Raw genomic sequence first — 144,179 nt, forward strand, 5'->3', positions numbered from 1 at the left:
GAGCGAACGCATCCAACTCTTAGCATGTCAAGCTTGTAAACAAAAGTACTGGATGTCTCAAAAGACCGCTCAAGCGAACAATCCGTCGCTCGAGCGAAGAGAAAGAAAATTTTCCAAAGTGTTACAATCTCCTTACCTTAGGAAATTTCGTCCCCGAAATTAAAGAAAGAGCTAACATAAAGATAATTCAACCGCCAACAGAAAGATAACCACAAACTCAAATTAGATCCAGACTTGAAGTAAGTCCCTGGATTCCGGTCCAACATCTCGAGGCCCCAAAAACTTCTGAACAACAACAACAACAACAGCAACAACAATAACTCGCACCCCAAGAATGTTCACCACGCTTCAACCACCAACAACACGCTCAACACTCGAATACGGAAGAAAGCCCTCACAACAGAACCTTCGGTCAATTCTCACCAAAGAAGATGACTTATAGTAAAAGATGGTCAAAACAACACTTCGGCGTAACAAGCCCCAACCATCACAAAATACTCCTCAAACCAACCACACAAACCTATGACTAATGATTCAAACAAAGTTGCTACCCAACCCCTTCATTACAAGTAAAACAATTAATAACATAATTCTTTATTAAAAGAAAGTTTTCTCTTTTTCTCAATTATTTGAAAGTTAATCCCTTGTATTTGAAATATTTGTCAAAAGGTACTCAAACTCACACCAACCACAATAAGAAAAAAAAATTCATTTCCATTTCCTTTTCCACATAACATCCGGTGAATCTCTACTGGTACCCAACAACACCCATCACTCTTACAGTGATGCAACAACAACATATACTTAACAATTTTAGAATAATAATTAATAGGAATAACAAGGATGCTACCAACACAATGCAATTTCTTTAAGCTATAAACACGATTATTTTTATTATTTTTTATTTTATTTTTTTTACAAGGCATAATGCACATGTCAAGACAATGAGTCCACAACACGTTACTCCAACCTGAGGAGTTTTGTTAACCCAAGACAAGTTTTACACTAGTTTCACAACCACATACACGAGACTCTACACTCACTAAACCACACTAAGACACCCACACTTTACAACCCTCTTACTCAAGCCGAACTATTCTTAAGGTGGCTACTTGTCAAATAGATTCCGATATCAACCCACCGATTAACCAACTTAACAAAATCCTACACGCGGCACTAAACGTCAACATATTACCCAACACTGTTCACTCCTATAAGGAGTTCCACACATTCCTATTTGTACCAGATTCCCAGACCAAACCATACCACTCATGTTTCCAAACAGACCACCATTCATGTGCCTATATGGCCAGAACATCCATTCATCACTCCTGAGTCCGAATTGGAATTCTATAGGTTAAGGCATACCACTCACCCCTTAGATCATCACACACAAACATCCTAACTTCAAAAGAAATTGTCCCATCACTAGGGATTTCATACAAGGTCAATGAGAAACCAACATTCACGAAAAGTGTGATTCACACCACCGACTTTACGCTACATACCTGTATGGTACTTCAAACTCCTTTTCCTACCATCAAGGAATTGATAGACTTAACAACAACCTGACCAACCATACGGCCAGAACACATAAGACCACCAACTTGACCCCTACTTTCTTCATCAAGTAACACAATTCTCACAATGTTTTCAAAGAATTCCCCCAACATTACATCAATAACTCTTTCCCACTCTACAACTCTATTGGTTACACTACTCCCAACCATACACACTTAACATAAAATAACTTTATGAGCTAATAGCATCTTTGCACAGTACTAAGATTACCTATTTTAACAAGAATTCATCGAAACATACAGAATTTACAATTCATTACAATCTAATTCCCTTGGAAAAATACATATTTAATTATATACACGCAACAACTGTAATTACACTGTTTCACCAATATTACCATAGTGTTACTACTAAGGGCAAACAAGTAGTATAAGAGTAGGCATAGGCAAAGCGCATATTGATGATACCCTCACCAAATAGGATCACTCCTTTCTCTAACGATGGAAAATCAGTGAATCAAGATAAATACGATCAAACCTTTATCATGAGCTAGGGATTGAGCCTTATTCGGAGTTAGACCACACATCTGGGCTAAGGTGTGAGCATGACCGAAGTTAGGTTGAGGTATGATTTCTTCATCCTGGGAAAGCTCCGATAATGCCTAAAATTCCTTAATGGTCGAACAGAGCTCTTGCATGCCAAAGTGGAATAAATGGGTAATTGGGTCCCAGCAACGAACCGTTGTCTTAATGAAAGGAAGATGGAGTGAAGTGTGACTCAAAGGCAAAAGAGCATTTAGGCAAAATCCTGTAAAATTCACTTTATCGGCACTGTCCAAAGAAGCTATCCAATCTTAGAGCCTAGCTATAGTTGAAGCCTTCATTTGCAGAAGAAACTCCTCAATTTTTCCACCTTTGGGTGAAGAAGCAGTTGCAAACCATCTTTTAAAGAGATAAGGTTGTATGAGTGCTTGATAGTCGTATCCTACTATCTGGCCAGAACCTTCGACCGGCTGACCAAGTTTAGCTCGGTCGGACAAATTTGTGACCGGCCGACCCACAGAGTGTAGAAACAGTGTGATCTAGCACTCTAGGTTGTAGATTTTGTTTCAGGTCTTGTTTTGAGTCTTTTCCATCCTAATAGATATAAATAGGTGTTATGCATTTATTGAGTTGTATTTTGTGTTTCAGTCAGTTGTAGGCTTGATATCAGATTTAGAACTCATCCAAGTACAACCATTCTCAATTTCAAAAAATCAAAAAATGGAATGTTGTGTACATGAGTGTGGTGCCATGCATGTCTAGATATCCGAGGCAATCCAAAAAGAAAAAAGAAAAAAGAAAAAGTGTTTCTTTCATTATTTCCTGGTCAAAAGTGTTACAAAAGTTTTTTTACAAAACCTATCTGAAGATTTTCTAACTACAAAGTAAAAGACATTTACAAAAAGAGAAATACAAAAGAAAGAATCATGGTCGACTCACCCTCTTTGTCTACTTTGTTGGAGGAACCCTAGTATCTTCCCCATCAGTACTGCTGCCCTCGGCTTGGGCAACTGCCTTGCCACTAGCCTCATCTCCATCCTTTCTATCAGAGCCACTGCCGTTCTCACTACCACTAGCACCATCTCCGGAGCTATCACTAGAACCACTATTACTCCTGCTGCTCTCTCCTTCATCATCATCACCATCAATATCAATGCCCTCTGAATGCTTGATATTGATGCTCACATCATTCTCACTATCCTCAGAGTTCTCATTAGTGGCAAGGTCCTCATCTCTAGAAGTAGTGAGAGTCCTCTCTGAAGAGGAAAAGCTCTCCACTACCTAGTCACCTTTGCCTCTACTTTTGCCAAGGGCACCCCAGCCACGACCTCTATTAGCATCTCTCCCCCGAGCTGGAGGATGACCTACATTCCTCTCAACTATTGAATGAGGCATTACCGGTATCGCATCAAGCTGAAATGAAGGTTTGACAAGAAACAAAATGCCAAATATGAAGGGTATGGAGATAAGGGCAATCTATCAGAGTGTATCAGGGTAGAAGTATGAGGACATATAGTACATAATGAACCAGAATGGGAAATCTGAATGACAGCTGTGGCAAGGACATGCTCTCTCCTTCGCACCATGTGAACCAAGGACTTGATCACCTCTAAACATCGCTCAATGTAGGTCGTGGAAGGCTGCAAATAGAAATTAGAATATGAGTAAAGTAGAGTGAAGAAGTGGAAAGCAGAATAGAGCATAATGAATTAGTATAGGGGGTATCTAATAAAGCCATGGAAGGAATAAAATATACTATCTCATCTCAGGAACAAGGGTGAGCACTCGATCCTCAAGAAACTCTAGAGGAATCTCTCTGAGAGCATTACTCGACCTTATGTATGTAAATGAGAAGGGGAGTGCTGGAAAACTGTGGCAGGATCAACATGAGGAACAACAATGCCTCCAGGGGTTGGAACATCATCAGGAATAGGAGCAACGGCTGCGGTAACCCCTAATACTCAGGCCGTATCAAGAGTAATAAGGGGCATGATATGGGACTGCAAGAATGCGATGTAATCCTCGGGCACATGGAATAGGTTGGCATCCTATCCATCCAACATGGCCTTAAGCTTCACTGTGTCAGTGATCAGATCAGCAGTCCTCATGCAAGTAGATGAAGGAGGTGGGATGTCTAGAACACCATGATCTAGGGTCTGAAGAAGAAAACGCTCCCCCAAGTACTAATCCCAGCTAAAAGGGCCCTCAAATAGTATCCTCGCTCTGAAGGCTACCCATGATGTAGTGTACCGCTCTCTCTCACAGCTTGGGACATAGTCACCTAGGGGTGCCAGTCTACCTACATGAGTCGCAATAAAAAACCCAAATGAATGAATCCAAAAGTACAAACATGGTAGTATGAGTTTTGAGTTTTGAATGTTTACCCAAGTGGGAGTCACTGTGTCGAAAAAATAGTGAAAATGGGTGAAGCTGCGAGACTGGCGATCACGTGGCTTGAGGGCTTTATCAAAATATAGGGACCGAGGCATTTCTCACTCAATTTCACGTATGGAAATCGGAGAGAGCTTGAGAAAGTAAGAATATATCTGCACAGGAAAGGACAATGGCATCGGATAGCAAGCAAAAATAGAATGCATAAAATGAAAAATGTAGTAAAGTAAACTGAAAAAAGGGTCAATGGTACCTCACACGCACGCCAATATACCCCAAGCAGCCTTGCCTTCCAACAAGAGGACGAGCTCGCATAACTACATAATGTGGCTAAGATGGTGCCTCTCCAATCATAATCCCTCATCTAGGGGATGTCCACCATCGTACTCAGAAAGTACAATCTAACAATATTCTCCTTGCTTACAAATAAGCTAGTACCGAAGACATATAGCAGAAATTCATGGGCGTACTTAGCAGTGGCCTTTGGGATGTCAAGGTGCATGTCATGGAACCTCTAGTGTAGCTAGTTGTAGCGGATGATCCTTGGGCTATCCTTCGGGGAATGCCCTTGAGTAAATGAAGTTGGGCGGCGTTCTAGAATCCTATATCTGAGTCAAAAGGGATCGGATCACCCCCTATCGGGAGATTGGTAATCATGGAAAAGTCATGAGGGGTCATTGTTATCTCTTTTGTAGAAGAGAAGTGGAAGGAGTTAGTGGTATCCCATTACCTCTCCATGAGGGTTCCTATGGCCAATTGGGTTACCTACATCTGGGTAATCCTTGAACAGAATGTGCCGAAGTGGGCCTGTTCCACCAAGGCTCGGACAACAGTAGGGAGAACCGAATACCATTAGCGAGGGAATATGATTGTTCCATAGCTCTTCGCCTAGCGGTCATTGTCCTATTACAAGAAAGTTAATTAATACAATGTATATATGTGCAAATGTGAATAAACATGTGAGTTTGGTGTTAAGGCTTACCAGTCGAGCATTGTGGGGTAGATGCAACTGTCACTCCCAAAAGAAGCATGTCTCGAGCAATCCTTGGCCGGAACTCAGTGAAAGTAAGCATGTTACCATGAATAATACGGTGTACATCAGGCTGGTAGGTAGCCTGATCAAATGGCCTAAGATGTGGGAGTGGTAGCTCATGACCAAGCACAAGAGGAAGGATGTCCTCCGTTGCCATGTCTAGGTCATCCACCTGGACCCTTACGTCCTCAGCAGGCATATGTACGTCGGCCTCGGGGGCTGAAAGAGGCACGCCGACCTTTGGGAAGACAGGAGGATTATCTCTATAAGGGATATCAGCATCTATCAAGAAAGAATAGGTGTGGGTGAACCAAAAATGAGGAAAAGGGAGGAAGAAAACCAAAAGGCCACCCAAGGGAGCCCAAAATCCCCTAAAAACAAAGAGAAATGTGAGGAACCAAAGGGGATGAGTGAGAGACTAAGCCAAGACATGCAAAAACAAGTAAAAAGGAGCGAGAAACTCGAAACTCCACCAAATCACAAATTGATCGGTTCAAAGTATAGAGAAAAGTGACGATTTCGAAGAGACATAGGACGTTGGATAATGTAAGAGAGAGAGGAAATCTAGAGAGAGAGAGAGTGGAGAAGAGATGGAAAGTGCTTTCAGATGGTGTGGAGTCGAAATAAATTGTTGGTTTGCTTTTATAAACTTTTCGAAAGACGAAAAGACAAAACTATCCTTAAAAATAACCGAAACAGCCGACCGACCCACCATTTGTTCGGCCGGCCAATTTTATAGCCGGCGGCTGAAATAAGTGACCGGCATGAGCCTTTTGTATGGGCAGGGTCATACTTTTGTTCGAATGAGTTGTGCTTGTTGTTTAGAGGGAAGAGTTGATGACAATCAAGCTCTGTGTGAAGTTAACATATCAAGTATGTGGCCAAAAGATCGGGCCATGCAAATAAAGGAAGCCGATTGATGCGTAAAAGGATTTCCATTAAACACCAGAGGATTTGTAACGCCCCAACTTCCAGGCCGTTAAATAAGTACAATATTACCACACAAATAGGATAGATAACCAAAACATCTTAATATACATATATAACCAGAGTTAGTATCACAGATCATTCGTTTATTTTCCATTGCAGGATTACAAAACATTGAAAACAAAAACAACTAGTCTAAATCTTCAAATGAACCACCGCTCCAACATTTCATCGTATTTGCCTTTGTAATAACTTTCATCATTATAACTGTTTCACCACCTGGCATGACACGCCATGAGCTTGGAATGCCCAGTAAAAACACACACTTCCCCATATATTCTATCAACCAATCAACCATACATAGGACAAATTGGGTAACATAACATGCAAAATTACAACAAGGCTCCATGAATTAGGAGTTTGCCTAGACATCTAAGATCCCCCAAAGAGATCCTTCTACCCAACCACAAGGCTGAACACCGGATTACTCAGACTCCCCCTTTTGCTGCTTTACAGACCTTACCACCTATGCCCACCTCCTGGTTATTTACTGGTTAGTGACATTGATGGACCTCAAAGGGACGACCAAACAAGTGGACTCGCTTACACCCAAATCGTGCCTAGGGCTCGCTTACACCCTGCACATACCATACCAAATCGTGCCTAGGGCTCGCTTACACCCTGCACATATCATACCAAAGGGCTCGCTTACACCCTGAAACCACCGCATAGAGTCTGAATACATCTGTGTCAACCTAGGGGCTCGCTTACACCCTGCACATATCATACCAAAGGGCTCGTTTAAACCGCTTGCGCAAGACTTAACAATTTTATTTTATTTTTTTCATTTTATTATTGCATTTTGGATGAATGTAAATGAAGAATTACTTTTAGGGAAGCTTAGGATTTTGAATGATTTTACTTTAATTTTGTATTATTGGGCAGTAGTAATAGATGGAAAATGTTGAGAAAGTAGTTGAAGAATGAGATTGATGATTTACCTTAGGGCTGTTCAAAAATCCGTCCAAACCAGTAATTCGGACCGAATCAGACCGAATCATACGGTTTGGTTCGGTTCTATTAAGAATTGGTTCGGTTTCGGATTAAGAAATATGAGAACCGTAAAAACGGTTCGGTTAATGGATTTTATGAAAAAACCGTGGTTCGAACCGAACCGAATCGAATTTTAAAAGATATATATATATATATAATATCAAGTTTTACTTTTATTAATTGGTTTTTTTATAATTTTAATGATATTATGATTGTATAGATATGTAGTATTAAGTAATGCCTTAATATTATTAGTTTTTATCATGAGTTAAATGTAATTAGATTGAGTAATTATTTTGCTAATATTAACAATTTATTCTTGTAAATAGAAATTTTTGGAACCGTAAACCAAACCGAAACCGAACCGTTTTTTCGGTTTGGTTCTGGTCCGGTTTTACAAGTGTAACGGTCTGGTCTGGTTATCAAAATCACAGAACCGTTAGGATCGGTTCAGTTCTTGGATTTTCTCAGAACCGAACCATTCCGGACCGTGTACACCCCTAATTTACCTTAGGAATTGTATTGTTGGGTAGTAGATTAATTTTGAATGATTTTAGGATTTTGAATGATTTTGAATGATTTTAAGATTCTAAATGATTTGTTTGTGTTATGAATTGATTTTGTTGTGTTTTTAATTTTATAAATTTTAATTCATTAATTATTAATGTTGAAACATTTTAGAAAATTGGAAGAAAATGACCCAAAATAAATATTTACAAAATTGGAAAAAAAAAACTCAAAAATTAATTTTTAAAGGGAAAAATCCAAACCGCAAACCGCAAACCGCCCGCAACTGTCTTTACATCTGCAAACTCTATCCACACAAATCACAAATCGCGCTGCGGGCGGTTGCAGTTTGACTTTTTCTTAAACCGCATAGGTGTGGGCGAGTCAAAACCGGACCGCAAACCGCACAAATCCGATTCGCAAGCACTCTTAACGGTAAGAGCAAAAGTGATACGATTTTAAAAAGTTTAGGAGTAAAATTTAAATTATTCAAAGTCTAGAGGTAAAAATTGTGTAAAAGTATAGAGATAAAAATGAAATTTGCTCTAAATTGAATGACCAACTTGAAAAATCCAACCCATTTTTTTAGCTCCATATTAAAAAAAAAAAAAAAAAAAGTGTCTTAAAAAAAAAAAAATCACTTACCAAACAGTAATTTTGGCTTTTCCCTTAATTTGAGACCCTTTAAATAATGAAGAGGAGGTTGCGGCAATACTTAATAATTTCCCCTTAAGAGGTCAGGCCGTCATCAGACATGTAAGATTTTCCAAATCATTAAAAACAAAGGAAAAAAAAACCCAGAGGGGTGACGCTCCTGCGACTGTGATTCTCCGGTCTGGTAATAAGCGAGTGCTGCTACTGGTAATTTTTGTTTTCACCCTCCGTTTGGTTGCCTAGAAAACCAAAAGAAAAGAAGCGAACTTTTCAATAGATGTGTTCCTGAATAATCACCGTCTAGAATCAGGGGAATGTGTTTCTGCATCTTGTTATACATGTTGTGATTGATGCGTATATATACACACACATTTTGTGATTGTGCCTTAATTTAAAATACATAACCTCCACAATTAAAACAAATTTATTTATTCTAATTTGTATTTCTTTGCTTGACCCAAATCATCTAATATCCTTAACCTTTGCAATCAAAACAATTTTGATAATCAATAAATCAAATTATATAAGATTTCATACTTTTGTAGAAAACAAAAACACAATATACTAGAAAATGAAATAAATGTACTTGCTAAGAAGTATGGACACGGACACGTGACACGACATGGATACACCGACACGTTAATTTTCAAAAAATGCAGAACACGACACGTGGGGGACACACAAGAAATATATAATTTTATATATTCATTATATGTTATATATATGAATATGTCATTTAAAGATAATAAAAAATGCAATATGACACTAATTCCTATAAATTTGTATGATTTTTGTTTTATTATTGTATCTTAAGTTGTTTTGTTTAAACGTATAATTAGTTTCATATGTGTCTAATCGATAGGCACCTGTGTGTTCTCCAAGTGTCCAAAGAGTGTCTGGGTCCAATGTTTTCAAAACCGGACCGGTGAGCGAACCGGAAAAGGGACCGGGTGGACGGGTCACCGGTTCAACCGTCGGGTCAAAGCGGTCGAACCGTGACGTCATAATTAATATTATATAATTAAAAAATATAATTATAAATTATAAATAAATAAAAATATATATAAATAATCAAATAAAAATAAAAATTGTTGCATAATATTTATTAATAATATTTAATAAAGTCATAATTGATAAAAAAAAAGTCACTTATTTCAAAGAAATTAAATTTTTTAAACATTCCCTCCAAATAATTGATTGAATGCTAGATTTAATTTTGGAGGGAAATGAAATTTTTAACTCTCGCTCCAATCAATATGTTTCAAATAATTTGATTGAATCCCACATAGAATTTTGTAGGTTCTCTTTGAAAAATCTTTTCCTATAAATAGGAATAGACTTTCATAATCTTCTCAAGCTTTCAATGAGACTCTTTCTTACGAGAGGAGACTCTTGAAATAAGAATTTTTAGTCAAAATTTTGAAATATATTTATATATATATATATATATATATATAAGAAAGAAAGAAAGAAAAGAAAAAAAAATAAAAAAAATAGACCGGTTCTGGCCGGTTCGACCACTGGGTCACCGGTTTTACCGGTTCGACCACTGGGTCACCGGGTTTTCCCGGTTTTGGCCCCAATCCGGGTTTAGGGGGTTGACCGGACCGGAACAAGGCCCGGTTCCCGGTTCAACCGGTCCGACCGGCCGGTCCGGTCCGGGTTTGAAAACAATGTCTGGGTCTTTAAAATTTTTTTAAAAAATAGGACATGTTTTGAAGAGTGTCGGACACGTGTCCAAAGAGCGTCGGTGTCCGATATGGACACGACACGGATACATCACCTTCTTAGAAGTGTCTGTGCTTCTTAGTGTACTTGTTATAATTTGATAACCAAGGACGATTACTTTTTGTAGACAAGATGATATTTTTACTGCAAAGGAAGAAAAGGGAGAGGGATGCAATCAAATGAGTTGTTTTGTTTTGATCTGCTTGATATACTGACAAAGTGAAGTGCACATTGCTTTTGATATATTTTGACGCGAAAAAAGAAAAAGAAAAAGAAAAAGAAAAAGAAAAAGACAAAAAAGAAGCAGTTATATGAAGAGAACTTTTTTTTGTTGTTGATATGACTAAGACGGTTTTGATGAGCTTTTATTTAATGGTAGGGGCATTTTCTGAGTATAACATAGAGAGCTAGAAAGAGAGTTTTATATAATGAGAGAGATTTTATTTTTGTTGTAGTGTAGAGAGAGAACCTGCCAAGAGAGTGGTATAAAGAGGGCTTGTTTTGTCTTGACGAAGAGACCGAAATAAGTGTTAATATAATGATGAGACCCTTTTTGTATCTGATGATAGGTTGTTTTGCTTTATTTTTTATTTGATGAAGAGACTAGGATACGTGATGAAGTGTGGTATTCTGTTTTGATAATTTAAGATTTGACCATTTTCATTTATTTACGAAAAGTTTTTTCACTACTTTTTTGGTTTTTAATAATTATTTTGATTGATGGTTTTTTTTTGGGAGTTGTTATTTGCACTTCACTTTTTGTTATTTGTGCTACACATTGTGTCTTTGAAAAAATGTGAGTGTATGCAACAAAAAAGTTGAGTGTGAATAATAATTTCAGTTCTTTTTGTGTATATACACATTGTAAAGTGAAGATATGAAAAGTAAGGTCTCCTTTACTCGGGGCCTTAGGCGAGCGCCAGAGCTGCTTACCCCTTGAGTTGCTACTACTTGCAAGCCAATTTCCAAGGGTGAGTTCTATCCATGGGTTGTATCATTTGGTGTCAAAGCAAACCACTACGGAGGGGGAGACCTATAGGCTAGATTAAAGAACCTTAGTATTATTTATGGACATGGTACTATAATTTAGGAGATTGTAATGGGATAAGGAGTTGGATAAGAATAACATGCTAAACAATTTAAGTTCTTCGTTTTTTTGATTGCATTAGGGGCAATCATAAGACAATGTTTCACCAAATTTGGAGCAACCTAAGCTTTGTATAGGAATTTAGCAAGTGTGGACTGTAGGGTACTTTGTTATTAGAAGTTAACAAAGGATGTGATGCGAATGATGTGGTTATATAAATAAAGGGTGTGATCTTAATCTTGTCACTATGCATTTTGTTTTTTTCCTTATCCTTTCAGCGATGAAAAAGAGAACCCTTCATATAGTTCTTTGATCATGTAGTTTAAAATTGCAGGCCTTTATGTTAGTGGTTAAGGTGCTATATTATTCTAAATTTTTATTCTCCCTCATGGTACTTCATTTCTGGATATATGCAATGCAGAATTCCTAATATATTACGGTTTATGAGTTGTTAAGATATATAAATTTATTGTTTTTCTAATTATATATGTTTCAAATAGGTATGTTATTTTAAGTAGGAGTTTCATGGGAATATTGATGAAAGTTTACTTTTTCCTTTTTCTCAGTGATTAGATCAATTTTCAAGTATGTATATGATTCTGATACAAAATGTTTCTCCTGGAGCTTTGGGAGTTTCTTCTTTTACGGTATTGCTATGTGGACTAAAACTAGTACATTCTACATAATTGGTGAACATATTTCATTTTATTTGATCTCTCTCAACATTTCAGATTTTAGCCAAGTCACAGAAATGGATTCGAGCTGTGGTACCTAAACCTATGAGTTATATGACTAATGTGACCACAAGAAGAGGGGTATTGAATTAATTTGCTTTTATTATTGTTGTATTTCTCTTTTGTTCTTGAAAGTGTGTACATATATTTTGTCATTGTCATAATCATATCTGATTCAATGTGTTAAAACCTACCATCACCTACTCCACCTACTACACCTACCACCACCTACTACCACCTACTACACACCTACCACTACCACCTACTACCACCTACTCCACTACATCTCCTATATAAGGAGCCCCTCACCATTTGTAATTAATAACATACATCAATCAATAATACATCAATTTTAACATGGTATCAGAGCAAGGTTAAAAATTTAGTATTTTTTCGCGTCACCGGCGGGCGGCAACCTCGCCTTGGCCGCCCGCCGGACCTCAACCTAGTCCGCTAAAGTTCTCTACACATACCTTCACTCTTCTTCACCACCTCGCCGAAGCAAACCCAAAATCCCTCTGGGACATTTTGTCGAACACCATGTCTGCAACAATGATGGGCAAAACACACACACACACACCACACAGGCGGGACACCCAGCATAGCCAGACAGACAGGCCATCCTCTCCGTGTTCCGTGTGTCTCTCTATCTCTCTGTAGATGGGTTTTCTTCCTTCTCTATTTTTGGAATCAAGCCCCAGACTATTGCGTTATGTCTGATGCTCAAAAAGAACATGCTTCAACTGTTGAAGATCTGGTCCCAAATTTTGCAGCTTTGAGGCATCAAACCTGCAGTTCTTTGAGTGAAGAAAAATTTTGGATGATATATTTTATTTTGTTGCTCCCAAGACTGCATGAGCATGATGCCAAGCTTCTATCAACACCTGAGATTGTTGAAGCGAGACAGATACTTTTGCAGAAGCTGTACGAAAACAGGAACGTCATCGGCTCTCTCCGTGCTGCCTGGTGTTGTCAAGGGCTTCCAGCCATCTATCTATCAGGCAAATAATGGTGGGGCCAATTTTGTGGCACATGGTTAGAACCTTTTCAGAGGACTACAATGATTTGAATGTTGAGCCGTCGTTTGGAGAGACCAATCTCGACTTTGAAGGCAGAGAGAGGAGCACTAAGGAAAGCACACCCATTCTTCTTTTATTTATTTAATCACACTCACCAAGTTTGTTTCACTCTCATTATCACATCCATACACACCGGTATCATGTTGTCTTCAACTTTCTTTTATTTATCATTTTAAAATACACCCTTATCATGTTGTTCCCCACCTTCTTTATTTTATATATATATATATATATCTCTTTTTATTATATTCTATTACTCAAACTCTCTTCCATTTGATTTTAAAATCACTTATTTTTTATTTATTTTTTCCAAATCACTTTTCCTCCTTTTTAAATAACCCCACTTTATTTTGAAACAATCACACTGATATTTTTCATATAATCCATCTATAAATATTTTTTTATCTATTTTCTTTCTCCCTTGTTTTCTTTCATTTTATTTTTATTTTTTCAACACAACACTCCCCAAAAAAAAAAAAACAACATTTTACAAACTTGTCATTTCTTCATACCGGGGATCAACCCCGATCAGCATTTTACACCAAAAAAAAAAAAAAAAAAAAAAAAAAAACACACACAAAACAACCACATCCACAGGCAGGATTTTTTCTTCTCTACTCTGCCGCCGGTCTCTTCTTCTTGCCTCCGACCTGGGCGGCCCTTGACGGTGTTGCCTCCGTGTTTCCCACTCCACTGGGCACGATCACTCCACCCTGCTCCTCCACTACAGCATATGGCGGACCTCCAAATCGGAACATAACGGTGGCCTTCCGCTTCAGCTCCTTATTTTCCGCCTTTAGCACACTTATCTCTGCTCGCGCATCCTTATACATGTGCTGGAGCAGAGCCAGTTGGGCGTTTAACTGCTGCACCTCATTTGTCCTACTCTGAAGCCGGTGCGACAAGTTTGTGACCGCAGTCATGGTTTCCACACATGACTTCAAAGTATACTGATTGGCCTCAATATCAGTTTGCACCGCCATTTTTTGCTCTACCGACCGTATCGGAAAGTTCAACGGAGCAAAACCAGAGGCGCTTGGTTGAGGTTCACTGGCCACCGCACCAGTTATCTCTCTTGTTGACTCGTTGAGGTCGGGAAAGAGAGTGAGCAGACCATGGGACGAAGAGGCCATATTCTGGGTAGCTGAACGGGAAGACGAGGCCATGTTATGGGTTGCTGAGTGTTTCAGAAAAGGGTTGGTTACAGAGTGCTTACAGAGTGTTTCAAGATTTGCAGCTCTTAGCGACAAGCTCTCAGAGAACGAAGAGGTTTCAACTGGTTTGTTATGCTTCCAAGCCTTAGCCTCCGTTTCGGTTTATAAAGACCATGATGAAGAGGCAGACATGCGCATCATGCGCCTCTTGGTGCTCGCCAACAACTTGGGCGCGCCTTTTGATGGCACGTCTTTTGATGGCACGCCTTTTTATGGATTGGGCACGCTTTTTTGCTGGCACGCCTTTTGAAAGATTGGGCACACCTTTTGAGGGTGCGACTTTTTAAGGGTCCGACAAGACTCTGTAAATTATCCCGACATTGATTCCGGTTAGCTCCTTCATGGGTCCGACAAGACTCTGTAAACTGTCCCGACATTGATTCCGGTTAGTTTCTACAAGGGTCCAGCAAGACTCCGTAAACTGTCACAACAACTGTCACAACATTGTCTGCTACAACGGTCCGACATGACCCCATAAACTGTCTTCTACATCGGTTCAACACGAGCCAGTGTCTTCTACATCGGTCTGCCATAACCATACAGTCTTCTACAACGGTCTGACACGACCATACAGTGTCTCCTATCCATTTTTTATTTTTCAGATTATTTTTTTGTTTTGTTACTCTCTCCAAACTCAAGTTGGTTAGTTCCTATCCCCCTTGAGTTTGCAGGGGGCTGTTAAAACCTACCATCACCTACTCCACCTACTACACCTACCACCACCTACTACCACCTACTACACACCTACCACTACCACCTACTACCACCTACTCCACTACATCTCCTATATAAGGAGCCCCTCACAATTTGTAATTAATAACATACATCAATCAATAATACATCAATTTTAACACAATGTGTTCTAGTGTTGAGTTGTTGTCCTATCACCTATGTGGATTTGTCGATTAATTTTGCTTCCATGTTTTTTGACTGCTTGGATTTGTCGATTAATTTTGCTTCAATGTCTTTCTATTTTGATGTATAGAAACATCACAATAGGTGAAGCATTTTTTGGACATAACATGATGCGGATATGGTTGCCAATAATAATAAAAAAAAGCGCATGATACGGATGTGGTTTGGTGTGCGACACATCTATTGTAAATTAAGTATTTGCAAGGCTTGTTAGACAAAAGAAGAGAGAATCATATTCGTATATTAAAAGCTTTCTGCTTTGGCACATGTACCCCTAATGCATGAATATTTTAATATGAGTGGAGAATTCACATTGGATAAAATCCGTTTCACATTAAGAAATCTTAACAGGGTACCTAATCACGATAACAAGTGAAATTCCATTGTGTTTGGGTGGTTTTGACAAAGGATAGTCAACCCCATGGTTTCTATATGAAGCTCAATGACTAGAAAGTGGATCATTGTGAGATCTTGAGTAAGATAAACTATAACGCCTATCAAGTGCACTTGCCTCATATGAATACTTCCAATACCTTAAACGTCCAACTTTGAGTTCCCTATGTAATAGATTAGTTGGTGGTGTTGTTGCTTTTATTGATTGTTTCTAGTAGTTGCTTCTTTGTTTCGTCCCTCACTTGAGGACAAGTTCTTTTAAGAGTGGTGTCCTGACGTAAGTAAAATGTGCAAGGCATGTGAGTGGAAGTTAATGTTAGTTGGTAGTAAGAACAGTGAATTTGAATAACAAAAACTACCCTAGATTGTTATACTATTATTACAATATTGATAAAAACTATATAAAATAAAGTAGGATTTTAATTGACTGGAGCTACTTACTAGTTTAATTACATATATATACATAGATGCTTAGAAATTTGAGTACTTTGTCCTTTCTTTTTTTTTATGACGTATATGTTAGCTTCGTTTATCAGTTTGAGGTGGATTTAGTGTGATTAGCTGTGCGATGCGATTGAGCTTGCTTTTATCAATTGTAAATTGAGAATCAACTTTCTCTTCTCTCTTCTCTCTCTATTATTATTATATATAATATATGTCACCCTAATGTCTTTCTTTTTGAGATAATGGATGAAGAATTGTTGAAAACCAGCTCTCTATTCCCCCCACAAGAGAAGAGAGAGGGAAAGAACCTTGCCCTAACCAGCAAGAGAAGTAGTGTTATGAAGTTCTCTTCCCAAGATCATTTAGAAACATGTGTTTTATATGTTTTTGTTTTTTTGTTTTTCTCTTATATATTTTTTAGAGTCAACAAAGCCTTAGTTACTGAAGGAAATAAATTTAATTTTGATTCCCCATATACATTCCTTTCTCAATTTCTTAATGCCCCTTGTCTACATGCAATTCCTATGTTTTTTTTTTTTTTTTTTTTTGATAAATACACATGCAATTCCTATGTTCTAAGTAGGTAATTGAATCATGGCTTCATTTTCAGTTATAACAGCCTTTGGACAAGATGTTGTCACTTGTTACCTTTATGGTTCCTGTTAGAATTTCCCATCTTTACCTTCACCTACTCCACTACACACTCCACTTCACCTACCTCTACTCCACTACACACTCCACTTCACCTAACCCACTATCACCTCCACTACACCTACTACCACATTTTCTTCTATATATAGATTGTATAGGAATTGTAATTAATGAATCTTGTAATCTATCAATCAAGATATCAATCAATAATACAATTCTCTATTTCTCTTTATAGATTAAATTTTCTACATGGTATCAAAGCAAGGTTAAGCACTTAGTATTTTTCGCTTCACCGGCGGGCGGCAACCTCGCCTTGGCCGCCCGCCGGACCTCAACCTAATCTGCTAGAATTTTCTACACATACCTTGAAATTTCTTCGAGTCCACCACCACTGCCCCTCCTCTCACTGTTGTCCTCCCATACACCACCGTCTCGGTCGTCTTCATCTACAATGTTGCAGTGAAGGATCTCAAGCGTGGTTTTGTTGCATCCAACTCAAAGGATGATCCAGCCAAGGAAGCTGCAAATTTCACCTCCCAGGTTATTATTATGAATCACCCAGGTCAGATTGGTAATGGGTATGCTCCAGTTCTTGACTGCCACACCTCCCACATTGCTGTCAAGTTTGCTGAGATTGATCGTCGATCTGGCAAGGAGATTGAGAAGGAGCCCAAGTTCTTCCGTGAACATGCTCTCCTTCCTTTTACTCTTGGAGTGAGGCAGATGATTTGCTGCTGTAACAAGATGGATGCTACCACTCCTAAGTACTCAAAAGCAAGGTATGATGAAATTGTGCAGGAAGTCTCTTCCTATCTGAAGAAGGTTGGTTACAACCCTGACAAAATTCCTTTTGTCCCCATCTCTGGTTTTGAGGGTGACAACATGATTGAGAGGTCCACCAACCTCGATATGATTACACAGCCCAAGAGGCCATCAGACAAGCCTCCTCTTCTCCACATTCTTGATAACACCAACAGCAACAGTTTGACGCATTTATTAGAGAAAAGGTCCAAAGGCAGCTCCTGTCAAAGCTGATGCTCAGTAGGCTGTACCACCTATTGAAGTGCCAGCACTATCCTTGCACATGGGGGGCACCCACTCATTTCTTTATTGTTTTCTTTTACTCACCCATGTGACCCACGATGCAACCTATACTTTTTCTTTTCTTTACACTCTTGTTCCCCACTTTCTTTATTATATATATATATATATATATATCTCTTTTTATTATATTATATTAAAAATAAAAAAAAAATATCTTCATCTCTCCTCCGTTTGATTTCCAACTCCATTATTTTTATTTTTATTTATTTTCTCCAAACCACTTTCCTTATTTCCTCCATCTTTCATTTTTTGATTTCAAATATATTTTTATTATTTTTTCTTTATTTTTCTTTCACATTCTTTTTAATCTTTTTTCCAATTCCCTTCATACCATATAGCTTTGCACACCAAATCATATTTTATTCATCTCAGGGATCAACCCCGATCACAATTTTACACACACAAAAAAAAAAAAAAAAAAAAAAAAAAACCAACAAACAAACAAACCACCACAACACACCCGCACCTACAGTGGGATTTTTCTTCTCTACTCTGCTGCAGGTCTCTTCTTCTTGCTTTTCTCTTGGGTGTCCCTTACCGGCGCTGCCTCCATACTACCCACTCCACCGAGCACGTTCACTCCACCCTGCTCCTTCACTACAGCATATGGTGGACCTCCAAATCGGAACATCACGGTAGCCTTCCGCTTCAGCTCCTTGTTTTCCGCCTTCAGCACACTTATCTCTGCTCGTGCATCCTTATACATGCGCTGGAGCAGAGCCAATTGGCCGTTTAAATGCTGCACCTCATTTGTCCTACTCTGCAGCCGGTGCGACAAGTTTGTGACTGCCGTCATCGTCTCCACACAGGACTTCAAAGTATACTGATTGGCTTCAATGTCAGTTTGCACTGCCATTTTTTGCTCAACAGACCGCATAGGAAAGTTCAACGGAGCAAACCCTGGGGCGCTTGGTTGAGGTTCACTGGCCCCCGCACCAGTTATCTCTCTTGTTGACTCGTTAAGGTCTGGAAAGAGAGTGAGCAGACTACGGGAAGACGAAGCCATTTTCTGGACAACAGAGTGTTACAGAGTGTCTCTCTCAGAAATCTCTCTCAGAAAACAGAGTGTTACAGAGTATCTCTCTCAGAAATCTCTCTCAGACAACAGAGTGTTACAGAGTATCTCTCTCAGAAATCTCTCTCAGAAAACAGAGTGTTACAGAGTATCTCTCTCAGAAATCTCTCTCAGAAAACGAAGAGTTTTTCAGAGTTTTTCTAGCAGGTTTTTGTCTCTGCTTCCAAGCCTCAGCCTCCGCTTCGGTTTATAAAGACCATGACAAAGAGGCCGACACGCGTTCTGTCGATCACGTGCATCGCCGCGTGTCTGGCACGCCTTTTGATGGCACGCCTTTTGAAAACATGGGCACGCCTTTTGATGGCACGCCTTTTTATGGATTGGGCACGCCTTTTGATGGCACGCCTTTTGAAAGATTGGGCACACCTTTTGAGGGTGCGACTTTATAAGAGTCCGACAAGACTCTGTAAACTGTCCCGACATTGATTCCGGTTAGTTTTTACAAGTGTCCGACAAGACTCTGTAAACTGTCCCGACATTGATTCCGGTTAGCTCCTTTATGGGTCCGACAAGACTCTGTAAACTGTCCCGACATTGATTCCGGTTAGCTCCTTTATGGGTCCGACAAGACTCTGTAAACTGTCCCGACATTGATTCCGGTTAGTTTCTACAAGGGTCCAGCAAGACTCCGTAAACTGTCACAACATTGTCTTCTACAACGGTCCGACATGACCCCATAAACTGTCTTCTACATCGGTCTGACACCACCATACAGTGTCCTCTACAACGTTATGACACCCCATACAGTGTCTTCACCAACGGTCTGACACGACCATACAGTGTCTCCTATCCTTTTTTATTTTTATGTATTTTCTTGTTTTGTTACTCTCTCCAAACTCAAGTTAGTTAGTTTCTCTCCTCCTTGAGTTTGCGGGGGGCTGTTAGAATTTCCCATCTTTACCTTCACCTACTCCACTACACACTCCACTTCACCTACCTCTACTCCACTACACACTCCACTTCACCTAACCCACTATCACCTCCACTACACCTACTACCACATTTTCTTCTATATATAGATTGTATAGGAATTGTAATTAATGAATCTTGTAATCTATCAATCAAGATATCAATCAATAATACAATTCTCTATTTCTCTTTATAGATTAAATTTTCTACAGTTCCACACATAATTGTTAGACTCAAGCTATATGTTATTCTAATCAGTTGCTTTGTTTCTAAAAAAAAATTGTTGAGAGATCAAGAATAAAAGTTGGTATATGTGTTGGAGGAGGATATTATAAGGGCTATTGCGGGTTTTTATGAGCAGCATTATGTATAGTCTGGTAGTTGGCGACCAACATGTGATCTACAAACAACTAAAATAATGAAAATAATTATTAGGGTTTAGGGTTGTTACTATGAGAGTTGTAATATTAGTTTATATGTAAGTGTAATTTAGCATTTGTTTCGTTATAGTTTCCTAATTAGGATTTAGCTTTTGTTATATATACTAGTGTTTGTAATCTTATTAGATTAATGCAAAATATTGTTTCTCTTCTTTCCGGTGTATCCCCCTAGAAAAATTATACGGTCAGGTTCTTAATTACTTGTTGTTATGCATCTTTCTTGGTGACTCCCTCATCTCTTGGTGTAGTAAGAAACAGTTTGTTGTGGCCCAGTCCACTGCCAAGGCCAAGTATCGTGCTGTGGCGCATATCATTGTTGAGATAGTCTGGCTTCATTGACTTCCTTTTGATTTAGGTGTTCTCACTACTTCTCCTCTATGAAGTATGGGTGCTGGTACGGATATGGATACAGGTACGATACGGGTACGCCGATATGTTAAAATCTAAAAAAAGTAAGGTACAGGTGCGGGTACGGGTAGAGTACGTCAAATTTATTTATTTATTTATTTTTTAAATTTATAACTAAACATCCCACCTACAAATCAAAGTTCAAAACAATAGCTATAAAGAGAAATTATAAAACCCAAAATAAATCAATATTCAACAATGCAAATACAATACTATACAACAATAAGTGGAAGAGGGCAAAGTTACTCAATAACCATGTAAAGAGTTGGTGGTTCCAAATTACATAAATTTTTTGAAGATGATTAAGGAGAAATAAGGCTGTAGACTTGCATCAAATTCCAACTTCTAGAAAAAAAAAAAAAAACTGTTGTGGAGTACCCATGGAGTACCCACCCCACACCCATTGAGTACCCACCGCGTTCCCGGTACGCGTGTAGCCGTATTGGTATGCGTACCCGCACGCGGTAAGTACCCGGTACTTGTACGGCAACTTTTTTGGCGTACCTGTGCTTCATAGCTTCTCCTACTCCCCTCTACTGTGACTACAAGAGTGCCATTCAGATAGCATACAATTCAGTTTTCCATGACCGCTGAGTGGATGAAATACATTGATTGTCACTTTGTTTGTCAACACTTTTAGTTGGGAACGATTGCTCTTCCTTTTGTTCCCTCTACCTTGCAGCTTGCTGGCTTCTTCTCCAAAACTCACACTTCTACTCACTTTCGGTTCTTATTGGACAAACTCTCGAGGCTCTCATCATGAGTTTGATTGAGGGTGTGTGTGTGAGAGAGTTGTAATATTAGTTTATATACAAGGGTGATTTAGTGTTTGTTTCGTTATAGTTTCCTAACTAGGATTTGGCTTTTTGTATATATACTAGTGTTTGTAATCTTATTAGATTAATGCAAAATGTTATTCCTCTTTTCTAGTAGTTGCATCTACATACAAACAACTAAAATAATGAAAATAATTATTTTAGGACAAAAATAATAAAAAAATGTGACATCGTGGCATGACTGATATGTATCCCAACGTGTCCAAGGTGTCTCACACGTGTCGGATATGGCTACAAAAACTAAGTCGACATATCAGTACTTCATAGGTGATGAGTCATACTACAATAATGTTCTCATTCTTAGTCTTATTACACTTTTTTTACCATGATTTTTCTAGTATTTTTAGTTACATCTACATACAAACAACTAAAATAATGAAAATAATTATTTTGGAACAAAAATAATAAAAAAAATATGACATCGTGGCCTGACTGATATGTATCCCATTGTGTCCAAGGTGTCTCACATGTGTCGGATATGGCTACAAAAACTAAGTTGACATGTCTGTACTTCATAGGTGATGAGTCATACTACAATGTTCTCATTCTTAATCTTATTACACCTTTTTTACCACGATTTTGCATAATAAGATCGTTTTTTTACTTGTTGAACTGTTGTTATTCTTGTGTTTTTGTCTTTTGAGCAGGTATTGGCTTTTGAAAGAGAACTCACACCCTTATGGGGCATCGGTGATAATTTGCTTTTAGGTAATATTGCATTGTTCTATGTCTTCTTTGCTACTTGTTAAGAGGGTGTATACAGTATCTCTGTTTTGTGACCAATGCTTTCAAATTTTTACAGGTACTCCAGCTAGTTCGAATATGAGGAGGTCAATTATACATCTTTTGTACCTGTGACATTGCATTTGCTACGCTAATGCTAGTTTTTTTTCTTTCTTCTTCTTCTTCTTTTTTTGATAAGTAATTTACTATGCTAGTTTCTGAAAAATGTTTTCTTAGCAGGGGAGGGGCTTTGAACTATAAATTTAGTAGGCAATTTTCTTTGTCCCATGGTGTGTTACTCAATTTTTTTTTTTTTTTTTTTTGTTTGGCTATTTTTACTTTGGAGAAATACTAATTATTATTTTCTGAAATTTTAAACGTACCAGTGGAAGAAAATTTCCTACTTAAGAGTGGCTTGGAAATTGGAAACAAGCATGATCTTCCTTCCCCACCCGCAGTAGAGCTTGCTTCATCCGAAGGAGAGGTGAAAACCTTATTTTCTTGCATTTCTTAATGCACCATTTTTAACTAATCCTTTCTAGTTTGGTATAAAAATCAAATTATTCTAGTTGAATTTATGCAGGATTAGTATATCATTTTTGTTGTGTTCTTAGCTAGATTGGAAGGTTCCTGTTTTCTTATGTTTATTTGATTGGCAAGAGTCTAAATAAGCAGCATAGTATCTATTTCTAGGCTCAAATTGGAATAAGATTGAGGTTGGTATTGGAACAAAAGATATTATTAGACTCTTTTCAGTAAGGAATTTATTTTAATGGCTTGTGGGTGGGTTTGTTATGGTTTAGTTGTCAGTAGTTTTATGGCTCATTTCTAATTTTTGTACAAAACATATTTGCTTTGATGTGATGAAGAAATTTTTGGTTTTTCCCTAACTTACTCGATCTAAAGATGAAATCTTTGGAGATCGTTTTTTTCTTTGTATTGCTTATGTACATGATGCAGTCTGTGAATGGCTTAATGAATCAAATTCAGAGGAGAAACTTCAGAAATTGGATTGATTTTAAGTTGGAACCATGTTTTGATCCCTTAGTGCTAGTTTGGCAATTGCTTTTTTCTTTTTTAGGATAAAGATGTTACTAAAAAAGTTGATGCCTTTGGCAAATGCTTAAAAAGTTGCCTTTTGGTATTGAGAAAGTTCAGGTAGGGTTTGAATTTTTTTTTTGACTTTGATGAACTTTTTTTTTATTTTTTTTGGACTTGGAATATAAATTTTTTTACCACCCTAAATTTTTTTACTACCGACAAAGTTTTTGAGAAGTAAGCAATGGTGGCCAGATTTGGTGCAGTGCTGAGTGCATGGTTATGACTTCAGATGTTAATGAAAGACTTGGATTCATGAAGCTATATCGTGATAATAAAGCGACCATCAATATAGCTTATAACCTTGTTCAACCTGACAGAATCAAGAACATTGAGATTGACAGACAATTTATCAAGGAAAACTTGAATAAGGGTGTGATTTGTATGCCCTTTGTAACATCATAAGATCAATTGGCTGATAAATTCATTGAAGGGCTTAATTGTACAGTTTTCAATTCCATTGTTTTTATGTTGTGCATCAGAGATATCTATTCACCAATTTGAGGGGGAGTGTTTCTAATATGAGGGTCCTTTTCTATTTAGCATATTATTGAATAAAAATACATGCTATAAGGGAGAGAATCCTAATTTTGGTCTTTTCCATTCAGCCGTACAATAGATTTGTTTTCTCTTCGCTCATTTTATTGTTCTTTCATTTCTTTTGTACCTCTTACATCTCCTGTATACTCTAAAGAGAAATGATTGCTTTTGAAGAATTACTTGAAGGTAAGAAGTCGGTTGGATGTAGGTGGGTTTTCATTGTGAAACATAAAGCAGATGGTTCTGTTGAGGGATATAACTTATAAGGCTAGGTTGATGGCCAAAGGATTTATTGAGACCTATAGAATTGATTATCAAGAGACCTTACCACTAGTAAAGATGAATGCCATTAGAGTCATTCTTTCCTTGGCCTCTTCAGTAGCTTGATGTAAAAAATGCTTTTCTTCACAGTGACTTGGAAGATGAAGTATATATGGATATTTTGCTTAAATTTCCTCTTCCCAATGGTAGTGGCAAGGTTTGTAGGATAAAGAAGTCACTATATGATTTGAAATAGATATTGAGAGCCTTGTTTGACAGATTTGCCAAAGCTACACAAAGATTTGAGTATCACCAATGTTGAGTTGATGACACTCTTTCTCAAACATTCCTCACATGAGAAGATAACTATGCAGATAGTGTATGTTGATGATATTGTATTGATTGGGAATTATGTAGAGGAGATGAACAATTTGAAAAATTCCTTGTCCAAGGAATACAAAACAAAAGATTTTGGGGATTTGAAGTACTCCTTGGGTATTGAAGTTGCTTGATCCAGATATGGTATTTTCATCTTGTAACACACGTGCTTGATCTTTTGAAGGAGAATAGGATGTTGGGATGTAAACCTGTGGACACTCCCATTGAACACAATCATAAACTAGTTGATAGTGAAAGTAATAGTTAGGTTGATAGGGGTTGTTGTTGTTGTTAAGTTACCAATTTTCTTAAAAGCTTAAGCGGTTAGGAAAAGCTTAAGCGGTTAGGAAATGGGCCAAGCAATGTATATCAAGTTATCTAACACCCTCCCTCACGTGCAACCCCGTCTTGCACGTGGAGAGACAAACATAGAGCAAACAGAATGAGAAGCAAACAACCAAATAGAGAGATGAAACCAAATGGGGACATGATATCAAATCCTAATGTTGAGACTTGAACCCAATACCATGTTAAGTTAAAAAGCTTAAGTTGTTCGGAACAGGGTCCAACAATGTATATCAAGCTATCTAATAGTTATTAGTGACTTGTGGGTAGACTTAGTTGCCTTTCACATGCCTTGATTTAGGATATTCAAGTAGAATGGTTAGCCAGTTTATGTGCTCATCTAATGGGGTTCATTTAGAGGTTGTGGATAGGATATTGTGGTATTTGAAGTCAACACGTGGTAGGGAAATATTGTTTCCCAAACATAATGATCTGCAGATAGAAGTCAGTGCTGATGCAAATGTGGTATAATTTGTTACATACTTGAAATCTACTTTTCTACTGCACCTTTGGAAGGGGTAACTTGTGATATAGCGTAACAAGAAGCAATCTGTGGTTGTCAGGTTAGGTGTGGAAGCAGATTTTGGAGTTATGGCTCATTAAATATGTGAATTGTCGTGGTGTGGTTGAAGTCGCTTTTGAAGGAACTAAGTTTGATTTGAAGGAACTAAGTTTGATTAGGAAAGTTCTCTGAAGCTGTTATCAATATTACTCATCAACTTAACATAATCAAATTGTGGAAGTAAAATAAAGGCTCTCCTAATTCTATAAAGACAAGAACACAAATTTAGAAGCTAAGAAAATTTGGCAATTACTAATATTCTAGACCAACTATGACTATGACTGCCAATTCCACTTCAATCATATTAGGAAACTTTGATGACTTCTAATTCTGCTCTCAATATCAAAATAGGAAACTTGTCTTTTTTACCATTAAGATTATTGTAAACATAATAAAACCAGTATATATATTACCCATTTAATAAATTGACCCAAAATAAAACCCATTGGCAACCCTACAACCCATGTCCAACAAGTAGTGAAATTATTATAATACCCTTAGTACTTAAACCATAATAAATTCAAATAAAGTCTCAAAATTATTCCAAAACTTTCCATTATCTTCATCAGGTACTTTAAGGTGGAAGCAGGTCACTGGGTTTGTTGCCGGAAATGGTGAGAGGTGTGCTTTTGGAGTCATCTTTGTGATTCCACAGACAGGGAAGGACGTGATACTTTAAGGTGGAAGGTCATGTTGTGAAATCTTTTTATGAAGCTTTGGTGAGTCATAGAGGATTTCTTTCCATGGGAAGATATTTGAGCCTCCAAGGAGGCAACTAGTTTGCCTTTTTTAGGTGGACAAGGTGTATTGAAAAATCCTTAACATCGACAGTTTGATTAATAGGTCACAAATTCATGTTAATTGGTGTTCTTGTGTAAGCGAGATGGTGAATCATCCAACCACTTTCTTGTGTAACCAATTTGATGGGAAGGAAGAGCATTTCTAATATTATTAGAATTTTGTCCCTTTTGTATGATTGGTTCTCAGGCAGCGTTGCACCATCCTTGAACAAATTTTTTTGAACTTTGTAGTGCCTTTCGAGTGTATAAGAATTTTAGGTTTTTTTTTTGGAATTAAATATAGTGTATAAGAGTGGCACTGTCACCCAGTTGATGCCTCTTCTTTTACATGTTATGGAATATTACTTAAAAAATATAAATATTTAACCACATTCCGTTGTCCTTAAGACAGTTTTTAGAAGAATATGACACTTGGTGGTTTAGAAACAAAGAAGAGAAAGGGAGAAGAGAGCAGAAGGAGAAGGGAGAAAATTTGGAGATTAAGAGAATAGAGGTAACCAAATTCTGTATGTAATCAATAATGCCAAAAATAATGTAATAGTCGATGCATTCCATCCATATATACCTGAGCGCTGCGTAATTAGGAAATAAAAAGGAAAATAATAATAAATTTGTTGTAAAACTAAAATATTCCTAAATAAAGCTAAATTCTAAAGCTAATAATCTTGATCTCCATCACTTACGCACAATCAATGAAGAATTTCTTTTCTTTTTCCTTCTTCTTCTTCTTTTTTGTTTGTGTGTATATTTGTGTGGCTAAGATCTATGTATCTTTAAATTTATGTTAATGTATGTGCATGCATGTATCATTCCCGCAATTTCATTTTTGATCCAAGTAAATTAGCATTATGTTCTCTTTTGTTAAATGCAGCAACTTTTGTTAGAAGCTTTTCAAGCAGGAAGTGCAAAAGGTTTTGTTCATGTGTTTGGCTCATATGTAGCATTGTCAGAGCCTGGATTGTATGGACTGGCCAGCATCTCCACTGTCTTGAATGCCCTTCGACCTACGTCAGGAAAGAAATTCAATTCTGACCTTATTATGTTTATTGTGTTCTCATAGGATAGAAGTGTATGACATGTGTAATGTTGTTTGCATCTATATGTGGTTGTATGCACTTTTCAGATTAGCTGCAATGGACCATGTGAAATTTGTGTGTGGTACTTCTGATTATATGTGCACATGTATTTTTCTATTTGTAGATGATTTTTGATTGTTTTCACTTTAACTTTGCTTGGATGGTTGTTAGCCCATCCCACAATTAATACCCCATTTACATGTAACATTTTCTTTGTTTATTAAAATTAAGAGATTGTATGAGGTTCTCTTCTTTGTTATTTGCATTTGAATGGCACTACGGGAGGTTCAGAAATATGCATATGTAATGTAGTAACACCTTGGGTGTTACAGGTTTCTTCTTGCCTAATTGGTTTTGTATCTGCAAACAGGTGGAGGATTCAGTTGATCACTTGTTCTGTGATGTAGCTAGAGGCTTATACAGCTTACTGTTATGATATTTGGTGTGTGTTGATTGATGTCTAGGGTTGTTAAGAATATTATCTGCCGCGCCACAACCGACCAACCCAGCCCGACCCATGTACTTGCGGCTGATTTCGAACATTCATTTGGTCGGAAGGGGGTGTGAGAATAGCAAAAATTCAGTGATCTATAACAACCTCGCATCATTAAGTGTTTTGGAAAAAAGTCTCAATTTTTATGTTCTTTTTTTAAGTTAATAAGCTGTTGGGTGGGTTTTGTTTATTTTATGTTATATTAAGTTATAGAAGTCAAATCTATATTCATAATTCTGAAATTGCTGGGTGTAAACTAAATTTTATGGTCAGTTGACGCAGTAGGTCATGTTATTAGGTCATTTCAGTAGTCGATGTCTTTGTTAGAATAAGAATTGTTGTAGCGTTATACATTGTGATTCTTATAATTCATTAGAGAACAAGTTTTAGTGAATGATTTTGGAGATTTTTATGCCCTTCAGAAATTTTGTATCTAATTGTAAGCCCTAGATATGTTGCCTAAGGGACCCTGAGTGATTCATTTTTGTTGCATTTCTTTTCCAATTTCTGTTCTTTGTTCTTCTGCCCCCTTAAGTTCTTTGCTGCAGATCCAGTTTAATCACTATCTTACTCTCTGACCCAGAGGCATACCTTTGTAACCTAACCCAATTCGAGGTTGTTTGGGAAGTGCTAAATAAGTATACTTTTTGACTTTTTATGAAAAGATATGCAGAAAAGTAGAGAGTTGATGTGACTCAAAAAAGATAATAAGATAAAAATGTGCACTTTTTTAGTATATGCCAAAAGGATTAATACTGCCACTCCATATCCTAAAAAATATTGCTGTTTCCATCACTGTTTTACCTGAATTTCATGTCGTTAAACAGGACTGGAACTGGCACTGTCAACTGTTTACAGGGGCTGTTTACAGCACCCTGAACAGCTTCATATTTTCTTTCTTGCTTCAATATAACCACACAACTTTTCTTATTGTTATTCTCTACAAACCTTAGTAGCAAGAAACTGCTATGGGGGCCTCGCTACTCGCTCCAGAACCTCGCCCCTTCCCCCACCCCCACCCCTGCTCCCGCTCCCAATCTTAAACTCTTCTATAGGGCCCTCACTCCCCGTCTCCACTCCCCGTTCATGCAACTATACAACAAACACTGAATCCCATGTGCTTTTACCAGTGATTTAACTATAAACTTGTTATAGTCAGCCCTAATAAAGCCCCTCCGTGGCTACCATATGCAAATTTTGGCATTAATTCTTGTGGGAGTGTGTTTCATCACACTTATCCTGCATCGCTCCCATGTCTTGTTTTCCTTAGGACGATTGGGTAAAGATTTTGTTTGGCCTAGCCACAGAATAAGCAGACCATAATTTATGGACTCTTCCTCCCCTTCCTATATCAACTGCTTCCACTTTTGCTAGTGTGCTCCTCCCTCTTTTGGATACCACCTTACTCAGATTTCCACTTTGTGCTTGGCTGTGTTTGGTCTATTTTATCTCCTTGTTTGAGTTGTCAACTTGGAGTACTAAAAGCTGTACCTTTCCCCGTAGTAATAAGTGTACTACATCTCTGTTCTATTTTTTGCATTTTAGTATGAGGGGTTAGTGCTTGCAAGGTCTTAATTGATATATATATATATATATTTTATTTTATTTTCATTGCCAGATTATTGCTGTTATATGTGTCTTTATTCATGCATACTAGGTCTCACCTGTATTGAATATACTAGGATCTACTAATGTGTTTCGCACTCAATCCTTCGACATTGTTGTGTTTTGGCCTGATTATGGACGTTGAGTACATAAACCGCTCATATTTGAACAAATTTTCCCACAACTTTTATGTGTAGATCCATCAGCTGGCTGTATGCTTTATGTAAACAGTGCTATCTTTCACATGTTGCAATTGCTATTTACAAATCCAGACTCTTGTTAGCATTAATTGAATTTTTAGAAGATTAATCCCTTCTCTGATTTATTATGCGTTATTCACTTGGTTTTAAGCTCGCATATCCTTTTGCCTATGTGACTGACTCTCTCTCTCTCTCTTGCTGGGGTTGGGTGGTGGTGCAGGCAGTTGGAGATGTTGTTTTGAATTTTTGTTGGATTCTTGTGACAATTTTGAAAAGGTCATAGCTGAAGGACTTGGATTCGGTAAACTTGCTTTTTTGGCTCATTGCAATGGAGCTAAAGTTGAAGTTTTTCAAACGAATCTATGCACTATTGATGACTTTCGCAATTATGTCTTGAAATGTGCAACTTCAACGGATTATCATATGGTCTCATACTTTGATAGATCCCACTTCAAACAGGTATGCATCTTTAATTTGTTAAAAATCTATTTTTAATTTTGAATAGTTTTCTTTTCATTCATTTTTTTTTTTCACTACCCAAATTGCAACTTACAATAAGATTTAAAAATCTGCTTCAAATACTTTTGGGCTAAGTTTCTTCATGAATAACAATATTCAATGTACACACGTTGAATGTCTTGCTGGTCATGGAGTTATCCCATAGCATGACACTAATTTAAAATCATGTTTGTTTATCTGTTTCTTTTTCTTCTGCTTTTGATAAGTGAAAAGTGTTTCAAGTGAAAATTATGTCTTATAATGGCAGATTGGTGGCAGTCATATTTCTCCAATTGGTGCATATCATGGTGGACGGGATTTGGTACTTGTTATGGATGTTTCTCGATTTGAGTATCCTCCTTTCTGGATTCCACTGACACTTCTTTGGCAAGCCATGACTTCAATTGACAAAGCAACTGGAAATCACATGGGGTATGGATAATGTTTACCAAACCCTATTGAAGTTAAACATTAATCTCATTGTTCCATTTATCTTCTATATTTGATAAAAAAAAGTGAAATATTGTTGTTAAGAGTATGGAGTATAGACAGAGTGAACCGACATAGCGATTACTTTCTGCATGATCCCCGTCATTCATAGCTTAAAGCACAAACATTGATGTAGATCAATAACTTACCTGGGCAATAGCCACCAATTGTGAAATGTGTTAAAGATGACCTACAATTTATTGAAAATAATGTACTGATGATCATATTGTTCAAATAATTTAAGGTATTGTTAAAACGGTGGTCAACTGCCAAATTTACATTTGATGAACTGATACAGTTAAAGAAACTATGCCTAGTTTGCTTGGCAGAAACTATGCTGAGTTGAGGAGCAACTTTGATGGGAATTGTCGGTCATATTTTTATTGTTTTTAATGAAAATAATGTGTTGTATGAAAGAAGGAGCTTTTGTGAGGATTATTTTTGGGGTTATTCCTGCTAATTATTAATTAACAGACATCGGTGTGAATACGAATGATAACAAACATGCGCCTGGAAGTTGGCATCCTAGGTTTGAATGGTGAAGTCTAGCATACCTTTTAGGTATAAGTCACTTAAAGAGGGTGGAAGAATAACTATGGGGCCAAATTTTGGTTTGTAATTTCTTTCTGGTTTGGATAGGCAGTTTTAGATATCTTAGTTATGTCTATTCGTTTTTTTTGTTGTTGATAGATATCTTAGTTATGTCTATTCAACAATATTTTGATGAGATAATTCTGGATGCAGTCCATAAGATCTGATTACATCAGTTTTGGGAATCTAGCTACTTGTACCCACATCTGGCCTACGTCAGTTTGCAAGTAGAGTGAAATATTGTCTATCTTGAGGTGTTAAATATCCTTGCTTATGGTGTTAAAACATCTATAACATCATATCCTTATTCAAAAGACTATAATATTCCAAAACTTATTTCAAGGATGGATCACCTCTACCTGCATACCAACTATACAAAAGAGACAAAATTCTACCCTTCAATATAAAATTAGGTTCATCCACCCTATCAAAAGTCCTCTGATTGCACTCTCCCCTAATAATTCATATCAAAGCTAAATGCACCAAAAACCAATCTTTTTTTCCTTCTCTTCCCCACTCTAGCCCCCTTCCCAAATTCAATAAAATCCAACACATTCCTAGGGAATTCGCACACTAAACCATAGCCAATTATTAAGGAGACAATTGAAAATTCCACATCTTGGTTGCACATATAACATCACTCAAAATGAATTGGCCACCTCCTAATCAAGTTATGAATGGCAACTATTTTTATACGCACTTCCATCCATACAAGACGAAGCTTTGGAAACCCAAACTCCTTTCTAAGGAAAGGACAAACCTCTATGAACTCAAAGCCTTCGGAGTTAAATCTTGTTCACCACAGAACATCCTCTCCCTCTCCTATATGTGGAATAGCATACAAAATACCATGAAGATTCCCCAACTCCTTCGCCTCCCAATCATTCAACTCTTAATGAAAAGCAATATCTTCAAAAACTTGAGTACCTTCCTCTTAAAGATATTTTCTGACTACTCCCCTATTAACCAAAATATGAGCAAGAATAGAGAAATGCTCTTCCAGCTTGTCCTCTTCACGCCAAAGATGACTCCAAAAGCAAACTCTTCACCATTCCCAACAACAAATATGACTTGGAAAATCTTTTTGAAGTGTCGTTCCATATGCCATAGCCAAAAAGTATGGACACAAACATGGACACGTGACCTGACACAAACACTCCAACATGGAAATTTTAAAAAAATGTCGGAGATGACATATGAGCGACACGTAGAAAATATATAATTTTATATATTGCTTATATGTCATATATAGGGATAGATGATTATTATATGTCAGATATGAATATTTAATTCAAAGATAATAAATTTTAAAATTTGAAGGAGGAAAATAAGTATAAATTTAAATTATTTTTCTTTTCTCATTTGATACCAAGTAAGTTTATTCAAACTTGTAAATGTGTGAAGTGTTGGGAAGTGTCCAATGAGTGTCGTGTCAATGTGAGACACGTTGTTGGACCTGACACATTACCTTCTTAGAATGTCCATGGTTTTTTGAGACATAGAAATCTCCATCGAAGACCAATCCCCCTCATACTTCCATATTTTGATTTCACCACCAATTAAAACTGATATAGTAAAAGAGCAGAATAAGAGAATGAGAAGATAGAATGTATGGCTATTGTGAGAGACCCAAAAAGTAGGGTTGCCTCTCATTAACACTTGTGTTTATATTAAAAGGGTTAATTACACGCACCTTGCTTGAGGTTTCTGGCAATTACAAAGTTGTCCCCTGAACCCAATTGTAGAGGTCAACCCACTAGTGAGGGAAAAATAGAGGGATAGAAGGCAGAGAGAGAAAGAGAAACATCCCCATTGGCTACCCAGTGGAACACATTGCAACTCGCTATTGCTACCACCTAATAACCGAACCACCATATTCCATTATCACTGCAATCTATCACCATAACCCCCACTACAAACCCCCATAACCACTAACTACGACTTGTAATGCCCAATCTTCCAAACATAGAAATAATTTGAAGCCCAGTGCAAGCTATATGTATTCCTGCATACATACATTCAACTACAAAGACCCATTCCCAATCCAATAGGGAAAACATCTTTCAAGAAAGATGAATTGATGAAGAAAGAGCAAAATCTACATGTAGAAATCAACCTAAAAACCAAAAACCACCAGTTATGAATCCCACCATTAGGGATGGCAATTTGAACCTGGCTTGGCAGGGACCCAACTCCCCAAACCCCGATTTGAGCGGTTTTTCCTCGAAAAATATCCCCGCGGGACGGGGATGGTATTTAAAAATCAATCTCCAATTAGTTTCAGGCCGGGGGCGGGGATAAGTGTCCCAACTCCGTACTCGTCCTGTCCCCGTCCCCATCCTTGTTTGTTCCCGAAGTGAAATTACTAGTTTACCGCTATATATATATACATATGTAAACCAAACCCTCATCCTCATCCTCATCTCAGTTTTGTCTTCCTTTGTGTCTCTCTCGTTCTCTTTTCCCTCTACTCGCCCTCTCACTCTCGCACTGTCAACGACGCCGATCGTCCTCCTTTGTTGTCCATCGCCACTGTCCGCGACGCCAATCGTCCTCCTTCGTCCACTATCGCCTCCTCCGATCTCCTCCGTCGTCCATCGGCGCCGATTGTCCACTCTCTCTATCTCTCTGTGACACAGATACACAGATCTCAGATCTATTTGTGTATGTGTGTATACATGTATGTGTGTGTGTATCTGTCCATTTTTTATTTTTTTGCTAGTGGATCTATTGATGATGCCGATCGTCCTCTCTCTCTCTCTCTCTCTCTGTGACACAGATCTCAGATCTGTTTGTGTATGTATGTATACATGTATGTTTGTGTGTATCTGTCCTTTTTTTTTTTTTTTTTGGTTTATGGTATGTTGATGTTGAAAATGAAACAATTGGGGATGATGATGATGATGTTGTTGTTGTTGTTGAAACATATTTGGGGGGTGGGGAATTTTCGGGGTCGGGGAAACCCGATCCCCTTTAGGGGGAGGGGATGGGGATGGGGATGGTGGTAGGTTCCCCGTTGGAGATCAGGGCCAGGGAGATTTTCACAATTGGGGACGGGGAGTGTGATCCCTGGCCCCGGCCCGTTGCCATTCCTACCCACCATAGACTATAATTCCTTAACTGATTGCATTTACATGCTTAAGGGTTTCATTTTTTTAGATGAAGGATGCAACCAACAATTACTGATCTACCAAACCTAAAAGCATCATCACTTTAATTTCACCATTGCAATTTAAGGACCCAAACCCTTAAAACCCACATGTTCTTGTGGAAATATATTTAAGAGAAAAGAAGTGGGAGTATACATGAAGGGACCAACCTCCCTTTCTCTTTCTCTATCATGAGTTGTTGATGTAAAATGTTAGCTTTCTCATTATCTTCCATGTAGGCACTGGTCATTTTTATACGTCACTTTATTTAACTGCTATTTCTTATCGAGAGAGCTAGTTGGCATGTAGAAAAAATTCGTATGTTTTTCCACTTCAATGACTTGTGGGGCTTGTCATCTTTTTGTACACTATTATTTACATTCCTTTTAATGGATAAGTAAAATTATTTACATCCTGTTTCAAATTCAGTGAGCCTATTGGTTATAAAGATGAAGTTCATATGTTTCATCCACTTTATAAACTTGCACTACTGCACTACTCATATGAAATCAATACCCTTGTTTTCTGCAATTTTAATTCTTGTATTTCTGTTTTTATAGGTTTATGGTTCTAACAAGGCTTCCCTATGATCCTTGCGTGCTTTATACACTGGTATGATGCTTGCTGCAAGTTCTTTCGGTTATAATTACATGAATTCATTATTTGTCTTTCATTTATAAAAGAGTCATTATTTATGCCTTTTCTTGTTGCACTTGTTTTCTACGTGCTGTTTTATTTGAACTGACAATAGTCAGGAATTGGTTTCCACTTACTGGGATTAGCTTAGAATCATGTTCATTGATTTTGTTATTTAGTTTATTGGTTGCTGTTTTTAGGATTGAGGAAAATTTTGATCCCAGTGGAACCACCAATTTTCAAAGAATTCTTCTTAAGAATGCCCATATAAATGAAGTACTTCTACAAGCATTAACGATTCTTTTCTCAAAAAATTCCACACAGACCTTCATCAAATCAGATTTAGCATCTCAACAATCTCAAAAAACTGCCATAGAAAGTCCATCTGGCTTCGAAGACTTGTGTCTTTCACACTCAAAGGCTGCCACTCTAAATTCCATCTTGTCAAAATTCTTTCCAACCAATTAGTTTTATTGCTATCCTTAAATGGAGACCATTCCAAACCTTCAGGGACAATTTGAGGTGTTCAAATAATTTATCAACAGTATTAGCGTCAATCCTCCACACGGATAAGATCAACAGTACAAACTGATCATGCACTTGCCTTAAATCTATATGAGTATGTGGCTTAGATTAGGAGCCAATCGCAATGCTCAGTCACCACAAAAATCACCAAGGGATTTGTAAAGCTTAAAAGAATTACCAAGAAACTCAAGATATGTATGTATGCGGATTATAAGCTAAAACTCACTTAAGCTCTCTCTCTCTCTCTCTCTCTCTCTTATGCATGTATGTTCTAACATAGAAGACGAAGCATCTATATGTCGGAAAGGAGAACCAAAAGGATATAGAAAACCAAAATCACAACTTTATACTAGGTCATACCGACAGCACATTCCAATGGAGAAGCCTCGCATTCTAACATAGATCCTACTATAATCCAACTTTACTTTTCCATTGAATAGTGCGTTCAAACAAATCAAGCTTGCGATTGGACAAGCATTCTATTGACTTAAATAAACTGTTCCAATCGATGCTTATAATCTGTGTTCAAATGCTCAAGGAACCACATTCTATCTTGCACAACCTTTGTGTTCTACAATGTCGCACTTCGGAAATAATGCACACAGGCTTTGCACTTCTATTATGTGCACTTCAGTGATGAGCATTATAGGTATAAAATGCACTCATGCATTTACATAGACACATTTAGTGGGTTGAGTGTTATAGCCGTTCACAACCAAAATCCCATCCTAGTTGGATTAACGCATGACCAGCCAATAACCATAGACTACCGAGGCCTACCTATACCAAGTGAAAGGTGCATTTGAAATATATGAAATTTATTGAAAATGTATGTTTAGTGGACATTTGATTTTTGTTAATGAGATCTTCTTGGTATTGTTATGATAGTGGTTAGCTTTCAGTTTTGGCATTGGCATTACTTTTGTGGTTTTGTGAATAAACATTGGACATGAATTGTTGTGGACTTTGTGTGCAGAGCTGTCGTGATGGGAGTTGGATCAGGACTGCAAATCATCTTTCACAAATACCCCTTCTACTAGAGTCAGAGGATGTAAAAGATGTTAATCAAATTCTATCCGTTCTATTTATGTCAGTCTCTACCAATTTCAGTGTGTTTATTAAGCAAGTTGCTGAAGCCCAAGGGAAGGACGGGCATGTTCATTCAAGCAAAAGGAAGAGGAAAAGGCTTACTACCCAGGTGTCATTTATCTTCTGCTACATATGCTTCCTGTTACTCACCTGTTAAAATTGAAACTTCTTTCCCTTCTCCCTTGTTCTCTCTGACCTCTCCCATTTTATCTGAAGATTATCTTATAATTTAGCTTCTTGTTTTCGGGTTTCAGGGCCAGTTATTAATGCAATTACGGGAGACAGAATTGCATAAGCGAGTCAGCAAATGGATGGATTCTATGAATTCTGATAGCGGATTTGTGACAAGTTCTGGCAATCAGCATGCTTTGCTTGAGATTGCAGCAAATGTGGCTTCGGATGGGGTCAAGCATTCAACATTGAACCCTGGTTCTTCTGGTCGATTATACTCTACAGATTCAGTGGGTTCTTCAAAAGGCAATTATGAAAGAGTCTCTGTTGAAATGAGTGAGCCAGTTACCTGCAGCAGGGAGCAAGGGCCTGGTAAAATGATCCAAACTATTGATCCAAGTCCGAGTGGCTGCAGTGTAAACAATGGCCATTTTATTTGCAAAGATGCTCTAACGATGTTGTTGTTGGCCCTGCCCTCTCATATGTGGTCTGGAATTAAGGAACCAAACCTATCTGCAGAGTTTAACAGCCTTGTATCAATAGAGAGTGTTCCTCACATACTCAAGAAAGAGGTAACAGTTCTTCCTTTTCTTGTGTCTTACTTTCTTTGGTATTATATCTCACTTGCATTAATTGGTTCCTTACTGTGTTCTATTATGTCTATGCTGGAATAACAAAGAATCTCCAACATTGTGGGGTTGCTTGAATCTTCAAATATTTACAAATGAGGTCTAGTATTTCCAACATACATCCTCAACCTGATCCTTTAACTAGGAAGAATGGATATGGATACGATATGAATGCAGCGATACGACAAAATTTTAAAAAATAGGATATGGATACGGTTAGGATATGTTTATAAAAAAAATATTTAAAAAAAATTATTAGTAGTCAGTTATGCATGAGCTCAAGAATGTTGAGAAACCATACTGTAATTAAATAATACAAAATACTAATCTTTAATAATTAGGTATTAATTTAAGTTGGTAGCTAGTTTACTGCTTTTAACTTTTAATAGGTCTTACAAATATTTCATTTCAATATCAAGTCTAATATGTTTATATTATAATAATAGAAGAATGATATTTAATTTTATTTTATTTTCTAATTGACGTGCATGACACAATAAGAATAAGTCAATTTGACAAATTAAATTACTTTAATTTACTATGTTCTTCTTATCAAAGAACTAAGCAAAGTATTAATTTTTTTTTTTTTTTTTTTTTTTGTATTTATCCTCACAATTATATTATATTATAATGCTATGCAATAAATGCTACAATTCTAATTTTGTGAAAGAAATACGGGACTTGGAGTATCCGATTCTTCGAAATTAATTAAGAAGTATTCGATACTTTTAGTAAGTATCCAATACATATCTGTGAGTATCCAAGGAGTATCGGTATCTGATACAGATACGATACGGATACGTTGCCTTTTTAGAAGTATCCGTGCTTCAAAAAGAATGAAAAAAATTATTTTGCTTTCCCGTGAATGAGTTAGAGGCCATGTATGTATAATAGATTTATGATACAATTTAGGAAACGATATAAGTAAGAAAACAATACTAAATCAGTGATTGACACAATCACAGATTATACACATAATACTAAAAATAAAAAGATGCAATGTACTCTATTCTAATTTCTATATTCAACACTCCCTCTCAAGTTGGTGTGAAGATATTCAACAATTGCAGCTTGGTAATGGATGACTGGAAGAAGCCGGAAAAAACTCAACGGCTAGTCCAAATAAATGCTACCGAACATACTACTAAATAAAAAAGACCAAAAAGTGCTTAATACATCAGCACCACACCCTAGAAAGGGAAAAAACAGGGACTGAACTGCCCTAGAAGAAACTGACCGGAATCAATGTCGAGACAATTTAAGAGGTCATGTCAAACCGTTGTAGAAACTAATTGGATGTTGAACTAGTAAGTGTGGCACACACATAACTTATGATGTGGTGCTAAATGATGATGGCAACAGATGACTGAGTGCGCTAAGAGGCGGCTTATTAGAAAGTGCGCCAGGGGAGGTGGCTTAGGTGGTGTGCCAAGGGGGCGACTTGGGTTGTGTGCCAGAGAGGGATTCTTGGGTTATGCGCCAGATGAGGCGGCTTAGGTAGTTCGCATGGTATATCACCATGCTCACCATGATATAGAGGAAGAGATCACCACGAAGTGATACCGAAAGAAAATATGGCAGTGGAATGAGTTGAGGTTCGGCGGGCGGCCAAGGCAAGGCTGCTGCCCGCCGGTGAAGCAAAATTACTAGGTCCTTAACTTAGCTCTGATACAAAAAAGAATGAAAAGAATTATTTTGCTTTTTCATAAATGAGGTAGAGGCCATGTATATATAATAGATTTATGATACAATTTAGGAAACGATATCAATAAGAAAACAATACTAAATCAGTAATTGACACAATCACAGATTATACACATAATACTAAAAATAAAAAGATGCAATGTACTCTATTCTAATTTCTATATTCAACACTCCCTCTCAAGTTGGTGTGAAGATATTCAACAATTGCAGCTTGGTAATGGATGACTGGAAGAAGCCGGAAAAAACTCAACGGCTAGTCCAAATAAATGCTACCGAACATACTACTAAATAAAAAAGACCAAAAAGTGCTTAATACATCAGCACCACACCCTAGAAAGGGAAAAAACAGGGACTGAACTGCCCTAGAAGAAACTGACCGGAATCAATGTCGAGACAATTTAAGAGGTCATGTCAAACCGTTGTAGAAACTAATTGGATGTTGAACTAGTAAGTGTGGCACACACATAACTTATGATGTGGTGCTAAATGATGATGGCAACAGATGACTGAGTGCGCTAAGAGGCGGCTTATTAGAAAGTGCGCCAGGGGAGGTGGCTTAGGTGGTGTGCCAAGGGGGCGACTTGGGTTGTGTGCCAGAGAGGGATTCTTGGGTTATGCGCCAGATGAGGCGGCTTAGGTAGTTCGCATGGTATATCACCATGCTCACCATGATATAGAGGAAGAGATCACCACGAAGTGATACCGAAAGAAAATATGGCAGTGGAATGAGTTGAGGTTCGGCGGGCGGCCAAGGCAAGGCTGCTGCCCGCCGGTGAAGCAAAATTACTAGGTCCTTAACTTAGCTCTGATACAAAAAAGAATGAAAAGAATTATTTTGCTTTTTCATAAATGAGGTAGAGGCCATGTATATATAATAGATTTATGATACAATTTAGGAAACGATATCAATAAGAAAACAATACTAAATCAGTAATTGACACAATCACAGATTATACACATAATACTAAAAATAAAAAGATGCAATGTACTCTATTCTAATTTCTATATTCAACACTCCCTCTCAAGTTGGTGTGAAGATATTCAACAATTGCAGCTTGGTAATGGATGACTGGAAGAAGCCGGAAAAAACTCAACGGCTAGTCCAAATAAATGCTACCGAACATACTACTAAATAAAAAAGACCAAAAAGTGCTTAATACATCAGCACCACACCCTAGAAAGGGAAAAAACAGGGACTGAACTGCCCTAGAAGAAACTGACCGGAATCAATGTCGAGACAATTTAAGAGGTCATGTCAAACCGTTGTAGAAACTAATTGGATGTTGAACTAGTAAGTGTGGCACACACATAACTTATGATGTGGTGCTAAATGATGATGGCAACAGATGACTGAGTGCGCTAAGAGGCGGCTTATTAGAAAGTGCGCCAGGGGAGGTGGCTTAGGTGGTGTGCCAAGGGGGCGACTTGGGTTGTGTGCCAGAGAGGGATTCTTGGGTTATGCGCCAGATGAGGCGGCTTAGGTAGTTCGCATGGTATATCACCATGCTCACCATGATATAGAGGAAGAGATCACCACGAAGTGATACCGAAAGAAAATATGGCAGTGGAATGAGTTGAGGTTCGGCGGGCGGCCAAGGCAAGGCTGCTGCCCGCCGGTGAAGCAAAATTACTAGGTCCTTAACTTAGCTCTGATACAAAAAAGAATGAAAAGAATTATTTTGCTTTTTCATAAATGAGGTAGAGGCCATGTATATATAATAGATTTATGATACAATTTAGGAAACGATATCAATAAGAAAACAATACTAAATCAGTAATTGACACAATCACAGATTATACACATAATACTAAAAATAAAAAGATGCAATGTACTCTATTCTAATTTCTATATTCAACACTCCCTCTCAAGTTGGTGTGAAGATATTCAACAATTGCAGCTTGGTAATGGATGACTGGAAGAAGCCGGAAAAAACTCAACGGCTAGTCCAAATAAATGCTACCGAACATACTACTAAATAAAAAAGACCAAAAAGTGCTTAATACATCAGCACCACACCCTAGAAAGGGAAAAAACAGGGACTGAACTGCCCTAGAAGAAACTGACCGGAATCAATGTCGAGACAATTTAAGAGGTCATGTCAAACCGTTGTAGAAACTAATTGGATGTTGAACTAGTAAGTGTGGCACACACATAACTTATGATGTGGTGCTAAATGATGATGGCAACAGATGACTGAGTGCGCTAAGAGGCGGCTTATTAGAAAGTGCGCCAGGGGAGGTGGCTTAGGTGGTGTGCCAAGGGGGCGACTTGGGTTGTGTGCCAGAGAGGGATTCTTGGGTTATGCGCCAGATGAGGCGGCTTAGGTAGTTCGCATGGTATATCACCATGCTCACCATGATATAGAGGAAGAGATCACCACGAAGTGATACCGAAAGAAAATATGGCAGTGGAATGAGTTGAGGTTCGGCGGGCGGCCAAGGCAAGGCTGCTGCCCGCCGGTGAAGCAAAATTACTAGGTCCTTAACTTAGCTCTGATACAAAAAAGAATGAAAAGAATTATTTTGCTTTTTCATAAATGAGGTAGAGGCCATGTATATATAATAGATTTATGATACAATTTAGGAAACGATATCAATAAGAAAACAATACTAAATCAGTAATTGACACAATCACAGATTATATACATAATACTAAAAATAAAAAGATTCTATGTACTCTACTCTAATTTCTATATTTAACACTTTATAGTCCTTTAAGCTTGTTGATTCTTGTGTTCCTTAGTCTCCTCTTATGCTATCATTCAATTGAAAATTGAAACCAGATTCAACGGTCTATTATTGTGTCTCTAGATCTTTTTAATTTTTTTTTTTATTTAATGAGTTCGTTGGCTTGAGAATGCATGGTTAATATTCTATGTGATCTTTGTCCTATTACCAATTTAAAAGTCAACCGGGATTTGGCTTCTCTTTACATGATTGTGATGAAGTTAAATATATGGATGACTCATTACTCTTGCACAGTCAAATGATCTGATTGTCTAGATTTTTCTTGTTAAATTTCTTCATATGTATATCAGTTTTAAACTTTCTATTTATTTTTGGTGTGGTGTTGTATTTGGTGGCCGAATCTGGTGCATTTTCAGCATGATGAAGGATTTCATTGAAAAAAGAAAAAAAACAAACAATCTAGCAAGGAAGAAGAAGCCTATCCTTTGCAGATGATTCTGTAGAACTCGTAGTACATGTTTTCATCATTATAATATAATGTTATGTAAAAATGCATAGAAACATGTTGTAATAGACGATATAAGTTTCTTGTTTCGCTCAATGAATTGCTAATCTTGAAACTTGAAGGTGAGTTTTGCTCTCTCAAATTCTTAAGAGGTAGAAATTAGTTGAGTTCCTTATTTTCTTGGACCTCATATTGATACTGATCACTGACTGAAGCTTGCTCACATTTTGCACCTTAGCTGTGCTTGTGATTTTTATTTAGGTAAATTGCATAAACACTCCATGAGGTTCCTAACAAATACTCGGACACCCTGCAGTTTTTTGAAATTACTAGAAAATCCCTATCAAAGATGAAGGGTTGACAGATGTTACAACGTGCTTGGTTTTACTTGTTTACCCTTGTACCAAAATGATTATTTCAGTATTAAGGTTAGCATTATGCCAAAAGAAAGGGTTGTCTTGTGATCTGCACTCCAACTCTACCATGAATGGGTACTTATGTCTGCAGAACAATTCAAGAGTATTATTAGCATTACACAAATTTTGCCGATGTCAGCATCTTTCCTAATGATTGAGCAACCAAGGGGTTGTTTTTGCATATTGTTAGTTCAAGTATTAGGTGTTTCTCAATTTTCAAAAAATTCAGGGGTGTCAATTTACTCAAGGTGGCAACCCTTTCCTAACAGTTCAAGGTTTTGGGACTAGGGGTGATCAAACAAAGATGATGTGCTTCTTTGTACTTGATTTTCTACAATTTTCATTTGATGTAGTTTTTCATACATGGAAATCCTTATATTATTGTTATCTATGCAAATGTCATTCAAACGTATCATTAGTGGCAAATTTAATTGTGTTAGTGTTCTACATATTAAGTGATTTTTATGCAATTTGATAGGGGTGTACTTGGTTCAGTTTGTTCCAGTTCTAAGGTAAATTAAAAACCGAACCGATTTCAGCCGTTTCAAAAATTTAGGGAACCAAACCAAATCATGTAAATTATGGAACTGAACCAAACCAACCAACCCTGTGGAAAGCGGTTTGGTTTTGATTCATAACGATGATTCCAATCCTAAGAACGATCCACAAATTAGATGTTAAAAACTTGTCTTAATATTTTCTCTCAAATTTCTTTTGTTCATTTCTTTACCTCCTTTCTTTTATCTTTTTTTATTATTTATTTTTTATAATCTTTCTTTTTATATTATGCTCTATTAATCATCTCTCACAATTCTAAAAACGCTCTTTATCTATGTAAACATATATTAATCTTTCTGATCTTTATTATTTGGAGATTGTTATTAGTTGCTGTCTCATGATGTTAAATGATGCTGATTCAGAGTTTGAATTTCTATTCATGACCAACACAGGTGCTGAGCTTGCGCCAACAGCTTGAGTTTCTTATGATGGATATTGGTTCAAATTCTGTGCATAAGGAGCTAACTACAGTATCAGACTGAAGTACACTGAAAGAGCCATGGTTCAAGAGGTTTACTATGTATGAACGATTTATACTTTAAATTTAAAATTAAGTGATTACTATTTTAGGTTGGAAATTGGTATAATGTTGTGTATATATATGCATTTTTTATTTTATTTTTGGATGAAAAAAACATGGTATATATAATTTATCTAATATACTAGGCTTATTATAGTGGGATTTTGCTAGGGCTACATTATTATAAGTTTATACTAGTTTGCTAGCCCAAGTCCTTAAATTATTTGGAGACCAAATTATGACCAAAGTATCCCTTTACATGTTGACGCTTGCAATAACAGTAGTACGTTTGTTTGTTTGTTTTTTTTTTTTGGCTTTGGTAACTGTATTACATTGACAAGCATTATTTACATTATTTGAAAATTTTAAAATTTAACAACTTTTGATTTGGATATCTGATTTAAATAAAAATTTTCTATTTTAGGAATCTTCTTATCATGATCTATAAAATAAGATTCATGAATCAGTAGTTCACACCAAGGGAATCTTAACACGAGTTAGGGAGCAAATGAAGGGGTTAAATATGAATGGAGCAGGTCTAAGCTTTGGGTTGGTCCAAACCATTAAGCCTAGACCTGAATGACCATCCGATATGGGTCAGATACCCGCCTGGGCCAAATCATATTGAGCCCAACTCTATATGGATCATCCTCTCAAGTCCCTAAGCACTTGGGACAAGATCATAATGATAGGACTAGCCCATATAGAGTACTGAGCTGGGCCATACCCATCAATAGAATCGAATTGGGTCAAACCCACACAAAGTCATCCAAATGGGTCAATCAATTTCTACAAGCAATTTCATGAAAGGCCGAATCAAGGTATGGACAAGACCGATTTGAGTCATCCTTGAGCATACATGGAAGCTGTGAACACATGCATATGCAAAATGCCACCTCAGCTAATCTCCCTCCCTAGAATCATGGAAATAGTTGTAGAGGGAATGTGATTTGTTATATACACGGTTAAAATGAGAATGTGCCTTCATGGCTAACCACTTTGTGGTCCTTCACCTTGAGCAATGATAAATAGAGCCTTGAGGCATCCAAGTTCTATGACCCTCACATTGGGAAATAAGTTAAGTCTTCTATTTAAGCAAACACTCTCATCACATTAAAGGAAACTCATCTCAACTAGTCCTAACTCAGCTCTTCCTCTCTCTACATCTAGAGAGAGAATTTCATTTTCTCCGATTACTTATTCTCACACCGAAGGGATTTTTTGGCTAACCCTGACTAGGCAGCTCTGACGGTGCTTTATATATATATATATATATATGTATGTATGCATATGTACCTCATATTCATATATATGATGAAAATTTAAATACCAAGTTTATGATGGTGTTGCTACCAAAAGTGGTGATTCAATCTAAAGCAATCTTTCTCTTCTCACCCTACCCCTCACACTTTGCCAGTTAACTCCTTTTTCACCCTTGATGTGTTGTTGATCACTTTGGTTGATTTCGACATTGTTCAAGAAAACTGGGATGCTTACAACACAACAAAGCTCCAAGTTTTAATCTGGATAAATTACATTGACCTCCTTAGAAGTTTAGTGAAATTGTAGAAACCACTTTCAAGGTTTCTAAAATGACATAAACCTCTCTTAATGTTTAATTTTCAAACTAACCTCTAAGATTTACTGAAATTGCTAAAATGACAAAAACCCTATTGAGGTTTAATTTTCAATTACACTAACCTCCTATGAGATTTTAATGAAATTGCTTAAATGATAGAAACCCATTGAGGTTTAGTTTTCAATTACACTAACCTCCCCTGAGGTTTAATAAAATAGTAAAAATCTCTTTCAAGGTTTCGTTTCTAAAATGGCAACAACCTTTCCCAATGTTTAGTTTTTTATTACAAATTCCCCTCTTTGTTACTTTATGGTAAATTGAATAATATAAATTGTATCAACAAATAATTTAATTACATTTTCAATTTTATCAATTAAAATTGTGTCCAATTAGCCATCAACCAACCCCTCTTATACAAAAATTTCTTTAACACAATGACCAATTTTCTCCCTTTATGTATAAATAAACACAGATGTGTATATTAAAAACACACCCAAATGTATATATAAACACATAGAAACACAATTCGACCAACCAATTGAAATGCAAAGTTGAAACTAAACAATTCAACAATTGTAGAACCCACCAATGCATTGTAGAAAATTGAGGTAGATGGTGTTGCGGTGAATGAGATGTCATGGGTTGGAATGGCTATATATCGTGTGAGATTGGAATAAGATGGTGGTTGGTAGTGGTTCTAGTGGTGACTAGAGGAAAAAAAATGGGATTGCGCTTGTGGTTTGGGATTGTAGGGGTGGATGTTTGCACTTGCCATAAAGAAAAACAAATGGTTCATGATACTAACTCCAATAAGATTGAGAGACAGACAGACGGGGGTTGAGATTGAAGATGAGATGATATAATTGTGTTATGTCCATAGTAAGAGAAGTGTTTTATTTTGGATTTTTAATAATATTTTTTATAGAGGGTATTTTTGTCATTTCAGTGGCAATGTTAACATCATTGTACGCAATTTGGAGGCCCATGTAATTACACAAATTACAAGAGAGGTTTGTGTAATTATTAGATACCTCAGAGTGGTCTATGTAATTAGCCTATAAATAAATAAAATAGAATTTTATTTTTGTAATATGTTGATAAATAAATTTAAAATGCAAGTAACAGTTATTATTTTATATATTAATTTCCATGTTGATTATGGGATTATGGATGGAGTTTTAAGATGGGTTTGGCTTCTTTCATGTTCATCATAGATTTTGTTTCGATAATTTGAATCATTCACTTTTTAGTACTCGTTAAGTAGAATACTAATATAAAAAATTAAGATGATCTGGAGCAGAATCTATGGTGGGCTATACGGATCTCTCAAGTTCTTTCATGTTGAGATACCAATATGAGAGCCCAACCCTAAAACAAATATGATTCAAATATATAGCTAGCGATATCCAATTATCTTGATTTTTTACATGAATATTCTATTCACTACAACATATAGGAGTTTTGGAGACCAAATGTTTTGGTCTTTGAAAGTGAAAATTTTGTTGCAAAAGACATTTAGGGACCAATTTCCATCATCATGAGGATAGTCGTTAAAAGGTCGTTCTAAAAGTCAAAAATAAGGCTTTCAACAATAAAATTTTGAAAATATCACTAATAAATAAACTTTCAGAGACAAAATAATTTGGTCTCAAAATGATTTATTTTTTGAGATAAAAAATTTGGTCCCAAAAGAATAATAATTCATCACTAATGTTCAATTTTTATTTCTAAAAATATAATAACGACACTTTTCACCACAAAATATTTAGTCCATAAATTTTGGTCTCTAAAATTTTAATTTTTTGTAGTGACTCTTTGAATTCAAAAAAAGTGGATGGTTCGGATTATCGGAATTGATTCCAAAATGGGCCTGCAAACTCTTTTAAAATATAATTAAACTCTTTTAAAATATAATTTGAGAAAAACCAAACTCTTTTAAAATATAATTAAAGGTATCTTAGGAATACAAAATTACACTTCACATCAAGAAAAACAAATGCTTCATTATGCTAACCATTATGTGAATGGGTGTACTGTTAAATTTAAAAACTATAAATTTTAATTCAATTTAAAAATATACATATTATCTATTGCTCAAATGATAGGGGTTACTTCGGTCTTAGTTTCGAGTATGTTACATTTTGTGTTTCATAGATATGAAACTAGATATAGTTGAAGCATTTCTCAGCTATTTCTTTCAACAAAACAATGATTGTGCGGTGGTTATTGCTACAGCTATCTATACAATAAGACAAGAAATTTTTTGAAAATGTTCTATACACATTTGTCTTACTAGGATATTTGGACGATTCAGATCTGTTTAAATTATAAAACAATGGCTGTAATGTATTTTTCTTTTATTTTTTTTTCTTTTTTCACCCATCTTCTCATGATCCCATGAATAATTCCATGAATGATCCTATGATCCCACCTTTCTCCTTTTCTTTTTATTTTTTTATTTTCCTCCCTATTTATTTATTTATTTTTTGTTTTCTCTTTTTTATTTACTTATTTTTATTTACACCGTACCTTTAAACACGGACACGGACATACACTAGTATATATATATATATATATATATATTATTAATGTAAGCCTTTAAAGTATATATTAAGATAGTTTAAAAAAATTATATATCTTTTATTACACGCATTTTCATACAGAATGATAAATCCTTTTAAACTTCTTGTTAAAAAAACTTATTTTGATAATTCAAATCTAAAAGACATAAGTATTTAATTGGTTTTAACTTAAGATATTGTTAATGAATGCCTAAAGAAAATTAACTAGTAAAACATATTTTTATTAACACAAACTTTTATAACTATATATATTAATTTTATATTTATTAACAAATACCCATAACTCATTAACAAAATTCATGATTTTATTAATAAATAGGTACTATATTTAAATTTTTTTAAAATTATAATCCCTGTTAATATTTATCTTGAAGAATAAAGACAATAAAATAAATAAATAATACTTTAGTCTAAGTCATCTATCTTTAGGGAGTTAACTTCTCTCTTTTCATGTTCTACTCCTCCCTAGCAAAAGAGACATTTTAGAGAGAGAAATGTTGTAAATTTGCAACCAAAAATCTCCATGATATGGAATTTGGTTGATAAGATTAACAATATAATGTCTGCTATATGTTGACCTGGCATCTAAAAAATGTATTGACGTTTATGTAGTGGATGTTTTTACTACAACTTCTCCAAACTCTTTTCTTGCCCCTCATTTTACTTGTGAGAGTGAAATTTAAGACTTCCTCTAAGGACAAATTTGAAAGCAAAAGAGTTAGCCACTTACCTTCGGTTTCACCAGGCTCTTTTTTAGCACACACGTAACTTCTTTCTCCTTTTATGCTCTCCTTCTACCCTCACTGTATCTTCACCTCACATCCCAAACATCACTCTTGTACCAGCTTTTACATTATTTGTATACCTCCTTAGTCACTACACATTTTTTTCCCTCACCATTGGTATGATTTCACCTTAAATGATTCTTGCTAATTTTACAATGTCTTGGTGTTGGTTGATGGGTTTGGCGGTGGTCTCTCTTTCTCTCTCTTGTGAAATTTGCTTTTTATGATATGAATTAATGAAATTTGAGTCAAATAGAGAGTGAAATTTCACTGTGTAAAAGAATTTCACTAATTAAATGGAATCATGCTGAATTATGCAATTTTTAATCCTCAGTTTGAATATTTTAGGTTTCCATTAGAAATTAAGGTGTCAATTCACCCTCTCAGTTTTACAAGTTTATTTCTCAAAATTTTGAATCCTTTTGTCTCTAAAAAAAACAGTGAAATTTTACTGCCGAATGAAATTGTGCTCAATACAACTTTTTAGTCCTTCATTTTGAATTATTTAGGTTTCAATTAGAAATTAATTGGCCCTCACTTTTGCAATTTTATTTTGAGAAAATTATTAATAAGTTCTATTTTACTTTGAAAATTAAAATTGAATCATATCAATTTTCAATATGGACAATTAAATCTTTTTTTTTTTAATTATAAATTGTTCCCAAGAAATTCAAATCTCTGTAGTAGTATATTTTATTCCAGTTTTTACTATTCTCATTAAAATTTAAACAAAATTTTGTTAAAATTTAATTTGTTTAAATTCTTATAATTAAAAATATTTTTCATTGTTGAAATTAAATAAAAGTATATATATATATATATATATAAGCAGCACATAGAGAATGAAGGAGATGGATTACGAAATCAAAAGGATATAAATTTGAACAAAACAGGAATGCATATTAAATTACACACAAAACATTTAATTAAAAACTTAACAAACTTACAATTACAGTAGCAGCACAAGGTGTTGGTTTTTCACTCAGAGCTCTTGGATTTTCAGAATATTGGTTTCTAAGAATTTTCCAAGTCTGCCGAATGAGTTCAACTTCATTACATTATATACAAAATAAAGAAAAGAAAAGCAGCAATGGACTGATGAACGCAGCTGGCAGCGCATGGGGTAAAGCAGATGCTGTCGGTTGCTTTTAGTTGATTGATTGAATAGTTGAGCAGCTTTAAACAAAAGTTGACTGGGTGAATAATGACGATGAACAGTAAAAGTGAACAGTAACTTTTACTATTCATTACTTTCGGTGGAACATGTGAATAATGGAATCAATATAAATACAAATTGGCAGCTTTTCTCAAAAGAGTATTGACTGAAGCTAATTTATATCTATATAGAATCCAATGTTGATCATGCAAATGGATCCTGAGCATCTTGAAACTCGGGTCCTGAACATTGACTAGTTGATTCTTCAGAGGAGTGGGCATGTTCTGATGCTTCTTCTGAATTGTCTGAATCAGTGGATTGGGTTTTAGCTTGATTCAAAAGTTGATGGGCTAACTGGATCATATCTTCTTTGGATGACTTGGATTTATTCTTGGACTTGACTTTGGGCTGAGCAGGAGGTGAAATGGGCTTTGCCTTTGCTTTGGACTTTGATTTGGGCTTTGATTGGACTGGCTGGGCAGCAACAGCTTTAGACTTTGATTTGAATGATTTGGGCTTGGGACCACTGGATGAGGGGCTTCCAAGGTTGACTGGAGGAAGACTGGGTTGACTTCCTTGAGTAATTGCAGCAGTTGGGTTCTGCTGGGCTTTAGCAAGAGCAGGAGTTGGAGCACACTGATCAGGTGGGAATTCCTCTTGAACAATTTCAAGAATTCTGGGCACATTGAACTTTATCCACCATTTGACTGTGTGTTGGCGAATGATGATGTTATCATCAATCCCATATTGCCATTTAAATATCCATGGAATTTTGTATTTGGATATGAAAATTAGTAATAAGGGAAATTGTCGTTGATGAGCAGTAAATGGGTAAACAGTGGCAAAATAATTAATTATTTCTCGGAGATCATCAGGGAGGATATCGGAAATGGCGCCATAGTGAGTCCACCATCTCAGAAACCAGGTAGGTATTTCAGATTTGAATTTTTGATCAAAGGAGATGAACCAAGAATGACTGAACGTTTCATTTTGGTACAAGAAAATCTTGAACCAAGCATCAACGTAATCATGGTAATTATATTGAATGGTGTGGCCAGGTAAATCACGAAGCTGGTTAGGGTTTCCCCATTCAGCCATGGAAACAATGTTGTGAATATAAATTGAAAGGATTTTGTATGCATAGGTTCGATCCTGGATTGGTTTGATCAAAATTGAATGGTGATGGAGTAGAATGTCTTTGTAATAGGAGAGGGTTTTTTCTGGATGTGAAAGGGTGAAATGGCATCCAGAGCCAAAATAGAATTTAGCAATTTCATTAATGGTTTGGTTTTTTGGGTGACTGGGTTTTTTGTAAAACAAATTAGTAACATGTGAATTGGTGTACTCAGATCGGGATGGTTTAATGGGGTTAACTGGGAATGGAGTAACTGAGACTGAATGGCTGGATGCAAAGGGATCGGCAGCCAATGTGGATGAGTAATCAGGACGATAAATGGTACCAAGAGTTTGGTAACGGTTAACCGTTTCAAGTGAATGAGATTGGGTGACTGACTCCAAAGGAGGAGGGACAATAAGTTGATTAGGTTTACTGGAGGATGGGACCAAAGCCTTGGAGGGAGGCCTTGGGCGAGACATCTGTTGAGAAAGAAACAATGGTTAGCAGCTAGAAAGAAGATCTAAATAATCTTGATGGTGATGTAAACAGTTGTAGTTGTGAGCAAGTAAATTGCGACGGGCTTGAATTTGATGGTAAATGATATATTGGGCTCTTTTAGTAGTGGGTCTGGATAATTTGAGGCGGTGAATACGGTAGGTAAGTTGTTTAATTTGGGTTTTGAAATAGGTAATTCGGGATTTATGGAAAGAAGTAAATGGTGCAGTCATCCCTTACCCCCCTGTAAAAATTCCCGGGTGAGAAAATCAGGTAGGGAATTTTGACAACCAGGTATATAAGTAATATCAAAATCAAAAAAGCTTAAAATGGATTGCCAACGGGCAAAAATTTGTTTATGAGCAAGATTTTGAACATCCTTTTCCAAAATAAATTTAGCAGATTTGCAATCAACACGAAGTAAAAATTTTTGATTTAAAATATCATCTTGAAATTTTTGAATACATAAGACAGTAGATAAAATTTCTTTTTAATAGTACTATAATTTAATTGTGCTTTATTCCAGACACCAGAATGATAACGAACAATTTGTTCAGAGGATTGAGGAGTGACCTTCTGAAGAAGAATGCCACCATAACCAATATCGGAGGCATCAGTTTGAATAATTTTGAATGAATTCTCAGTGGGGATACCAAGACAAGGAAGAGATTTAACATATTGTTTGACTTGTTGAACAATAGAAGTATGAACAGAAGACCAAGGAGGAGGATTATCCTTTAACCTATCAAACAGGGGTTGACAAGTTTTTCTAAGGTCTTTGTAAAATTCAGAAATATAATTGAGGGATCCTAAAAACCTTTGTAATTGGGTTTTATCCAGAATTTCATCAGGGAATTTGGACGCAAATTCAATGGATCTACTAATGGGTAAAATAGTATTTTGATGAATATCATATCCTAAGAATCTAACTTTAGTTTGAAATAATTTAATTTTAGGAGCAGAGATGACAAGACCATGACTTTTAATTGTGTAAAAGAATGCAGTTAAATGTTTCCAATGTTCACTGATTGATTTGGAAAAAATCAATATGTCATCAATATAAACAATGGAAAAATGACTAAATGGGTTGAATATGTCATTCATGATATTTTGAAATTCACTAGGAGTATTTTTTAAACCAAATGGCATGACATTCCATTCATATTGGCCAAAGGGTGTGTTAAATGCAGCTTTATATCTATCTCGAGGATGAATTTGTATTTGCCAAAAACCACTTTTTAGATCGAATTTACTGAAAATAACAGCTTGACTTAGTCGTTTAATTAAATCTTTTTTATTAGGAATAGGATACCTAATCCATTCTAAAACAGTATTTAAAGGTTTGTAATTGATGACCAAGCGAGGGACACCTCGTTCTAATTCAGCATTTTTATTAACATAAAAAGCAGGGCAAGACCATGGTGATTTACTTGGACTAATTATTCGATTTTTTAATAATTTGTTAATTTCTTTTTTACATATTTCAAGTAATTCATGATTCATTTGAATTGGTCGAGATTTAGTAGGAATTTGTTGTTCATCAAAATTCTTAATATAAGGTAAGGTAACTACATGCTTTTTCCTATGCCAAAATGCAGTAGGTAAAGTGGAACAAACTGTTGATTCAAGTTTTAATTTGAAATCATTGATTTGAGAAATAAGAATTGGATCAGTTAATTGTTGGTCAATGCGTTTATAATTAATTTCTTCTTTGAGAAAATTTAAATGCCGAGTTAATCGACTAATTGTATGAGAAATAGAGCAATCTTTTAATTGATTTAATTTTAATAGTTCAGGAGGAGATAAAAATTTAAATGTGACGGGTTGTCCTAAAACATGTGTAGTTATTCCTGTACTAGATGTAGTAAATGGATATAATAAGTATATAAATGGGGATCCTAGGATAATTTTATCAGTCATATTTGTAACTAAAACAAAGGAGGTTTTAAAACATACATTATCTTGGCAAACATGCACTTTAGGTAATTTATATTTGATATGCATTTTACTACCATTAGCAGAGGTTAATTTCTCTTGACATTTTTCATAATATGTAGTAGGAAGTAAACCTTCTTGTATACAATTTAAATCAGCACCAGTATCAATTAAAGCAATTAATTCTAATTCAAAATCATTGATAATTATTTTTATTTTAGAATACCATTTTTGAATGTAAAGTTTATTAATTAGACTTAACCGTTTTTCTTCAGGATTGTTAGATTGAGAGTGGTGTGATCGGTTGTCAAATAACAAATTATCAGGATTAGTGGGATCAAAATCATGTTCAGATTCATGTGGAGATTCTTGATCATTAGGTTGGAAATTATCGAGACTTTTATTAAGTTTTAAAATAATAATATCATCTTCTAGTTTTTTATCTTTTTGTTGTTACTCTTTGATTGTTTGTTTAATCTGATTGATTTCTTGTTGGAGGTCTTACAATGTGACGTCTTTTTGTTTATTTTTAAATTTTTCTAAAGTTTTGGATAAACTAATTATTGGTTTGTCAAACTTTGGTTTAGTATCTGAATGAATTAATAAAGATTTTAGTTTATCAATATATTTTTGTTTTAATTTTGGATCATCTAATTTACTAATCAGGTCAATAAGAGCAGATTCTTCTTGAGTGTTTTTGGTAAGAACAGTAATTTGTTTAACTGGTTTACAACAAACATCATTACATCCTATATTAATATTGTTATCAGAATCATCACTAGGTGATTGGTAATCAGACGAAGTATTGGGATGCTCAGAAGAAGAGGAACTACTATTAGATTGAGATTGATTTAATTGAAAGATTTCATATAATTGATTTTTGGAGTTATCATCAATTTGAAGTTGATTAACTTTATCTTTTAGTTTTTGTTTTTCTTTACATTTATTTGAATAATGACCTTTTTGACCACAGTTATAACAAGTAATATCTTTGGTAGATTTAGATTTAGGATGTGCTTTTGATTTAAAATATTTCTTTTTAGGTTTAGTATAGAATTTATCATTGGATTTGGAAGGTGAATAATTCTTTTTATATTTACTAGAATATTTGTATGATGATTTATGTTTATGTTTGGAGTATTTGTGTGATTTCCTACGAGAGGGTGCAACAGGAGGTAAACCATATTATTCACAGAAATTTCCTAATTCATATTTAGCTTTATGTTTATCTTTATTAGCTTTTTGAGTAAGTTTAAGATCAATACACATTTTTAAACCTTCTTTTTGAATAGTGCTAATTATATCACCATATGTTAAATTATCGTATTCAATAACACCAGTGGGTTGACTAAGAACATCTCGAATTTTGTGAGCAAATAAGCTAGGTAATCCATTAATAAATTTTTCTTTCCAAAATGATTTAGTACAATCTTCTCTTAACATGACTCGAGAAGTAAATACATTACTTAGTTGATCATGGATACGAGAATATATATTTGTAGGTGTACCAATAAAATGTCGAACTATGGTATAGATTAATTGATTAATTCCGTCAGGGTGACAACATCCTATGGATTCATCAAAGATAGGTAGACCATTTTCATCAGTTTGATTAGCATATATGATTGAGTCACGTTGTTCATCAGTAAGGTATTTTTCGCACCAGGTTTTGATCATGCTAGTGAAACCGGAGGTAATTAAGGAAACAATTTCAGGTTGAGAATATTGGGAATAATTACTGAGATAACTATTTGCTACCATAGATAAATGATTTAGTTTTTGAAGAATCTGATCTTCACTGAGACCATCAATATTCCATTTATATAATTTTTTAGCAGAAACAGAAAATTGATTACTAAGATTAGTTTCTTCAAATTGGAGATCAGGTGGAGTAGGTCGAGAATACCAGTTTTTGGTAGTTTGAGGATTAACTTTGGGATAATGAATTTTATTAAGATTAGAAGATTGAAATTGTTGAGCTAATTGATTTATTTCATTATCAATAGTGTCAGTTTCAGATTGATCGAAAATAGTGTTGGTAATAGGTTGTTGATTTAAAACAGTAATACCTTTATCTTTGGATGTAGAGGTATCATTGGGAGTTAATTTAGTGAATAAATGTTCAATGGCTTTGACAGTAGATTGATCATTAGTAATTAGGCTAGTTCGTTTAGAACGATGACTAGGGAGATTAAGTAAAGGTTGATCTAAGGATTTAGTAGATTTTGTGGATTGTTCATCTAAATTAGTTTCTAATTTATCTAATTGTTTACCAATGGTTTTTAAACATTAATTAGTATAATTATTTTGTTCAATAATTTTTTTAATTTCAGGGTCAGTACCAGGTAATTTAAAGGGAGAGGCTGGTACTTCAGAACCTTGGTGATCAATAATTATATTTGCTAATGGAGGATGATTAGAGCTCACAGAAGTATTAGGAGAAGTTTTCCATTTATGTTTTGTGATTGTGTTGATCTTTTTGTAATATTGATCTATATAGTCAAAGAAAGATAATTCAAAACCATACTGAACCATAAAATCATACCATTTCCTAGTTATCTTGGATTGTTGAGTAGAATCATATTTAGCACGATAAGCATGTCTTTTAGGTCTATTTTCCCTGGATCTAAAGTCAATAAGTAATTTATCTAAATCAGGAGTAAAATCCTTTTTGATTGTCATTAGTTGAGGATTGACTGGAGGTATAAATTCTTCGAAATCAGTTTGAGTTGGAGAAGTGTTTGAAGCTATGTCTTCTTCTGGTAAATGTGTGGAAGTAGTATAAACAGGTTTACTAATCTAGGAAGTGGTAGAATTATCAATTCCTTTTAATTTGTTTTGGGAAGTTTGGTTGGGTTGACCAAGATGTATTTGGCTATTTTTTTGAAATAAAGGAGTATTAAATATTTCATCTTCAGTTGTAATTTCAGTAGGGACACTAGATGTACTATGCTTGGAGGATTGACTTCGATTAAATTTAATTCGGACAGCACCATCATTGTATTGTTGAATATCTTGAATATCTTGAATTGAAGATTGTTGTTGATTGTGTTTGTAATTTTCATTGACAGTAACCCATTGATCAGGTAAATCTATATTCTTCCATTCAATCATTTGAGGAATATTAATATTGGATTCACTACTACTACTGCTTTGTATTAATAAAGTTTTATCTTTGGGGCTTTTGTGTAAGGCATGAACATTTAAATTGGTTTGCATACATTTATAATGAACACGATAAATTAAAGCAATATTATGAACTTTTTCTAACATTTCAGTGAATGAACCATGTAATTGAATGTTTAACGTTAATGCTTTGAGAATATGTGGATCGCGTAAACTAAGGGTAAAATCAGGAAAACAATTAAAATGTACTGGACCTTTATGAAGGCCAGTTTCTATCATACCCATTAAACTATCATTGTAATTAAGAAAGCGAGCATCTCTTAAACATAACAAAACCGAAGTGTTTTTGCCTACCATTGTTAATGGATTGACACCTACTTGAATTAAGCCAATATGCATAAAATTATAACCATTATCTAAATGTCTCTTGATTAATTTTTTATCAAATAATTGGCAGGTTTCCCTAGGTTTTTCTAAAGCATAAACTTGTTCAATGGTTTTAACATGGAGAGTATAGCGATCCCGGGTTTACCCTTGTTGTACAGTGATCCGGACATGTGTCCGTGGATGTTGGTAGCTGTTTATTATTTTGTTTACATCCTTTTTACTTAGTATTTGAGTTATAGGATGTGTTGAGCGGGTTTGTTACAGGTTGGTTGAGTTTAGAAACCAAAACTAGTTGCCCAGATTTTTGGCCTGTACGCTCGAGCGGAGGTGTTGGCGCTCGAGCGTAGATTACATCCATCCAGTATCTTGTTGTGCAGTGTTGTGAGCTCGAGCGTAGGGTTGGGAGCTCGAGCGGAGGTCTGGTTCTGCAAAAGTGCTGAGCGAGTGCATTCTGCGCTCGAGCGGGAGGTTGGCCGCTCGAGCGGAAGTCTGTGAGTGGCCGCTCGAGCGGGGTGTTTTACGCTCGAGCGGAGACCTGGGTTAAAGCCCCGAAATTGTGACTTTTCAAATCACTTTTTCACTTTCTCTTCTCTCTCTTACTTTTCCTAAATCACCATTGTTGAGCCTCTCACTCTAGACTCTACCTTCTCTCTAGGTTTTGATCTAGTAGGAGTGATTTACTCACCTTTGGCCTTTACAAAAAAGTTGTTGATCGTCGAGGGCTTCATTTTAATCTGAAAATCTCGGGTTTTGGAGCACGTTGGGTTTTGTCGTCTTCTCCTTTGGGACTCCGAATTTGAGGTAGGGATAACCTACTCCTCTCTATGGGTTTTGTCTTTAAATTTTGGTATTTTGAGATGTTGGGCTTGGTTTGGTAATTTTGTGAAAGTTTGGGGCTTTTGTGCAATTATACAAAAGTTGGGGTTTCATTCATAATAAACCTAGATGCATGTTTGGCATAAAAAAATGGAATGATTGTTGAATCATTGATGAAAATGGGACCTAAGGGTTGAAATGGTAATTATGGAAAGTGGCCTAATTACATTGTTTAATTAATTGGGATAATTAATTGGTGAGAAATGAGGAAATGAAATGTTGATTGAATATCCATTTGTGCATTTATTTTCAGTTTAGAAATAACTGCTTTGGGCTATCGGTGGAGGATAGTCGAGATTGTTGTAGACAATGCATGATGATTAGGTAAACGGAAACTAATCAATGGAATGTGTCATGGAACTTGACGGTTGATAGAATACATTAATTGTGTGTATTGTGTGATTGTATATAGAACCAATGTGTTTATATATGTTATGTGTAGAGGAGGAGATAGGGGATGTACTCCGCGGTTTAGGGGAAGATAGGGGATGTACCTCTAAACCGGATAGGTATTGGGAGGAGATAGGGGATGAACTCCGTAGACAGAGCTCATATGCTTGTCTAGAGAAGTGAAGATAGAGCTCATATGCTTATCTTTGTGAAGTGTGGATACAGCTTGTATGCTTATCTGTGGATATTGTTGATATACATATCTGTTGTAGAGTGTGGATACAGCTTGTATGCTTATCTGTGGATATTGTTGATATACATATCTGTTGAGAATGTGGATATAGCTTTTATGCTTATCTGAATGTGAGATATTGTTTTTATACATATCTGTGGAAATGATGATAGAGCTAGCATGCTTATCTGTTGAAAAAGGGAAAATGAAAAGTAATTGGGACTTGTAAGTCGTTGACATAAATATGTAATTTATGTGATTGTATCAGTGTTGACCAACTATCAATTGCTAATGTTTTAGTCATTGTCCATGGTTGGTTTAGTGTATTTCTACTGGGCTGTGGCTCACCCTATATGGGAATATCATTTTCAGGTACAGGAAGCATGCCACCTCCAAGGACATAGCTTGGGAGGCCAGAGGCAGACATAGTGTAGTTGTTTTACTTTTGATGTATTACATGTAACTTCAAGCCAAGGGCTTAATGTGTAAACGAGTTAGTACTCTTTTGATGAAACCAAGTGTTAACTTGGAAAGCTGTAAGCCCGTAGGGCATTTTGTTTTGATGTTAACATGTAATACTTATGTAATGAAACTCAATGAAATAAAGGAATGTGGTTAGTTTATATGTAAATGCTTGTCTTATCTGATGGGTTTAATGTTATTATTTTGAGGACGTTACAGAGAGTAACTTTAAAAACATTCTGTAAAAAAGCAGTTTTATAAATTTCTTTAATTGGTAATTTGGGTATATTCCATTCAGCATCAAATTTATCATTTTGTATTTCAATATCTTCTTCATTAGTTACTAATCCTGGATTAGGTATGGAGGGCAAAGTGGTTGACCTAGAACTAACGGATGAGTTGCTTCTAAATAATCGACTCATTGTTCTGTTTAATTAACCAGTTTTACAGATATCTTAATACATACCCTATTCTTGTCAATTTTACCACATACCTAGTATACATACATACCCTATCAGGGCAAGGGCGTGGTAGGCGTGGCAGGCATGGTAGACAGGAGGTACCTGTAACGGATGACGTTCCGGCAGTGCAGGAGGGAGTTGGTCAGGCCAATGTGGCCGAGCCAGCGGGTCAGCAGGCTATGGGCGCCTTGGCCCGAGAGATAGCGGGGGCTTTGGGTATTCTCAGAGCTGAGAATCAGGTTGCAGAGGCAGGGCCTTCTTTCCTGAAGAGGGAATTCTTCCGATCTAACCCGGACGAGTTTGTTGGGGATCCAAAGGAGCCACTTAAGGCTGACGAGTGGTTGGAACAAATGGAGAAGACGTTCGAGATGCTTGGCATCGAGGATGGGGCTTTGAAGGTGACCTTGGCATCCTTCCAGCTGAAGGGAGATGCGGGTCAATGGTGGAAATATGAGAAGGGCAGTGTTGGTGGTACATGGGAGGCATTTGTGAATGCTTTCCAGGAGAAGTTCTTGTCTTCAGCTGCTAGAGCGAAGTTGAGAGAGCAGTTTTGCCAGCTTAGACAGCAAGGCTTGTCTGTGGCCGAGTTTGAGGCTACCTTTTCTAGTCTGTTCAGGTTTGCACCTGAATTGGTGGCGTCTGAGGAACGTCGTTGCTTTGAGTTTGAGCGGAAGTTGAGGCGGGGCCTCAAGTTGAGGGTTGGTGGATCCTTCATCCGGGAGTATAAACGTTTGGTGGATGCGGCAGCTCATATGGAGCTCATGATGCAGGAGGAGGATGAGGGGCAGAGAGGCTTCAAGAGGAGCCAAGATGGTCAGGGTGATGGCAGGAGACAGAGGGGTTCCAACCCTCAGCAGTCTCTGGGTGGTGTGGCTAGATCGACCTTTCCAGTACCGAGTGCGGGCTCAGGGAGAGGTAGTCAGGGAGGCTTGACTTGTTTTGCGTGTGGCCAGCTGGGTCACAAGTCTTCAGTTTGCCTACAGAAAGGAGGGGGTCAGCGAGCTGCTTCTTCTTCAGCTTGACCTCAGGGCAGGGGCCAGCCTTTGTCTTGCTATCAGTGTGGTCAGCCTGGGTACCTGAAGAGGTATTGTCCACAGTTGAGTGCTACTTCGGGAGCGTCTGGTTCTAGGCAGACGCAGAGTTATCAGCCAGCTCAGTCTGTGCAAGCCTCGAGGGCCAATCCGGGAGCTTCGTCATCCCAGTCTGTGCAGCCGTCGTTTGCTCCTAGAGGTGAGCAGGTAGATTAGGGGCCTACAGGGCGCGTGTATGCTGTTACCGCGCAGGACATAGTACCAGCTCCATCAGTAGTGAGAGGTACTTTTCTGTTTTGCAACTCGGTTGCTGGTGTGTTGATTGACACGGGAACATCTCATTCTTTTGTATCTGCTGCATTTGCATCTGTTTTGGAATTGGAGTTGGCGCAGTTAGCATCTCCTATTTGTGTAGTATCGCCTATTGGTGGTGAGTTGATCTTGAAACAGGGTGTTAGAGGTTGTGATATAGAGGTCGCCGACCATAGGTTTCCTTTTCCATTTATGGTCATGCCCATGAAGGGCTTTGATGTTATTTTGGGTATGGACTGGCTATCGTCATACCGGGCTGTTATCGATTGCTACCGCCAGAGGGTCACGTTATGTACCTTGAGCGGGGAGTGGTTCCATTTCTTGGGAGACCGGGTTGGTAGTGTTTTGCCACCGGGGTATGATTCGCGAGGGCGGAGTGAGCTTAGTGGTCTACTTGCTAGCTTTTCGAGTGGTGAGTGTGATGAGACCCATGTTGTGTTGCTGAGGGTGGTCTGTGAGTATTCGGATGTCTTTCCCGAGGACCTTGTTAGTTTGCCACCTCATCGAGAGATAGAGTTCTCCATTGATTTAGTGCCAGGCACCGGGCCGATTTCTATGGCACCCTATCGTTTTGCCCCAGCCGAGTTGAGTGAGTTGAAGATTCAGCTCCAGGAATTGCTAGATAAGGGTTTTGTTCGCCCTAGTGTTTCACCGTGGGGAGCACCGGCCCTCTTTGCTAAAAAGAAAGATGGTGCCTTGAGATTGTGTATAGACTACCGGAAGTTGAATCGGGCTACGGTCAAGAATAAGTACCCTATGCCCTGTATAGATGATCTGTTTGACCAGTTGAAGGATTCCCGTTGTTTCTCTAAGATAGACTTGAGATCGGGTTACCACCAGTTGAGGGTCAGGGAGGAGGATATTCCTAAAACGGCATTCCATACGCGGTATGGCCATTATGAATTTCTGGTGATGCCGTTTGGGCTCACTAATGCGCCGGCAGTCTTTATGGACTTGATGAACCGGATCTTCCGGGAATTCTTGGATCGTTTTGTAGTCGTTTTCGTAGACGACATCCTGATTTATTCGCCTTCAGAAGAGGAGCACGAGGCACACTTGAGAGTGGTGCTTGAGTTACTTAGAGCCCATAGGCTGTATGCCAAGTTTGGGAAGTGTGAGTTCTGGCTAGGAGAGGTGAAATTCTTAGGCCATGTGGTATCCGGGGAAGGGGTGTCTGTTGACACATCCAAGGTTGAGGCAGTGCAAGACTGGGCACAGCCTAAGAGTGTGTTTGAGATCCGCAGTTTTCTGGGATTAGCTGGGTATTACCGTCGGTTTGTGAAAGATTTCTCCAGGCTAGCTTCGCCGTTAACTAGATTGATGCGGAAAGGGGTTAAGTTTGTGTGGAGTGAGACTTGCGAAAAGTCGTTCCAAGAGTTGAAGGTTAGATTGACCACCGCTCCGGTTTTGATTATTCCAAAGAGAGGGTTGGGTTATGCGGTTTATTGTGATGCCTCACGAGAGGGTTTGGGTTGTGTGTTAATGCAAGAGGGGAAAGTGGTAGCTTATGGCTCGCGTCAGTTGAAAATTCATGAGAAGAATTACCCTACACACGACCTAGAGTTAGCAGCCGTGATCTTTGCCTTGAAAATTTGGAGGCACTACCTGTATGGTGAGAGGTTTGAGGTGTTCTCGGACCACAAGAGTTTGAAGTACCTGTTTACCCAGAGAGACTTGAATTTGAGGCAGAGGAGATGGATGGAGTTCATTGAGGACTACGATTTTGAGTTGCACTATCACCCGGGAAAGGCCAATGTTGTGGTCGATGCCCTTAGTAGAAAATCCATTAATGATGTAGCTTGTATAGCCATCCGGGAATTGGAGATGTTGGGTACACTTGGCGAGTTTGATTTGCATCTGGGCGAATCTGTTGAGGCTGCGGCCTTGTTTTCTGTTGTTGCGCAGCCTACACTTGTGACTAGAGTGTTAGAGGCACAGAGAGGTGACCTTGAGGTAGAATCCCTCCGAGAGAAGATCTCAAGTGGGAAGGTGGAGAAGGGTTTGACGGTGTATCCCGACCAGAGTGTGAGATACCGAGACCGTTTGTTTGTGACGGAGTCTTGTCGAGAGGAAGTACTCCGAGAGTTTCATCATTCGCGCCTTGCGGTGCATCCGGGAGGCACTAAGATGTATCGTGATTTGGGTCGCCAGTTTTGGTGGCGGGGTATGAAGAGAGATGTGGCGGTTTTCGTATCGAAGTGCCTTACTTGCCAGCAAGTGAAGGCCGAGCATCAGAGGCCAGCGGGTTTGTTGCAACCCTTGCCTATTGCCGAGTGGAAGTGGGAGCATGTCACTATGGACTTCGTTGTAGGTCTTCCGAGGACTCAGCGGGGTAGTGATGCCATTTGGGTGGTTGTAGACCGGTTGACTAAGTCGGCACACTTCATTCCTATGCGCGTGAGAGATTCAGTAGATCATCTTGCCGACTTGTATATTCGGGACATAGTGAGATTGCACGGGGTCCCAGTGACGATCGTCTCAGATAGAGATCCTCATTTTACTGCTAGGTTGTGGCAGAGTTTGCAGAGTGCCTTGGGCACTAAGTTGACCTTTAGTACGGCTTATCATCCTCAGACTGACGGGCAGTCCGAGTGTACTATTCAGATCCTTGAGGATATGCTTCAGGGTTGTGTCCTTGACTTTAGTGGGACGTGGGAGAGGCACTTGCCATTGGTGGAGTTTGCCTACAACAACAGTTTCCAGTCTAGCATCGGTATGGCACCGTTTGAGGCCTTGTATGGCCGACCGTGTAGGTCTCCAGTTTGTTGGGCCGAGGTGGGTGATGCACCTTTGTTGGGTCCGGAGTTGGTTAGGGAGACGACGGAGAAAGTTGAGCTTATCCGTGGGAGGCTTGTTACAGCCCAGAGTCGCCAAAGGAGTTATGCCGACCGTAGGAGGAGGCCTTTGGCGTTTGAGGTAGGTGATCATGTTTTCTTGAAAATATCACCTAGGCGAGGTTTGATGACGTTTGGAAGAGCGGGAAGTTATCCCCTCGGTTTATTGGGCCTTTTGAGATCCTTGAGAGGATTGGCGAGGTTGCTTATCGTTTAGCGTTGCCGCCACAGTTGTCCGGAGTTCATGACGTGTTTCATGTGAGTATGCTTCGGAAGTATGAGCCGGATCCATCGCATGTGTTAGATTGGACCGACTTAGAGGTAGATGAGGATGCCTCGTACGAGGAGAGACCGGTTCGGGTCTTGGATAGGCGGGATCAAGTCCTGCGTGGCAAGACCATCCCTTTGGTAAAGGTTTTGTGGAAACATCACGGAGTGGAGGAAGCCACTTGGGAACGTGAGTTGGAGGTCCGCGAGAAATATCCGGACTTGTTTGTTGATGAGTAATCTGATATTTAGGTTATGTAATGTTGTTGGACTTAGGAGCTTTATATATGTCTTAAGTTGTAAAACATTGGTAATGTTTTGGTTTAATGAAAGTATGTTGTAGAACTTACCTTGATATGGGAGTTGATTATGATATTGCATATGTTGGCTATTATTGTAGAATTGGAGTTGTATCATGTATATTGATTATGGTATGAACTGTGAACCATGCATGTTAGAAATGGAAGAAAACTGCATGTTGATAATGCACTTGTAATATTTGTTGTGAAATGCCTCTTGAAAAGAGATGGAATTGACCGGTGATGGGTCGGGTTGTTTAATATTTTGTTGAAATATTATTGAGAATGGGGAAAACATGTTTTTGAAAAACTTGTGTTTAATTTCGGGGACGAAATTCTTTAAGGGGGGAGGTTATAGCGATCCCGGTTGTCCCTTTACTGTTCTGTTGTATTCCGAACTCGGTTCCGTGAAGTTGGTAGTGGCATCTATCTTGTTGTCGTCCTTTAATTCCACTTGATTGAGTTTTAGGATGTTTTGAACAGGGTTGTTACAGGTTGGTTAGGCCTTGGTTTCAATTCCTTGTTGTTCAGTTTTTAGGCGATCCGCTCGAGCGGGTTTTCTTGTGCTCGAGCGGGTATTGCACACCTCCAGTATTTCGGGTTCCTGCAAAACTTCTGCAGATGTGATTTTTGTGCTCGAGCGGGTTTGTTTACGCTCGAGCGGTGGCGCTCGAGCGGGTTTGTTGGCGCTCGAGTGGGTAGTACTTCCTGGGTATAAGTTCTGGGAGGGGGAAATCTACGCTCGAGCGAACTGGTTTTCACGCTCGAGCGGATGTGCTTTACTCTTGTGTCTTGGCGCTCGAGCGGGCCTTATTGCGCTCGAGCGTGTCCAGATTTTTGTTCTTGACGCTCGAGCGTTGTGTTTTCCGCTCGAGCGGGAATGTTGTATAACAGAGGGCAGCTAGGCATTTTTGAATCACTTTCTACACTTCCTCTCTCTCTCTTACTTTCTAAAAAGATATTTTGAGAGCCTTTCTCTCTAGAAATTCCCTTCTCTCTAGGGTTTGATCTAGTTAGAGTGCTTTCCTTCCCTTTGCCCTTTGTCAAAGTTGTGTTGATCGTCGAGGGTTTCGTTTTGATCCGTGAATCTTGGAGTTTGGAGCATTTTAGTTTTCTACATCTTCTCCTCTTGGGCTCCGAAATTGAGGTAGGGATTCCTACTCACTTTTATGGTCTTTAACATAGATTTTTGGTGATTTTGATTAAGTGTTGAAGTTGGGAAATTTTGGGACTTAGGGTTTCAAAATGTCAAAGAGGGTTTTATTATTTTGATTCTAAAATGAGTATTTTGAGTCTCAAAATAGCGGTATTGATGTTGATTGTTGATATATGGATCATTGGGTCAATATTGGAAAATGGGGGAGAAAGCCCTAATTTGTTGTGTAAATTAATTGGTATAATTAATTTGGGAAAAATGTTGATATTTGGAATTGAATTGGAAATAATGAAGTTGACTCATTATATGGTAGAATAGTGGAGTTGGATTTGTTAATCGCCCACTTTTGAAAACAATTGATATTTTATCTGTTGGAGCTTTTATTATCTGTTTAGAAATAACTGCTTGGGCTACCGGTGGAGGGTAGTTTTGATTGTTGTAGACAATGCATGATGATTAGGCAAACTAAAACTAATCAATTGGATATGTCATAGAGTATGACGGCTGATAGAATACATTAATGTTATGTATTGATTGATTGTGTATATGACCTTTGTGTATATATGCATTGTGTGTGTGGGAGGAGATAAGGGATGTACTCCACGGTTTAGGGGAAGATAGGGGATGGACCTCTAAACCGGATGTTGTGTGGGAGGAGATAGGGGATGGACTCCACTGATACAGCTCATATGCTTGTCAGATAATGTGTTGATACAGCTCATATGCTTGTCATTGGAAGTGTTGATACAGCTCATATGCTTGTCATGGGAAGTGTTGATATAGCTAATATGCATATCTGTTGAAATGTGGATATAGCTTGTATGCTTATCTGTGAGATATTGATATAACCTGTGTGTTTATCTATTGTAAAAATGGAAAACGTTTAATATGAGTCTTGGTCTCATATAAGTGGTTGGCCAGGTTCTGAGCCATTGATGGAAATTATGAAATTGATAAGAAATGGAAATGGATTATGAATTGGTTTATGGAAATTGAACACTTATCAATTGCTAATGTCTTAGTCATTGCTCATACTGTGTTTAGCATAGCTCTACTGGGCTGTGGCTCACCCTATATGGGAATATCATTTTCAGGTACAGGTAGCATGCCACCTCCAAGGACATAGCTTGGGAGGCTAGAGGCGGACACACTTTTGTTGTCTTATTTCTTTTTGATGTATTACATGTAAATTCAAGCCAAGGGCTTAATGTATAAATGAGTTAGTACTCTTTTATTGTCACCAAGTGTTAACTTGGAAAGCTGTAAGCCCTTAGGGCATTTGCTTTTGTCGTTAACATGTAATACTTTTTGTAATGGAATTCTGATGAATAGAAGAATGTGGAGTTTTTATATATCAATGCATGTCTATATTGATGGGTTTAATGTTATTATTTTGAGGGCGTTACATTACCTACCGTATTCACCGCCTCAAATTATCCAGACCCACTACTAAAAGAGCCCAATATATCATTTACCATCAGATTCAAGCCCGTCGCAATTTACTTGCTCACAACTACAACTGTTTACATCGCCATCAAGATTATTTAGATCCTCTTTCTGGCTGCTAACTATTGTTTCTTTCTCAACAGATGTCTCACCCAAGGCCTCCCTCCAAGGCTTTGGTCCCATCCTCCAGTTAACCTAATCAACTTATTGTCCCTCCTCCTTTGGAGTCAGTCACCCAATCTCATTCACTTGAAACGGTTAACCGTTACCAAACTCTTGGTACCATTTATCGTCCTGATTACTCATCCGCATTGGCTGCCGATCCCTTTGCATCCAGCCATTCAGTCTCAGTTACTCCATTTCCAGTTAACCCCATTAAACCATCCCGATCTGAGTACACCAATTCACATGTTACTAATTTGTTTTACAAAGAACCCAGTCACCCAAAAAACCAAACCATTAATGAAATTGCTAAATTCCATTTTGGCTCTGGATGCCATTTCACCCTTTCACATCCAGAAAAAACCCTCTCCTATTACAAAGACATTCTACTCCATCACCATTCAATTTTGATCAAACCAATCCAGAATCGAACCTATGCATACAAAATCCTATATCATTCAATTTATATTCACAACATTGTTTCCATGGCTGAATGGGGAAACCCTAACCAGCTTCGTGATTTATCTGGCCACACCATTCAATATAATTACCATGATTACGTTGATGCTTGGTTCAAGATTTTCTTGTACCAAAATGAAACGTTCAGTCATTCTTAGTTCATCTCCTTTGATCAAAAATTCAAATCTGAAATACCTACCTGGTTTCTGAGATGGTGGATTCACTATGGCGCCATTTCCGATATCCTCCCTGATGATCTCCGAGAAATAATTAATTATTTTGCCACTGTTTACCCATTTACTGCTCATCAACGACAATTTCCCTTATTACTAATTTTCATATCCAAATACAAAATTCCATGGATATTTAAATGGCAATATGGGATTGATGATAACATCATCATTCGCCAACACAGTCAAATGGTGGATAAAGTTCAATGTGCCCAGAATTCTTGAAATTGTTCAAGAGGAATTCCCACCTGATCAGTGTGCTCCAACTCCTGCTCTTGCTAAAGCCCAGCAAAACCCAACTGCTGCAATTACTCAAGGAAGTCAACCCAGTCTTCCTCCAGTCAACCTTGGAAGCCCCTCATCCAGTGGTCCCAAGCCCAAATCATTCAAATCAAAGTCTAAAGCTGTTGCTGCCCAGCCAGTCCAATCAAAGCCCAAATCAAAGTCCAAAGCAAAGGCAAAGCCCATTTCACCTCCTGCTCAGCCCAAAGTCAAGTCCAAGAATAAATCCAAGTCATCCAAAGAAGATATGATCCAGTTAGCCCATCAACTTTTGAATCAAGCTAAAACCCAATCCATCGATTCAGACAATTCAGAAGAAGCATCAAAACATGCCCACTCCTCTGAAGAATCAACTAATCAATGTTCAGGACCCGAGTTTCAAGATGCTCAGGATCCATTTGCATGATCAACATTGGATTCCATATAGATACAAATTAGCTTCAGTCAATACTCTTTTGAGAAAAGCTGCCAATTTGTATTTATATTGATTCCATTATTCACATGTTCCACCGAAAGTAATGAATAGTAAAAGTTACTGTTCACTTTTACTGTTCACCGTCATTATTCACCCAGTCAACTTTTGTTTAAAGCTGCTCAACTATTCAATCAATCAACCGAAAGCAACCGACAGCATCTGCTTTACCCCACGCGCTGCCAGCTGCGTTCATCAGTCCATTGCTGCCTTTCTTTTCTTTATTTTGTATATAATGTAATGAAGTTGAACTCATTCGGCAGACTTGGAAAATTTTTAGAAACCAATATTCTGAAAATCCAAGAGCTCTGAGTGAAAAACCAAGACCTTGTGCTGCTATTGTAATTGTAAGTTTGTTAAGTTTTTAATTAAATGTTTTGTGTGTAATTTAATGTGCATTCCTGTTTTGTTCAAATTTATATCCTTTTGATTTCGTAATCCATCTCCTTCATTCTCTATGTGCTATATATATATATATATAAGATTCATCAAGTATCTCACGTATTGAAATGTATATAAATTTGTCACGATATTATTTTGCACTGCTCTATTGAAGGAATTTCAATAAACTTTGGTACTTTTGAATTGTTTACCATTTTTTCACCATAATTTGAAATAATAAAAACTAATATATTTTGTGTTATAGTTCTTTCAATCCGTTTGTTGTTTATGATTTTGTTTAATATAATATTCATAATTTTTACAATTTAAGTAAATTAAAATTGTTCATGAAATTATTTATATTAAATGATAAGGGTAAAATTGAAATAATCTTGAAAGAAAAATAAAATTTCATAAAAATAGGACTTAATCAAGTCGATCAGATAACGAAAACAATATGTTCAAATCAATTTTGTATAAAAAAAAAAAAAATAGACCATGAAAAAATAAATGTTTCATATAAAACCGATTCGAACATGTACTTGTCGTTATCCGATTGACTTAATTTTTTACAGAGATAATGTACTCAACGAATCTTAAAATGTGAATAATTCGAATTATTGAAACATGGTCCAAAAGTAGACCCACGGAGTGGATTGGAGGGTCTAGTCTTGATCTCCAACTAGAGACAAGCTGCACCCTTCAAAAAATATTTGGTTATACTATGCAGTGTTTGATTATAATATATATTTTTATATATAATTATAATTGAAAAGATTTGATTTGATTATGATATTATAATTTATATATGTTACACATCATTTTGAAGGTATGTACCATAGTATAATCTTAAAAGAAAATTAACTGAAATATAAAAATAAAAATAAAAAAATGATTTTTTGAAAATTCAAAACAATACATTTTTGCAAAATAAAAAGAAACCAAAAAGGTCTTTTGGCCATACATAACTGTATAGAATAGAATATGCACAATCGCGCCTCCTTTTCACGAGAAGATCTCCCAATTCCCCACAAACAGGGGAGCTTCTATCTACACACACGAAATCCCCTCTATACACACACTTAATGATATTTATTTTTATTACAAATTTATCCCTAAGTGAAATTACTATTTTAGACATCATACCCAATTCAAAACGTCTTAATGCACATCCACACTTCATCCAGACTTCACATCTGTTGAAGCTCCAAGTTCGTTGCTTCTTCTATTGAAGCTGTTGAAGCTGTTGAATTCTTTCTCATTCATCATACATTAAGCAAGAAGGGAAAGCATCAACCTTCCTCATTCGTAGCTTCTTCCTCATTCATCATTGTTATGGAGGATTTGTCTTCTGAAAATCAGCAAATAAATGTTTATGAGAAACATACCGAAGGAAATGCGAGTTTCTCTTGTTTTTTTTTTTTCTAGCGTCGTTCGGATAACCATATTCGAATTATATTATTTTGTTCGGAAGTTGTTATCCGAAATAAGTATTTAATTTCGGAAGTTGTTGTCCGAAATAAGTTAACTTTTACAACATTCAACTTCCGAAATTTTAAAATTAATTCAGACAACTACTTCCAAATGAAGTAAAATTTTTTTTCCCATTTTATATTCCAAATTTGCAAACTGCATACCAAATTTACAGTTTCGAATTGCAAATTAATCTTTATAATGCCATTAAAAATTTGTAATGTTATACAAAACATGTAAGAATATGTATCAACTCAAGGAAGTCAGGTTTGCACGGATTTTGTGTTGGATTACACTACTCAATTCACAACTGAACAGGTTCACTCTACGAAATTATAATGATTATGTTTCGAATTTCTCAACAAATGAAGGCAACTTCATATCTCCATATGCAACAAAGAAGAGGAAACAGAGGTGAGTTGTCATGCAGAAGTAGAGTTGTTTGTGAACAAGTTTAATGAAAGTGATAGAACCATGCGGTTGAAGCTTTTGAAGAAGTTGAAAGAGATTGTATATCCGGGAAGCACTTTTCTTGTTGAGCCAGAGGTGAAGCCCAAAACAGGTCCTCGGGATCATAAGAAGATCAATGTTTCTACCCGTCGTGACCCGTGTACATTTGAGTTGGTGCAATCTGGACATGATTCCTTTTCACCCAGGGACACTCAAATCACTACATTAGCTTCTACTCTGGAAACCAAGAAGAAGCGATCTGTTAAGGGAAAGGAGAAGGTGAGCTACACACACACAAAGAGGAATACATTACACTTTATGGGTCCTACGAAAGGTTTGAAGAATTGACAAGCATATTGTCATACTTCGAAGACAGTCTTGGATACTCACTGTAGACACCCCATTTTTGACCGTCCTCAAGACTTGGACGTCATCGTTTGAACACTTGATGATCATCCATGATCGTGTTCGTTTTGAGTTCTCGGAGGTCTTGGCTACGCGCCTCGTCTCAAGATCTCTCAACTTATCTGTTTTGTGCTTGGTCATGGACCAAACACTTGTGTTTTTGTTTCGAAGGGCAGGGAATGGCTTGTTGGCCATCCCCACACCTCATCGGCCATGGCTTGAGGCCACCGGCCAAAGGTATTGGCCGGTCGGCATTGTTTTTGGTTGGCCGACCATTGTTTTGGTCAATCGGCCACTTTTTCTGGCTGAGACCTTTTCTTTGCCTTTTTCAGGCATTATGCATACCAGTTGTGCTAGCTGGTAAGCACAGACCCTGCCCTATGGAGGATTTGCACCCTTGTTTTAAGCTTCTTGAGGAAGCTTGAACCTTTTGAACCCTTATTTTAGCTTCTTGAGGAAGCTTGAACCTTTTGAACCTTTGTTTTAGCTTCTTGAGGAAGCTTGAACCTCTTGAACCTTTTGCTCTAGCTTCTCCAAGAAGCTTGACCCTTTTGCTATAGCTTCTCCAAGAAGCTTGAACCCTCTTGTTTCTCTATAAGAGAGGGCCTCTCTCTCCTTTAGAGAGGTTGAAAAAATTTTGTCTAAGGCACAAGAGATATATCTTTCTCTATATCTCTATATTTTGGGTTCAAAAGAGTGAGATTCTTGGCCTCTTTGCACACCACCTCACAACCACACACCTCCACCATTCATCTAAGGTTCTTGGAGGGTATTTTCAAAGGTTAAAGAGCTGGTTTTTGGTCCAAGAACCTGCTGGTTTTGCTGAGCTACAAGGGTAACTCCTTTTTCCTCTTTATTCCCCATTTTTGCACAAGATTTTAGCCTATCTTGCATGCTGTTTTGAGCTTAGTGTATAACTGATAAAAGTTCTGATTTTTCATGCTTTTAATCTTTGTTTAAGATCACTTTTGTATTTGGGTTTGTTTACCTCCTCTTAGGCCTTGTTTGGCCTCATTTTTGTGCCTTTTTTTGTGAGCTTCGGGACCACCTTGTATTGGTCCTAAGAAGGAGAGGGCCATCCCCTCTCCTTTGTTGTCTTGTTTACTAGCATATTTGGCCTATCAAAGAAGGATATGTTTATATCATTTGGAGGCCTATTTCAGGCACTTTTTGGTGACCTTTGGGACCTGCCTAGCCTCTGTCCATGGCTGGTTTGGTCCCCTTTTGTTTGCCTCTTGCATGTGTAGAGTAATCCCTTTCATAGCTTATCGAAGTAGCACATCATTCTTGCATATATTGACCATGTTTTAGTGGGCTTTTGGTCATATTTCGACATGCCATGATGCTATTTTTGGCCGGTTTGGTGGTCCCTTACATGCTTCATAGGCTTGTAGTGTAAATCATGCTTACTAGCTCACATTGCATGTTGTTTTGGCCCCCCTATTCTAGCACCTTTTGGCCATACTCCAAACATGTTTTGTTCATATTTTGGGCAGCCTTAGCTCTGTTTTTAGGCCTCTTGGCCGATTAGTGCTTGCCATGCATGGTTGTAGTGTAATAGCCTTGCTTACCTTTGAGTTTTGGGGTCCCTTGCATGTGTTGCTTGAGGCATTTTAGTGTTTTGGCATCATTGAATATGATATTTCAGAGTTTATAGGTGTGCCATATTCTCATGTTTATCATGCCTTCAATGTGTTTGAGAGTTATGCTTTTATACCCCATTTGTGAGCCATTGCATGAGCTTCATTTTGGTGCATGTCAAGCCATTATTTTAGTCCATTTGGCCACTGATTTTGGCATGCTTGAGAGCTACCCATGTTAGTGCAAGTCCATCTCACCATGTTGTTGCATGCTATACATGTTCACATGTTTAGGTTGTATGCGTATTGCCTATTGCCTATTGCCTATTGCATGCTTGTGTTGTTTTGTTAAGTTCATCATGCATGTATTACATTGGTCTAAGTATACTTGCCTTTGCATGTTATTAAATGTTAGCCTATTGACATGTTGTTGCATGTTCATCCATCTTGCATACTTGTTAAGTTACATGCTTGTTTGCATGCTTGTCTTTGCATATTGTTATATGCTAGTTGCCTTGTATAGCATTGTTGCTTGCATGCTCATGTTGCATTAGTTTGCTTGCATGCTTAGGTTGCATAGCATTGTGTGCGCATCCCTTGCCTCTTGAATCAATCATGATAGAGGTTGGGGCCCTTGTGTGTTTTTGTGCATTTTATTTGATATCAAATTACACACTTGGCGCCTTTGGCCATTATGCATTAAAATGCGTGATTGGTGGCCCGAGGGTTGAGAACCAAAGCCCCTTGAGTTCATAGCATGATAGGGAGGGTGGTCGTGCATACATTGTCTTGTAAATTCCTTGCCATGCACTGTCTGTCCTCTGCTGCAGCAAAAATAGAGTTTTGCAGGAACAGATGGCTGGTCGGCCCTCTTCAGTGCCGGCCGGCTACCAAAGTCCAGCCGATGGCCCCACTTTTGGTCGGTGACCACTTCCTAATGGCCGGTGGTCTTATCTTTTGGCCGGTGACATCCCACAATTCTCAGGGAGTAATTCAGAGGCATCTCAAGGATTTTCACAGTTCTCAGAGGTGCATAACAGTGCAAATAGAGGCAACATGTGGCATGGCAACGAGTTTCTGAGTGAGGCGAATCGAGCATGCATGCATTTGACCCTCTTCCCGAGGCAGCTTTACTGCTTTAATAGCTTAATTAATTTGTTAATTAATTAAGCTTTTGTAATATTTAATTAGGTAGAGTAGTTGGTTATTTGTTTGGTTTGTATTGTTCTTTTGGCCCCTCCGAGAGAGGGCGAATTTTGTAATAAACGTGCGTGTGTGTGATGCATGTCTTCCAACCCCACGTCTTTCTCCCTTTTACTTACCTGCTTTCAATGGTTAGTCTTAGGGCACATTTCAATTAGCATACTTATGATAGCATGTTTGCATACATTCATTCGTATTGCACGCACCGGGCTCGGCGCATCATACTAATTGCATAGTATTTCAATTCCAACTTGAATACGTGTATCGAGTTGTCGCATTTCACATGTCATTCTTAGGGTAGCCGAGCCTATCTTAGTTGCATTTTGCATGCGTTGCATTAGCCATTGCTAACATGAACTAAGATCATGCATGATTACTAACTAGTTTCTTGTTTTGGCTCGGAGTACACTGTGAGTGTTTATGCTTTAGCATCTTGCATGTATGTGAATGTTAACATGACAGCATGCTTGCCATGAGGCTAATTGCTTATGTGATATAACTGCCTGAATGCCCGTGGGTGAAGGTTGGATTGCTTGAATTGGAACAATTCATTGGAATCTGCGTTTTAGCCTACTTGCGAGTAGCAAACTTCAAACTATTTCCAAATAAACGGATATGCAATGCTTTGTCCCAAATTAGGCGATCTAGTCTATACTTGTTTTGCTGTGCGCATCACATAGTAAAGATTAGCTAATTAACCGGAATAAGAACGTATGTGTTTTCAAAAAATAAGATATCATGTTTAGTAGTGGCCGATCTTTGATCAGGCGAGCGGGGGTGCTCATAGCTGACCTTCCCCAATCGTACCCAAGTTCCCGAGCCAAGGCCACTTTGGTGATGACGGACACGTGGCCTTAGGCAACGAGTCAGGGTTTCCTAAATTTCTCCGAAAATAAAATATTTAGATAGTGACTTTGTATCTGGCAAAGTAGTCCATGTTTGGCACTTCTTTCTAAAAATCAGTTTTTCAAAACGATTTGCCAGATTTGGACTCTTTGGTGATTTATTGGTCTCGCATTGCACATTGCGGGATCAGATTAAGAACCGTGACATTTGAGTCTGAACTGTAATAAGCCTAAATGAACAAAACGGGATTCTTCCTGGGACGTTCGGGGACGTCTACACTCACATTGGATGACTATGCCAGACATGGGGCAACTTGTTGCGTCGTGCTACAATCTTGTGTTATACCACTTGTCATTGCAGCAATGTCTCACCTTTTTACCTCTTAGAACAGTGCTACTACCTCAACTTGATAGATGTGAGATTGCCATTGGGTTTGTCAATGGAAATCATTTCGTTTAGGTATAACAGAAACTTATCAATTTTTGCATGTACAAGAAGTTTTGAGGTATGACCACTAACTCAATTGACATTTGGTGCAGGTTTTGTTGTAGTCAGGCCATCCAGTTCCTCCTATAGCCACTAATTGGCGAAAATACCGACACCCTTGCGCTGTCGCCTGAGATGATGTATATGTGCGTCGCATTCAGCATTTCAAGGACATTATTCATGATACTGTAGCTACTCGAGAGACATTTGATGTTGTTGATGTCGCATGACACATGTATGCATTTGACAATGTTAGAATTATGGTAGAAATTAATGGATGTGTTTTTGATGTTGATGTGTTCTGTGGCATGGATTGAATGTTATCGACCATTGTTACCATTCCATTGTAATAAGAAAATATCATTTACAAAATCAACGACCATTGTTACCATTCCATTCTAATAATAAAATGTCATTTTCAATGGTAAGTATGAATGGATCCCAAATCCATTAATAAGCCAAGGTAAACAACAGGAAACCTGCCACCACTCTTGTCACTGAAGAGTGTACATCCTAATAGAAATAACAAATAAGCTCTAGCAGCGCACTGTATAGCCTCCTCAGGGTCTGAATCTGTGACACCGGCAAACTGACTTCGCAACCACTCAAGCCTAACTGAATTGCCACCAGCAGTAGATATCTCTTCATGTGCTACACGTTCAGTAATCCCCAAGCCAGAAACTAGTAGTGTAACTCCATGATGATCCGTCACATCTGGTACGCTGACTGATCTGCCTACAATGGGAAGGCTAAGAATATTGCCAACATCATCCAAAGTCAAGGTCATCTCACCAACTGTCATATGAAATGTGTTCATCTCAGGTTGCCATCTCTTAACAAAACTGGAGATTAGAAGCTTGTTGATGAACCGATAAGTGCAACGAGCTAACTGTGACAGCCCAGACTGCTCAATAATGGCTTTGAATCTGGTGTTGTTGTCTACTGACCACCATGGCCATGCAAGGATCTTCGAAGAGTGATTATGACACTTTAGGGGCCCTCGTTCCTATAACACAAACCATACAACACACAAAAAAAAAAAAAAAAAACTCATATACAAATGAATTTCACTTCTACTCAGGAATGTTTACCTCCCCGTGCCAAATAGCTGCAGCGACATGACTATTGAAACTCCACAGTATTGATGGATCAGTCGATCCACCTGGAAAAGTATGAGTAAGGTACTCTTCCTGGACAGTAGGAGAATCGGGTAAAGAGATGTCCTCCACAGCAATGTCAGGCATATCATCACCTTGAACTCGTCTTTGGCTTCGGCTTCGACTTCGACTGGCACTGGGGATATCATATTCTACCGAAACTGGATCACGACCACGACCTTGTCCTCGCCCACGCCCTCGTCCCCGTTCATGGTCAACATCCAATTCACGACGTCCTCTATTTGAAGCAATAGGTAGGATACGTTGTTGATATTCAAAATCCATATTATCTGCAAAAATTAATATGTTTGATGACTATACAAATGTAAAAAGAATATACAAAAGAAGGGAGGGAAAAGAAAAAAAAACTATTCGGAAGTTGAAAATCGAAAGTATATATACTGTTCGGAAGTTGAAAACCGAAACAAAAAATTAATTTCGGAAGTTGAATGTTGTCCGAATTAAAAATATTCGGAAGTTGACTGCCGAAATAATGAAAATTTTTCGGAAACCTACTGTTGAAATAAATCACTAATTTCGGATTCCTACTTCCGAACAAATTCCTTAATTTTAGAAAACCAGTTCCGAACAATTTGTTACACTCCGCGGGCCTTCGTTCGTTTTCAAAATGATAAAAACAAAACTCTACATTGCAAATTAAATAGGAATGAGGATTGAAAAGTAAACTCACCTAAATACGAATGAGGATTGAAAATGTGCTGGAATGCTTCAATGGGATGTCTTGATGGATGCAGCTTTGGGGATGAAGGTTGTGTGAAGCTTCTACTATGGGGTAATGTCTTCAACATGGTAATGTGAGAGATGTAGCTTCAGCTTCAATGGGTGTATTTGCACTGTTGGGAGAGCTGGGTTTGGGTCAAGGGTGTGTGTGTGTGTATGAGAGTAGATGTGGAATGAACCGTGTGTGTAGTGAGTAAAATAATTAGGAATTAATTTTTTTGGTGTGTGTAGTGAGAAGGATGTGCAAAGAGTGTATTTGCTGTGTGTAAATAGATGCTCCCCACAGACAGTGACATCTTTATGCACCCGCTTGTGAAAGGACATATTAAGCCCCAACCGTTTTCATTGTCTGTCTATTTCTTTTTCCAAGTTGACCTACCTTTCCAATTCCAGAAGGGTAGGTCCTACCCTAGGCCCTTGGCAAGCCGCCCAGTTTCTCTTAAATGATTTATTTGGGGCTCACATGATTATCCGTTTCTCTAGTCTCAGTTTACTACTACTTCTTGCTCAAGTCAAGACCCTTTTATTTACTTAATTTTTTAGTTAATAATTTAAATATTAAAATAAACTATATCAAGTATTATACCTACAGTGGTATGTGTATAAATTAAATATATAATTTAAAATAAATAACAAAACAAAATAATTCAGAAAATAATTATATAAATTAAATTCCGAATTAAACGCTTACAAAAATTAAAGTCGAGGCTTGTGTTGGACATAATCTCCTTAAAGTAGATTTCGTTCTCGCTCCGGTGCTTTGAGTTTTAACGGTGTCTACTTCCCAGGATGCAACAACTATTACTTGATTTGCAGAACCACAAAATCAAGTCTTGCGAACCAAATTATGTTGTAACTCTTTTTCTTTCTTTTTCTAAAAAAAATACATAACAGATATAGGAGCGTAGGAGGACGAACAGAAGAAGGAAGGGAAGAAGTTTTGAAATTTTTCAATGCCAGAAATGCTAGAATGGCAAGCTTTATATAGGAGCAAATGTGGCTTTTCCGAACAGGTGCCAACAGATATGAACCTATTTAGACAGATTCAAAACAGGAAAAAACTTGTTTGGACAGATACAGATCTGTTCGGTTCGAATGAACTTGTTTTGGACCCTTTGAACTTGTTCGAGTGGGTATGAACCTGTTAGGGATCTGTTTGAGTGAAGGAAAAATATGGACTAATTTATTTTGAATTTTGAAACCAAAATTAAATAAATTACAAAAGTTTTTGACCCAAAAAGATAAGTATTGGGTCGGACAAGCTCAACCCAACCTCACACCACGCACCCGCGCCCAGGCCCAGCCCAGCTCGTCTGACCGGACGACGGTGGCGAGCATATAGGGTTTTTGCTTTGGGTCCAATGGGTCTAGTCCACTTTACTTATAACCTGACCATTCTACAAACTTGGGTACCCTTTGGGGCCCATCCCAAGTATCCTTACTTTATATAAACCCAAATAAATCCTTAAGCTTTTCCAATGTGGGACAAACCCATTTCACAAATGTGTAGGAAACCCACCTAAAGCTATTTTCTCGAACTCAAAAACACGCGTTGAATTCTTATTCATCCGAAAATGGTTTTGAGCAACCAAATACACGGTTTTATTCACTACACAACGTTAAACATGAACCCAATGAAAAACATTAAAAATAACATTTGGGTCCCACCTTAATTAATGCTTAAAGTTAGAAAGAAAAAAAAAAGGTTTTTCTAAATCCATTTTCCAACAATCGCCCACATGAATGGAATTCACGATAACGGACATGCAACAAGATGCAAACAGAGAAAGAGTACATTAAGAAGATACACCACATTGAGATAGATAGCTTTTGGCTTTGAACCTCCTCTAATGAAAGCCTATCGGACTTACTGGCTAATCAGTGGACCCGATGCCTTGAACTGTTCAGCTGTTTGTATAAACCAAGACAATAGACTACACATAGTGTATCTGCAGACATAGTTTGGTTCTTACGGTTGTGTTCATTTTGGCCCTGAACAACGCCTGGTAATTCATGAGTGCTCTAGAGAATTTAGCCTTCTCAATTCTCACAGAACCAGCCCAGTTCACACTCATATAGGTGACTTCTTATTAAGAGCATCCTGCCATATCCCACTTGGATATCCAAGCTATAAGAATCATTAAAAGCAAAGCTTATCCTACTAACGCTGCAGGTATCACTCTTTTTATCATATAAATGAGTAAACCTCCTTACTGATACGTGAAGTCATCCATAATTCGGTTGTCCCTTTGAACCTAGATCTTGGGATCTCCAGTCAACTAGGTTGGGTTGCCATTATGGTGACTTTTAAGTAATAGGCTTTAATACCATTCCCCTCGATAAATGGTACACTTGCTCTCTGGCTAGCCCTTTAGTTAATGGATCCGCAATATTCTCCTTTGACTTTACATATTCTATAGAAATTATTCCATATGAGAGCAAATGCCTAAAGGTATTATGTCTTCAATGAATGTATCGAGACTTACCGTTATACATATGATTCTGTACTTGTCCTATTGCTGCTTCACTATCACAGTGAATGCATATAGTTGGCACAGGTTTAGGCCATATTGGAATGTCTTCTAAGAAATTATGAAGCCATTCTGTTTCTTCTCTTGCTTTATCTAATGCGATAAACTCAGATTCCATTGTCGACCTTGATATGCATGTCTGCTTGGAAGATTTCCAAGAGACTGCAACACCTCACAGGGTAAAGACGTATTTACTAGTGGATTTTGAGGCTTTAGTATACGATATCCAATTTGCATCACTTTACCCCTTGAGTACTGTTGAATATTTGGTATAATATAAGCCATAATTCTGGGTATGTCTTAGATACCTAAGTACTCTAATTATCGCTTTCCAATGTTCGGACCCTGGATTACTTATGTACCTACTTGTGTACGTACTCATTAAGTACATCAAACTTCCGATTATCCGAGAGTACTCTAATTGTGATATGCCTACACCTATATTTTTTGACAAATGAAGACTAATGTCAACAAGTGTTTTAGCAGGACGGTCGTCATGCTTTCCAAATTTCTCTAGAATCTTCTCAACCTAGTGAAACTTAGATAAAACATATCCTTTAGATGTTCTAGTAATTTTTATTTCTAGAATTACATCTGTTACTCCCAAATCTTTTATGTCAAATTTTCTGTTCAACATTTTCTTTGTGGATTTAATCATGTCATTATTGCTTCCAATAATGAACATGTCATCCACATAAAGACAAACTATGACATAGCCTTTTTATCTGTTTTTAACATAGATGCATTTGTCACATTCATTTGTCTTAAAACTATCTGAAAACATAGCGTGATCAATTTTTTCATGCCATTGTTTTGGAGCTTGTTTTAATCCATAAAGGGATTTGACAAGTTTACAAACCTTTTTCTCTTGGTCGGGAACTTAAAACCCTTCTGGTTGTTCCATATAGATTTCCTCATCTAACTCACCGTTTAAAAAAGCTATTTTAACATCCATTTGATGTATTTCCAGATTATACAAAGCTGCAATCACAATTAATATGTGAATAAATGTTATTCTTGTCATTGATAAATAGGTGCCAAAATAATCAAGGCATTCCTTCTGCTTGTATCCCCTTAATAACAAGCCTAGCCTTGTATTTATCAATTGAACCATCTTCTTTTATTTTTCTCTTAAATATCCACTTCTATCCAAGATGTTTACACCCTGGTGGATGGTTCACCAATTCCCAAGTATGATTTTGCAGTATTGATTCAATTTTACTATTTACAGCCTCTCTCTACAATGGAGCTTCAGGACTTGACATTGCTTCCTTTAAGTTTTGAGGCTCATTTTCTAACAGGTATGTCAGAAAATCTAGACCAAATGATTTAGAGATCCTAGCCCTCTTGCTACGTCTAGGCTCATCTATTTCATTATCATTTTGGTTTTCACTGATACCCATAGCAGTATCAAAAGTTCTTTTATTTGAACTTCTCTCTTCAATTTCTTTGCAAGGAAAAACATGTTCGAAAAACGACGCATTCCTTGACTCAATAATAGTGTTTACATGCATATCAAGATTTTCAGATCTATGAACTAAAAATCTATATGCACTACTATTATTTGCATAACCAATAAACACACAATCAATGATTTTTGGTCATATCTTAGTCGTTTTGGGACTAAGGACTGCCACCTTGGCCAAACACCCCCACACTTTGAAGTAATTGTAGATAGGTCGTCGGCCTTTCCATACTTCATAAGGTGTTTGATTGATTTTCTTGTAGAGTACCCTGTTAAGAATAAAACTAGCAGACAAAATTGCCTCCCCTCATAAGTTCTAAGGTAACCCTGAACTATTCAACATGGCATTCATCATCTCTTTAAGAGTTCGATTCTTTCTCTCAGCAACTCCATTTGACTGAGGAGAATTAGGTGCAGTGGTTTGGTGAATAATATCATGTTCAGAGCAAAATTTCTCAAATGGTGCATCATACTCACCACCTCTATCACTCCTCACTATCTTAATAGTTTTGCTAAGTTGATTTTCAACCTCAAGTTTATATTGCTTAAAAGCTTCTAAGATTTCATCTTTACTTCTCAACAAGTAAACATAGCAATATCGAGTGCATTCATCAATAAAAGTAATACAGTACTTTTTACCTCTTCTAGTTTGAACAAATTTTAAATCACAGATATCTGTATGAATTAAACTTAGAGGTTTAGTATTTCTTTCTACTTTATTAAATGATGCCTTAGTGAGATTAGGATCAAATTCTAAGTCTGGTAAACATTCTAAAGCAACAAGTCTACACAAGGAATTAAAATTTACATGTCCTAATCTACCATGCTATAAAAAAAAAGACTCGACAATATAAATAGAAGATGCGTTCTTATTATTAATAGCCAAATTTAGTACAACAGTATTTACATTAAGCTTAAAAATCCCATCACTCATATAACCTCGCCCCACATACATGCCACTCTTGGAGAGTACAACCTTGTCAGATTTAAAGACTAATTTAAACCTATTTTTGATCAACCATGACCCACAAATCAAATTCTTGCGAATCTCTAGCACATGGAGTATATTGTTGAGCGTGAGTTCTTTTCCCGAGCTCATTTTCAACACGATCTGTCCTTGTCCTTCCACAGTTGAAGTGGAGGAGTTTCCCACAAAAAGTTGTTCCACACTTTCCACCACTTTGTAGGTTGTAAACATCTTATCAGTGGTGTAGCCAGGAATTTCCTTTAGTGGGGTCATTTAACAAAGCATCATCAATGTCATATATCATATTTTTAGTTATACACAATCTGTCAACATTAACATTCACATAATACTCCGTAAATTTCAAATATTCCCAAATCACATTGACAAAGTAACCCAAACTAGTGAAATTACAAGTAAAAACAAAATATTGGGATATTAACACCATTACTTTAACAAAAATAAGTAAATATCTACACTACTACAATTGTCCGCGACGACTTTTCATTTTCTGAAATCACTGCATGATGGCCTCATTAGTTATGCTATCAAACAGAGCTTTTTAAATATATGTAACCAAACAATCATTCATCAAACTATCATTCATTCTGTTACGCAATTGGTTTTTTATGAATTTCATTGCAGAGAAAGATCTTTCCACAGTTGCAGTTGTGATTGGTAGAACCAGTGATAGTTTCACAAGCATATAGACCAAAGGATATACAATATCTTTCTTGTCTCTACTAACTTTTTTGCAAGGACACCAACATCTTTTAATTCAGAAAACTCACTGTGTGAGTGCATATCAACAACATAGTTTTCAAGTTGATTCTCAAGTGCCAAGAGGTCCACTGTAGAAAACTCAGATGGATATAATTGAGCAAGACGAACCAATCTCGATTTATCAAAAGAACAAAATGAGTTTCTCGGATTCAAGCAAGCCACACAAATAAGTAACTCGGTATTCAACTCAGTAAAATGACTGTTTAGCTCTTGAAGTTGCATATCTAAAATTGCATAGAATAGCTCAATGCAATAATGGTGTAAATTTGTAATTTGTGGGGCCCTACGTCGCGATCTCCCTGGAAGTATGAATATATCATCCATATTAGAAATAGGGATATCATGCTTTTTGCAAAATAAGGAAATCTCAGTTAATAGAGATTCCCATCCTTCATCTCGCATTGTTTGCAATCGTTGCTTGCACACTTTAACTAGTGACATAGCATTTATAATGTCTTGATCCTTCCTTTGCAAAGCTTGAGATAATTCATTTGTGATTGACAAGACGTTTTTCATCAGGTGTAGATTAAAGGAACAATCAAAGGATTCCAATGAACATATAAAAGTACGAGCATCAGCTCTTTGCTCCGATTGTGAGCCATCATCTTCAACAACTTCAAGAACACTTATCACTGAAGCAAACAAGGCAATCAAGTCTAGAAGTGTTCTATAATGTGATCCCCAACACGTGTCACCAGCCTGTTTAAGACCAATTTCTTGATTCATCCCTTGCCCACTTTGAATCTCATCATTGCTTAATGATTCTGCAACTTTAGCAGCTTGTGTCTCTCTAAGCATATCCGGACGTTTACAAGAAGCTCCAACAACATTCAATACATTACTAACCAAATTGAAAAGCGAAGCAATATCAATGTGATTTTTTGCAACAGCTACAAAAGTCAATTGAAGTTGGTGAGCAAAGCAATGAACATAAAACGCTTCTCCATTCTCCTTCATAATTAAGGACTTAAGACCATTGAATTCACCTTGTATATTACTAGCTCCATCGTAACCTTGAACACATATTCTTGATAAACTTAAACCATGTTTAGAAAACAAGGATTCAATTGCTGCCTTAAGTGATAAAGCAGTGGTATCCACAACATGCATGAGACCGAGAAACCTTTCTGTAATGATCCCTCTTTTGTCCACATATCGAAAAACAACAGCCATTTGTTCTTTAGTTGATACATCACGAGACTCATCGACTAAAATCGCAAAGAACTGATTTCCAATCTCTTCAATGATGGCATTGGTAGTTTCACATGCAGCACAATTTGCTATATCTTTTTGAATCTCAAGTGTAATCAACTTCATATTTTTAGGACCCTTTTGTAAGACAACCTTGTTTGTGCTCTCATTGTGATTAGCAAGAAACTGTAAAATCTCTAGGAAATTTCCTCTGTTACTTGAATTCTCTGATTCATCATGACCACGGAAAGCGAACCCTTGGTGTAAAAGGAATCTTACGTAGTCAATTGATGCATTTAAGCGAGTCTGATAGTCAATCTTAGCTTGATCTGATTGCTTACGGAAAACTTCTTGGATGTGTTGTTTTTGCTTCATTAAATCTTCACACTTCTTCCAAGCTTGGTTATGAGCACTGTTACAATCTCCAACATGAACTGCTAGCCTTTCTTTTTTATTCCAAGATGTGAAGCCTCCAGTAACAAAAGTGTCACCTCCTGCTTGTTTTCCAATGTCGAGCTTAAATAAGTAACAGCACAAACAAAATGCAGCATCTTTTTTTATGCTATACTCTAACCAATTGCCAAACTCTTTAAACCATTTTGGATTAAATCGACGCAAAACCCCACCGACATCTCTTTGTGAAAATTTGTGGCTATGAGGTTGACAAGGGCCTTTTAGCAAATATGCCCTTCTAATCTTATCTTGATCATTAGGATGATTCTCTGATATTTTTTTACGTAATCTAGGATCTATGGGAAGAGTTTCCAAGTCAATATGACTTTTCTTGGAAGCAAGTTCTATCTGATCACTACCATAAGTTTCTTGGATGAGAGATGAATCTTGTGACATAATCAATTTTCTCTTTAGAAATTTATCCATAGTGGCTTGCTTGGAAGAATTTTTTATCACAAATTTATCCATAGTAGTAGAACTGATCCTAAAATTATAATAAGAATAAGATGTATTATTAGATTCACACATCATACAAAAGCAATGATAAAACATACAAATTTGTAGCATCCATATATATATATATATATCCTATAGACTTCCAATTCAAAATACAACGGACAAACACAAATTTATCATATGTAGTTCATAGATGGAATTCAAAATCATCAATATAGTGAACTAGTAAAATTAGAATTTGATGCAAAAGAGTTTAACAGAATGCTTGTTCAAGATCATCAATATTATAAGCCCCAAAATCTGAAAACTTAATAAACCCCCAAAAAAACCCTAGGCATAGTTGTTGTATAATCCCAAATATTGACAAACCCATCATCAACACAATTGAATCACACAGAAAAACAGAGAAGGTTTTAGAGTAAAAGAAAGCTAACCTTGGTGCCACAATCAAAGACCAAAGGGCCTAAACTAGATCAAAAGTCTCGGCAATCACAACTACCACAGCTAATGAACGAAGACCTGAACGAATGAACTAGTTGCTATAACTGGAATAGAACATTGGAGAGAAAAAGAATGAAGGAAGAGAAGAAGCAGGTGAGAGTAAGGTAAGAGACACCCAAAGCAATAGTCAATGGAGAGAACCAAAACTAAAAGTCGATGTCCAGTCTCCAGAGTAAACAAATGTTTGGTTTATTTCTAGAACTAGAAGCCTAAATTTCTGAATGAAGTTTGATTTTGTTTTTATCTATTGGGGTCAATTTGTAAAAATTTAAATTTTTATTTATTTTACTGGGGTCAATTTGTAAAAATTTAAAATTTTATTTATTTTATTTAGATCCACTGGGTTCAATTTGTAAATATTTATAATTTTTTTACATATATTCAATCAAAAATTTGAAGTTTAGTGGTGTCAATTGACACCACTAACCAAAGAATAGCTACGCCCCTGCATCTTATCTGCACAGATATGGCGGGTTGCTCCAGTATCCACTCACCACTCCTTGTGATTGCCCACCAAATTTGTTTCAAAGACTATTGCAGCAAGATTGATGTTTGCCACTCCATCAGAAAGATAAAAATCCTTGACTATGTTGGCTTGTGTTGGCTTTTTGCTTGAACTTCCTCTGTCATTGCGAGCATGACTGTCACGACCCAAACCTGCCCCTATGGGTTTAGCACCGTAACCGGCCAGTAATCCGAGATTACCGAAGGCCTGCTTAACAGTAAAACAGTAATATAGAGTACAGGGGCTGGCGGAAGCCAAAACAGTAATTAAAAGATATCCAACGAGCTGTGACAGTCTGTATGCAAAAAAACTTTTCATAACATATAAACATTCAGAACAAAAACAGTATATATATGCATCATTTACAGGCACTCAGGTTAGGGACCAAATCCCCACCATAAAAGTACAGTACAAATATCATTCAGTCTATACATAACAGAGACATATAGGGTGAATTTGAGACACCCCAAAAGCAGCCTTAGCTTGAACAGATCTGGAACCTCGAAGTGAGGCACAAAGGTTGGCTTGACAAAACAAGGGCTTAGCCTGACGCTTCTAGCAACGGTCCGGTGCCTGAACACCTACATATATACATGAACAGTGAGCCAAAGCCCAGTGAATAACATATGCATAAAGAGGTTAAGAATGAATGTCCTTTCAGTATTGAAAACAATCATTTATCAGTATATCAGTCATTCAGTTTGTGGCTTATATTTCATGTCATAACAGTCATTCAGAAACTATAATAGTCATATGTGGTACATCCAATAGCAAAACAGTACAGTAGGTCTTAACAGACCGAACAGTCAGTTGATGGCCATCATATCAGTAAACAATAGTGGTTCCAAACATGGGAACCGACAAAGATCTCTGCGACAGTAGCAGTACAGTACAGTAACAATAAATTGCTATGGATGCCACGAATATAGTTCACAAATAGGACAAACATTCATTCAGTAAGAAATATCATTTCAGAAAGCAGTACAGTTGTTCATTCAGAAAATATTCATGATTGAACATATCTTTACAACATTGTTACTCACAGAGCACTGGGCTATAAGCAGCTAGAGCATCCTCGGATGCCAACCCTACACAATTACAGAACGAACACACACTAAGCTACACAGTTGGAAAATAATAACTTAATCCTTAATTTGCCTCAGTGTGGTTCTACATCAATATCCTCATTAAGATGCCTTAAACCAGGCCTAGGAGTGCCTAGGATGGAATGAGGATGCAAAGATGCACTTTAAAACACTTTTCAAAATTTTCAGAAAACAGGGGTCTCGCTCGAGCGTGGCTTTCTATGCTCGAGCGGACATGCAGACAAAGGAGCTCTACTCGAGTGTGACTTTCCTCGCTCGAGTGGACTACAAAAGTATTGGATGCAAGAAATTCACGCTCGACGGGCGCTCGACCCCCGCTCGAGTGTGAGAGACAAGTCCTTGCTCGAGCGTGCATTTCCTCGCTCGAGCGGACTGTAAACACATGCAAAGTGCTGGATACACGCATTTCCCGCTCGAGCGGACTGCATGAACTCAGTGTACGCTTGAGCGTGGAGTTCCCCGCTCGAGCGTGAGTCCAAAATCTAGAATTTCCAGATTTGAACCTCAAGCTCAAAACTCAACTTTAAAGCATCAAATTCGATCCTTTTGGGCTACTTTTCTGGAAAACACTTGTAAACTCATAATACGACATGTTTCAAAGATCAATTTGAGAAATCAAAGCCCAAAGGTAGTTCAATTGAACCCAATTTCAAAGAAGTTTTCATGAACATGAAGAACATATGACATGCATGAATTCTAGTGAATTCTAATGCCTCAAAACATGATCCAAAGGAAGATTAAACTCAAAACCATGATGAACTCATAGACTAGAACAAGAATGTAAACTTGTATGCAAGATTTCATGAAAATCAACTTCAAAATGCAAGAATATGTACATGCATGAATGATTCAAGCTTCAATTCAACAATTTAAGACCAATTTATGACCTTAGGCTCCTATCTACCATGAACCATGCAAGAACTAACTTGAATTCACAAAAAAGAAGGTAAATGTCCTACCTTAGGTCTCCAATTTCAAATGTAGAAGCTCAATTATGCAAATTCCTTCAATCTCCTAAGCCTCCAAGCCAATTTGTCTAGATGAAAACAATTTCTCCTATCTCTCTGTCTCTAGTCGGTTTAGGCTCAAGAAATGGCTGAACAAAGTGCTAGAAATAAAGCTCAAATGTGTTTTATGAAGTGGGCCACTAAGTGGCAAAATGGTGATTAAGGCCAACTATTGTAACTTAGCTTATTTAATCCAATTTAATCATACCAAATCACATTTCAATTAAATATACCATAAAATCACATAAATTCCAATTAGCATAAAACATTAATCAAATTCGGATTCGGCTACCGATAAGGCCTTCAATTTGTAGTTTAAACATAATACATGAACAGATAATTTAATAGTCAAACAGATAGACATGCATTTAAACTAATACACTCAATCAATCAGTTCAGAATTTCAGTCAATCAGTCAGTTAACATGCTTAATCATAGATTAGCACTGATCAGTGGTGAGGGTTGTCACAGTGACAACCCTTAGCGCGATGTCCATCTTTGCCGTACACAAAACACTTGCCTTTAAACCTCTTGTTGAACCCGTTGTTGATCCCTTTATTGATCTTACTTATGGGTCCTTGTTTGCGACATTGCCATCATGCTTCCACTTTTTGTTGTTGAATTTTGACCCATGTTCATGTTCCACAACATTTGCTTTAGTCTGCATGACATAGTTTCCTAACTTCTTGTCGAAACCATGGTTGTCCTCCTCAATTCTGAGCCACACTATTAGTTCCTCCAATTTCATCTCCTTGTGCTTATGCTTCAGATAATTCTTGAATTCTTTCCAGGATGATGGCAATTTTTCAATGATTGCCGCTACTTAGAAAGATTCGTTGAGAACCATCCCTTCTGCATATATGTCATGGAGAATTAATTGGAGATCTTAAACCTGGCTAATAACCGTCTTGGAATCCATTATTTTAAAGTCCATAAAATAACCAAAATAAATTTCTTTGTACCGGCATCCTCTGTTTTATATTTATGATCCAGAGATTCCCACAGTTCTTTTACATTGCTTTTCACACTATACACATTATACAATGTATTGTCCAATCCATTGAGGATATAATTCCAACATAGAAAATCACCATGTTTCCATGCATCGACTACGGCAACCACTTGTCGGTCAGTTTCTCCCTCGTTCAGTGCCGAAGCTTTTTCATGAGTGAATCAAGCCAAATTCAATGTTGTAAGATAAAACATCATATTTTGTTGTCATCTTTTAAAATCATTTCCATTGAATTTTTATGGCTTCTCCCCATGATTTACCGGTACTGCCAGAGTTATCACTGGCACAACAAGTGTGGGGGTCGAAGTAATAATAGTCTCAGTACTATTTATTTCAGTTGTCATAATTCGGACGAAATAATAATACACCAATCACAAAATATACAAAAAAAGAATTTACACATAAAATATACAAAATAATATTTTGTAACAAAATTCCAATGATAAACAATATATTACTACTATGTTATCAAAGAAATCATTAAACAATATATTACTACTATTTAAGAAATTAAACAGTATATGACTACTATTTAATTTCCCGAAACAAAATATTTGTCTGTCTAACATAGAAATAAATAAAAACGAAAATCTACTTTAAGATTGTTATACCCACAGTATAGTGTGTGTGTAAATTAAATGTATAATTTAAAATAAACAACAAAATAAAATAATTCAAAAAATAATTATATAAATTAAATTTCGAATTAAATGCTTACAGAAATTAAAGTCGAGGCTTGTGTTGGACACAATCTCCTTAAAGTAGATTTTACCCTCGCTCCGATGCTTCAAGTTTTACTGGCGTCTACTTCTCTGGATGCAACGACTACTGCTTGATTTGCAATACTACAAAATCAAGTCTTGTGAACCAAATTATGTTGTAACTCTTTCTCTTTCTTTTCTTAAAAAAAAAATGCAGAACAGATGCAGGAGCGTAGGAGGACGAACACAAGAAGAAAGGGAAGAAGTTTGGAAATTTTTCGATGCCAGAAATGCTGGAATGTCATGCTTTATATAGGAGCAAAGGTGGCTATAGCGACCCCGGTCTTTTCCCATTCGGTTGTTGTATCCGGATTTATGTTCCGTAGACCCCGTTGTTATATAATTGTTGTTGTTGTCCTTTAATTTCTTATTTTTGAGTTATAGGATATGTTGGACAGGTTTGAAACAGGTTGGTTGTGTTTGGAAACCAAGGGTTGATGTCCATTTAATTCCAACTAGTGTCTATTAAATTTTCATGATGGTTCATTCAATTCCAATTAGTGATCCATTCATATTCTATTAGTGGGATTTTATGACAAACTTGTCCATTCATATTTCTAACTAGTGTTCATTTAATGCTAGTTAGTGTTCATTTAATTTCAATTAGTGTTCATTTAATTTTAACTTGTCTTTTCATTTTCCAATTAATGGGCTTTAATAACAACCTTTCAATATCACTTTTTCATCTCCCTTTTGATTTCAAAACCCTAGAACCATCTTCACTCTCTCCCTACACACCTTCTCTCTAGGTTTTCATCTCCCTCTAGTGTAAATCTATACTAAGTCCTTTGTAAGAAAGGTAGAGTGGGTTGAGGGCTTCATTTTAATCTGAAAGTTTGGCGATTTGGAGCACTTTGGTTTTTGGCCTTCATCTTCTCCATTCGGGTTATTTACTTTGAGGTAGGGATTTCCTACTCCATATTATAGGTTTTTTCCTAAGTTTTGGTATTTTGATATGTTGGGGGTTGTTTGGTAATTTTGGGAAAAACTCTAATTGTTGTAATAAATTAATTTGTATAATTAATTTAGGGAAAATTGGGGAATTTAGTTGAGTTCATGAAATTGAGGAATTTATTAATTAAATGGTCTAGTTGATTTGTTTAATCACTCACCTATGAAAATGTTGGAATTATATTAGTTGATTCATTTATTTCCTGTTTAGAAATAATTGTTTTGGGCTATCGGTGGAGGATAGTCGTGATTGTTGTAGACATTGCATGTGGATTAGGAAAAACTGAAACTAATCACGTTGGTTAAGTCATTGATTTTGACTGTTGAATTAATACAGAAAATACGTGTATTGATTGTGTGTTGTATATGCCAAGTGTTTAATACATTGTATATGCATTTTGTTTGGGAGGAGATAAGGGATGTACTCCACGGTTTAGGGGAAGATAGGGGATGGACCTCGAAACCGGATTTTGTTTGGGAGGAGATAGGGGATGGACTCCATTAGCACCACTATATGTGTGCTTATTGATTTATGGAAGTGTTTTTGCATGTTGTTGATACAGCACTAAAATGTGTATCAATCGGGAAGTATGGAAGTGTTTTGGTATGAGCCTTAGTCTCATTTGTTTTGTTGATATTGGAAGAAATGTTAATGTGATATTTAGTTCACTGTTATAGTTTGGCCAGGTTCTGAGCCATATTGATATAAATGGAAAGTTGAACAAATAATGGAAAATGAAACGTGTCATCGACATTAATGTCATGAAACTGTATGTTGGGAAAGTGAATAGTTGTGTTAACCATCTATTGAATACTATAGCTTTATTCAATGCTTATATTTGGTTTAGTATGTTTCTACTGGGCTGTGGCTCACCCTATACGGGAACCTCATTTTCAGGTTCAGGTGATATGCTACCTCCATGGACTTAGCTTGGAAGGAGTTGGAGTTGAAGACTCTGTTTAGTTTAGTTGTTATTTATTTTATTTGATATTACATGTAAACAATCAAGCCAAGGGCTTAATTTGTAGTTGAGTTAGTACTCACATTTTGTGTCCAAGTGTTGGCTTGGAAAGATGTAAGCCCGTAGGGCATTTACTTTTGATGTTACATGTAATGCTTTTCAATAAGAATACTCTGATGAATGGTATAATGGTTGGTTTTCTTTTATTAATGCATGTCAATGTTATATATTATGGGTTTATTTTGAGGGCGTTACAGTGGCTTTTCCGAATAGATGCCAACAGATATGAACCTGTTCGGACAGATGCAGATCTGTCCGGTTTGAATGAAGGAAAAATTTGGACCAATTTATTTTGAATAAGTATTGGGTCGGACAAGCCCAACCCAACCTCACACCACGTACCAGCGCTCAAGCCTAGCCCAACCCGAACGGACGGCGACGGCGCGCGTGTGGTTTTTGTTTTGGATCCAATGGGTCTAGCTCACTTTACCTATAAACTCACCCTTCAGCAAACTTGGGTACTCCTTGGGGCCCATTCCAAGTATTCCAAGTATTTCAAGCTAGTCTATATAAACCTAAATAAATCCTTAAGCTTTTCCAATGTGGGACAAACACATTTCACAAATGTGTAGGAAACCCACCTAAAGCTATTTTCTTAAACCTGAAAACAAGCGTTGAATTCTCATTCATCCAGAAATGATTTTGAGCAACCAAATACACAGTTTTATTCACTACGCGGCATTAAACATGAATCTAATGAAAAACGTTAAAAATAACGCTTGTGTCTTACTTTAATTAATGTTCAAAGTAAACAAAAAATAGATTTTTCCAAAGTCATTTTCCAACAAGAAGTAGCTGCAATGGAGTAAGAGGAGGGGATGTGAGTTGTCGAGGGATGAGAAAAAAAGCTTGAGATGTTGAAGGAGGATGAGGAGGATGAGGAGGAATGAGGAAGGCCACGCAATAACAGAAGGTAACGTGACAATCATAATTGAGTTGAGGCTAGTAACAACTAAAGACTTAAAAATTTAGATAATTTTTAATAAAATTTGACTATGACTATTTTTAAAATTTCCATCACATATATAATTTAGTATGTGAATATATAAATTTGAAGAGTTAACTCATATAATTTTAAAATTATCATACTAACTAATAATATAATATGAGATTTTATTATTATTATGAAATGTTTATTTTTTAAAGTTTTGAGAGATAATTATTTATATAAAAATTTAAATTAATTGAATAATTGCAACCACTTATGATTCTATTAGTTTATTTTCAAAATAATGGATGGTCAATTTTTACAATCATTCAAGTCGTTACATTTTTTAAGAAAACAAAATGTAATCCGATTAGTAACTATAATTGTTTAACCAATTTAAATTAGGATAATTACCAACTAGTCTCATTAAGGATTCTTAAATACCACTGAGTCCTATTCATTTTTTATTCAGTGATAAATTTATCAATCTCTTTTATTTTTATGAATAAATTTACAGTAATAAATCTATTCATCAGGACTTTTGAATAAATAAATCTAATTAATAGGACAGACTCGTAAATAACCCATTTAAATTCTTACATAAATAATTTACTTAGAGAATAGATAAATTATGGAAATCAACGAGGTAGATCTCACCATTAGTCTACCACAGCCCAACAACAATCTCTCACTCTTATAAATATAAGGGTTTGGCTTCTTTTCAGTCCGATCAGGGTGTTGTTGGGTCCGTGGGAGTCCACTATGGGTCCCGTTTTGATAATTTGAACCTTGAAACGTGTATAACTCGTTGAGTGCTATATACCTATAAAATATCACATTGATCGGATATCGATAGTTACGTGATCAAATCAGCTTTGTATAATAAAAAAATAGATGGTAAAAAATTAACGGTTGACAGAAATCTGATCTGATGAAATAACTATCGATATCTGCTCAACGTAATTTTTTATAATCATACTGTGCTCAACGAGCTCTACATATTGGATGGTTCAGATTATCAAAACGGGACCTATGATAGACCCCACGGACCCAACAACACCCACCAATTCGATCACAAATCGGAAGAAAGCCAATCCCTAAATAAAAAGTTCATGAGTTTGGTCAAAACATCAATGTTAGGTTTTATTTTTGGCAACCCCGTTTGACAAAACTCCTTTCAGTTGTATTTGTTTTCGTACTTTTATTTCAGTAAGGCTATGAGTTTCTTAGATGTGAATCCAACCTGAATTGTGCCGTTCAGAGAAGTTTGTGATGTTAATACTTTCAAGATTGCCACTTCGTTGATTATGACGGGGGTCGAGCTGTCCGGTCAGGTTGCGGCCGAAGCAAAATGCAAAAATGCATTCAATTTTGGTCTACCCGCTCGAGCGGGGAAAATGACGCTCGAGCAGGGTTTACAAGCTCACAGCATCTCTGCTATGTCTGAAAAAGTACCAGATGGTGTGATTCGACGCTCGAGCGTCGAAACTAACGCTCGAGTGTGAAGCCTATATGAATTGCGGAATATGAAGTCTTCGCTCGAGCGGGAAGTCTCACGCTCGAGCGGACCGCGCAAACACAGTTTTCCGGATTTCAATAAGGATTAGGTTTTCTTCCAAATCTAGGATTACTTTTGGTTTACTATAAGTAGTTGGTTTTCTCCCAAAACAAGACTACTCCTGAACTTCTCCAGATCTTCTTTTTGGATTCTAAGGTTTATATCTGGGGATATTTTTGCTAGTTTTCTTTGATGTTTTAATTGTCTAACGCCCTCAAAATAATAACATTAAACCCATCAAATAAGACATTCATTGACAAATGAAATAACCACATTCTTCTATTCATCAGAGTTTCATTACAAAAGTATTACATGTTAACAACAAAAGCAAAAATGCCCTACGGGCTTACAGCTTTCCAAGTTAACACTTGGTTACAACAAAAGAGTGCTAACTCATCTACCCATTAAGCCCTCGGCTTGAATATACATGTAATACATCAAAAAGGAACTAAAACCACAACAATCTGCTCGCCTCTAGCCTTCCAAGCTATGACATTGGAGGTGGCATGCTACCTGTACCTGAAAATGATATTCCCATATAGGGTGAGCCACAGCCCAGTAGAAATACACTAAACCAACCATGAACAATGACTAAAAGATTAGCAATTGATAGATGGTCAACACTGATACATCCACATAAATCACATTTTATGTCATCCGACTTATGAGTCCAAGTTACTTTTCATTTTCCCTTTTTCAACAGATGAGCATATTAGCTCTATTATCATCTCAACAGATATGTATAAAAACTATATCCCACATTCACAGATAAGCATATAAGCTATATCCACATTCCCAACAGATATGTATAACAACAATATCCCACATTCACAGATAAGCATATAAGCTGTATCCACACTTCACAAAGATAAGCATATTAGCTCTATCTTCACTTCTCTAGACAAGCATATGAAATGTATCTACGGAGTTCATCCCCTATCTTCTCCCAACACTATCCGGTTTAGAGGTACATAAACTGCGGAGTACATCCCCCATCTCCTCCTCTACACATAACGTATACAAACACATTGGTTCTATATACAATCACTCAATACATACAGTTAATGTATTCTATCAACCGTCAAATTCCATGACACATTCCATTGATTAGTTTCCGTTTGCCTAATCATCATGCATTGTCTACAACAATCACGACTATCCTCCACCGATAGCCTAAAGCAGTTATTTCTAAACAGAAAATAAATGCACAAATGGATATTCAATCAACATTTCAATTCGGTGTGTGATAAACAATTCAACTACACCCTTTAACCCCATGCACTCCCAATCTCAACAATTCCATTTCATTTCCTCATTTCTCACAATTAATTACCCCAATTAATCAATCAATGTAATTAGGTCATTTTCCATAATTAACATTACAACCCTTAGGTCCCATTTTCATCAATGATTCAACATTTATTCCATTTCTCTATACCAAACATGCATCTAGGTTTATTATAAATAAAACCCCAACTTTTGTAAAATAACACAAAAGCCCCAAACTTTCACAAAATTACCAAACCAACCCCAACATCTCAAAATACCAAAATTTAAAGACAAAATCCATAGAGAGGAGTAGGATATTCCTACCTCAAATTCAGAGCCCCAAGGGAGAAGATGACAAAACCCAACGTGCTCCAAATCCCGAAATTTTCAGATTAAAATGTAGCCCTCGACGATCAACAACTTTTTTGTAAAGGCCAAAGATGAGCAAATCACTCCTGCTAGATCAAAACCTAGAGAGAAGGTAGAGTTCTAGAGTGAGAGGCTCAACAATGGTGTTTTTGGAAAAGTAGGAGAGAGAAGAGAAAGTGAAAAAGTGATTTGAAAAGTCAAAACTCGGAACTTAAACCCAGTCGCCCCGCTCGAGCGCCAAACATCCCGCTCGAGCGTCACTCACAGACTCCCGCTCGAGCGTCAACAATCCTGCTCGAGCGGCGGATACACACTCCCAGAACTTTTATAGAACCAGGTCTCCGCTCGAGCTTCCAACTCCCCGCTCGAGCGGCACTCACACAACCCCGCTCGAGCGGCCAACTCCACGCTCGAGCGTCCAACCCTGCACAGGAAATACTGGATGGGTGCAATTCCCGCTCGAGCGCCAGAACCCCCGCTCGAGCGCACAGGTCAAAATCTGGGCAGCTAGTTTTGGTTTCTAAACTCAACCAACCTGTAATAAACCTGCCCAACACATCCTACAACTCAAATATGAAGAAAAAAAAGGATGTAAACAAGATAATAATTAACTACCAACATCTACGGACACATGTCCGGATCACTGTACAACGAGGGTAAATCCGGGATCGCTATAACCTCCCCCCCTTAAAGAATTTCGTCCCCAAAATTAAGCACAAGTTTTCAAAAATAATTTTTCCTCCATTTTAAACAATGTTACATTTTAACATTCAACAATTCGACCCATTACCGGTCACCCCCTCCCTTTAACAAGAGGCATTTCACAATATGTAAACAACATATATGTACTTTCAACATGCATCAACATTACGCATTTCCTTTCCAATTTCAACAATATATTCAACATATATAATGTTACATTCAACTTCCATATGAGGCAAGTTCCAAAACATACTTCTAATAAACCAAACATTTTCAATGTTTCACAACTTAAGACATATATAAAAGCTCTTAAGTTCAACAATAGTTCAAAATCTAAATACAAGATTACATATCAACAAACAAGTCCGGATATTTCTCACGGACTTCCAACTCACGTTCCCAAGTGGCTTCCTCCACTCCGTGATGTTTCCACAAGACTTTCACCAAAGGAATGGTCTTGCCACGCAGGATCTGATCCCGCCTACCCAAGACCCGAACCGGTCTCTCCTCATACGAGGCATCCTCATCTACCTCTAAATCGGTCCAATCCAACACATGCGATGGATCCGGCTCATACTTCCGAAACATACTCACATGAAACACGTCATGCACCCCGGACAACTGCGGCGGTAAGGCTAACCGATAAGCAACCTCGCCAATCCTCTCAAGAATCTCAAAAGGACCAATGAACCGAGGGGATAACTTCCCACTCTTCCCAAACCTCATCAAGCCTCGCCTAGGTGATATCTTCAGAAAGACATGATCACCTACCTCAAACGCCAAAGGCCTCCTCCTATGGTCAGCATAAGATTTCTGACGACTCTGGGCTGTAACAAGCCTCCTACGGATAAGCTCAAATTTCTCCGTCGTCTCCCTAACCAACTCCGAACCCAACAAAGGTGCATCACCCACCTCGGCCCAACACACTGGAGACCTACACGGTCGGCCATACAAGGCCTCAAACGGTGCCATACCGATGCTAGACTGAAAGCTGTTGTTGTAGGCAAACTCTACCAAGGGTAAGTGCCTCTCCCACGTCCCACTGAAGTCCAGGACACAACCCCGAAGCATATCCTCGAGGATCTGAATAGTACGCTCGGACTGCCCATCAGTCTGAGGATGGTAAGCCGTACTAAAGGTCAACTTAGTGCCCAAGGCACTCAGCAAACTCTGCCACAACCTAGCAGTAAAACGAGGATCTCTATCTGAGACGATCGTCACTGGGACCCCGTGCAACCTCACTATGTCCCGAATATACAAGTCGGCAAGATGATCTACCGAATCTCTCACGCGCATAGGAATGAAGTGCGCCGACTTAGTCAACCGGTCTATAACCACCCAAATAGCATCACTACCCCCTGAGTCCTCGGAAGACCTACAACGAAGTCCATAGTGACATGCTCCCACTTCCATTCGGCAATAGGCAAGGGTTGCAACAAACTCGCTGGCCTCTGATGCTCGGCCTTCACTTGCTGGCAAGTAAGGCACTTCGATACGAAAACAGCCACATCTCTCTTCATACCCCGGCACCAAAACTGGCGACCCAAATCCTGATACATCTTAGTACCTCCCGGATGCACCGCAAGGCGCGAATGGTGAAACTCTCGGAGTACTTCCTCTCGGCAAGACTCCGGCACAAACAAACGGTCTCGGTATCTCACACTCAGGTCGGGATACACCGTCAAACCCTTCTCAACCTTCCCAGTGGAGATCTTCTCTCGGAGGGATTCTACCTCAAGGTCACCTCTCTGTGCCTCTAACACTCGTGTCACAAGTGTAGGCTGCGCAATAACAGAAAACAAGGCCGCATCCTCAACGGATTCGCCTAGTAGCAAATCAAACTCGCCAAGTGCTCCCAACATCTCCCATTCTCGGATGGCTATACTAGCTACATCACTAATGGATTTCCTACTAAGGGCATCGGCCACAACATTGGCCTTTCCCGGATGATAATGCAACTCAAAATCATAATCCTCAATGAACTCCATCCACCTTCTCTGCCTCAAATTCAAGTCTCTCTGTGTAAACAGATACTTTAAACTCTTGTGGTCCGAGAACATCTCGAACTTCTCACCATAAAGGTAGTGCCTCTAGATTTTCAAGGCAAAGATTACAGCCGCTAACTCTAGGTCGTGTGTAGGGTAATTCTTCTCGTGTATTTTCAACTGACGTGAGCCATAAGCTACCACTTTCCCCTCTTGCATCAACACACAACCCAAACCCTCTCGTGAGGCATCACAATAAACCGCATAACCTAACCCTCTCTCTGGACTAATCAACACCGGAGCGGTGGTCAATCTAACCTTCAGCTCTTGGAACGACTTTTCACAAGTCTCACTCCACACAAACTTGACTCCCTTCCGAGTCAGTCTAGTCAACGGTGACGCTAACCTGGAGAAATCTTTCACAAACCGGCGGTAATACCCAACTAATCCCAGAAAACTGCGGATCTCAAATACACTCTTAGGCTGTGCCCAATCTTGCACTGCCTCTACCTTGGATGTATCAACAGACACTCCTTCCCCGGATACCACGTGGCCTAAGAATTTGACTTCCCTCAGCCAGAACTCACACTTCCCAAACTTGGCATACAACCTATGGGCTCTAAGCAACTCAAGCACCACTCTCAAGTGTTCCTCGTGCTCCTCCTCAGAAGGCGAATAAACAAGAATGTCGTCCACGAAAACGACTACAAATCGATCCAAGAATTCTCGGAAGATCCGGTTCATCAAGTCCATAAAGACTGCTGGTGCATTGGTAAGCCCAAATGGCATCACCAGAAACTCATAGTGGCCATACCGCGTACGGAATGCCGTCTTCGGAATATCCTCCTCCCTGACCCTCAACTGGTGGTAACCCGATCTCAAGTCTATTTTAGAGAAACAACGGGAACCCTTCAACTGGTCAAACAAATCATCTATACGGGGCATAGGGTACTTATTCTTAACCGTAGCCCGATTCAACTTCCGGTAGTCTATACACAATCTCAAGGCACCATCTTTCTTTTTAGCAAAGAGGGCCGGTGCTCCCCACGGTGAAACATTAGGGCGAACAAAACCCTTATCTAGCAATTCCTGGAGCTGAACTTTCAACTCAACCAACTCTGCTGGAGCAAAACGGTAAGGTGCCATAGAAATCGGCGCCGTGCCGGGCACTAGATCAATAGAGAACTCTATCTCTCGGTGAGGTGGCAAACTAACAAGATCTTCGGGAAAGACATTCGAATACTCACAAACCACCCTCGGCAATACAAGCTGGGTCTCACCACTCTCAAAGCTAGCAAGTAGACCACTAAGCTCACTTCGCCCTCGCGAATCATACCCTGGTGGTAAAACACAACCAACCCGGTCTCCCAAGAAATGGAACCACTCCCCGCTCAAGGTACATAATGTGACCCTCTGGCGGTAGCAATCGATAACAGCCCGGTATGACGATAGCCAGTCCATACCCAAAATAACATCAAAACCCTTCATGGGCATGACAACAAACGGAAAAGGAAGCCTATGGTCGGCGACCTCTATATCACAACCTCTAACACCTTGTTTCAAGATCAACTCACCACCCAAAGGCGATACCACACAAATAGGAGATGCTAATTGTGCCAACTCCAATTCTAAAACAGATGCAAATGCAGCAGATACAAAAGAATGAGATGCACCCGTGTCAATCAACACACTAGCAATCGAGTTGCAAAACAGAAAAGTACCTCTTACTACCGATGGAGCCGGTACTAAATCCTGCGCGGTAACAGCATACACGCGCCCTGTAGGCCCCTGGTCTACTTGCTCACCTCTGGGAGCATACGACTGCTGCACTGACTGGGACGACGAAGCCCCCGGATTGGCCCTCGAGGCCTGCACAGACTGAGCTGGCTGAAATCCCTGCGTCTGTCTAGAACCAGACGCTCCCGAAGTGGCACTCAACTGCGGGCAAAACCTCTTCAGGTGCCCAGGCTGTCCACACTGATAACAAGACAAGGGCTGCCCCCTGCCCAAACTCTGACTCTGCGGTCTAGCTGAAGAAGAAGCAGCTCTCTGACCCCCACCTTTCTACGGGCAAACTGAAACCTTGTGAACCAGCTGGCCACACTTGTAACAAGCAAACTCCCCCTGATTGCCTCTCCCTGAGCCTGCACTCGGCACTGGAAAGGTCGATCTAGAAACTGCTCCCTGAGACTGCTAAGGGTTATAACCCCTCTGCCTCCTGCCATCACCCTGGCCATCTTGGCCCCTCTTGGAGCCCCTTTGCTCTTCCTTCTCTTCCTGCATCATAATTTCCATATGAGCAGCGGCATCTACCAGGTGTCTATACTCTCGGATGTAAGACCCACCAACTCTCAACTTGAGGCCCCGCCTCAACTTCCGCTCAAACTCATAGCAACGGCGTTCCTCAGACGCCACCAGTTCAGGTGCAAACCTGGACAGACTGGTAAAAGTAGCCTCAAACTCGGCCACTGACAAGCCCTGCTGTTTAAGCCGGCTAAACTGATCCCTCAGCTTCTCCCTAGCTGCTGCAGACAAAAACCTCTCCTGAAAAGCATTCACAAACGCCTCCCATGTACCACCAACACGAGCCTTCTCGTACTTCCACCATTGACCCGCATCTCCCTTCAGTTGGAAGGATGCCAAGGTCACTTTCAGTGCTCCGTCCTCGATGCCAAGCATCTCGAACGTCTTACTCATTTGCTCTAGCCACTTATCAGCCTTCAGTGGCTCCTTCGGATCCCCGATAAATTCATCTGGATTAGACCGGAAAAACTCCCTCTTTAAGAAAGAAGGCCCTGCCTCAGCTGCCTGATTCCCAGCTCTAAGAATACCCAAAGCTCCTGCTATCTCTCTGGCCAAGGCACCCATAGCCTGCTGACCCGCTGGCTTGGCCACATTGGCCTGGCCAACCCCCTCCTGCACTGCCGGAATCTCACCCGGTAATGGTACTTCCTGCCTCGCAGGTCTACCACGCCTAGCACCTCTTCCTCGTTCTGACATCCTAATAAAGTTGATACAGAACGTTAGCACATTCACAAATGTGCCGAAACTAAACACTCACGTCCTAATGCATGGACAACTGTAATTCACTCCACGTAAGCACATAAACACATAAGCACTTACGAATTTCATCTCCGGATAATGATAGTCCCGAGGCATTACTAGAGTTCCGGTTCGAAACGGCATTGATCAAGTGCCTTTCCAACAAGACTCCCAGAAACCCAAGGATCCAATCAACATCCTAGAAATTAAATCCCATACCCACATAGTCACATAAGCATGTTATCAATCAAGCACATAGCATATGATACTACATCTAAGTCTTTATCAAGCGAGACAAACCCATTGTGATACTAATCACTTCCCACGTACCCAAAGTATTCGAACCCGGTACGCTCTGATACCAAGTTGTAATGCCCTCAAAATAATAACATTAAACCCATCAAATAAGACATTCATTGACAAATGAAATAACCACATTCTTCTATTCATCAGAGTTTCATTACAAAAGTATTACATGTTAACAACAAAAGCAAAAATGCCCTACGGGCTTACAGCTTTCCAAGTTAACATTTGGTTACAACAAAAGAGTGCTAACTCATCTACCCATTAAGCCCTCGGCTTGAATATACATGTAATACATCAAAAAGGAACTAAAACAACAACAATCTGCTCGCCTCTAGCCTCCCAAGCTATGACCTTGGAGGTGGCATGCTACCTGTACCTGAAAATGATATTCCCATATAGGGTGAGCCACAGCCCAGTAGAAATACACTAAACCAACCATGAACAATGACTAAAAGATTAGCAATTGATAGATGGCCAACACTGATACATCCACATAAATCACATTTTATGTCATCCGACTTATGAGTCCAAGTTACTTTTCATTTTCCCTTTTTCAACAGATGAGCATATTAGCTCTATCATTATCTCAACAGATATGTATAAAAACTATATCCCACATTCACAGATAAGCATATAAGCTATATCCACATTCCCAACAGATATGTATAACAACAATATCCCACATTCACAGATAAGCATATAAGCTGTATCCACACTTCACAAAGATAAGCATATTAGCTCTATCTTCACTTCTCTAGACAAGCATATGAGCTGTATCTATGGAGTTCATCCCCTATCTTCTCCCAATACTATCCGGTTTAGAGGTACATCCCCCATCTTCCCCTAAACCGCGGAGTACATCCCCCATCTCCTCCTTTACACATAACGTATACAAATACATTGGTTCTATATACAATCACTCAATACATACAGTTAATGTATTCTATCAACCGTCAAATTCCATGACACATTCCATTGATTAGTTTCTGTTTGCCTAATCATCATGCATTGTCTACAACAATCACGACTATCCTCCACCGATAGCCCAAAGCAGTTATTTCTATATAGAAAATAAATGCACAAATGGATATTCAATCAACATTTCAATTCGGTGTGTGATAAACAATTCAACTACACCCTTTAACCCCATGCACTCCCAATCTCAACAATTCCATTTCATTTCCTCATTTCTCACAATTAATTACCCCAATTAATCAATCAATGTTATTAGGTCATTTTCCATAATTAACATTACAACCCTTAGGTCCCATTTTCATCAATGATTCAACATTTATTCCATTCCTCTATACCAAACATGCATCTAGGTTTATTATAAATAAAACCCCAACTTTTGTAAAATAACACAAAAGCCCCAAACTTTCACAAAATTACCAAACCAACCCCAACATCTCAAAATACCAAAATTTAAAGACAAAATCCATAGAGAGGAGTAGGATATCCCTACCTCAAATTCAGAGCCCCAAGGGAGAAGATGACAAAACCCAATGTGCTCCAAATCCCGAAATTTTCAGATTAAAATGTAGCCCTCGACGATCAACAAATTTTTTGTAAAGGCCAAAGATGAGCAAATCACTCCTGCTAGATCAAAACCTAGAGAGAAGGTAGAGTTCTAGAGTGAGAGGCTCAACAATGGTGTTTTTGGAAAAGTAGGAGAGAGAAGAGAAAGTGAAAAAGTGATTTGAAAAGTCAAAACTCGGAACTTAAACCCAGTCGCCCCGCTCGAGCGTCAAACACCCCGCTCGAGCGTCACTCACAGACTCCCGCTCGAGCGTCAACAATCCCGCTCGAGCGGCGGATACACACTCCCAGAACTTTTACAGAACCAGGTCTCCGCTCGAGCTTCCAACTCCCCGCTCGAGCGGCACTCACACAACCCCGCTCGAGCGGCCAACTCCACGCTCGAGCGTCCAACCCTGCACAGGAAATACTGGATGGGTGCAATTCCCACTCGAGCGACAGAACCCCCGCTCGAGCGCACAGGTCAAAATCTGGGCAGCTAGTTTTGGTTTCTAAACTCAACCAACCTGTAACAAACCTGCCCAACACATCCTACAACTCAAATATGAAGAAAAAAAAGGATGTAAACAAGATAATAATCAACTACCAACATCTACGGACACATGTCCGGATCACTGTACAACGAGGGTAAATCCGGGATCGCTATAAATTGAGTATTCAACTCATGGTTTAAAGAGTATACAGCAAAGGATTATTTGTTTGTTCTACACAAAAGAGAGAGTTGTTCTTTAGTGGATTCTGAAGAATTCGAGCCTGAAGCTTTGGTGGATTCCGGAGTGGCTCATCGTCAAGACAATTCTGAGGTGAAGACGGGGTTGGAAGAGACACATACAGGTTGGTTCAATTCAGGCGTGGATTCGCTAGGTAATTGAGAGTATACCTGTGTAATTCCTTTATATCTTCTTAGTGGATTGTTTTGTGGCTGTTGCCCGTGATTTTTTTTAATCATAATTGGAGGTGTCCAATTGTGGTTTTTCCACGTAAAATCGTTGTGCCGTTTTGTCTTGATTGTTTGATTGGGATTGTTATATTCTGCTTAAAATTGATATATAATCACAAATCAACATCTAGGGGATTTCTAGATTTTTCAATTGGTATTAGAGCAGGTCGTTCTATTTTTTTTTAAAAAAAAAATTATTTTAGAACAAGATCTTGTTTGATTTGTGATAATGGATTCAATACGTGCAGGAAATTCTATGGTTCGACCACCCCTATTTGACGGATCCAATTATTCTTTTTGGAAAGCTCGGATGTGATCGTTTTTGAAATCTATAGATAAAAAAGTTTGGCAATCTGTCATGAATGGGTGGACTAAACCAACAATTACCGTTGATGGAGTAACTTTCCCCAAACCAATCAAAAAGTGGGACACAATTGATTACCAAAATAGTAGCTGGAATAGTAAAGCTATCAATTCTCTCTTTTGCGCTGTCACACCTGAAGAGTTTAGTCGAATTTGCAATTGTGAAGTCGCAAAAGAGGCTTGGGATATCTTACAAACTATTCATGAGGGCACTCCTTCTATTAAATGCTCAAAACTTCAAAGGCTCACGTCTAGTTTCGAAAACCTTTCAATGAAAGATAGTGAGACCTTTGATGAATTTTATGTGAAGTTGAGTGACATTGTAAATTCCAGCTTTAATTTAGGTGAAAAAATACCAGAATCCAAAGTTGTGGGAAAAATTTTGAGATCCTTGCCCGATCGGTTCCAACCAAGAGTTACGGCTACTGAGGAGGCTCAAGATGTTGACAACCTCAAGCTGGATCAGTTGGTTGGAAATCTCCAAACTTATGAGGCACATAGGAATTTCAAAAAGAAACAAAAAGATATTGCTTTTAGTAGTGCTCATAAAGTTGGAGAGGATTCTGATGAGGATTATGAGATAGATTCCAAGATTACGGCTGCTTTTGTTAAACAATTTAAAAAATCTTTTTTGAAAAAGAATCCTAATCTTTTGGAATCTACTCATACTCATAAATCTAAAGGCAAAGATAAACTCAAAATTAATTCTATAGCCAAGAAGGAGAAAGGAAAGATACAAGGGAACTCTGAAAAACTCCAATGCTATGAATGCCAAGGATTTGGCCACTTTGCTTCAGAATGCCTTACTCGTTTGAGGAAGAAGAAAGCCCTCGCTATCATTTGGGATGATGAATCAGAATTTGATACAGGTGAAAGTGACAATGAATATCAAGGTGAAGAGGGACATAAACAATTCCTTGCTTTCATGGCGGCTTCTGAAACTGAAGGACGAACAGAGTATTCGAAGAGGCCAGTTGAGAATACCACTGATGATGAATCCTCGGGTAGTGATGATGAAGAGCTTGAGCAAGCTTATGAAAAGTTGTATAAAGAATCTCTTAACTTATCCAAATTGAATGACAAACTCACTACGAAACTCAAAGCATATGAAAGTGAGAATGTCAAATTAAAGAAAGAGATTTCCGAGGCTAGGAATAATGCTCTTAAGATAGCTAATGATCGACAAGCTCTTTGTGCAAAACTCTTGACTTGTGAGATAGAAAGGAATGAGCTATAGCAAATCTATGCAACATATGAAGAAAAAATTGAAACTCTCGAGATGTCTCAAGTTGCTTTGGAAGAACTAATGATCAAAAAAGAGGAAGAGCTAAAGTGTGCTATGGCAACCATTGGGCTTTGGAACAAAGGATCAAAGACTTTGGACAATATCATTGGTTCTCAACAAATTTGTTCTGACAAGAGTGGCATCGGCTTTGGTGGTAAAAAAGGGCAAAAATAGAGTGCATCTACATCTCATGATACAAGACCTCAAGGAAAAGGAGAACAAAAAATTCAACATAAGGATAGACTTCTCAAACTTCCTAGAGTCGGTAAGGTAAAAGAAAAGAAGGTACACCCTCATCATTGTGGTATGCATGGTCATATTCGCCCTTATTGTTATAAGTTGCATGGGAGAGTGTATTTGCCTAGACCTAAAAATTGAAAGTTGGAAGCCAAGTCGAGACGGGTTCCCATTGCAGGGGAAAGGAACCACAACGTCAAGACACCACCCAAGAACTGCAATTCTCACAAGTTTGTTCGTACTAAAGCAGTTTGGGTGAGAAAACTTGACTTGTGTTTATTTGTTTTGTCATTTTAGTTTTTTGGGTTTCTGTGTGTTTTTTTTGTCATTACATGTGTGCCTATTCGTTTTTTATCTTGCTTTGGTTAAGAAAAATAAATAAATAAAAAATAAAAAAAATAAAAAAAAACCCCAAAAGATTTTCTTAGTATGGTTTTGCAAGCTTGAAATTTTGAGTGGTCCTTGGTGCATATTGGAATTGATGAGAATGTCCATTACATGTTAATATATGTGTGCTTTCTGTGGTCATTAGTTTTGGAGTGTGTGTTTTTTGATTAGTATGTCTCATTCTGTACGCATTCTTGGATGAGCAAATTTTGGAGTCTTCCGCCTTAGTGATTATTTTTCTCTATGGACTTCTGTCATTGATCTTTTGCGTTTCTAGAGGAATTGACCTATACTAGCATATCATGGGTGATGTTGAGTCTCTTAACCACCTGCCATCTTTTTGCATCTCCATGGCTTTCCCTTCTATTCTTTGTAGTCCAGCCATGAGGAAAAGGCTACCTCTGAGTCACTAGCCAGGCCATCCTTATTATATCCATACTTCTCTGGTTCGGTTTCCATACTCTTGAGCGTGTCAGCCGCCAATGAGTGTGCAAAAGAAAAAGAAAAAGAAAAAGAAAAAGAAAGAGAAGAAGAAAAAATATGCAAAAAAAAAAATGTGCAAAAGAAAGAAAAAAAAGAAAAGATTCATTGATTGAGGGGAGCCTCCGCCTTTACTCACCAAATACCCCTTGATTCCTAGTGGTTTGACTTTCCGTAGTTGTGCTTAGATTCTCTTGCCAGAGGTTCAACTTTCAGATCACTACTAGGATTGAATCTAGTGTTTGTCGAACTCCAAGAGTCACACACACACTTTTATCATGGGATCTATGCTTTTCACATAATGCATCACTTTCTTGCATGAGGAATCTTCTATAGACTGTGCACATTGTGTTTACTAGTAATTGTGCTTCTTGGATAATCTTGTGTGTTTTAAGGTACAAATCTGAAATTCCTTACTTGCTCCACCATATTATTTTTTGTCTTTTTCTTCTTGTTCACTGTTTTCAGTGTTTGTGGTTGCTTTTAGTGAGGGGGAGTTTGGTTCATCTTGATTTGGGTTGGTAAGGGAGTTTGGTTTTTTATTGCAAGAGTTGTTTAGCATGCACACTTTGATACATTTGGTAAGGGAGATTGGCTATATGTTTTGCATGTTGCTATGCACTATTTGCCCTTCTTGTATGTTACTGATATTTATATCATCATATCATTGCTTGTGTGGTTTATGATCTTACTTTTGTTGTTTGAGAGTTGTTTTTCATGAGTCTAGTTTTCATCTATCCATGTTTTTCATCTCATGTTTCAAGATAATCGTGTCATATGTCTATTGCTTTTTCATAAACACTTGTGGGACTAATAGTTGGTTTGGAGATTGTGGCACTAATAACTATTTTGCAGATCATGACCTTGAGAAAGAAGTTGGCTTTTGTTGGCTGTAATGGGTTGGGGTGTTTAGGATTTTATTTGTTAGGTGTGTTTTGTCACAGCATTACCAAAGGGAGAGATTGTTAGGTTTTATTTTTGGCAACCCCGTTTGACAAAACTGCTTTCAGTTGTATTTGTTTTCGTACTTTTATTTCAGTAAGGCTATGAGTTTCTTAGATGCGAATCCAACCCGAATTGTGCCGTTCAGAGAAGTTTGTGATGTTAATGCTTCCAAGATTGCCACTTCGCTGATTATGACGGGGGCCGAGCTGCCCGGTTAGCTCGCGGCCGAAGCAAAATGCAAAAATGCATTCAATTTTGGTTTCCCCGCTCGAGCGGGGAAAGTGACGCTCGAGCAGGGTTTACAAGCTCATAGCATCTCTGCTATGCCTAAAAAAGTACTGGATGGTGTGATTCAACAGCGTGAAGCCTATATGAATTGCGGAATATGAAGTCTTCGCTCGAGCGAGAAGTCCCACGCTTAAGCGGACCGCGCGAACACAATTTTCCGGATTTCAATAAGGATTGGGCTTTCTTCTAAATCTAGGATTACTTTTGGTTTTCTATAAGTAGTTGGTTTTCTCCCAAAACTAGACTACTCCTGAACTTCTCCAGATCTTCTTTTTGGATTCTAAGGTTTATATCTGGGGATATTTTTGCTAGTTTTCTTTGATGTTTTAATTGAGTATTCAACTCATGGTTTAAGGAGTATACATCAAAGGATTATTTGTTTGCTCTACACAAAAGAGAGAGTTGTTCTTTGGTGGATTCTGAAGAATTCGAGCCTGAAGCTTTGGTGGATTCCGGAGTGGCTCATCGTCAAGACAATTCCGAGGTGAAGACGGGGTTGGAAGAGACACATAGAGGTTGGTTCAATTCAGGCATGGATTCGCTAGGTAATTGAGAGTATACTTATGTAATTCCTTTATATTTTCTTAGTGGATTGTTTTGTGGCTGTTGCCCGTGATTTTTTTATCACAATTGGAGGTGTCCAATTGTGGTTTTTCCACGTAAAATCGTTGTGTCGTTTTGTCTTCATTGTTTGATTGGGATTGTTATATTCTGCTTAAAATTGATATATAATCACAAATCAACATCTAGGGGATTTCTAGATTTTTCAATCAATATAATTATTATGTCTAAACATTGTAGGAAAATGTGAATCATTAGGTAATTCAGAAGAGAATGGACAATAATTGTGTAATTTAACAGAAGTATATATATTTATTTAAATACAAAATATTTAAGATAATGTTATAATTTCATTCATTACATGTAATTTTTAGGAAATAATTACTAGAGATTTGAAAAAACAAAATATAAATAATAAATGATGGTAATTTGGAGTGACAGTACACACTGTCACAACCTTTTACTATACCCATAACCAAGCATGCAAAGTAAAAAAAAAAGTGAGCAGTGGGCAGCTCCGTTGTTCTGTGTCACTACGTGCTCTGTTACTCATTCTAAAAGCTTCAAGGGAACCAATTTCTTCTTATTCTCTCTATCCTCTTCATTGTGAGTTTTATCTCTGTATTTTTGATAAAACTCTTCATTTCACCAATTTTTGTTCTCTAATCTTTGTTTCTCTATAGTGTCTATTCGAAAATGTTGGCAGTTGTTCAAAAAAGGTTTATGGTAATGAACATTGATTTTGTATTTGAATACTTTTGTTTAGGTATTTATTTGCTTGAGATTAATGTTTCTCTGTTTTTTGTTTTCAATAGGGAAATGGAATCAAGCTTCGTGGTTTCTCAACACAGACAACAACATACACGAAGCCATTGAATCCTCTTGCTATTTCATTTGCGACTAAAGAAGGACAAGTGGGTTTTTTTTTTTATTTTTGAACAGTGAAATTAGCTGTTTCAGTTTCATGATATTCGTATGAAATTTTTCAGGCTATGTTGAGTGAAGCCATGGCAGAAGGAACAGCTAAAGAGTCACTAAAGCTACTCGCAAACTATGGAATGCAAAGGGATTTGAACTTCTGTGGTCCGGCAAGTTTGTGCACGGTGCTTCCCTTCATGTTGATCCAAAACGAGCTTGGAAAGGTATATTATAGCGACCCCGGCCTTCTCCCATTTGATTATTGTATCCGGACTTAGGTTCCGTAGATTCTGTCATTGTATAATGGTTGTTGTTGTCCCTTATTTTCTCATTTGGAATTATAGGATGTGTTGGGCAGGTTTGTTTCAGGTTGGTTGGGTTTAGAAATCAAGTGTTGCTGTCCAGTATTTTGGATCTTCGCTCGAGCGAGGAGTTTGTCGCTCGAGCGAGCTGTTGTTTTTGGTTCTTCGCTCGAGCCGGGGTTTGGTAGCTCGAGCGAGAGTTTGTGTCTGGTTTGGACCTGTAGCTTTGCATTCTTGGCTCGAGCGAGCTTTTCTTCGCTCGAGCGAGTTAGTTCGTTCTTCGCTCGAGCAATAGTTCCTTCGCTCGAGCGTGTGTCTGGTTACAGACCTGAGGGTTTGAGTTCTTCGCTCGATCGAGCTTTCTTTCGCTCGAGCGAGCTTTTGGCTTGTTGGCTCGAGCAAGGCTTCCTTGGCTCGAGCGTAGTTTCTCTGTGTCTGGTCGCTCGAGCGACCAAGTCTTCGCTCGAGCGAGCCTGTCCAGTTTATATACGCAACAGCGGGTTTTGATCAGTTTTTTTCATATTCTTTTTGATTCCAAACCCTAGGTCCGACTTCTCTCTCTCCCTATTCACCTTCTCTCTTAGATTTGATCCACTTAGGGTGTGTTTCTACCCTAGATCCTTCATTAAAAAGATAGAGTGAGTTGAGGGCTTTCATTTAATCTGAACATTTGGCGATTTGGAGCACATTGGTATTTGGGCACTCATCTCTGTCTTCACCATTTGAGTTGTTGTCTTCGAGGTAGGGATTTCCTACTCCATTTTATAGGTTTTGTTCTAAGCTTTGGTATTTTGATATGTTGGGGATACTTTGGTAAATTTTGGGAAAAACCCTAGTTGTATTATTAAATTAATTTGTATAATTAATTCATGGAATTGGGAAAAGATGGTTAAATTCATGGAATTGGGGAATTCATTGATTAAATGGCGTAGTTGGATAATTTGAATTATTTGTCTATTGAATTGTTGACATAGTTATTTTCAGTTTAGAAATAACTGTTTTGGGCTATCGGTGGAGGATAGTCGTGATTGTTGTAGACATTGCATGTGGATTAGGAATAACTGAAACTAATCACATTGGTTAAGTCATTAATTTTGACTATTGCATTGATACAGAAAATACATGTATTGATTGAGCATTGCATTTGCATACATTGTTTTGTGTGGGAGGAGATAGGGGATGGACCTCTAAATCGGATTTTGTTTGGGAGGAGATAGGGGATGGACTCCATTAGCATCACTTTTATGTGTGCTTATTTATATAGAAGTGTTTTATTGATACAGCACTAAAATGTGTATCAATCTGGAAGTATGAAGTGTTTGATTTGAGCTTGAGTCTCATTTGTTGTTGATATTGGAAGGATGTGAATATGATATATGTGATTCACTGTTGTAAGTTTGGCTAGGTTCTGAGCCATGTTGATAAAATTGGAAAGTAAAACGTATCTTTGGCAATAGTGTCATGAGACTGTAAAATGAAGTAATTGATTATTTTGGTTGACCATCTGTTGAATGCTATTGCTTTATTCATTGCTTATATGTGGTTTAGAATATTTCTACTGGGCTGTGGCTCACCCTTTATGGGAACATCATTTTCAGGTTCAGGCGATAAACTACCTCCAAGGACTTAGCTTGGGAGGGTTTGGCAACTGGATTGAAGAAGACTACCTTTAGTTAATAGTTGTTATTTATTAGTATATGTAAACATTCAAGCCTAGGGCTTTTCTTGTATTGAGATTAGAACTCATATTTTTGAATCCAAGTGTTGGCTTGGAAAGATGTAAGCCTGTAGGGCATTTTATTCGATGTTACATGTAATGCTTTATTTAGTAATACTCTGATGAATGAATTAATAAATTGTCTTCTTTAAATAATGCATGTCAATGATATATTATGGGTTAATTTTGAGGGCGTTACATACATATATATATATATATATGGTTAAATCCAATATCCAATGATTTGTTGATGAATGTACACATATGTTTGCTGCATATACAACGATATTTGTTTACTGGTATATATATATAATGAAGGAAAACATATAGCTTTATATTTTGATTTATTATTTTCCTGTTATTTAGGCGTTAGTTTGATAATGACTTTTTTAGTTGACTTTTTAATTTTTTTGATTTTTTTAGTCTAGGATTTTTTTTTATTTGGTTTTCTTATTTGGTTTTTTTTGACTTTTTGGCTTTGGAATGACAAATTTTTTTTTTTTTTGTCCTTTTGTGATTTTTTAGCTCAAGAGGAAAACCAAACCAACACTTACACTTGTTTGGGAATTGATTATTTTAATTAATTGATTATTTCTTTTTGAGAAGATATATAATAAAAAAAATAAGGAGAGTTTTGATTTTGATTATTTTAATCAAAAATTTATAGGCCAAACAAATGCCTTGAACTACAATGATTTTGAGACTCACATGAGAGGCCAAACAAATGCCTTAGCTTACTTGGTTCCAATTTTTTCAAAAGCATTTTTTGGAAAATTTTTACTTTTTTGTTTTTCGTGTTTTTTTTATTTTTACTGTATTTTTTTAATATTTTAAGAAAATTTTGTTTTTACTTTTTAGACATACCTAACATAAATATACCTAAAAAGTAAAAAATTTGTGAAAAAAACCTTTTAAAAATTCACTAAATACCAAAAATAGAAAAAAAAATACAAGAATTCAGTACATTTTTTGTATTTTTATGTATTTATTAATTTTTTAAAATATTTTTTCACAATTTTTTTACTTTTTAGATACATCTAAATAAGGTGTATCTAAAAAAGTAAAAAAAATCTTTAAATTTTAAAAATATTCCCTAAAAATAAAAAAACCCGAAAACCAAAAAACTCAATTTTCAAAAACTTAATTCAAAAAACTCAAACCAAACAAACTGAGGCTCACATATGAGAGAGAAAGAGAGAGAGAGTTTTCTGATTGGATTCAAGTTGCCATTCAACTTGAGAGAATAATTTCGGTTTGATGGGACTAATTTTGGAGTTGATTTTAATTTTTTGAATGGTTACCTTTTAAGATTTGTTAAATAGGATATTTATGAAAAAATATAAGATGATCAGATATCAGTAGTAAAATGGACAATAAATATAATTTTCAGAATAACTAATTATTTTTTGTAACAAAAATGTAATTCAAATGTATAATTATCCATTTCCAATCATTTTCATTTTTTATATGAATATTCTAATCAACGAATCATAAAAAATAAATAATTCAAATTACCGAAATCGATTTCAAAATAAATCCATCAAGCTTAAATTATTCAGGTGATTATTCAGTATTTCTAGAGTATGGAAACGTGGTACTTCATAATGTTTTGATTGGTAGAAAGGGGTAGGGGCCCACGATTTATGTTGGAGATGAGAGACAATATGGAGGCTAGGTAATTGGTAAATAATTTGGAGTATGGCTACGTAATGTTCTGGAATTATTAAATAATATCCCAAATTATTCTCTCAAATTAGATAGTCAATTTGTGGAAATTCAAAACCATCAGTTTTCAGTGGGTTTCTTGGTCTTTGACTTTGATTCACCTTCTGTTGGAGTAAAGTTAGTTATCATTGATGACTTAAAAAAGTATTTTTGTTGAAATTTTTATTTAAGAATGTTTTTTTTTTTTTTTTGCTTTAGCTAAGGTCCTGTTTGGAATGTTCTGAATCGATATTGAGATTTCATCAACCTACAATGATTCAAACTAGGAGTGTTCAAAAGATTCTAAAAATGAAGGAACTCGACTGAATTTTTATGGATTGGGTCAGTTTAGTTTAGTCTTGTTATAGTATGGGTCAATTATGGGTCTAAGGTTGTAAGGTCATGCTTAATTGCCTCAATATTAGTGGAATTGAGAGTGAAGAAAATATGCGATGTTCAATAGATTATTAGTCCGGCATTCAATCCATTGAGGTTGGATTAGTTTTTTGATTAGGGGTCCATTTAGAAGTGTTTTTTTAGTTATTTTTTGGGTTTTGATTAAAATATGAGGTAAAAGTATAAAACATGTTTGAGAATAACTTTTAACTTTTTGTGAAAAAAATGTGCAAAAAGTAAATAACATAGAAAGGTATCTTATTGTTGATTTGTCCTAAAACAATGTTTTGATTTATGTTGTAAGTAGGGTTTTGTCGTTATCTCTTCTTTTGACAGATTTTTAATGAATTTGAGTGTGAGTTTGACAACTTAGTGATTTTTGATTTTTTGACTTTTTTAGGCAATGAGAAAAGTTGGTATATTTACAATAATTTTTCAATTGTATAGATAGTTGTGAAGGAATTTTTTTTTTTAGGACAAATTACCAACACCCTCTCGAGGTTTGACTAAAATACAGATTCCCTCATGAGGTTTGAGAAATTACAAATTCTCCCCTGAAGGATATATTTGCATAACAAATTAGGGAGCAATTTGTTATGCAAATATAAACCTCAGGGGGCAATCTGTTACGAAAATATAAACTTCAGGGGGCGGGATGTAATTTCTCAAACCTTAGGGAGAAATTTGTATTTTAGTCAAACCTCGAGGGGTATTGGTAATTTGCCCTTTTTTTAAATAGATAACAGTATCCCCTTCTACCCCCTCTTCATTTCATCGGTCCACCTTTAGATCTACTAAAAAAAACTGTTGGGTTTAGTTTTCCTAATGTATTTTTCTTCAATAAATTCACTTTTTATCTGAAGTGGTTGCTCAATTTTGTTTCAATTTTTAGTATAAAACTTGTTTCTATGCGTTTTAAAAGGTTCAGTTTGGTCTTACAGTTTCTATTTGTTAAACTTTTAATTATTTAGGAACAATTCTTATATTGATTTTTGTTGAATTTGTTACCTTATATATTTCAGTGTGATATTATTAAATCTAAATTTCTATGGCATCACTAATGATGAGGTGGCCAATGAAATCAAAGGGGCATAGGTAGGGGATGCAGTGTGGCCACTGTTGTGAGCGTAATAAGGCTCACTTTGGGTTACTCCTCAATAATCCGAACCGTTCATTTCTTAGGGTACGCCGAGTAGAACATTCTTGAAAAAAAATTAAGTAAATCGGACATTAATAGACTTATGATCAGGGCAAATTTGTATCTATAAAAATAAACGCTTTCTTTAGTATAAAGGTGAATATAAATTTGTTCTGATTAGGGGCTATTGATATCTGATCGACTTAATTTTTTACGAGAATATTCTAATTAATGTACCTTAAAAAATAAATGATCTGGATCATTGAGATAGGACCTGACATGAGCCTTATTACATCTCACAGCAGTGGTTGCTATACAAAGGGCAGAGCAACCACACTGCATCCCAGGGGCTCATTGCTCTAACTCATATCTGATTTGCTTTCCTGTTGCCCTTTTGTTCTCCTATGCTCCAATAATTAATGCTTGTTATGTTTTTGTCTCAATGCTCATTCCTTAATTTTTTTATTATTTTATTTTATGTTTTTGTTGTAGGTCCGTGACACTGGTTCGAGGATCACATGGTCGGGGATTCGGAGATCATGGGGAATATCCAGAAAAAAGGAATCACATTTGATAATTTTGCTGAACTTGCTAGGGAACATGTCGACATTGAAGCATTCAAGGTTCAACATAGCTCTTTAGAGCAATTTACAGACTCTGTGATCGAAACGATTTTAGTGGAAGATTTGCACATGATTCTGTCCTACTCTAGGAAGAAGGTCAATTAGGTAATTTACTGATTTATTTTGTTTTAGATTTGAATATTGATTTAATTATTTTTATAATATTATGATTTTTGTTATAATATAGTAAATTAAATTTATTATTATTATTTTTTGAAATTTAGAAGGGTGATGATCATTTTTCACCAATGGCTGCATATCACAAGGGCAGAGACATGCTTTTGATATTAGGTGTTGCCCGCTACAAATACCCTTTTCACTAGTTGCCGCGGATGACGGTTTGGAATGCCATGAACCAAATCGACAAAGAAACCGATGAAACACGGGGGTGAGAATTTATAATTTTATATACTATTTAACTCTATAATTTTGAATTTTAATTTTTCATTGTTTGATTATATCAGGCTTATGATGGTGAGGAAGAAAATCTCATGAGCCAGAGCTATGGAGAGATTGATGAAAAGTGTAGAAGTGAATACTAGATATATATTGTTTGTTGGCACTTTGAAATTGTTAAATAGTTGTAGACACCCCATTTTTGACCGTCCTCAAGACTTGGACGTCACTATTTGAACACTCGGTGATTATCCATGTTTGTGTTTGTTTGGAGTTCCCGAAGGCCTTGGCTCGCGTGCCTTACCTCAGGATCTCCGAACTCGACCGTTTAGTGTCTGGTTTCACACCAAACACTTGTGTTTTGCCTTGGAAGGGCAGGGAATGCTTTGTGAGGCATCCCCATACACCACCGGTAGTGGCTAGAGGCCACTGGCTGGTTTTTGCTGCCATCAGCACTATTTGTTGCCAGTCGGCACTTTTTGTTGCAGGTCGGCACCTTTTGTTGCCGGCCGGCACTCTTTTTTGCCAAAATGGCATTTTTGGCCGGCCGACTACTGTGCATCTGCTTTTGCAGATATTTTAAGACAGCTGTCTTGCTTTTAGCTCCCCTCCATACACGTGTATGGAGGGATCTCCCTCTTATGAAGCTTGTCTTGTAAGCTTTACAAGACAAGAAGTTCTATAAAGAGAGGGGCTCTCTCTTGTTGCAAGGGTTAGACACTTGAGGTATTTTAGAGAGCTTAGACAGCCATTTTTAGGGTTTGAGTTCTAGGGTTAGGGTTTGATACACATTATCTCTCTCTTTTTCCCTCTTGTGTGTGTTAAAGTGTGTTTGTGTCTTACTATTGCACACAAACACATAGTGTTTCACCTTCCTTTGGCTCCTGAGGTTCTAAGGGGCTGATTTTGGTGTTTGGTGTTGGATTCAAGCCAAGGAAGGCCATTGGAGCATCATTGTTGAAGAGGTCTTCAAGGGTGAGAATCTTACCCCTTTTTACCCCAATCTTGCATTGTATTTTTACCTGTCTTAAATTCGTTTTTGAGCTTGGTGTATAATACAAAAAAGTTTTGTTTTTAGACCCTCTTGATTGTTTATTAAGGGTGTTTTGTGGTTTGGAGGTGTTTGACCCCTCTTAGGCCTGAAAGGCCTCATTTTGTGCTATTTTGTGCTAGTTTCGAGACTTTGGTGTTTGGGCCTCTTCACCACTGAAATCTTGAGGGATTTCAGTGGTGAAGATGGTGCCTTGAAGTCTCTAAAAGGAGAGGGCCACCCCTCTCCTTGTTGTCCTTAAAATGGACCATTTTTGGCCTCTTGAGAGAGCACCTAGCTAGGCTTCATGTTGACCATGCCTTAGTTGTTTTTTGTGTTTAATATGTCATATTATGCCTCTGATTTTTGTTGGTTTTGGTACACCATGCATGTTTAACATACCTACCTTGTAATGCCATGTTTATGCCTTAACATGCCTTAGGTTGTTAGCCTTTGTTCAAGCATGTTTTAGGCTTAGCCTTGTGAAGGTTTTGTGCTCATTTTGCCATGTTTTAGCTCTGTCCATAGTCGTTTGGGTTGATCTTGGCATGCATAGTATAGCTCCTTTGTATTTGAGCTTGTATGCTTCAAGTATGTGAATGTGTAGAATGTGTTTCTTGCATCATTTCGGTGGTTTGGAACCACCCACCGTGTCATTTCAGACCTTTTAGCATGCCTAAATGTTCGCATTTTGTGGCCCTTTTGTTGCTTCAAGAGTTGATGCTCCATGCTTCGTATTTGTGCCATGATGTATACCTCTAGGATTAGGTTACTTGGATGTCATCTAAGTGATTCTTGAGGCTTGCTTTTGCATGATTTGGGACTGTTTTGGTTCAATTTGGTCATTTGCTTCATGAGTCATATGATCATGCTTTAGGTCCTTGGGCCTCGTTGCATGTATAGCTTGCATGAGTAGGTTAATTTGGCATCATTTCCTACATGTTTTCAAGGCTTATAATGCATGCTAATCAGTCCATGATTGCCTCTTTCAAGTGTGCTTGAGGGTTGACCAATTTGTGCCTAAGTGTTGGCCCTTAATCATATGTATGTATGCATGTATATTTGGTCCCATATTTTGGTCAATTTGGCCACTGTTTTGGGCCTTATTAGAGCTGCCCAAATCATGTTTAAGTCCATCTTTTCATCCATTTGCATTGCCTCATGTATGCTTGTATGCTTGCATAAGTGCCTTGCCATGCCATGTTGCATCCTTAGCTTGTATGCCTAGGTTGCATTGCATCTTGCATGCATGCCTTGTTCCTTGACTTGGTGATAGGAATTGGGTCTTGATTTGTGTGTTTGGTTTGCATTTCATTTGACATGAAAGTTGCACACTTGGTCACTCGGGCCATCATGCATGGAAATGCGTGATTGGTGGCTCGAGAATCGAGACACATGCCCCTTTGAGTCACAAACATGATAAGGGACATGAATGGTGCATATATGCTTTGAATTGTGCTGCCATGCTTTGCCTTGCCCTCTGTTGCTGTCAATTGCCAATTCTGCAGGAACACTTTGCCGACCGGCAGTGTCAAGTGCTGACCGACAATCCCTTCTCTGCCGATAGCTTCATTTTGTGCCGATGGCCATAACACACTGCCGGTGACAGTTCCATTCAGCCGGTGGAACTCCTCAGTGTCCAAGGAACCAGTTCTGAGATTTTGGCAGCCTCCAGAGGAGTGAAGGAAGGAAAACAGAGGCAGCCTATGCATGGCGGTGCACTTCCGAGCAAGACCCGAGCATGCGCTGCATTTGGCCCTCCTCTCGAGGCGGTTTATCTGTTTTCCTAGCTTAATTAGTTTATTAATTAGTTAGGCAATTTGTAATATTTAATTAGCTTGCGTAGTTAATTAATTTGTAATATTTATTCGGTCCCTCCGAGCGAGGGCAAATCTGTAATAAGTGTGGGTGAGTGTGTGTATGTCTTCCAATCCCCACTTCTTTCTTCCCTTTTATTTACCTGCTTATGATGGTAGATTAGGGCATCTTTAAAATTAGCATACTTTATGCTATACATGCGTGCATTCATGCATTTATATTGCATGCATCAGGCTCGGTACATCACGCTAATTGCATTTGTACTTCAAATTCAAAACTGAATACGTGAATCAATTGGCTGCATTTCACATGTCATGTTTAGGGTCAGCCAAGCCTGTCTAGATTGCATTTTTGCATGCGACGCATTAGCCATTCTTAAAATGAACTAGGACATGCATGTTAGCTAACTAGTTTATTGTTTTGGCACGGAGTACGATGTAAGTATTTTTGTTTTAGCATCCCGCATGCGTGTGAGTGTTGCCATGACAGTATGCTTACCATGTGGCTAAGTGCTTATATGAGATAAACTATTTGAATGCCCGTGGGTGGAGGTTGGATTGTTTGAGTTGGAAAAACTCGTTGAAATCCGTATTTTAGCCTACTTGCGAGTAGCAAATTCCAAAGCGCTTTTCAAAACAAACGGATATGCAATGCCTATTTCCAAATTAGACAATCTAGTCTATACTTGTTTGCTGCGCGCATAACGTAGTAATTCTAGGCTAATAAATGGAATAAGAACACATAACGTTTTCAAAAACGGATATCACGGTTAGTAGAGGCCGGTTTTCGGATCGGGCGAGAGGGGGTGCTCATAGCTGACCTTCCCCAATCGTACCCTAGCTCCCGAGCCGAGACAGCTCCGGTGATGACGGACATGTGGCCTTCGGTACCGAGTCAGGGTTTCCTAAATTCTCCCATTTTAAAATATTTAGGTGGCGACTCTGTATCTGGCAAAGCAGTCCATGTTTGGCACTACTTTTCAAAAATCTGTTTCTCAAAGCGATTTGCCAGATTTGGACTCTTTGGTTCAAGATTAAGAACCGTGACTACAAAATCGAGTCCGAACTGTAGTAGCGAGGGCCCCCTCCGCGGGACGCGTCTACAATAGTATATAGTTAAGATTTTGTTCTGTTAGGTCTAAAGTATACGATCATGTTTTAGGGAGATATATGTTTATTGGAGGTTTATGTCTATTAGATTCACTATTCTAGATTGCTTGCCTGCATTCTTGTTCATTTGGGTTTGGTGTGTGCATATATTTTGCTAATCTTCTTTTAAAAATTTCTTTACTGTTATATTTGTTTTATTTGTTTCAATATACATATATATATGTTCTTTATAGTTAAGAGACGCACCACATATATTATCTATACCTGTATATTAGTGATAGGTACATGCTTTGCATGGAAATATGCATATATCGTTTTTAATAGGTTCCTTTGGTATGAATTTGTTTGGTCAACTTTTATAATTTGTAAAAAGAAATTGAATCTATTTGGCTAAATAAGTTGTCACATAACTTTTTTGTTATACAAATAACTATAACACAAAAGTTACAATTATGACAAATAGAATGTGATTTTTTTTTTTTTTTTTATCCATATGCATTTAAGACTTTCAAATAAACTAAAAATAGTTACAGCCTATATTATTATTAAAAGTGAACATCTTACTTGTGGGTGTTTTGGGAAGATAGTTAAAACTTGAGTTTTAACTTTTAACCAAGTTTTTTAGCTTTTTGAAAAGTTGGTAAAAAATTGTTTTTTTACTTTTTGGGTTAATATTTATTTATGATGTCACGTCACAATAAAATGACCAAAATACCTCCAAATTGTGATTTTCCCTAGCCCTCAACTTGTAAACATGGAGGGTAATTCATGTAATTTCACATCTTGCGTTTTGCTAACTTCCGAAATAGTGTTCTAACATTTTTAGTTGCCTCAGGCTGCGTTTTTGAAACTGCAAAATGTAACTTTTATTTGGGTTCCCAAATCACGCCTTGGTGTCCATGAACTTCCTTTCCTCATTTTGCCAAGTGGCATTCTCTTCCTACGCCAAGTGTTAATTTCTCCATCCGAAAGGAAAAAAATAAAAAAATAATTGTTATGGACACAAGATTTGAACCTAAGACCATTCACTTACTTTACTAATGAACATTTTCATCTCTTAAATAACATAGAAAATATGTTATCAATTTAAAATTAAAATTTATATTTTAAGCACACTAATCGGGTGGGCTCACACCCTAATTTATAAATAAGTAAACACCATAAATCAATTTTTCTTTTAAAAATAAATTAATTTATATGTGATACCAATATAAACTTTGCTAACTTCAGTAATTCAAAACATATAAAGAATTTAAAGTTTACATAAAAAAATAATGCTATATGTATCAATTAATGTACTAATTAGTATACTAACAGATGATGTGGTATAATTTTAGAGATTTTAGGTATTTGTAATTTGTATAATAGGTGGAGACAGTAATAATGGCATAATACTAATTGGTACACTAATGCGTATATTAATTAGTATATGTAGCACCACCGTACCATCAATCAACTTTTTTTTTAAGTAATAAATTGATTTATAAGTGATATCGAATGGGAGTTGGGGATGCTGTTGCGTGGGCTGTGCAGCTGCAACTGCTTGCAGCGAAATAGGCTTATTTTGGAGCCCATTTCGATAATCCAAATTGTTTATATTTCAGAATACATCAAGTAGAACAAGCTTGTAAAAAATCTAATTAATCGGATATCATTTACCTATTCATGAGAGTTATATAATACACACTACAAGAAAAGAGAGTAAAAAATACGGAAGAATTAGTGACGGCGCGTCTCTAATTTTAGAAAATTTGAATATTTTTTATTTGTATAATCAATGAGATCATAATTTTAAAATACTAATTGCTATGATAAAAAAGAACAATGCTATATTAAGTAATTGGTATATTAATTAATATATTAATAGATGATATGATATAATTTTAGAAATTTTGAATATTTGTTATTTGTATAATCAATGAGATCATAATTTTAAAATACTAATTGCTATGTTAAAAAAGAACAATGCTATATTAAGTAATTGGTATATTAATTAATATATTAATAGATGATATGATATAATTTTAGAAATTTTAAATATTTGTTATTTGTATAATCAATGAGATCATAATTTTAAAATAATAATATCATAACATATGTTGGTACATTAATTGCTATATCAATTAATGCGTATAGCATCATAGGTTGAAATATGATCATGTTTCTTGTCTTGAGGTAATCATTCAAAAACTTTAAACAAATTTTTAGATATAATAATTAATAATAGTTTATTGAGACAAAAATGTGATCATTTAATAATTTCGAAATATTACATAAGATTATGTATGTGGTGTTCAAAATTATAATATAGACAATAATGATCCATCTTTATTAAATAATTTTTGAGACAATATATGATTAGTGTGTTTTTGTATAACTCATCTATCAAGTTTATAAATAATGCCGCATAGTACTATGGAATACTAATAATTTGGAGAATTCTACCATACACATCCATTTATCATATGCATCATTAGTTATGTCATTTTTTTTTTCTTTAGTTATGATGAATTATCTTCGTTAATTATGATATTATTTTAGTTAAGACTTATAAGATCTTTGGTTATGCCTCATGTGGTGTTTGGTTATGATTTATTTATTTTTTTTAGTTATGACTCAGAAAGTATGAAATTACATCATTTTTTTCTTCAATTAATTGATCTCACGTGTTGTTGTATAAGTATTTCATTTTTTATGTTCTCCTATCAAATCGGTAAACAACTAACTAGGATAAGACCACCTACCTATTTAAGAGAAATTGGACGGATAGGTATCATTGGTACATGAATACGTAGGTATTATATTTAGAGTTACTTTGATGAGATATTTTTGTGGATGTGTACAGATGATGGATAAGAGTTGGATTGATTTGCCAAATAGGATGTCGAGCGAATACATTAATGGGATTGATGAATTCCTTGTGTTTGCCTACACCAATATGGTTGAAGGTTCGATGATTAGTTGTCCGTGTAGGAAGTGTGAGAATTGATACCATCTTGCACGAGAGGGTGTACGGGAGCATCTGATTTTGAATGGTTTTTTTTAAAAATACAATCATTGGATTAATCATGGAGAATCTTACGTATCTCTGCATGGTAATCGAGAGAATGAAACATTAGCTAATTTAGACATTGGGGATGATATGATTGGAATGATACAAGGGGCTATGGAAAATCCACATGCCGGTACAAGTGTTGAGGGTAATGAACCACAGGGGCCTGATCCCCATGCATCTGAACCCCAGCTCGGTCTAAATGTAGAGACTGCAAAGTATTTCAAAATTCTTCAAGATGCACAAAGTGCATTGTATCCGGGTTGTCAGAAGTTCACATCTTTGTCATTCATTGTTCGACTTCTACATTTGAAGGTGCTTAATCAGTGGACAGACAAGTCTGTTGACATGCTGCTTGAGTTATTGAATGAGGCATTCCCGTTGGGTGTGAAACTCCCGGACTCATATTATAAAGCTCAAAAGGTCATAACAGATTTGGGCTTCACGTATGAGACGTGGGATGCGTGTCCCAACAGTTGCATATTGTTTCAAAATGAGGACGCCAATCTTGATAAATGTGTCATATGCAACAGTTCTAGATGGAAATCAAATGGTGATGGTGGTTCAAATGGTCCTAACAAATGTGGCAAACGAATAGCTGCAAAACAGATGAGGTATTTTCTTTTATAGCCAAGGTTGCAGAGGTTGTTTATGTTATCCAAGATGGCCAAGTTAATGAGATGGCATGCAGAGGAACGAACTGATGATGGTGTCTTTAGGCATCCTGCTGACTCTCTTACATGGAAAGATTTTGACCGTCGGAATATTGACTTTAGTAATGATTTCCAAAGTGTAAGGCTTGGCTTAGCATCTAACGGTTTTAACCCATTCAGGACGATGAACATAGTTTATAGCACTTGGCCTGTTGTGCTCATTCCATTCAACTTGCTACCATAGATGTGCATGAAGCAACCATTTCTAATTTTATCCGTGCTTATTGACGGTCCGAAAGGACCTGGTGACAAGATTGATGTGTATATGCAACCGTTGATTGAGGAGTTGAAAGAACTATGGAATGAGGGTGTGTCAACATTTGATGCATCAACAAATCAAATGTTTCAAATGCATGCAGCTTTACTGTAGACAATTAGTGATTTTCTTACACATGCAAACTTGTCAAGATGGAGCACTAAAGGCGAATATGCATGTCCTTGTTGCAATAGGGAAACTACATCGTGTTGGTTGAAGCATAGTAGGAAACAATCATACTTGGGTCATCGCAGATTTTTACTTACTGGCCATAAATTCCGGAAGGATAAAGTATCATTTGATGGTAGTCGGGAAGTTAGACTCAAACCAAAATTGTTGTCTGGAACTGAGATGTTGCTACAATTAGAATCTGAGGGTATTTTAACCCAATACAAGAGCGATGACCTTAAGGAGAGGCATAGGAGACAGGTAGAGAAGGAGAAAGCTAGACATCGCACCCATAGCTGGAAGAAAAAGAGTATCTTTTATGAACTGCCATATTGGGAGCACAATCTAATAAGACACAACCCCGATGTGATGCATATAGAGAAGAATGTTTGTGACAATGTGTTGTGGAGAATATTAGGGGTAGCAGGAAAATTGAAGGATGGTATTAATGCTCGGCGTGATTTACAAGATATGAATATTAGAAAACCCTTACATTTGCAGTTAAGAGGGTCGAATAAAGCCTATTTACCACCAACACAATTCACGATGACCAAGGATGAGAAAGATTTGTTCTTGAAAGTGTTGAAGGAAGTAAGAGTTCCCGACGGGTATTCATCCAATATATCACGTCGTGTGTGCTCACATGATAGAAGTATTGGGGGTCTTAAGAGCCACGATAGTCATATTCTGATGTAGCAACTTATTCCATTGGCTATTCGAAGATCGTTACCGAAGAATGTAATTGAACCCTTGATTGAATTGAGCAATTTCTTTAGACAATTGTGTTCCAAAGTGAATCATGCGACGGATTTCCAATATATTCAAGATCGTATCTCTGTAACACTTTGTCATCTAGAGAAAATATTTCCTCCGAATTTTTTTGATATAATGGAGCACTTGCCTATACATCTAGCTGATGAAGCATTATTGGGTGGAGTGATTCAGTTTCGATGGATGTATCCAATTGAGAGGTATCTTCTTACTTTGAAGCAATACGTGTGTAATAGAGCTCATCCTGAAGGATCAATTGCTAAAGGATATCTTATGGAAGAATGCATGAATTTTTGTGCACAATATCTCAATGATGTGGAAACCAAATCTACTCGACCCATGAGGAACTATAGTGGTGCCGATAATCTGGGTCATGCTATTGGTGAAAACACAAGCTTTTATCTTGATAATACTTCTTGGGTACAAGCTCATCGGTACAACTTATTCAATACAAGCGCGGTTCAACCATTCATAAAGTAGGTTAAGTCACTCACTCAATATTTTATTATGTTTTGTTGAGTTTTCAACCAAATTTTTTATATTGATAAATTTTCAATCTGCACAGCAAACACCTTGAAGTACTTAAACTCAAAATGCCTCGTGTCGACGATCATTAGCTTCGGCGTGAACATTTTGAAACTTTTAACATTTGGTTCAAGGAACATGTATGTATTTAAGTCTATACATTCTAGTTACTTAAGTCGAACTACATTTTAAATTTTACATTTTCGTTTTAAATAGGTCCAAACTTTGTGAAGGACTACTGATGTTATATTTTCTGAAGAGATTTTTCTATTGGCAAATGGTCCTCATAACCTGGCAAGGAGGTTCAACAGGTATATACTGAATGGGTTTCGGTATCGAGTAAAGGCTATGGATGATCGTCGAGCCACACAAAATTGTGGTGTAGCTTTGAAGGCAGATACCATAAGTTATGCTAGTCGGAAAGACAAGAATCCTCGTGTGGGGTCTGTGTACTATTATGGACAATTGACAGATATTGTTGAGATTCGATATTCCAATGAGAAGAAACATGTGTTGTTTAAGTGTGATTGGATTGACAACATTCACAGAAAGAAAGAAGATGTCTTCAATTTCATGTTGGTGAACTTCAATCATTTGTTGTACCGAGATGATCGAATTACCAATGAATGTTTCATCTTGGCATCCCAAGTAGAGCAAGTTTGGTATGTTGCAGACCCATTACAACCAGACTAGCAAGTGGTGGTGAAGATGTCTCAAAGAGGTTTATTTGATATGAGTTCGACTGATCCACAAATCGAGCCATATATAAGCCAACAATTGGAAGAAAATATAAAGCTTTGTGATGAAGAAGTTGGTTGGGTGAGGGAAGCCGCAGAAGGGGAAACAATTGATGTTCAAATAGCCTAATATTTAATCAACATTAGTAATTCAATTAAGGCCAAGGTTGTAGTTAATCATCAGTTTCTTAATTTACTTTGTCTTTGTAATTGTATTAGTTCAATTAATGTCATATTATAGTTGATGACAAACCATTGTCTATGTTTCTAATGTCAATTAATGTTATATTGCTTGCAGATTATTATGGGAAGGAAGAGGAAACCTGATCATCCCCGGCGCATGATGTCTGATATGCTACATAACAGGACATCAGTAGCACCACCATTAGAGGAGGCATCATATTGGCCACCATTGGAGCGGCCAGTAGTGCCACCACTATCTGACCAGCCATCACAGCGACCACTATTACTGGCACCACCATTAGAGGAGGCATCCCAGCAACCGCCATCAGAGGGGCCATTAGTACCACCGCATTGACCACCATCAGTGGCAGCACAGCAGCTACCATGTACTTAGCCTCCACGCCTACCATCGGTGCGTCCACCATCAGTGGCACCACAACAGCTATCATCCCGACTAGAGTCATCAGCTTATGAGCCATCCGCAGGTATACAAATTTTCTTTGATTTGTATGAAAATTATTTAAACATACATTTATTTATTCTCATTATATATAACTTGTTTATTCTCATTGTATTTTGCAGGCCCTTCGACTTCTTCACAGCCCACCTCAGGTATAAGAATTCGATTTTTATTCACATTATTCAAATTTGTATTTTTTTATTATCATTGCATATTGTTTATTGTTATTGTATCTCGCAGGTCATGCTATTTTTCCATCAACCTCGACTAGGCGTGGTAGAGGATGTGCCAAGGGCATTAGGGAGTGGGGTACTGGTAAAAAGCTAGACATACAATTTGATGAAAATTACTGTCCAATAGGGGATAACGTGGCTAAGTTAATTACTCAACTTGGCATTATTGTGCGGAATGGTAACATTGTTCCTCTTACATTTCTTGACTGGAACAATGTGCCTGATGGTATTGTTGATGCTATCTGGAAGGATGTGAAGGTAGTACATTTTTGTCCAAAAATTCGAATTCCAAAATTGTGTTATTATTATTTAAACTTTGAAATTGTGTTTTATAAGACAATTTGAATATATGTCCAGAGGAGTACAAGCCAATCTACATGAAAAACTGCAACAGTATATGGAAGGATCACAAGAACAAGATTAAGGCTAAGTATTTCAAGCTTAGAAGTTCTGATCCTAATCTGAAGGATGATCTTCCTGTGCACATTGTGCCAAGCTAGTGGGAAGAACTTGTGGAGTATTGGTGTACTTTCGATGCTGAGGTATACAAATAAGTTATATGTATGACATGTAAACATACAAATCATATTTATATACTTACATTTGTTGACCTGTTATAGAAAATTGCAACTAGGAACTATAAAATTCGGAGAGCTTACGGCATAGCTCACACCACAGGGCGTACTACTTTCGCTCAAATACGGCATGAGGTTTATATTTTATTGTTTTATTTTTGTATATAAATAAACATTGTATATTTGCAAATTATTTGGATTCTAATTTTCATATTTCTAAAAAAATGTAGATGACCAATAAGGGGGAGTCTACTGATAAGATGAATGTTTGGCTTATGACACGTAGAGTAGATGACCCAGAGGTTATCCAGACCTTGGTAGTTTCCAAACACCTTTGATTGTATTTAAAGTTTATTTTTTATTTTTTGTGTGTCAACTATCTTAATTTGGCATATACTTGTATATCTTATTCAATACAAGATGAGTTTAATCGTTAACTCTCTATGCTACCTGAGGATTGTCGGACTTTGGAGGCTAGGAATGCCATTTTCCATGAGTTGATAGGTCATGACGGACATGGATATTGTCGCACATACAGAAGAACTGTGCCTTGGAGAGCGGTGTATAAAGATGGTGTTGGACCATCACAGTCAACACCCCAGCCATAGACTATTGTTCAGATCACCCAGCAGGTTCGTGCAGAGCTAAGGGATGAGTTGAGAGAGGAGCTGCGAGCAGAGTTCGCTACACATTTACAGCAGATGAAGCTGAGATAATGCCTTAGTGTCACAGGGGGCAAGTGTGGATCCCAACAGACAGGTTCGATATAAATTACATTGTTTGATAGTTCAATTTTCATAGAACATTGTGTATAAAATTCGAATATGATTAACACATTATGCATTGACTATCATAGGTTCCTGATGCATCGAGTGGCCACCGGGCATTTAGGGAATCCACAGAAGACGAGAATCCATATACACCACCACCAGAAGATCAGGTATAAAATGTATCTTTGCATTCTAAGTTAAGAGACTTGTGGGAGAAGACGGGACTCAAATCGGGTTCCCGGATTGGGAGTTAGAGCCAGATTTAGCTCGAAACTTGGCACACACGACCGCCTAGGCATGAGAGACTTGTGGGAGAAGACGGGACTCCAATCGGGTTCCCAGTTTGGGAGTTAGAGCCGGATTTCACTTTAGGCAAACTAGTTCCTTAAGAAACTTGAATTCGTGGTGTTAATGCCCCAAAATACCAAACGGCATCTGTTTAGAATGAAACTTGGCACACACGACCGCCTAGGCACAAGAGACTTGTGGGAGAAGACGGGGCTCGAATCGGGTTCCCGGTTTCAAAGTTAGAGCCGAATTTCGGTCTAGGCAAACTAGTTCCTTAAGAAACTTTAATTCGAGGTGTTGACCCCCCAAAATCACCAAATGATGTCGGTTTAGTATGAAACTTGGCACGCACGACCGCCTAAGCACGAGAGACTTGTGGGCGAAGACAGGACTTGAATTGGGTTCCCAGTTTGGGAGTTAGAGCTGGATTTCACTTTTGGCAAACTAGTTCCTTAAGAAACTTGAATTTGAGGTGTTAACGCCCCAAAATCACCAAACGGTGTCGGTTTAGCACGAAGCTTGGCACGCACCACCACCTAGGCACGAGAGACTTGTGGGAGAAGACGGGGCTCGAATCGGGTTCTCGGTTTGGAAGTTAGACCCGAATTTCGGTCTAGGCAAACTAATTCCTTAAGAAATTTAATTCGAGGTGTTGATGCCCCAAAATCACCAAACGGCGTCGGTTTAGCATGAAACTTGGCACGCATGACCGCCTAGGCACGAGAGACTTGTGAGAGAAGACGGGGCTCGAATCGGATTCCCGGTTTGGGAGTTAGAGCCGAATTTCGGTCTAGGCAAACTAGTTCCTTAAGAAACTTTAATTCGAGGTGTTGACCCCCCAAAATCACCAAACGACGTCGGTTTAGCACGAAACTTGGCACACACGACCGCTTAGGCACGAGAGACTTGTGGGAGAAGACGGGACTCCAATCGGGTTCCCAATTTGGGAGTTAGGACCAGATTTCTGTCTAGCCAAAAGTATTTACTAAACTATCTTTGTAATTATATAGTAGTTATTTTTTAATGTTTTTCTGTAACTAAAATATTAACACCATTATATTGTCATTAATTATTTTTATTTTGTTATTTTCAGATATTTCTTGAGTAGCAGTTTGCTTCTTGTGGAATGCGGGCGTGTAAAAATTATGACCAACTTTTGTTTTTGTAACCCACGGAAGAAGCAAGACGAAAACTTTTGGTTTTGATATACGTTATTTAGAATTGTGAACAACATTATGTATGTATTTTGCGACATTATGTAGTGGGATAATTTTTATTGTTCTGAATTTTTATTTATGTATTGTTATGAATGGAACAACATTATGAATTTTCATTATGTGCCAACTTTTGTTTATGTATGTATTTATATTATTCTGTAATTATCGTTTTTTTATAGTTATTTTTCATTTAATACAGGTTATTTTCATATTTTTAATAATTTTAATACAATTTTTTTTTTTGAGACGGCAGCGCACACCGTCTCAAAAAAAAGTGAACCAGGGTTTTTGCGATGGCCCTTTACTGTCGCAAAAGATGGGGATTTGGTTGAAACATAATGCCTTTAGCGACGGCTTTGTTCCTGTCGCCAATAGTGTTTTAGCGACGGCTAAGGTGCTGTCTCAAATAAACCTTTAGCGACGGTACCTTTTGCCGTCGCAAAAGATCTTTTTAGCGACGGCAACACAGTGCCGTCTCAAAAAAATTTAGATTTTCGCGCATTATTTGCAACAGATTGTTTCCGTCGCAAAAAAGGCATTTTGCCGTCGCAAAAAAAAGGCGACAGCGTTATGTCGTCGCTAAACCCCTTTTGCAACCCGCTTTGTTGCGACCCCCCTTTTGCCGTCGCAAAAAGCCACTTACCGTCGCAAAAAACCTTTGGAGACGGCGTTTGGGGTATTTGCGACGGCGTTTTGCCGTCGCAAAAAATCAATTTTTTTGTAGTGACAATATGTATGTGTGTATGTGTTGGGGGGTAAAAATTGGGACAAAAAGGTAAGAAAGTAGAACTTTTGAAATTAAAAAAAAATGAGACAAAGAAATCAAAAAGAAAGAAAAATTAATAGATAGAAGAATGTATTACTATGAAAAATAGAGTTTCGTGATTCCAATTTATGCAAAACCCTTATTCATCTTCTTAATTGTTTACAATCTGCGTTTTGTTTTAACCTAATGTAGTCATATTTTGACATAAATTTTGGGATAAAGTATGTATTATTGGAAAATGTAGATGATTTTCCTTTTTTACCCTTATGTCGTAGTCACATTATTATCACATGACTAGATTCTGTTAAAGATTTAAACAACTGAGTAACAAAAATAGGATATTGACACTTGTATAAGGACCAAAGTGAGATTTAACCAAAAGTACAGGGGTTGACTGTCACAATTTCATGTGTAGGGACCAAAATGAGATTTGACTAGAAATGCAGGGAGTTGACTGTCATGATTTCATGTGTAAGGGCCAAAGTGAGATTTAGTGCAAAGTACAGGGATGTAAAGCGTAATTTATCCATAGTTAAATTAGAAGAAAAACTAGTAATATAAAATTAATAGTAATTCTAATTATTTAATTTTTTTATATTCATTTGGAATAAAAATATGTAGAAATATAAATTATATAAAATTTATTGAAAAATTAAATATAAATACCTTGTAATTGGATTATCATATAATGATTTTATATGATATATGTTAAATTATAAGATTGTAAATGAACACTCTTAATCAAATTAAAATATCAACCATATAATAAAAGAAATTCAACAAACTAATGAAGAAAGAATCTCATAATAATGTCTAAACCCAAAAAGAAAAAAAAATAAATGAAAACATTCAAACGATAGATATATCTCAATATGTAAAGTGATTAATCATCTATAATATGATGTCAAAACATAGAAACACTTACTGTTCAGCAATTGAAAAAGTAACTCAAGCAGTAAATCCAAACTTCAGAGGTTCTTCGAGAGTATCATCGTAAACTTTAGAGGTTCTTCGAGAATTTTTTATTTAACAGAATTAACTGAAAAAATAAAATTTCTAACTAATTTCTTATACAATAATAACATTATATGAATTATTAATTGAAATAAAATTTTGACATCATTAAAAACTATTAATTGATTTGATGATTTATTAATAAAATAGGCTATTTGTTATAAAATTAGAAACTTTAAGGGACAAGATGTAATTTCTAAAATCATAGAAGGCAATTCGTGTATTTGTAATTTATCCTAAAAAAAAAACACAAAAAATAAAATATTCAAAATTTTGAAAAATAAGTTAAACCTAATTTTTTGAATTCGAATTTGAATTCTCTCAAGTTGGCCATCTTAACTTGAAAGACCTTTTAAGCTTAATGGGCCTATTTTGGAACCGACCTCGGTTATCTTAACCATTCAATTTTCAAAATTCATTGAGTAGAATATTTATGAAAAAAATCAAAATGATCGGATATTGGTAATTATATGTTTAAATCACATTTATATTACAAAAAATAGATAGATATTCTTAAAATTATATTTGTCATCTATTTTTTTAAAAATAAATGTGATTTAAACATACATTCAATGTCTGATTATCTTATTTTTTACATCTATATTATACTTAATGAGTTCTAAAAAATGAATGTTTCATAATATCAAGATTGGTCTCAAAATAGGCCCATTAAACCCAAACGCCCCAAGGAAATATCATTTTGCCCCCCAAACTATCATGCATTTTTCAATTTGACCCCTATACTTCAATTTATTTCAATTTAGTACCTGAACTTTCGAAAATTGATCAATTTAACCCCTGCCGTCACATTTCGTCTACAATTGGACGGAATGTGCTGACGTGGTACCAAAATTCATTTGAAATTTCATTTTACCTCCCAAACTATACCTTAAAAATCAATTTGCCCCCCAAATATAAAACAAATTAAATTTAAATATTTAATAAATAATTTTTTATCTCAATAATGAAAAAATTAAATTTTAAATAATATATACTTTGCAAAAATAATAATAAAAAATATAAAAATTCTCATTTTGAATTATTTTGAAACAATGAAGTATGGATAATTCAACGAACATGTCGTACCCATACTGGGTACTTACCGACTTATAATATTTCTGCATACGTATCGGGTACACAAAATATGTACTCAAGTTTTTCTTTCTTAATTTTTGGCCTGCCCAGGGGTATCTAGTATATATTTAAGCCGTGTCGTACCTCAGTCGAAAATAATATTTTTCTTCTATTACAAAGATAAAATTCTTTATACTAATTTTTAGTTTTGTACTTAGCATGGTTTCAAAATTAAGTTATGGTTTATAAGTTATTTAATATAATAATAATTAATTTTATCTTATACCTATGCTTTTGGCATTAAATGTCGTTGTATGTTGGATTTAACAAATTAAACCATTTAATAAATTTTTATATTATTTCAAATTAAAAATAAATATTTTTTTTACAAATGTATTAAACCATACCCATACTCGTACCCTACTTTTTAAAGATTTTACCATGTCGATGTTCTCATATCGTACCAATACCAGTAGTCATACTCATACTTGTACTTCATAGGTCTCAAATTATCTCGAGTTGATCCTAGAGAAACTTATTGAGCCGAAAATTTCTTGACTACTCTATGTGTGTGTGCGCGCGCAATTGTAACTAGTTGATTACCCAAATTAATTTCAATAAAATTGATCGACTAATAGTAATTTCAAAATTGAGTGGGAATTTTTTTTTTTTAAATTCAATAAGTAACCGGTACGGGTACGACATGTTTGTCGAAGTATCTATGCTTCATAGTCTGAAGATAATTCTAAATGAGGACTTTTATATTTTTTTGCAAAGTATATATTATTTAAAATTTAATTTTTTCATTATTGAGATAAAAAACATTTATTAAATATTTAAATTTAATATATTTTTTAAAATTTGGGGGGCAAATTGATTTCTAAGGTATAGTTTGGGGGTTAAAATGACTCTAAATGAACTTTGGTGTCACGTTAGCACATTTCGTCCAATTGTAGACAGAATGTGAGAGCATGGGTTAAATTAATCAATTTGTTGAAAGTTTAGGTACTAATTTGAAATAAATTGAAGTATGGGGGTCAAATTGAAAAAGTGTGATAGTTTGGGGGACAAAATGATATTTCCTCAAACGCTCCCTTAAATCGAATGACTAACTTGGAGGTTGCTTAAAATATTAAAAAATAGATAAATTACAAGTACACTCCTTAAGATTTGCTTCAAATACGAATTAACCCTGTAGTTTGGAAAATTATAAATATCTTCATTAGAATTTTTTATTTAATAAAATTAATTAAAAGAATAAACGCTCCCTTAAATTGAAGAGCAAATTTTATTTTTACCCCTATACTTTTACGCGATTTTCAAGTACACCCCTAGATTTTGAATAATTTCAATTTTACTCACAAAGTTTTTGAAATCATATCAATTTTGCCCCTGCCGTCACATTTGAAACGAAAAAAAGTTAAAAAAAAATTACATTTTGACCCCAAATTTCAAAATAAATATGCAACCTCACCATCTCTTCTTCTCTCTCATCATTCCTTGAATTACCCAAATACTTCCGCCACCCCCCTTCTCCCTCATTCATGGTCATCTTCCCCATCACCACCACCATCACCAAGAAGCCCTTTAAAATAGAGAACTGGGTTGTATTTTCATGTAACATTCAACTCATTTGCCATGAAAACTTCCAAAATTATGCCTTCAACTCATAAGCTATGGTTATGAAAAATTGAGAATTGGGTTACATTTGAACCTGAACATACCAGCGTCGGTGGTGATCGAGCTTTAGACTAATACGTTGCCTTCTAACTCTCCATTGGTGCAACAATCTAATGAGAGTATAGCACACCCTAGAAATGGGAAACACCAGTAAATAACAGCCAATATCAACACACCAGACACCGGAGCTGGTCAACCGGCCAGACAACCTCTGGGTTAACTAGTTGGACGTCCACAAAGCACCACCGGCACCACAAATGAATCTACAACAACTCCACACAGCCTCGCCAGCGACAAAGACCCACCGGACTAGACCACATGAAACCCACTCCAAGAAACATTGCCATTTTGAAAAGCATGACTTCCTCTTTCAAGAAGACCCGTTGAAACATCCACTCCTCAATGGAGTTCTTTATCTAGTATCCATCTACGTAGCATATCTATAGAAACCACCAAGCTTTCTACCACTCTATAAAGCCACACCACCAATTGGAAAGATGAACGAGGACACCTAGATTACAATCACAATAACTAACCAAAATACATAGATGTAGCGACCCTAATTTTTCTTAAGTCATTATTTAATATTATTATTATTACCTTATTTTATTTTTGGACTTCATTAATTACGTGGCTTCATGAGAATTTAATGTGGTATTTAATTAATTTAATGTGTTATTTATTACATATAATTAATCTGATTATTTATATATATTTTTTATATATAAAAAAGTTATTTATATTGATCTTATATGCGATATTTATATTTATATATGTTGTATTTGTATGATATAATATAATATGTCAATTAGGTTATAAGCCTTAGAGGCTCACTTAAAAAAAAGAAAAAAAAGAAAAAGAAAAAGAAGTAACAGCAAGCCGAGAGAGAGAGAGAGAGAGAGAGAGAGAGAGAGAGAGAGAGAGAGAGAGAGAGAGAGAGAGAGAGACTTTGTGATCAATCTAAGAAAGTTGAGAGAGGGGAGAGAAAGGGAGCGAGAGAGAGAGAGAGAGAGAGGGGCAAGGAGAGATAGGTGAGGTAGAGAGAAAAAAAAAAGGGTTGGGGTTTTATTTTGGTGGTGTAGACACGCCCCGAGGGCTTTATGCTGTGCTATAGTTCGGACTCAAAGTGTCACGGTTCTTAATTTGATCTCACAATGTGCGATGTGAGATTGATAAATCACCAAAGAGTCCAAATCCGGCAAATCGTTTTGGAAAACTGATTTTTAAGAAAGAAGTGCCAAACATGGACTGCTTTGACAGATACAAAGTCGCCGCCAAAATATTTATTTTGGGGGAATTTAGGAAACCCTGACTCGTGCCTAAGGCCACGTGTCTGTCATCACCAAAGTTGCCTCGGCTTAGGAACTTGGGTACGATTGGGGAAGGTCATCTATGAGTACCCCAGCTCGCCCGATCAAAGATCAGCCTTTACTAACATGATATCTTGTTTTTGAAAACACATGCGTTCTTATTCCGGTTATTAGCCTAGAATTACTATGTGATGCGCACAACACACAAGTATAGACTAGATCGCCTAAGTTGGAACAAATCATCTCGTGTTTATTTGTTTGAAAATGATTTGAAGGTGCTACTCGCAAGTAGGCTAAGACGTGAATTTTGCCACCCTCGAGTGGGCTTAGAAAACATGATTTTGCCACAATCAAGTGGGCTAAAAACTCGCATTTCAATGAATTGTTCCAATTCAAGTAATCTAACATTCACCCACAGGCATTTAGGCAGTTATATCATATAAGTAGTTAGCCTCATGGCAAGCATGCGGTCATGTTACACTCACACTCATGCAAGATGCTAAAGCATAAAAGCTTACCTAGTACTCCGAGCCAAAACAATAGCTAGTTAGTAATCAATGCATGATCCTAGCTATGTTAAGATGGCTAATGCAACACATGCAAAATGCAACTAGAAATAGGCTCGGCTATTCTAAAATGGCATATGAAATGCGATAACTCGATACACGTATTCAAGTTAGAATTGAAATACGAGGTAGTTAGTATGATGCGCCGAGCCCGGTGCATGCAATACGAATGAATGTATGCAAACATGCTATCGTAAGTATGCTAATTGGAATATGACCTAGAACTAACCATCGAAAGCAGGTAAGTAAAAGGGAGAAAGACGTGGGGTTGAAAGACATTCACACACTCACGCACACTTATTACAAAATTCGCCCTCTCGACGGAGGGTCCGAATAAATAATACAAATCAACTAATTAATTAACTACCCTAGCTAATTAATTATTACATAACTCTTAACTAATTAAGAAAATCAATTAAGTTACAAAATAGACTAAGTATGAAAGCTAAAGAGGCTGCCACAGCTCTGCCTCGGAATGATTGAATGATGCATGCTCGATCACCTCGCTCGGAAACCCGTTGCCATGCCACTTGTTGCCTCTGTTTGCATTGTTTTGCACCTTTGAAAACTGCACAAGTCCCAAGGATGCTTCTGAACCACTCCCTGAGCACTGTGAGATATCATCGGCCAAGGTATAGGAACACCGACCATGTGAAATTGGTCACCGACCATTTGTGAGGATATCGGCCAACAATGTTTAGTCGATCGGCACTGAAGATGGCCGGCCGGCCATATATTCCTGCAGAATGCTGTTTTGTTGTACCTGAGGACAAACAGAGCATGGCAATGCATTTTCAAGGCAATGTGTGCACAAACACCCTCCCTATCATGTCATGAACTCAAGGGAGTGTAGTGCTCGACCCTCGGGCCATCAATCACGCATGTCGATGCATGGTAGCCAAAGGAGCCAAGTGTGCGATTCAATATGGAATGAATGCACAAAAACACATGAATGCCTAGAACTCTATCATGTTAGATCAAGAGTGTCGGCGACTGAGGATTGAGGCACGTTTCATCACTTCAAGTATGAACATCCCTCGGTCCTTGTGTTTGGTTTGACACCCCAAACCAAACATAATGCAATGTATGTAACAATGGAAAAGCTATGTAATGCATCATAAGAGCATGCCAAATGCAATATGACTCAAACATGTACACAAGGCTAAAGTAACAAGTATGCCAAATGCAATGCGACCTAAACAAGCATGCGACAAAATGCGAGCTAGCAAGCATGCAAAATGCAACCATAATCCTACGAACATGTATTGCATGCAAAGATGGACAAACATGTAAGCATGATGTAGAGTAACAACTTTGAACAACATGGCAAATGGACTTAAACTAAAGACGGACAGACCTCAGCCATGCCCAAAATCAGTGGCCAAAATGCCAAGAAATGATGGAAATAAAGCATAAAAAAGGCATGGCAAACATGCATGCCAATTGGCCCAAGGACTAAAGCATAAAGATGTAACTCTTAAGCACACCTAAAGAGTGAAAAGCAAGGATGTATACAATACTACATGCTCTGAAATGATGTGAGGAGTGATGCCAAATCAACCAATCAAAGCAAGTATGACATGCAAGAAAGCTCAAAGCTTAAATCTAACCAAGGAGCTTGTACTAAGGCCACATGAAACAAGCTCCAAAGAGCCAAGGACAACCAAAACAGTCATAGATCATGCTAAAGGGAGTCTAAAACATGCAAGGGCCAAAGCTAAAACAAGCCAAAATGAAGGGCCGAAGGCAAGATGCAAGTAAGGCCAACAAAGGGGATTACACTACACCCATTATAACCAAACATGGCATGACTTAACCAGTGAAAAGTAGAGATATGGCATGTCAAAATAAGCTCAAATACCCACTGAGATGGCATCCCAAAGGCCTAAGCATGGTGGCATGCACAAAAACCTATTCTTAAGGCATAAAACACAAACTATCCAAAGCATGGAATAGGTGATAAATGCAAGTGTGTGACCATGAAACATGGACTGAAATCACATTTCACATGATGCCAAATCATGAAAATACTTCAAGTAACACATGCTAATGAACTCAAGGCACAAAGCTTACAAGCTAGAATGTACCAAGGCTATGCAAAACAATGCATGCATGACCAAGACAACACCAAAAAGAGCTTAAACATGGTAAAACATGACTAAAAGCTCCTTTAAGTTGAGCCAAAATATGTAAGCATGATGGTTCGAATGCATGATGCATGTTAAGACAAATGAGAGGCTTGCAAGGCATGTGTATGATGCATGCAAGAGACCACTAAACCAACTTAAAACAGAGGTATTGCATGCCAAGATAATACCAAATACTTGCTGAAATGGGGCCAAAACATGCTATGCAAACATGCTACCAAAGTGAACCAATAACACAAGCATATGAGAGATAAGGAGAGAGGGGTGTCCCTCTCCTATTCAAGACTTCAAAACCACTTCTCCACCACTGAAAATCCTCTAGATTTTAGTGGTGAGAAGGCCAAGACAAGATGGTTCCAAAGCTCAAAAGTAAAAGCACAAAACAAGGCCTAAGAGGGGGTGGACAACCCCCAACCAAAAAATGACCTTAAACAAACATCTTAAGCATACAAGATTAGAAATTTTTACAATTTATAGCCAAGCTTAAAACAATATGCAAGTAGGTCTAAAAGCTTAAGCAAGAAAGGGGATCTAAAGTAAGAATGCTCACCTTTGAAGAACACCTTCAAGAACAAAGCTCTAGCGCTTTTCTCTGATCAAAACCACCTCAAGAACTATAACATCAACTCCCTAGCACCTCAGCAACCAAGAATAGTGTAATGCTAGGTGTTTGTGTGCAATAGTAAGAACAAAACACCCTTTTGAGTTCAACACACACACAAATCTAGAGAGAGGGAGATGTAGAGGGAGAGATATATATAACTTGTATATCTGATTTCTAGAACCCCTGGAAAGGGAGAGAAGCCGCTCCTTTTATAGAAATCCAATTTTGCAAAGCTTCTTGGAGAAGCTAAGAAAGGCTCAAATCCCTCCATACATGTGTATGGAGGGGGGAATTGTGCGTGCCAGCTTTGCCAACTGGCACAAAATATTTGCATAAAGCAGATGAACAGGGCTCAGCCACCAAATATGGCCGATTGACCAACATGAGGGGCCGACCGACCAAAATAAGTGCCGACCAGCTAACACTTTTGGCCGATGGCAAGAAAACAAGGCTGATGGCATCAAGCCTTGGCCGGTGGGTTGAGGGGATGGAAAACAAGCCACCCTCTTCCCTCAAAAGCAAAACCACAAGTCCTTGGTCCACAACCAAGCACAAAACATAAAGTTGAGAGATCCTAAGGCAAGGTGCGCAGCCGAGACCTTCGGGAACTCAAAACGAACACGAGCATGGATGATTATCGAGTGTTCAAACGATGACGTCCAAGTGTTGAGGGCGGTCAAAAATGGGGTGTGTACAGTTGCCCCTCTTTGACAGAACTCGAAAGTCATAATATGACGGGAGTGAATGTCAAAGCCCAGAGATGTCCATTTTTGACAAGGTCTAAGACTCAGACAAGCATACAGGATAACAAAGAGATGTGCCCGCAGGCAGGGGCAAGATGCAAATGACATGCAAGATGCCGAGCATAACTTATGATCATGCAAAGGGAGCTATAATGAAGCATTATGTAAAATAAATACAACAATTTAAACAAACGAATAAGAGATAATGGTCCTACACATTCCAACAGAAAGGATATAAGAAAATTATGCAATTCTCACTGCGTCTCACGCGGAGAAGACTAAAAGAGACTACCGAGGACACCCGGAGTCCCAAACACAACGTCTCTTAGCGTAGCACACGCAAGAGAGGAAAGAAAGGATCTCTCAGCGTGGCACACGCATGAGAGGAAATGGAGCATCTCTTAGCGCGGCACACGTAGGAGAGGAAAGGGAGCATCTCTCAGCGTGGCACACGCATGAGAGGAAATGGGGCATCCCTCAGCGTGGCACACGCATGAAAGGAAAGGAAGCATCCCTCAGCGTGGCACATACATGAGAGGAAATGGAGCATCTATCAGCGTGGCACATGCATGAGAGGAAAGGGAGCATCTCTCAGCGTGGCACACGCATGAGAGGAAAGGGAGCATCCCTCAGCGTGGCACACGCATGAGAGGAAAGGGGGCATCCCTCAGTGTGGCATACGCATGAGAGGAAAGGGAGCATCCCTTAGCATGACACACGCATGAGAGGAAATGGAGCATCTCTCAGCACGGCGCACGCAGGAGAGGAAAGGGAGCATCTCTCATGCGTAGCATGGCACACGCATGAGAGGAAAGGGAGCATGGCACACACATAAGTGGAAATGGAGCATCTCTCATCGTGGCACACACATGAGAGGAAAGAAAGCATTTCTTGGCGTTGCACATGTATGAGAGGAAAGGGAGCATCCCTCAGCGTGGCACACGCATGAGAGGAAAGGAAGCACAAACATCAGAGTAAGTCCCAATGCTTCTAACAGGGGTATAGCGCAAACACCGAGCGCACCTGGATACTTCTAACCGAAACAAAGCGAATTCAAAGGACATGAAAGGTGCTACCTAAAATTCCTTCGATTGACCGGTACACACAATCCTGGTAGGTTTCACCAACTTCAAATGAACCGTACATACAATATCGTGCCTGTAAAAGAAAGAAACTCAACAGGTACAGTATAGTAAAAACACATGTTCAACGTTAGATCAAGACACCATTTCAATATGAGATAAAAACATGCATATACAATGCGAGTGAGAAGGTGCATAACAATGCAAGTAGAACGAGCATAAAAATGCAAGTAAAGGCATGCGTGACGACGCGAGCAAGGGGTACATAACAATGCAACCTAAGTGTATGCATAATAATGTGAGCAAAAGCATGACAACACATGTAAGTAAAGCATACGCGACAACGCAAGCAATGTGTGTAACAATGCGACAACGGGGTGCATAAACACATGTAAGTAAAGCATGCGCAACAACGTAAGCAATGTGTGCAACAATGCAGCAACAAAGAGAGGCACATATTCAATGGAAGCACGATAAAGGCATGTTATTTGTGATGTTGAGATGCAACTCGAAAGCAAGATGAAGCATGCTTGACGCAAGGGCGGAAAGACGCGTAACAAGCGCGCTTATTACAATTATGACAAAACATTGTAACATAACATGCTCAAAAGCAATTCTTGAATTTTTGCAATATACAAAAGGATACAAAAAGGATACATCTCGCATGCATCGAATGCCGTACACGGAAGACACGGTTCGAGGTCAACACGAAGACCGGTTAAGCTTCAAAAGTGTACTTTCTTGCACTATCTTGAGAGATGAAGGTCTCAAACCACATAATTGACCCAAACAAGGGTGTTGGAGGTGCATCGACCACGAGGAAAGTCCATCGGCTATCCATCGGACACAAAATAAGCTCATCGGCTAAATATTTAGCCGATCGGCTAACAATTTGGCCGACCGGCCAAAAATGGCAGTTTCGGGGCAGTTTTGTCTTTTGGCCACAGGTCTTTAAATATAGAGTTCCACACCTTATATCCTCACTTCCTCTTGGTCGAAAATCCTTGCTCTTTCTCTCTAGGTGATTTTCCCGCCTTCAATCTTTGCTTTTCTTGTGTTTTTGAGCCCTTTTTGTTGTTCGATTCGCGAAACCCTTCCCGTTTCGCACACTTTAAACCGAACAAAACTCGGTTTTCGGTGTTTCTTTCTTGGTTTCCATTACTTGGGGTTTGTTTCCCCCCGAGTTTACTTGGTTTTCGTGCCTTTTCCACACTCCGACCCTTTTCTACCATTTTTCATCCTCTCGGGGTTGACTTTTGGGTTGACCTTTCGCATTCTTGCTCGTTTTTCACATTCTCGGCCATTTTTACGCTCTTTTTGAGATGGCAGACAACATTCCACGTGGTACGACTCCCTCGGGGATGGACGTGGACCTCGAGGTCGAGCTCCTACCTTTTCACATCTGGCCGTTCGATTCGGTGACTTACAGGCTGGCGGTACACGTGTTACCTCCCGACGGCATCCGCCACTTCAGGAGCTACGTGCGGGGCGCACCACTGGAGCTTTTGCTGCGCGAGCTAGAGTCACATCTGTCCTACGGCACTTCTGAGGTACACTCTTCATCTGTTTCATTTTCTGCAATGTAGAACATATAACTGCGATAGTCGATTCTGTTCTTTAACTGCTTAACTCAAACACATTGATACATCACAAGCTATAGTTCACTGTGAACACACCCACACCCGATATCTGTTTAAATCAGAACATATGCACCCGCACTGCATTTTCATCAATTCTGAGTGCACCCAAACACATGCATACACACTGCATTTTCAACTGAAATAACCCAAACAAACTGTTGCATCATATGCTTAGCCCACCAAATATCTGTGTAGACTCGAATATATATATACCCACACTGCATTTTTCCCAATTTTGAAGGCATTCAAACACTGTACATGTGACACTACTTCACATCTGTTTGTTTTTGTACACAGGGAGATTTCCATGCCTTCCGGGGGTATGAGAATATCGTTGCTCGAGGATGGTATATGGAGCTACCCGATGCGGTTCGCCATATTGTCGATCAGGCCAGCTTTGGGACCTTCTGCATGGGACTCTCGTGCCTCACTGCGAGCAGGCCCCTTCTTGTTGCTTTGGTGGAGAGGTGGTGGGACACCACCGACTCCTTCCACCTTTCTGCCACTGGGGAGATGACCATGACTCCCTTTGACTTCTCCATGCTCACAGGCATCGGAGTAGGGGGCGATCCGATCCCCTTTGATACAGATATGGACGAGTGGGATGCCGCTCAGCTATACTTGCTCGACACTCAGCCACCTCTTACCCGGTCAGGGTTTGTGAGGTACTCATGGTTCGAGGATCACTTTTGGATCCAGGCGTTTACTACTCAGGAGGAGGATGAGCAGTATGCTCGTGGCTTCATCATGTTCCTGCTGGGGACCACGCTCTTCGCCGACCGGGCGAACACTGTCGCCCTTTACCTACTGAGCACACTTGTGGACGTGACGCGGATCCGCTGCTACGACTGGGGTGGCGTGGGCTTGGCCACCCTTTACGGATATATGAGCTCATCCTCCCGCCGCAGCAAGCAGTTGCTTGGAGGCTACTGGCGAGCCTAGGAGGTACATGTTCCCTTTTCTGTCTTTTCAATTCTGTTTTTCATTATCTGTACATCACACACAATGCGCGCATGCAATCTGCTTTACACTGGTTGTACACTGCACACACTGTACAATACACTGCACATACTTCACTCTGCTTTATCTGTATATTACTTTATTTGATAAGCATACTCATATCTGCTCCGCTGTATTTTGTAGTTGTGGGTGTATGCCTACTTTCCTAGGCTTGCCCCAGTGCCGGATGAGGAGATGCCCCTTATGGTTCCGTTTCCCCACTGCTTCGATGTGAGATGCGAGCGGAGGCCATAGAAGTCCTTCATGTTCTTCCGCCGCTATTTTGACACAATCACCGCAGCCGAGGTATGTCAAACATTACAGCTTATTTAAGCTTCACTGTATATCGTACTCTCAATAACAGTAGATAACAAACTGTGTATTATTTGTAGATCACCTGGCAGCCTTGGGCGC

At 37.6% G+C, this 144,179-nt stretch overlaps 2 protein-coding genes and 1 pseudogene across 2 annotated transcripts; 2 read left to right on the forward strand and 1 right to left on the reverse strand.

The window, feature by feature from the left end:
• The first annotated feature begins 8,687 nt into the window (after positions 1-8,687).
• On the forward strand, positions 8,688-44,050 carry LOC114264971 (glutathione gamma-glutamylcysteinyltransferase 2). Its single transcript, XM_082910530.1, has 14 exons — positions 8,688-8,835; positions 12,010-12,090; positions 12,175-12,258; positions 22,293-22,353; positions 22,448-22,475; positions 22,609-22,658; positions 22,755-22,852; positions 27,224-27,362; positions 29,944-30,185; positions 30,493-30,656; positions 35,014-35,065; positions 36,591-36,812; positions 36,958-37,446; positions 43,767-44,050. Exons 2-14 carry the CDS (start codon positions 12,031-12,033, stop codon positions 43,854-43,856), a joined length of 1,779 nt encoding a protein of 592 aa, XP_082766656.1. The 5' UTR covers positions 8,688-8,835; positions 12,010-12,030; the 3' UTR covers positions 43,857-44,050.
• Positions 16,465-18,090, forward strand: LOC114271603 (uncharacterized). Its single transcript, XM_082910794.1, has 2 exons — positions 16,465-16,596; positions 17,255-18,090. The coding sequence occupies exons 1-2, from the start codon at positions 16,465-16,467 to the stop codon at positions 17,906-17,908; spliced, it is 786 nt and encodes a 261-aa protein (XP_082766920.1). The 3' UTR covers positions 17,909-18,090.
• A 38,540-nt stretch (positions 44,051-82,590) lies between the features above and the next one.
• LOC114264950 (uncharacterized) lies at positions 82,591-85,004 on the reverse strand (annotated as a pseudogene).
• Between the last annotated feature and the right edge of the window lie 59,175 nt (positions 85,005-144,179).

The sequence above is a fragment of the Camellia sinensis genome, unplaced genomic scaffold (genome assembly GCF_055761805.1).
Source record: "Camellia sinensis isolate YWXY unplaced genomic scaffold, ASM5576180v1 Unanchor1, whole genome shotgun sequence".
NCBI classification, from domain to species: domain Eukaryota; kingdom Viridiplantae; phylum Streptophyta; class Magnoliopsida; order Ericales; family Theaceae; genus Camellia; species Camellia sinensis.

Bases quoted from the DNA above. Each gene is read 5' to 3' on its own strand.
- LOC114271603 (XM_082910794.1), top strand. From the start codon at position 16,465: ATGGATGAAGAATTGTTGAAAACCAGCTCTCTATTCCCCCCACAAGAG. The intron at 16,597-17,254 runs GTTTTATATGTT...AATTTCTTCGAG, and splicing joins AAGATCATTTAGAAACATGT to TCCACCACCACTGCCCCTCC.
- LOC114264971 (XM_082910530.1), top strand. From the start codon at position 12,031: ATGTATATGATTCTGATACAAAATGTTTCTCCTGGAGCTTTGGGAGTT. The intron at 12,259-22,292 runs GTATTGAATTAA...TCTTTTGAGCAG, and splicing joins ATGTGACCACAAGAAGAGGG to GTATTGGCTTTTGAAAGAGA. The intron at 27,363-29,943 runs CAGGAAAGAAAT...TGGGTGGTGGTG, and splicing joins GAATGCCCTTCGACCTACGT to CAGGCAGTTGGAGATGTTGT.